Source organism: Lynx canadensis, chromosome D1 (assembly GCF_007474595.2).
Source record: "Lynx canadensis isolate LIC74 chromosome D1, mLynCan4.pri.v2, whole genome shotgun sequence".
Lineage (NCBI taxonomy): Eukaryota > Metazoa > Chordata > Mammalia > Carnivora > Felidae > Lynx > Lynx canadensis.
In genome coordinates this window covers 86,477,086-86,621,264 of record NC_044312.2, presented here as the reverse complement: position 1 = coordinate 86,621,264, position 144,179 = coordinate 86,477,086, and the positions used below count along the sequence as shown (strand labels likewise).

The 144,179-nt window shown below is 43.6% G+C and overlaps 1 protein-coding gene and 1 long non-coding RNA gene across 2 annotated transcripts; one reads left to right on the top strand and one right to left on the bottom strand.

The window, feature by feature from the left end:
- Positions 1-27,492: 27,492 nt before the first annotated feature.
- RCN1 (reticulocalbin 1) lies at positions 27,493-40,801 on the bottom strand. Its single transcript, XM_030332723.1, is given in 9 exon segments — positions 27,493-28,551; positions 28,554-28,635; positions 29,748-29,788; positions 29,791-29,946; positions 32,653-32,688; positions 32,691-32,712; positions 34,424-34,602; positions 35,609-35,802; positions 40,478-40,801. Coding segments are annotated over 9 exon segments (987 nt in total). The 5' UTR covers positions 40,732-40,801; the 3' UTR covers positions 27,493-28,528.
- Positions 40,802-41,803: 1,002 nt separating this feature from the next.
- Positions 41,804-137,671, top strand: LOC115525572. Its single transcript, XR_003972395.1, has 2 exons — positions 41,804-41,997; positions 136,641-137,671. It is a non-coding gene; the product is annotated as an uncharacterized LOC115525572 (long non-coding RNA).
- Positions 137,672-144,179: the final 6,508 nt, after the last annotated feature.

Genomic DNA, 144,179 nt, shown 5'->3' with positions numbered 1-144,179 from the left:
TGTACCAGATTCAGAGGAAACCCAGAAGAAAGAGTGATGAAAAGAGTGGGGAAAAGGGGAAGGAGGGATGATGGTCAGAGAAGGCTTTCTGGAAGAATTTCCACCTGAATGCAAGACTTGGAGATATGATTAGGTATCCACCAGGCAGAAAAGGTGAGGGAAGGAGGGTGTTTAACTGGTGATTTGAGAGTATTCCAAGGGACAGATGTGATATTTTGTTCCTCACCCCGTTCTTGATTCTGACTGACTTGGAGGTATATTACTGACTTGGAGGTATATTACAGAAACACTGAAAATAAGGCAAAGGATTTTCTAGTTTCTTAAGACCTCTAGAAACTGTTTCCATTATAGCAACGGCAACTCCTCTTCCTGGACATAATTTATTAACTGGACTTTCAACATGACATAGCTGAACATAACTGGCCTTTTAAAGTCATCCTCGTAAGGAGAATAGACTGTATGTTGGTTTATCTCGACTAGGAGAAAAATAAAAAGTATGAAGGGGAAAAAATTCCCTATTAAGTTTTATAATTATAATATGAAAATTCAGTTAATTTCTTTTATTATGGTGAGTCATTAAAGACTGAAGTAGGTTCCCAGTCTTTTGTTTCCAGAACAATCCCCTAGAGGCTTAGTGCTCCGTCATCCGAATGGGCCTGATTAAAGCGGGGAACCTCTATCTTCAGATTACTGCCCTCCGTCATTAGCATTACGTTATCTTGCTCTTCAGACTGATTTTTAATTTTTATGCTTGCAATTATAAATGATTTACAGGGACATTCATCGCCCGACCTGTCCTGAGTCATTAAATTCACCTAGGTTGAATGGCCCGATGTGCACCTGAAATTAACCAAATCAGTGACATTATCTTGCTGGATTTTCAGAGGCTTTAGAAATAGAGGAGACTCCTTTCTCCCTCTCAACTCCTTGGCTTAATGGGAAAATATTTTTAATTGATAAAAGAGGTAATTAGCCAAGGCTAAGAGGTGCACACTAATTGTGCAGTATATCTTGCAGAGTTAGTTTGACCATGGTTTTTGGAATAGAAGGGAAGATGACCCAAATACAGACCTGGCGGTAGTCACACAGGGCTAGTGTGAGTGAGTTTAATCTCCCTCAATTAAGTCCAGGGGAAAAACTGTACTAAAGTTACGGGCGCCTACTATGTGTCAGAAACACAGAACTCTCACCCACTTCTTTGCTCCTGTCAGTGCTGTGATCTATACTGGTTTGCTATAAGGAATGGAAACTTCAGATGAAGTAGAAATAGGGATGTCACTCAATCCAAAGAGGAGGGAGCCAAGGGCAGCTCTCCCATGTTATGCTACCATTCAGGAGCCGTGCCATTGTTCTCGTTCTGCTTCTCTCTTATCAAAGCTCTCTTTTTCTTGACTGGCTTCCTCTGCTCATCTCTTTGGCGCTTCGGCCCAAATAGCTGTGCCCACCCCACTCACCCGGGGCCTTTCACCTGAGGCACCCACCACTGGTTTGGCAGCAGCCTTACTCTTTTTAGTTGAAATTCTCTGTAGAACATCAGTAGTCTCTTATCAGCTAGTGATTTTTCTTCCCTTGGGTCAGAAAGATACCGCTCGTCCACCATGGCCAAAAGGGACAGAAGTTATGGGCAAAACAACTAGAATGAGGATAACGCATCTTTAAAACAGGTATGAACCCATTTTCCAGATGAGAAAACTGAGGCTAATGTAGATTATTTGTTAGAGGTCATATAGCCAGCAAGTATCAGAGGCAGGAACTGGGGACACGTTGGGACTCACTACAATCTCCTACTTTTCACTTGATGTGCTGACTGCGCCACATCCGTGCTATTTGTTACACGAGGTATAAGAACAGGGGAGGCTCGACAGCCAGGCTGAGTGCTGGTTAATTCAGTCAGGGACCTAGTGACCACTTTGGCAGTGTAAGCAACACCTTTTTCTTACTAAGCCCCTTTTTCTTACTGCTTTCTGTGTCTGTTCAGGGACACCGACATGGCATGTCCCACCCTCCTAAAACCAGAGATGAAAACGGAGACATCTTTCACATCTTGAGCTTTGGAAACAGCCCAAAGAAAATCTGGTTGAAGGGTCACAAGATATATGTGTAGGGCTCTGACAGCGAAGTTTGATAAGAAAGGGGACCAGGAAACAACATTTTCCTCACCGCCAGAGGATGAAGAAGACCTGTGCCTCCATTTACCAGCTCTGACACTTACTAGCTGGATGACTTTGGACAATTGCTTCACTTTCTGATCCTCTGTTTCCCCATCTGTAAAATGAAGATGATAACAGTTACGAAAACTAGATGAGGCAGTGTGTGGACCACCACCAACTGTCCTTCACACAGTAGTTGACTCTTCCCTCTTTACTGTCTTGTCAAGACATTAAAGCCCTGGCCTTGTAATAGTTGTAGCCTTGATATTAGCCATTGCTCTGGGTCTGAGAATCCCCTGGCAAGTTCTGCTAATTAAGGGATTCAGCTTCTATTTACCCAGCATCCCTTTCCTCCTTTAGGTAACAGCACCCCCTTACTTGGTGAGAAGTGCCTCGTTCTTCCATGTGGTTCTGGAGAAGCTGCCAATTCAGCACCACACCAAGGCCTGGGCTGTCATGATACCCACCTGCCTGGCCTCACTGATTGGACCAGAGATGGGCACATGAGTGAAGGTGGACCAGCGAGGATTTATATTCAGATATTGGCAGGCTGGAGCTTGCTCCCTTCTGGATGAGTGTGAGGCTGGGCTGATGCAGCCTTGCTGCAGGAGGACATGTCTGCAGGAGCAAACAGAAACAGAGTTAAAAAAGGAAGGCAGGACAGGGCTAATTTCTGAGAACAAGACTCCAATCCCTAGCGTCCTAGGCTACTCCTAAGCTTCCCAGTTACATGAGCCAATAAATTCTCCTTTTCTGCTTAAGCCTTTTGAGCTTTCTATCACTTGTAACTGGAAGAGCCTTGAGGAAAAGAGGCTCAGTTTTCTCTAGGCAGGTACTTGGGTGAGGTTTAGGTCCCAGGGACCACTCTTCCAGCCACGGCCTTTTGGCTACTGGAGGCCACGAAGGGCCCCATGTGGGAGTGGTGCTGCCACAGTGATGTTCTATTTGCTGCTACTCATGCTCTTCCAGAAAGTAGGCATGGGCTCTGAGTCCCCCTGCCACTGCCTTCCTTCCTTACCTCCTAAGCTGTAACCTCAGCACAGATGCAATGTACCTTACCATCCACTAGCACTATTTCTGGCCACGGTCCAGCGCCTCCTATTAATCTCTGACTGGATACCACTTGAAAAGTATGCTCCATTTCCTATCACAAAACCATTTAATTGGATCATAGATGCTTGCACTCACAATTTCTTCATCATTACAAACCATCATTGATGAGGTGAAATGGGCTGTCTGTTGTAGCACACAGGAAGCTCCCCACCCCCACCTCTGTGTCCAAATGCTCGCTGTCAGCCACCTCTCGTATCTGCACCTGTGCATGTGCCTCCGTCACAGCTTTCCCTTCCCTTCTCATAGACCTGCCTGCCTGGTCTTCCCCTAGGTATCGACTCATTTGGAATTTCCCCAAGCATCTTTTAGCCCATTTCCAAACCAAGGCTCATTCACAAACTCCCTATGTTCTTCTGACCAAAATACATGGTTTCTTCATGAGGCAGTCTCAGTGGATGGGCTTTGGAGTCAAATAGACTTGTGTTTGCATTTCATGGCTATCAATCCTCTAGTTATGTGACTCTAGACAAGCCTCAGTTTTCTCATCTCTAACATAGAGAAGTAGAGATTCAGGTACATTTGGCTTTGATGTTTGGGAACAGCCCCCTCCTCCTGGATCTGTCACTATTCAAGTATTTCCAGTGGAGCCCTACCTCACCTCTCATTCTCTCCTTCCTTGCTCCTAGGAAACCATTTGTCTCCTAGATTTCCTCACAGCGCTTGGACCGCCCCCCCCCCCCAGTCTTATTCTTCTTGGAGCTTTCTTCTTTGTGTGCCTGTGTCTTAGGTTGGGTTCCCCTAGAAGCATACCTTGAAGTGAGTTTGGGTGGAAGTGGTTTATTTGGGAAGTGATGCTAGGACAAGCAAGTAGACTAGACAAGTGAGAGTGTGACTTGAAGGGAGCCAGGGCAGATAAGAAGGAGGAGGTGACTTCCATGGGCAACGAGGGCTCATCCCAGGGAGACCTCTGGGAGATGGGGTGGGACACACTGGAGTGAGGAAGCTGGGCTAGTTACGCTCTGCCTCCCACCTGTCACTGGCTGAGGGCGATTAACCCTGGCATTTCTGGCCTGAAGCAAGCTCAACCTGAAAGCAAGCCCCGGGAAAGAGAGCTTTAGGAAGATGCCGTTGGCACAGCTGGAAACAGTGAGCGCTGAGCAGCCACGGGCAGGGCTCTGAGGGCATCTGTCAGGGTGTTGCCCTCTGTTCTCTTTTCTGCCTATACTCAGTGCTCTCCATGAGCAATCCCAGATGCTTTATGACTTGAACACCCATCTGTATACCAGCAATTCCCACATCTCTGGCCCCAGCTACACGCTCCTTCTTGGGTTCCAGGACTCTCTTTTCCACTGCCTGCTGAGCCTCCCCACCGGGCTGTTCCATAGGCATCTGAAGGAAATACTTCCGAAGCTAAACTCATCATCCTTTCCTTCCTACCACACCCCAAACCAAATATTCCTTTTATAGTTTCATTCTTGGTGGACAGTATCACTATATTTCCATTCTCCTAAGCTAGACATTTCAGAGTCATCTTTCTGCAGCAGCCCTATGATTCACCCTCTTGTCATCAAATTCTCCTGCTCCAACCTATCCTATGTTTAGCTGCCAGAACTATTTTCATACACACTGCCTACACCACTTTCCTGTAAAGATTGTCTATTATCTTTTGTAAAAGACACCTCTTGAAGTATCTGTCTTGCTCAGTAACCCTTGTAACTTACCCCTATATGCACAAAAATGGGCCTATAGCTGCCATATTATCCCTATGACTATCCCCATTCTCGCCATCACAGTTAATTGGACAAGCCGCACTAGTCAGATTCGCCCAGGGGTTTTGAATTGGGGCTGAAAGTTCTGGGTTTTGAATTGGGGCTGAAAGTTCTTGGCCAAAGAGAAAGCAGAACTTGGGCTGGGGATGGCAATGTTTGCTTGGACACATGACCCAGGCTTGGCCAATCAGAGTACTCTACTCTGTGGCTACAGTGATTGGTTCAGAAGCAGTCCATGGCCCCATGCCAAGTCACCCCCTGAACTGCTGGAACATTCAGATGAGAGGCTCTTTTCTGGGTGTGGCATTAGCTCCACAGATAATTTCAGTTGAGAGTGGTCATCTTTTTTTAATTTTTTTATTGTTTATTTATTTTTGAGAGAGAGAGAGAGAGAGAGAGGGAGAGAGAGAGAGAAACAGAGTGTGAGTGGAAGAGGGGCAGATAGAGAGGGAGACACAGAATCCAAAGCAGGCTCCAGGCTCCGAGCTTTCAGCACAGAGCCCAATGCGGGGCTCAAACTCACGAACTGCGAGATCATGACCTGAGCCGAAGTCGGACACTTAACTGACTGAGCCACTCAGGCGCCCCTGAGAGTGGCCATCTTTGCTTCCACTTTTGAAAATGAAGCCAGCACAGAAGAAAGGAGAGTGAAACAGAGTATCAGGATCCCGATGATGTCTTTCGACCTCCTGCATCTAGCAGTGTCTGAACTTGTGTTTACTCCTAGAGTCCCCAGTTGTTTTTTTTTTTTTAAGTTTATTTATTTATTTTGAGAGAGAGACAGGGAGAGTGAGCGGGGGAGGGGCAGAGAGAGAGAGAGGGAGGGAGAGAATCCCAAGCAGGGATGCGGGACTTGAACTCATGAACTATGAGATCATGACCTGAGCCAAGGCCAAGAGTCAGATGCTTAACTGACTGAGCCACCTAGGTGCCCCCTCCTCACTTTTATTGTGTTAACTTATAGAACATAAAATTTACCATTTAAACCACTTTTAAATGTAGTTCAGTAGCATTAAGTTCATCTGTCTAGACCTTTTTCATCTTCCCAAACTGAAACCATTAAACAGGAACTCCCCACCATCCCCTCAGCCCCTGGAAGTTACCATTCTACTTTCTGTCTCTGTGGAGTTGACAGATCTAGGTACCTCATATAAGTGGAATCCTACAACGTTTGTCCTTTTGTGAGTAGCTGATTTCACATACCAAATGTCTTTTTTTTTTTTTTTAAAGAAAGGTTTGACTCTTTTTTTTTTTTTTTAATTTTTTTTTCAATGTTTATTTATTTTTGGGACAGAGAGAGACAGAGCATGAACGGGGGAGGGGCAGAGAGAGAGGGAGACACAGAATCGGAAACAGGCTCCAGGCTCTGAGCCATCAGCCCAGAGCCTGATGCGGGGCTTGAACTCACGGACTGCGAGATCGTGACCTGGCTGAAGTCGGACGCTTAACCGACTGCGCCACCCAGGCGCCCCTACCAAATGTCTTTTAAGATGCATTTGTGTTGAAGCATATGCCTAGCCTTTCCAATAAATTCCCTTTTGGGCTTGGATTGTTTTGAGTTATATTTCTGTCACTTATGGCCAAAAGAATCCTGGCTAATATCAAATAGATGTGAGGAGAGAAATAAAAAATAAGACAAAAGGTAGAGGGGAGTTCCTCTAGCTTTCCAGCCCTCAATTCTAGCCCCGTTCTAGGCCTGACTGCATGCGGCCCTTGAAGTCTCTAAAGACACGGGACCATCTCTCTCTCTTTTACATGAATTCCTTTCTGTTAAGATGCAAAGCTGTAACCAACACACGTGCTCGTTCCCTGTAGGATAAAGCCTGAGCCTCTCCAGCACGGGATAAAGGAGCTTCATATTCAAGTCCTGTCACCTTCAAGGGGACCCTATTCCTAACCCTCACTGAAGCTCTCACCATTCACCAAATTAAGCTTTGTTGTGCCTCCCTGCCTTGTGCTGGCCTCTCTGCCAAGAAGGTGTCTCTTTTCCTAAGCAGAGAACTTGTGCATAGCCTTCAAGACCCTGCTTCAATGTTACCACCTCTCAATAGCTTCTCTGACTTCTTTCTTATTCTCCCAAGCCACAGACACTTTGTATGGCAACTGTTTATAGATTTCCTAGTTTTTGGATTAAGAACTCCTCAAGGGCATGGGTTGTATTTGCTTCTTTATATCCTAGGACATAGCACAGTTGCTAACAGTGACTTTTTGTTGAGTAAATGGACATAAAAAATGACCTGATAAGACTCGATACTTGATATCTAAATGATTAATGGACCAAGGGCTTTAAAAAATTGTTTACCATCTAAGTAAGTGAAATGCATTCCCTGAAAGCTTTTAAAACGTTGTTATTTTCACTATTAATAAAAATCCAGAATTGAATCCTAAGCCCAGTAAGAGACAGATTTAGCAAATATTTCCAAGAGTGGAAACCCAGATAAATGATTCTTAACCATATTTGGTCAGATGTGGAATAGCATTTTCCATGGTCTAACTTGTACTTTACGGCGTGTATTCTTTTTAAGGATATACAGTGTAGACTACTTGCTAATTATGTTGGATTATTCCTTAAACCTTATACTCCTGAGTGAACTCTAGAAATGATGGGTAATGGCATCACATAAAAATTCATCTTCTGTTGATCTCTACCATGGTCTCTTTCTTTTCCTTGTTCCCTGCATCTGTCTCCCACTGATGTATTCGAAAAACATTTAAGCTGAACAGTCCAGCTGAATGAGACCCTGTGTTAATGTGGTGCCTTCTCCATAGGTTGCTTTAGATTTAGATATTTTTGTTCTTGTGGAACATATAAAACCGCCTCATAGTCTGCTCTGGCCTACCATAGATTGGGAAAGAATAGAGGATATTTGTCATTTGAAAATGTCATGTCTTTGATTTTTGTAACCAATGGTCTTAAGGTTCATAAGCACAGACTATTTTCCCCAAATGTCTCTGTACACCTAATTCTTTCTTTTTCCTCAAAAGTAGTTTTTTTTTTTTATTTTGATGATATATCATGATCATTTTGGGCAATTTGGAAAATTCAGAAAAAGATAAAAAATAAAGGGGTCATCATTCATAATCCCATAATCAGAGCCTGATTTTGTTAATATTTTGGTATATTTGCTATTGCTAAAGATATTGGTATATGTCCCTCCATTGTTATTATTTTTTTAAATGGCTTTACTGAGGTATTATTGACATAAACTAAGCTACACACATTTAAAGCATACAATTTGATGAGTTTGGGCCTGTTTCCACACTTGTGAAACCATCACTGCCATTGAGATAACGAATATCACCCCGAAGTTTCCTGATCCTCCCCACCCCCAGGTATCCACTGATCTACTTTCTTCCACCAGAGATTAGTTTGCGTATTCCGGAAATTTACGTGAGTGGAACCATACAGAATGTCCTCTTCTTTGCCTGGGTTCCTTCACTCAGCGTAATTATTTTGAGTTTCATCCACATTGTTGTGTGTTCATTCCTTTTTATTGATGACTGGTCTTCTACCGTATGAATGTTCTACACTTTGTGGACTTGTGGAACGACATTTGGGTTGTTTCCAGCTATTATAAATAAAGCTGCTACAATATTCATCTACAAGAATTTATGTGCACGTATACTTTTTTTTTTTTTAAACAATTTTTTTTTTCAACGTTTATTTATTTTTGGGACAGAGAGAGACAGAGCATGAACGGGGGGAGGGGCAGAGAGAGAGGGAGACACAGAATCAGAAGCAGGCTCCAGGCTCTGAGCCATCAGCCCAGAGCCCGACGCGGGGCTCGAACTCACGGACCGCGAGATCGTGACCTGGCTGAAGTCGGACGCTTAACCGACTGCGCCACCCAGGTGCCCCTGCACGTATACTTTTATGTCTCTTGGGTAAATACCTAAGAGTGGAATGGCTGGGTCACATGGTAGGTGTATTTTTTACTTTTTTTTTTTTTTCCTTCGGGAAACTGACAAATTATTTTCCCAAGCAGTTGTATCATTTTACATTTCCATCAGTTTCATTTCCCTAACGACTAATGATATTGAACATCTTTTCATGTGTTTATTGCCATTCATGTGTCTTCTTTGGTGGAGCATCTGTTCAAATCTTCTGCACATTTTGAAAGTATAGTGTGTGTCTTCCTATTGTTGAGTGGTCAGTGTGCTTTATACTCTAGATCGAAGCCCTTTGTGGGAGGGTTTGTCCAACATCTCCTAGTCTGTGGCTTGCCTGTTCATTTTCTGTATTAGTGAGTTTGAAGAGCAAAACTATTTCACTATTAATTTAGTGAAGTCCAGTTTATTGATTTTTTTCTTGATAGCTCGTACATTTTGCATCCTGTTTAAGAAAAATATTTGTTAAACTCGTGACCACTAAGACTTTCTCCTGTGTTTTCTTCTGTATGACTTTTAAATTTCAGCTCTTAAATTTGAATCTGTGGTCCATTTTTTAATTTTTGTATATGATGTGAGATATGGATCCAAGTTCATATTTTTTGTTTTGCATATGGTTCTCCAGTTCCAGGATTTTGAATAATTTTATATCATCTTTTTGCACATGCGCTTGGTATCTCTGCTGTGCCATTGAATAGTTGTGTGACCTTTGACAAGTCATTTTGACTTTCCACATCTCAGTTTAATAATCTGTAAAATGGGGATCATAGTTATTGGTCCTATCTATGTGACAAGGTTCTTCTAGAGATTCATCTTGAGATAAATAATATTGCTCATGATTTTTTTTCCTGTGAAATGTTGGAAACTTTTTCAACTTTCAAACTTTTCAACTTGAAAGTCAACCCTGATTCTTTCTTCACCATCATTGCCACACTCAGGTACTTCTAGGTATTTCTTGAATCAGGTGTCTCCTCACGACCCTTACCCCTACTTTCCTCATTAGGCCAGGCTCTTTTCTCATCTAGACTAATTGCTGCTTCTGGGTTTGCTGCCCTCTGACCTGACCTCTCTGCTGCCTTCAGGGTGATCCATCAAACCTTGTTGGTTGTGTTATCTTCTGCTTACCCTGTATTATCTTCAGGGTCAAGTCTAAGCTCTCTGATTTGCATCCAGGCACTCCATGCTCCGGCCCTGACGCCACTCTAGCCTCGTCTCCCCTGCTCCCTGCTGATATTTTACGTGCAGGAACCCACTCCCTCCCTACCCCCTGACTCCCTGAGTCCCCAGAAACACATCTTGCTCACCTCCATGAGTCTTGACTCTAGCTGTGAGACTTGCTACTTCTCTGTTCATACTGTGCACTAGGAGCTACCTCCATGCTCAGAGTGTCATGTGGCCTTTACCACATTGCGCGGTAAGTACCATTTGTGCCTCTCCCATCAAAATGTAAGCAGCTCAATAAAAGGCAGTGTTGCTTTATGCATTTTTATTTCTTGACATCTAGCCTAGAGTCTGGCTCAGAGTAGAACCAACAATTGTTTGAAGATCTAAACATGATACCAGACAAGGGATGACTATTTTTATGAAGAATTGTAACGGTTCAGTGCAGCAATGGCTCTTAGAAATCATCCAAGTGAGTATTTCTTCACCTAGGTTCAGAAGCAGTGGACTATGGAAATTTCCACCCATTTCTCAGGACTGAGGGAAAGTCAAAGGGGAAGCCTGGAGTTAGTATAAGGCCTTAGACTTTTGTCTTGGCACGAATCATTGGCGGATACTAATAGGGAGGTAAGAGATGAATGGAAAGGTTATTAAGGACAGTGTCTGAGAATGAGACTAAGATGATCTCAATATTTCTGCACAAAAAAATTGTTACAAGGAAAAATAAAAACTATAGAGTAGAATGTGAACATATGAATATATTCACAAGAATGTGAATATATTTACTGCTATTGAATTGTACACCTAAAAATGGTTAAAATGGTAAATTTCATGTTGTGTATATTTTACCATGATAAAAAAATTGACAAGGGGAAAAAACTATACAGTAGAAAGACTGGACAATAAATACCTTAATCAAGTGATCAAAATTAACATTGCTGAGAAAAGGCAAATGGACAGCATGGGCCTCTGGATGTGATACCTGAGAAGGGTCCATAGCATCCAGCAAAATCATGTAAGCTCAAGCTATCCATGAGGAGTCACCGGACAGACCCAAATCAGGGGTCATGCTGTATAATACTGGCCTGTATTCTTCATAAATATCAATGTCATAAAAGATAAGGACAGATTAAAGGACTGTCCCCGGTTGGGATGACAACTAAATGCCATACATGAGCCCTGGGTCAGGTTCTGCACCAGAAAAAAAAGAAGTTTCTTTCTTCTTCTGCTCCTGCTCCCCCTTCTTCTTCTCCTCCTCTCCCTCCCCCCTCCTCCTCCCCCTCCTTCTTCTTCTTCTTCTTCTTCTTCTTCTTCTTCTTCTTCTTCAAGGGACAACTGGTAAATTTGGAATATAGACTATAGATTATAAAAAGTATTTATTTTCCTGAGTGTGATAATTTATGGAAGAGATTATCCTTGTTTTTAGGAAATACACCCAGAACTGTGTATTTGGGGGGAAGGTGCCATGCTATGTATGACGCACTCTCAAATAGTTCAGAAGTAATAGAAGTTAGTGAAACGCACAGGTAGCAAAGTGTTACAAATGTTTGATTGTGTATAAAAGATATACAGGAGGGGGTGCCTGGGTGGCTCAGTGGGTTGAGCTTCTCACTTCGGTTCAGGTCATGATCTCATGGTTTGTGAGTTTGAGCCCTGCGTGGGGCTCTGTGCTGACAGCTCAGAGCCTGGAGCCTGCTTCACATTCTGTATCTCCCTCTCTCTCTGTCCCTCCCCTGCCCACATTCTGTTTCTCTCTTTCTCTCTCTCTCTGTCTCTGTCTCTCTCTCAAATAAACATTAAACAATTTAAAATATATGTACAGGAATCCTTTGTACTATTCTTGCAGACTTTTCATTAAGCAGTAAAGTACTTCAAGACTAAAAAGTTTTTAAAATTGTCAGGGGATTGATTCAATAAATGTTATGAGGTCATACCTGGCAGTGATTTAAAATAATGAGAAATATATTTATTGAGGGGCACCTGGGTGGCTCAGTTGGTTTAGCATCCATCTCTTGGTATCGGCTCAGGTTATGCTCTCACGGTCATGGAATCAAGTCCCTCATCCGGCTTCATGCTAGGCATGGAGTCTGCTTGGGCTTCCCTCTCTTTCTGCTCCTCCCTGCTTGTGCTCTCTCTCTTTCTCTCTCTCTTTTACAATAAATAAATAAATAAACTTTAAAAAAAGAACTATATTTATTGATGTGGAAATAAGTGTATGATATATAATTGATTGAAGAGAGCATGTTGCAGTACAATCTTGTTTTATTCAAAACAACACAAAAATCTCCTTTTCTAAAAAACAGTCTGGAAAGATGTGTGCCAAAATGTTGATTCTGGTCATTTCTGGGTTAGGGAATAAAGGGTAATTTACATTTTCTTCTTTGTGTTTAGCTATATTTTTCTGTTTATTCTACACTGTGCATTCATTAATTGTGCCATAAAATTAATTACTAAGTATTATGAAGAAACAAGTGACAAAAAAAGTTTTAAAACCACACGCATGCATGGACTGATGAGGGCCCCCGGAGCTGGGGTCCCTGCATTATCCTCTTTCCAGAGCAGAAGCTTGACGATCTGTCAGCTTCCAACATCACCCTGTGGTGATTAAAAACAAACAAACAATCAGGGTGCCTTGAGTGGCTCAGTCAGTTAACTGTCCGACCCTTGATTTTGGCTCAGGTCATGGTCTCACTATTCATGAGATCGAGCCCCTCGTCAGGCTCTGCACTGACAGTGTGGAGTCTGCTTGGGATTCTCTCTCTCCCCCTCTCTCCGTCCCTCCCCATTCGTGCTCTCTCTTTCTCAAAATAAATAAACTTAAAAAATAATTAAAAAATAATAAATAAATAAAAGAAAAATTCTGCATCTTCTGTCCTCTGTCTCCTGTAACTATGCCTTCTCTAGATAGAGCCCTCAGTGAGTCTTTTCTGGTATATTTAGATGATTGCTCTGCATGGGTTCTAAGTGTTTTCTGCTACCTGGTGGATTTAAGATAGGTTTTTCAACTGCTGCTCCTCCTAGTCTCCTGCAAATTTCCATGACTAATTGTGAGATGCTGAATTTTGGGGACCTCACTGAATGTTGTGGGCAGTGGGGGTGAGGGGAAGCATCACTCACCTTCTTCCCTCCCACTCTCAGTCATTCTCAGCAGGTGCTTGAGTGATCACTACACCCCTGGCCTGCTGAATGTGAGGGCTTAGAAGATGGAAAAGTAACTCTTCAGAGATGCTTTCTTTGAAATCTCTCACTGCGAGAGCAACCCCAGTGAAGACAAAGGCACGACAGCTACCGTATCATTAGTGTGCAAATTAAAAGTTTCTCCCTACCCTAGTCTCTCTTGCAGAGTCATCTCTAATGGTTGATTCGGCTTCTGGATGTCCAAAAAAATCAGATCATCGTCTGCCACATTTACCCTTTAAGATGTTGTTTTCCTGTTAATTGAGCATAATGTCACGGTCTTCTTGTTTTATTCAAATGTTTTAATGAATCTGTTACAAGCCCTTCACTTTGTCTTGAATTTTTCATCAGGCCCTTTAACGTTCAGTTTCTGAACATAGATTTGGAGATTTTTGCTTGTTATATGTTGTACCTCTTGAGACATGTTGGATTTTTCTTGTCATTTGACACTGATTTACCAGAATGAACCTCCTGCGAGAACACTGTAGCGAAGAAATTGTTCTGCTCCTGACAGCAGATGATTGTCGTTAGTTTTGCTCAGTTTGGGGACCCAATGCATACGCTGTGGAAATTGCAGTGGTGATGATCTGAGTCCACAGCGTTCTGGGCATTTCCCTAATGTGAGCTATCACCAGCTCATTACATCAGTTTCTTATATTTGGATATAGACAACCTGGTTTAGAAATATCACATTTATTTTTATTTTTGTCTATATTACCAAGTAGCAAGATAAACATAGCTTGGGGTAAAGTCTTGTTTAGATATTTGCTTAGTCTGATGTCTTCCTTGACCTTAGTTCTAAGGGATCTTTCTTGTTATCTATGCTCATCATTTATCCTTTAAACAAAGCCAGTGTGTGCTAAAAAGCACAAGAAACTAACCAAAGGAAAAACTCAGTATTCTTCAGGTCATTGTTGTTCAAATATCCCTTTCAGCCCTTTGGGAAGCAAAACAGCTTAAAACTTTGCAAATGAGTTTATTTGCATGGTCATTTCCTTTAAGTTTGGAATAATATTCTTCCTGAAGTACTTGAAAAACCTGGACCTAAATTAAAAAAAATGTTTATTTATTTATTTTGAGAAAGAGAGTGCACATGCAATCAGAGGAGGGGCAGAGAGAGAGAGGGAGAGAGAGAATCCCAAGCAGGATCTGCATTGGAGCCCAAAATGGGGCTCAGGTGATCCCATTAACCGCAGGATCATCACCTGAGGGAGCCGAAGTCAAGAGTTGGATGCTTAACTGACTGAGCCCCACCTGGACCTGAATTTATACTCAGCTAAAAAGTGGGAAAATAGCCCCAAAGATTAGAAAGTAGTTGAAGGAGGCCCTGCTTTTGCTGTAGGGCTGTTACTATCAAACATTGACCTTTGTGGGAGGCTGGAAGCCAACTGGCCAGCAAGGCCCAGGTTTTGGTCCTTTGAGCCCCTCCCTGAATATCTCTGGAGCCACGAGTTTTCATCCCACCACTGTCACCTAGCCTCGTTCTCATCATCTCCTCGTCTCCTCACTGGTACCTCTTCACAAACTCTTGTCTGTCCCTGTCCGTTCCCAACAGGGCTATACTTGAAATGCAGAGGTGACCATGACCCTGCCTCCCCTTTAAACCTCCACAGTATTTCCTCACTCTGTTGGGCTATAATCCAGTTTGTACATGGATGGGCCCAACCTTCCTATTCCACATCACCCACTGCCATTCTCACCGTCTAGCCCTGCGGTGGGACCTCACTGGCCTCCCCTGGCTTCCCTTCAGTTCCTTAGAGGCTCTGCACTCCCACCTGCCTCCACCTGGGGGAGGCTTCTTTGTTATAGCATCTCATACAGCCGTGTCCCTCTCCTGCTGAATGCTCACCTACAGTTTGTATCAACATATTCATTATTGTGTCTCTTTAAGTGGAAGCTCTGCTAGAGAAGGGACCCAATCACTGCCATGTCACCAGCACCAACCCCCGAAGTGTGGTTAAGTCAGGAAGACTTAAGATGAAGTCTAGATTGATTTACCAGTTTTTCATTGAGGAGAATTAGCACCACCAACAGGTGCACTTGTGTCACTGCCACAAGACACCAAGCAAGACTTTGTGCCTCTTGAGTAAATTCCTGTCTGTTATAACAATGCAATAAACGTTAGTTCAGTTTTACTGGATTTACTATGACAATTACATTGGTTCAAACTTACGCTGGCTCAGTTGCGGGACCTGTCCTCTCTCCCCTTCGAAGCATGCTTTGGCTCTTCCTTGAAGTCCCTAAGTTGTAGCAATCTCCAGACCTCATCCAACCTGTGCTTTCCTTCTTGCTGCTTGGCTGGTTCTCATGTTCCCTGCCGTGAAGCTGCTGGAAGGAACAATGCAGGGGTCTTCATCGATAGGACCCTCTGGTAGATCACAGTTGGGCTTACCAGGGTCCTAACACAAAGAGTCTTCCCAAAATAAGGGAAAAATTTGGCCCAAAGACAAATGTAAGTCTCCATCCCTACAGGCCAAAACTGTTTACAAAGTTCAAAAACGAAAAAAGCAGCAATAACAACAAAAAACTTTAAGTTCCAGAAATCAGCCAAGATGTAGAAAATATGCATCACCTTATTAATTGCCATTAAAAGTACCCTCAGGACTCTGTTGTTATCTCTATTTTATTTTTTATTTTTATTTTTACGGTTTATTTACTTGAGAGAGAGAGAGAGAGAGAGCAAGCACAAGCAGGGGAGGGGCAGAGAGAAGGAGAGACAGAATCCCAAGCACGCTCCGTACCATCAGCACACAGCCTGACAGAGGGCTTGAACTCACGAACCGGGAGATCATGAACAGAGCTGAGATCGAGAGTCGGACACTCAACTGACTGAGTCACCCAAGTGCCCCTATTATCTCCATTTTAGAGATGAGAAAAGCAGAGGCTCTGGGACATCGAGTGACTCACTGACACAGCAGCAGGGCCATGATTCAAACCCAGGTCTAAAGACAATAAAAATAAAGATGTTAGCTCTTAACCAGTATTCCGTATGCCAGCCACTATCGGTAGGAATGGCTGATACAGGGACTTGCATACAATTAATTTCAATTAGCCCTGTAGTCCAAAATCATCCTGTAAAGGTGCTGTCCAAGTAGGCTTGCCTGAAGATAAATTGTTTACAGAAAGACACACACTTCATTCCTAAGTGTTAGTTTTATCATCTTAGTCTTTTAATTTTATACATGGTCACATTTAAGGTGTTTTCTCCCATGTCTATATTTCTAAATGCATGTGTTTCTCCTTGTAGCCATAACCTACTAACACCACCCAGGCTATTTTCCCTCCTTGTACAGATTCCCAAGAGCTGACATCCCCTTCTGCTGCCCATGTGATACTCCTTGAGGACTTGGCATGGTCATGGGCACATGCTGCCAAGCTTGTGCTTATTCTTAGTTTTGGGAGTGTGGGAGAGACTTTTTGCCAGAATCCTACTCTGGCATTCCAGGTAACTGACCACATGCTATGGCCTATTCTGCTATTTATAGTGAGTGACAAAAATAGCCTCATCCCTTGAAAGGTGTGCCTGTGCCATATGCCCACTGGCCTCCTACCATCTGAAAGATGCTTCTCTCCAGAGCTCAGATGGCAGAAGAGCTTCTGACACAGACCCAGAAGCACCATGCTCCTCAGGTGCGTTCATCTCCCGCTCCAGGGGTGCCCAGAGCCTGGGGAGATACCAATGCAGGGCTTCAGCACAGGGGTCAAGGTAGAACCTAGTTATGGACTCAAGGAAGGAGGCAGGAGCTTAGGAAGAGGGGAGTGAGGTGAGACTGAATCTAGTTATTAGAATTGGGTACAAAGTCAGGGTAGGAGCATTGCTGATCTGATCCTGAGCCATGAATACACCAAAGACCCATTGGTCCCCAACCCTGGGCTGGGACTTAGTCTGGGTGTGGGGGGTTAATGGACTCCCAGGAAGGGCTAGGGTGACCAGTAGAGCGTAGGCGGGCCATGTCCCTTTCTAGCTGCATGCCGGTGAGCTCTCTCCTCATCCAAAGCGGTAGGCCTAGAGATACAACTCCTACGCCATGTGTGTGCATGGGAATCACCTGGGAGCTTGTCAAAATCAAGATGCCTGGAACTCTCATTGCAGATTGATTCGGGACAATACTGGGGATCTGGATATTTCACGGGTTCCCTGGGACATTCTGAGCCACACCAGCATTGGAGAGCCCTGTACTGGGTAAACCCAAGGGGACTTCCATCCTCAATATCCCTGTATTCTAAAGTTTACCCAGTCAGGGATACAGAAGCACACATAGTAGGCATTCGTCTCACACAGTGATTAGGCAGCATCAGAATCAGACACTTCATCAGTCTCTTGCTGCCCCCCAAGAAATCACCAATTGGGGAGTTTAGCCAAAGCCAGTTTTTCATGTGTGAGTTTACCCCGTTGTATGTTCTCTCCTAGGCAACCCCTCCCTCTCCCACAGCTTAATTACCATGTCTCGCAGAGGACACAAACTGGGGGCCAGAAAGACAAATCTGTTCTGGCCACACATGAATTTTATTTGGTCTGCCCAGTACTTTTTTAAGGTCTGAATTTATGTGGGGTCAGACTGGGTATTTACTTTCTGGCTCACCATAGGCCCACCACACCCGAGTGTGTTACACCCATCCGGCTTCAATCCTTTACATTACCTGTCTAGACCCTGAGTTTAGATTTAATGCAGTGTCTCAGCTCCTGTCTCCAGCCCGAACCTCTTCTGAGCATCAGGCCCATATATCCACATGCCTCGTGGAGACAGAATCCAGTTGTGTACTTAATGGGAGACCTGGCACGTAGTGCAGGGCCGAGTAAACATTAGTGATTATATTCTTACTGTGCACCTCCTCCCAGAGTCTTGTGGGCACCTCAACTCAACCTACAGTGTTCAAAACAGAGCCCAGTACTTTCCTCCCCTTCACCCCCCAGCCTCTCCACAGTCCCTCTTTCCACAAATAAAATCACCAGAAAGTGCCCAAGACTGGGAGCTATCCTGGGCCCTTTCGTCTCCTTCACCCTGACTTGTCATCAGATCTTGTGCAAAATCTCTTTTGATTCCGTTCCATTTGCCGCATCTCACTGTCGCCATCCTAGCTTGACGCAGATTGATTGGGAGATCTGGGACGATACTGGGGATCTGGATGTTTCAGGGGCTCCCTAGGGCATTCTGAGACACACCAGTGTTGGAGAGCCCCGTACTGGGCAAACCCAAGGGGACTTCCATCCCCAACATCATCATCTGCCAGGACTGTGGTAGTTGCCTGATTATTCTCCTGCAGACGTTATTGTTTCCATCTAACCCGTTGCTCAGTTCAAAGTCGCAGTACTCATTTAACTAAATGAACTTGATCTTGCCTCTGCCTTGTGTACAGCCCATTTATTGGCTTCCCATTGGCCCAGGATAAAATCCAGATTCCCTAGCAAGATCCTCCCCCGTCTGGCTCTGACCTCCTCCCCAGCCTCCTCTGGCAGTCTGTGTTCTGGCCATGTGGGGCTTGTGTTGTCTCTGGATGTGCCCTACTGTCTCTGGCCTCCGGGCCCTCACGTATGCCATTCCTTCTCCTGGAGGACTCTTCCCCTTACTCTTTGTGTGTGTGTGTGTTTTAATTTTTTTAAATGTTTATTTATTTTTGAGAGAGACAGAGACAGAGTGTGGGGGGGTGAGGTGAGGGAGGAGAGCCAGAGAGGGAGACACAGAATCCGAAGCAGGCTCCAGGCTCTGAGCTGTCAGCACACAGCCTGACGTGGGGCTCGAACCCAGGAACCGTGAGGTCGTGACCTGAGCTGACGTCAGACGCTTAATGGACTGAGCCGCCCAGGCACCTTTTTTCCCCTTAGTCTTCAGTTGAATTGTTTCTATGGTTCTTCATGTCCCATCTAGCTGTCACTTCCTGAGAAAGTCTTCCCTGACACCAAGATCAAATCAGACCCCCTGCTAAGAGCTTGCAGAGCGCGCCCCCCTCCCCCCCCCCAGCCCCGGGCATAGCCCTTGCCGCGCTGCATCAGGATCGCATCCTCTCTAGGCCCAGGCTGCACGAGGGAGTGCAGGGACGGTCACCATCTGCCTTGTTCACTGCTCTCTTTGCATGCCTAGCACATGCTTGGGGCAGAGTAACGCACAGTGTGTGCCGAGGAAAGGAAGAAAGGGAGAGAAAAAGGAGGAGGAAAGCCTGGAAGGAGACCCAGAAATGAACACAACTGGTACCTCCTTCTTGCCAAAGGGAAGATGAAACTTGCCACGTCCCATCCCCCACCCCAGTCTCCTGACATCGAGAACTTACAGGGGCAGGAGTTCTCTTCTTCAGTGTCCTATCCTCAGGGACCTGACAAACAGCAGATGTGCTGTGGAGGTTGCTGAAAGAATGAATTCATTCTAAGAACTTCTGGACGTGGACTATCACCCAGAGCATAACCAGTCAGAGAACTATTTTTTGGAATAAGTCGTGAGCAACAACTTGACTTTTTAGAGTATGTACGTGTATATAAACACTGATAAAAGTTAAAACCTTAAAAAAAATAATAATAGAAAAATTTCACACCGAGGACCGTGTTGTTTCCACCAACCAAATCAGCTTAGGTTATGAACTTATAAACAGGAGCTCTGTTGTCCAAACATGATAAAGCTGACTCGTGACAAACACTTAAAGAAAATGTAGTTCATTTTTGTTTCAATGTTATTGATTTTTGAGAGAGAGAGAACTGGGGAGGGGCAGAGAGAGAGGGAGACACAGAATCTGAAGCAGGTTCCCAGCTCTGAGCTGTCAGCAGAGAGCCTGATGCGGGGCTCGAACCCAAGAACTGCGAGATCGTGACCTGAGCCAAAGTGGGACACTTAACCATTTGAGCCACCCAGGCGCCTCAAGAAAACGTAATGCTTAAAGTCAGAGGAACACTTAAAATATGCAATTCATGCACTGGACTCAAAAGTAGATTTTGGCTTTACCACCTTAGTAAGCCAGCATGGAGGAGGAAGTGTGCACTTTGGCCTGACAGAGCCTGAAGTTTGGGCCCCAGCCACCACTTACTGCACACATGCCTTTGGGAGATTTATTTAGCTTCTCCACTTGACTTTCTTTCTTGTAAAATGGGGAAAATGAGACCTGCCTTACAGGGTTGTTCGAAGACTGAATATAAAATGTAAACCCCCCAGCACAGCCCTGGTGACCAGGTGCCCATAGATGACCTTGTTTCAGAGTACCTCTGCATTTCAGTTATTTAAAGTATGGTGGCTGGGTTTGGAGGTACAGGGAGCTCATGAAATACTTCTCTCCCCGTGGGAAGAGGCACTATTTCTTTACTGTCAGTGTCCTAAAAGAATGAAAACGGCGGCGGAGAAATAGGAAAGCAGTAGCAAGAAAGAAGCATGGGAATGAAAATGCAAGAATTAGATCTTCACTGAATCTTGGAATCACGCTGAAGAGCAAAGGATTTTCTTTCCATGTTTTCCATTTCCCTTTCCAGTGTTCTTGGGGAAGCCTCCTCTGCGAGGGAGGCCAGGGGGATGATCCTTTTTTTTTTTTTTTTAACGTTTATTTATTTTCTGAGACACAGAGAGAGACAGAGCATGAGCAGGGGAGGGGCAGAGAGAGAAAGGGAGTCACAGAATCTTCAGCAGGCTCCAGGCTCTGAGCTGTCAGCAGAGAGCCCGACGCGGGGCTCGAACCCATGAACTGTGAGATCATGACTTGAGCCAAAGTCCTACGCTTAACCGACTGAGCCACTCAGGCATTCAGGGGGGAGGATCCTAATGGGCAGAAGGAGTTTTGCTTCTCCAAGCTGTTCAACACTCCAGTGCTTAAAAAAAAAACAAACCATATTCAGACATTTTTTTAAATATTTTTTTTTCTTATTTCAAAGGCAAATCATGTTCATTCTGGGGAATTCATACAGCAAAAAGAAGAAAAAAGTTATCCAAATTCCACAGCTACAGGACTCTGGAAACATTTGGAGTCTATCCTTTCAAAGTTTTTTCTTTTTTTTTTTTTTTCCAATGTTATTTATTTTTGGGACAGAGAGAGGACAGAGCATGAACGGGGAGGGGCAGAGTGAGAGGGAGACACAGAATCGGAAACAGGCTCCAGGTCCGAGCCATCAGCCCGGAGCCTGACGCGGGGCTCGAACTCACGGACCGCGAGATCGTGACCTGGCTGAAGTCGGACGCTTAACCGACTGCGCCACCCAGGCGCCCCTCAAAGTTTTTTCTAAGCAATAAGTACATCCAGTGATAGGTCTTGTACAACCAATGAGATCAAATGGTACATACTGTTCTGTAACCTGATCTTTCTCACGGAACAGTTTTCCATGTCAGCAAATGAACGTTATCTAATGTCACAGTGGGTGACATCATCAGATGCCCAGGGGGGCTGGACACAAGCACTCACCGTGCCCTCCCTGGGTGGAGACTGGTAGTTTCTTTCTGTGAACAGGGATTCAGTGAGCGACTTTGTAGTCAAGCCTTTATACAACCCCTGATTGTTCCTTTACAATGAATTCTCATGTTCAATGTTAATTCTCTCAAGGAAAGAAGACAGTAAGTGCAGTGAAAATGTTTAGGTCATAAATAGGCCTCTGAGGTGACAGGGGGTGGAGGTGAGGGGACTGTAACTCAGCATTATGCTTTTATTTCCCATTCTGTTCAACCACCAAATCTATCTCAAATGCAACCTCATTTCTAATCAACAAACTTAGAAAATAAACAAGACATAACCACTGTCCTTTGAAGAGATTATAATCTAATAGCAGAGATAAGAGACACAGTAACTATAACAAATGAGTTTTCTCTCTCAATTTAACACAAAAGTACTTGGCTATTCATAATCAGAATTAAGGATAAGATGGAAATGATAATGCTAATAATAGCTCATGTTTAATGAGAGCTTACTAGGTCCAGGAACTGTTTGTGTATTAAATGGCACACTGTGTTAAATGGCACACATCATTAATTCTCCCTGTTAGCCCATGGGGTTGGTATTACGGTTATGAACTTTCTCGTGTTGGGTAAATTGAGGTGCAAAGTGAAATAGCTTGGCCGGGTAACACAACTAGCCAGTGGTGGCCCTTTGACGCTAGAGCCCTTTACTCTGAAACACACATCCTTGGGCTGGGAGAGAGGGTCCTAGTGCCCCGGAATAAGCATTGTGATTCAACCTTCTAGATACTGCGGCCTGAGAACCAGCTTGCTCATGTCCCCCATGGTGGGGTTCATGGTGACCAATCAGTGCACTTTCCACAAACCCATCAGCTTTCCTCAGGTCCCGGTGGCTGCTTTGGCTGTGGAGAAATTGGGTCACTCCAGCGTGTATTACCACCTTGCTCTGTTTCCACCTAAGACCACCAAGGAGCTGCCTTCTGTAAATCACTGGGACCTCAGGGATGGTTTTTTCTCTGGCCACCCCAAGCTGGTCCATTTTGACTCTTTGGCCTGTACTAACGGGTCTTCCGTCCATGTCTTTGTGAATCCAGCCCCCCGCAAGCCAACGGGCCTTCCAGAAGACTTCAGGAGGGGCCTTCTGAGGCTAGTGAGCCCAGCTTCAGTGTGAATCGTCTGTAGGTAGGACGTTGCCTGTCAGAAAATAAAGTTCAGATTATTCTCTAGACGATCTCTTTTGATTCCTTAGCATATTTTTTAACCCTTGAAATGACTGTCAGCTTCTTACAAGCTTTTATAACAAGCGTCACCTGGCTTCACTGATCAAGCATCTGCTTGTGTCCGGCCAGAGGCAGAGGGCTTTACAGAGTCTCCCTGAGCCCTCTCAGCCACTCAGTGGGGCAGGTACCCCTCTCACTGCCTTTTTCAGAAAAGGAAAAGGAAGTTTGCAGAGTGGAAGTAATTGGCCGAGTGTCCTCCAGTGGGGGGGTCCAGCGGACTCTCAGTCACCCGGCTGTGCTTTCTATGTACAACTTTATCACCAGTATCTTAGCAGCACAGCCACATACTTCCCTGGTTTGGGATCACTGATCTGATAAATCTCCTCAGCTTCTTACAGTTAATAATCCTGTGACATCTTTTTTTTTTTTAAAGATGTGACCTTTATAAAACAACAACACCTTTCTTTCGTATATTTAAAACAGCAAACAAGCCTCTGACGATGTTCTGATAAAAACACAACCTCCCTCACTAATGCCATGGTTGAAGCCTAAAAGTAACCACAAATAAATACAATGTTTGATGCCGAAAGGACTCTACTTAGGTGTAACAATAAACATGGTTACCATTTACTGAGGGAGCACTGCCTTCACAAAGTGCTTTACAGGCATTTCCTTGACCAATCCTTATTCCTCTTCTAGAAGGTTGGGATTATTATCACCGTTTTTCAGATGAAATCGTTGAGGCTTTAAAGTGAACAGCTGGAGTAAGGGGAGAGGTTCTAGTCTAACATCTGTCTCAGTCAAGCTTAATCTTTCTGAGCTTCAGTTTCCTCATCTGAAAACATGACCCCGTGTGACCTTTTTCATTTGGGTCCCTGGAGGTTTTTTTATGAATGTGCAGACTCTCTTGATCTTCTTTTTAATTTACTTTAATTTTATTAGTTTATTTTAAGAGAGAGCATGAGCAAGGGAGGGGCAGAGAGAGAGAGAGAAACAGAATCCGAAGCAGCCTCCAGGCTCTGAGCCATCAGCACAGAACCCCACACGGGGCTCCAACTCACAGGCAGAGAGATCATGACCTGAGCCAAAGTCAGACGCTTAACCAACTGAGCCACCCAGGCGCCCCTCTTTTGATCTGCTTTTGAAGTAAGTTCCAAACCTTTGCCACATACACAGAGCTTTGGAACTCCCTCACCATGATGAAAACAGTGCTGAATGTGATTCCTTTGTCATTTGATCCAGTCAGTTTCCTCCAGGAGTAGATGGATCTTGAGGCTTTAGGAACACTTCACGCACGAAGGAAAGGCTATTAGCCAGCGTCTGTAGGCATGATGTCTCTGACCACTAACATTTGACCAGCTCAGAAGGTTGTTAGGAAAAATTTTCAGTGTCCATGTGGTTCTTGCATGTACATTATTGCACCTCATCTTTGTGATTACTCTGAGAGCTGGGTATGATTGTTGTTGTCACTATTGTCCATGTTGTGCAGTCAAAACAGGCTTTTCAGGAGGAAGGTGACTTGGCCGAGATCATAGAACTTCTGGGTACAGAGCTAGAATTCAATCCAGCCACGGCTTTAGACCTGTCTTTCCTTGCCGCCAACTCTGCCTCTCATCCCAGGGGTCCTGAATTTTCAAATGACACCATGCATTGCCACCAGTTTTTAAAATTAGCGGCATATTCACCAAGAGGCACTTTAATGGAGGGCAACATGGTGGTGTGATTAAGAGGGCAGGCCCCCCATTAGAGAAGCCTGGATGTGTATCCTGGCTCTGCCACTTCTAGAAGTACGTGATCTGACCTGGGGTACTGTCAGGAGTCACCACGTTTGCTTGCCTGTGTTTGACTCTCACACTGCGGTGCCCCCACACCACAGCCGCCGTGCACCATTGGCCTAGAGTGGACTTTGCAAAAGAAACAAACCTGTGTTGCTTTAAGCCGCTGAGACGGTAGGGTTGTTTGTTAACCGCAGCATGACGCGGCTTATCCCTCTTTCTTACAAGTACCAGCCTCACAGGTTGTTGCGAGGGTTCCAGGAGAAATGTATGTAAGAACTTGACACAGTGGCTGGCTATTAGTGTAGGAGAAAAGAAATGCTTATGTGCTTCCGCTATACAAGCACCTCCAAGATAGGAGAGTAGCCAGTCCTCACACTCCCGTCCTTTCCTGTGCCTCCGTGGGGACTTGCACGCTGTTTTCCATTTTATGGAAGAAAAATGATAGAGGTACTGAAAACACATGGGATGGTGGGATGCATCATTCCTAGGGTGTGTTTAGCCAGCCTCGGACTCTGGAACTGACCAGAATTGAGAGTGCACATAGGTTCTATGGAAATAGCTCCATGTTCGTGTAAATCCAGGAGTTTAAGTTCTAATGAGAGTCTTTCCACGGCTCAAATTTTTAATACTTCAGTTTGAGCCAAAGCAGCGAACATTACCGCCCTCACTGGTTTTTAGTGGGAAATTCTAATACTAGAAACTTGTTTTAAGACTCCAGAGAGAGGCAAATCTTAGCTGTGTATACTTGGAGGAAGCCGGATTTTATCATAAAGGTAACAAAATCCGTCTAGAAAGACTTAAAAGCATCCAGTCGGCCATTCACCACTTAACTCCACAAGATGTTTTTGCCTGGGTGGCTAACAGGTAGCCATGCAGCTACGATTTGCTGGGCACCTCTAAGCAGATACGATTCATGCCTTTGCTAACAAGAAACAACTACAATAATCCAAGCAGGTGAAGAAAACCTTCAGATGTTGCTGCTCTAACCACATTTTTGTTACACTCGAATTCATTCAAAAACCTACATAAGAGACAAGAGGTACGAAATGTGTGTTCATGTTTTGCTTGGACAGATTTTGGCTCCTAGCAATTAATGCTTTCAGTCACATTAAGCATATAAATAATGCTTTGTGACATTACAGTATTTCCCATTACAGATCAATTTTGTAGCATTTGTCCATAATCCGACTTGAAATATTACCTAGAAACAAAATATGTTTTCCTTGAAACAGTCAGACCCTATTAGAAATCTAAGGCTTTACAAATCACCATGTTAACAGTTATGTCCCCTAGCTAAGGTTTTCTTTCCTTAAATAGTGTTAAATTCAGCCCCAGAAGCACTAGTCTCTGTGAGGGTTCTCTTCTTATGTGCACTGACTTGAAAGGAAAAATTTAGTGCTCAAAATATATTTAACATTTTACTATGCATAACTTAATAAATCAACCAGTATTCCCTTTTGGGGGAAAAATAATGTTAGCACCTTTTACAAGTGTTATGCTTCTAATTAGGTTACAGATATTATTTTCTCATTTTTCAAAAGACAGGTTTTCATTGCTTTAAAAAAAAAAAGGTGTCAGCTTATTTCTGGGTAAGAGGAGTTATTCTCATTTCCTGACCATATAATCATACACCGTGGGTGAGCAAAGAAATAAAGGGAACATATATCAGAATCAAAGGTTGGAGCAGTAAAACTTAGCACTCACCAGTGGAGATTTTGCAGCCAGGAACACCTGGATCTGAGTCCTAGCCCTGCCACTTAGTGGAGTCAGGCGAATTACTGAACTTCTCATTCAGCAAATGTTAGCTAATTTTTAAATAATTTACACAATTTTTTCCCCCTGAAGAATATCCTCTTTGATGAAAGCTAACTACCTCTCATTCATTCAGCAACTAAGATGGACCGGACCATTGCTCTCACATCCTAGCACACGAAAGACAGCATACAAACAAGAACATATCAAATGGTGCAGTTGGCTGAAGGCGGCCCCCCAAAAGGTATGTCTACCTCCTAACCCCCGGAACCTGTGAATGTGATCTTCCTTGGAAAAATGCGTCTTTGCAGATGTAAGGATCTTGAGAGAAGATCATCCTGGATTATCAGGGTGGTCACTAAATCCAACGACAAGTGACTTTCCAAGTCACACAGAAGAGACACAGAGAGGAAGAAAAGGCCATAAAATGGGAGGCAGAGAGTGGAGTGATACAGCCACAACCAAGGAACATGTAGGGCCACTAGACTCTGGAAGCAGCAAGGAAGGATTCTGCCCTATATCCCCCCGAGGGAGCATGGCCCTGACGACACCTTCATTTCAGACTCCGGCCTCTAGAACCGTGAGAAACTAAGTTTCTGTTGTTGTCAGCCTCCCTCTTTGTGGGCATTTGTACATCAACCCTAGGAAACAATGGCATAAATGGTAACACGTACCAAGAAGAAAATAAGATGGGCAAATGAGACAAAATATAAACAGGGACACAGATGTGACCACCATAAATGATGGAGTCTGGAAGGCCCCATTTAGGATGTACCAGTTGAATTCCCTGAGGACATGGGAGAGGTGTGTTCTGAATCGGAGGGTGAGGGGGCAAGTATAAAGGGCCTAACCTGGGAATTAATTTGGTGTGTGCAAAGACCAGGAAGTGAGTGGTGCTAATTATGGGAGGTGCAGGGGAGAGTGGTAGGGAGATGCTGAGACAGGAAGGAACCGGACCCTGTAGAGCCTTGTAACCTCAGAGAGACCTAACACTTATAATGACTTGCAGTTGCCCTTACGAGCAGAGAAAGACGTACGGACTGATTAAATAATGAGTATATGCCAAACATTGTAGCAATCGGATTAAAACCCAGAACCTTTATAATCTTCCTCATGTAATCCCATCCCACTGTTAATTCAATATGAATAAGAATGTCACAAATAGAACATGTGAGGTCAAACACCACAGACACAGTAGAAAATCCTCAGCAGGATCCTTTATTTTGTTCACTTGCTACTTACAAGGTGAAATGTCAACCTGTAAAAGTTGTTTCTACCAGTTCAGCCAATGGCCTGGAACATCATCGTGTCCTCGTTCCACGGTGGATAGTCCCGGGGGGCAGATCCAAGGGTCGCAGCTTCACGGGGACCAGACGGCGCGGGTTCCAGAGCTCGAGCTCCGCACACTGCGCTTCCCCAGGACCCCACAGCCTCATTCCTACTGGTGATCAGCGAGGAAATGGATGGTATTTCTATTCACTTTTTCAAAGATCAGACCTACCTCATTTACATGTCAAGAAAATGTTCTCAAGTAAAATAAAGTGTTTATCATTTTCCTATAGCTCTTTGAATGCCTGGCATTCATGTTTTCCCTACCTCTAAAATTCCTTTCTTTTTCACATTATCTTTCTTGATTGCTTCTTAATGTAAAAACAAAAAGCACAAAGATAGGGATTTGTTGTGCACATTAGCAGGTCCGTGCAGAAAAATGCACGGAGGTTTTATATACCATTTACAGTGACAGCTCAGAGTACAAAGTCAAGAAGAAAGAATCTGGAATATTAGACGTGCTCTGAAATAAGCCTACACAGGAGGACACCACTGTAGTTTCATCAGAACTTTCTCTCACCGGCCGTTCAACAGTGGCAAATGCAAAAAACGTGCGGTTAAAATAACATAGCAGTCGATTCATATATTGCCCCCAACCCACCCAACTTCTGAATATAGGGGCTCTTTCAAATTTTCTTCCCCTTTAGTCTACGTTTAATGGAAAAAGCTAAAAAATCATGTTTTAGCAAGTATCCCCAAAGCAATTTACCCAGGTTTTAATGTGTTTGGAGAGAAGTCTCACTGAAAGAATAGCAATAATGATTTTCCAGTAAATACTGAGTGAAAAACAATTTTAACCCCAATCTGAGGTTATAAATTTGCTTTTTTTGTGAATGAGACAACTGTAGCAACCATCCCAGACATTAAAAGAAAGCCTCCCATAGTCTGCTGTATGTATCAAAGCTCATCATGATTTTTGTGAGATCTTCCCCATAATTGGTAGCTTGGCTTCCGACAAACATGTTCCAGTTGTCTAATATCTCCTCTTTAGTTAGCTTTTCATCCTGCAAGAGAGAGGAAAGACCTCTGTCAAAGCAGCTCTGGTTACTCTGACTAATAGTTCAGCATGAAGCTCATGTTATTTCATGGGTTTTCAACATCTAAAATATTACAGGTCATAAGAGAAGCTGCTAGGTACCTCCAGCAGTCACCGTCACACTGCCCTGCAAAACGGCCCCCCTTGGCTTAAAACCTGTGCTAAAATACATCAGGCAAGTCCTCGAGGAATTCGAAGCTACAATCCGTTATGTCTACACACAGTGCTGACATTTCCCCAAACCAGGCCCCAAAGAATCCAATTTCCCCTTTTATAGCCTGACTGCAAAACTCTACTGCGTCCCAAGAACTTGCAACAGTGATCCAACTGGAAGGACACAGGACTTCTTTCTAAATCTTGTTTGTTTACTGGATATTTACCAACAGGTATTGAAGTGCTGGCATCAGAGCCAGCAGTAAGCGCATGCTTGAAGATGCCTGGGATGTAACAGGATGGCATCCTTGCGTCTGACACATGACAGATGTTTGGTAAATTATCTGCTGAGTGACTGGCTGAATGAACAAACCTGTCCTAGGGCAACTCAGGGTATATCTCTTAAATCCCTGCCCTACCCACAGCAAACAAAGTTACCGGTTCTGCAGTCCTAAGAGATGACAATGAATTAAGTGTGTGGCCCAATAGCAGACTATCCAGGAATGTCTGGGCCAATTGAGTTCACCGTGGGTTACCAAGGTCTTGGCTAGGGCGCCTGGGTGGCTCAGTCAGTTAAGCGTCTGACTTTGGCTCAGGTCACTGATCTCACAGTTCCTGAGTTTGAGCCCTGCGTCCGGCTCTGTGCTGACAGCTTGGAGCCTGGAGTCTGCTTTGGATTCTGTGTCTCCCTCTCTCTCTGCTCCTCCCCCACTCATACTCTCTCTCCTCTCTCTCAAAAATAAATAAACATTAAAAAAAATTTTAAAAATCAAGGTCTGACTAAAGTTTACAAATCTGTAATGTAGGTCAAGAATGACACGGCTGCGTGGGCCACGGGCCAAATGCTATCACTAAAGAAGCAAACAGAACCAATCTTATGTAAACTGTCTCCCTTGAAGGAACGATTCCCAGAACAACGTGAAATACCTTGTTTTTGTCTGACTCATACACCAGGTGCCTGGCCTCGGCTGAGCATGGTCATAGTCCTGAGGGAGGATCAGTGGCGGAATCTCATCTTTGTCCAACTTCCCATCCTTGTTCAGATCCCGGAACTCATTAAACTGCTCCCGTTCTGACACAACCCAGTCAGGCTCAGGGCCGTTCTCCTCGTGGGAAAACATATCCGCTAGAAGGGAAGGTTGTTCTTAGTTACGAGGACAAGTGGGAAGGTAAGTCAAGGAAAACCTGACCTCCTGAGTTTTTGGAAGGATGATGACCAATCAAGAGACCTAACCCAGAAGTCTCGTGGGCAGTTTCTTGGGGATAATGACAGAATGATTTATCCACTATGAAAGCTGCTTGGCAGAATAGAAAGAACTGAGTTTAGGAATCAGAAGATGAATCCAGTGAGTTCAGTAACTGGGATTAAGTTACTTAATTCAGTGACTGAGTCCTAAATTGTCTTGTCTATAACATGGAGGTAATATTTAAAAACCACAGAGTTATTATGAAGATTACATAGGATATCTCTATAAATACACTCTACAACCCCAAATTGGCACTATCTAAGTGAAAAACCAATAAGGACCAACATCAAGCACTTTCTACAGTCCAGGTATTATATAAAAAATATTTTTACATACACTTTTTTCATTTAATTTTTCTTAACAATCTTATGAATTAGGTATTATTATTATTCCCACTTTATAGATGAAAACACTGAGGCACAGCCTTACTCCAAGCACCCACAGCTAGCATGAGCTCAAGACAATGTAGGAGCAGGAGCACTCTGCTTCCAACCCATGGCCTTTACCGCTTATTCCTTTCATTGCTGGTATCATTCCCAAGGGGCTTTTGCATAGATCATTTTATTTCACCCTTATAACAATTATATAAGATGGATTATTATCCTTATTATACAAAATGGCAGGGAAAGAAAAAAGAAGGCAATGTTCATATGCATTGTTTGCTAAGTCACTAGATCTTCTTGGACAACACAGCTACTCTGTGGGCAGTTTTCTCTTTGATGGAAACCCAAGTTGGAAATGTCAGGAGGTAGAGAGAGCAGGTAGTGAATCAAGGGAAAAGAGAAGCAAGACTCATGTTTCAGCACACGTTGGACCCACACTGGAAATTTGCAGACTGTTTTTGAGAAAGAGCTGTCACATTTATTAGCTAACTTGGGCATCGTCTAATCCTACAAGCCTGGGCGCTATGTATTCCCATTTTATGGATGAGGAAGCTGAGGCTTCTCATGATTACATGACTCCCACGGGGTCACACAGCTAGTAAGTGGAGAAGCCAGGGTCCCAAGTGCAGTGCTGTTCCCAGTGCACCACATCACCACTGGTTTTTCCACTCCCTCCCATCTGAAAAGAAGGCTTCTCCATCAATGAAGTCACTTGCAGGACAAGTCCACACGTCAGGCCTCTCTGACTGTGAGCTGCTCAGAACTGGATTTTCAAGCACAATGCCCCCACCTCCCTCCCTGCCCAGTGTGAAGAATGGAATGTTTCTTTTAGGCAAAGCCACTCGGAGTTTTGCCCCTGACTTTGCACCGTTTCAATGCAGAGTTCAGGAGGGCCAGGAAGAGCACACACTTAATCAAAAGTGCTACATTGCTTGTTTCAATCCGTCAGCCTTTTCTGTCTAATTCCATCACCACTGTCAAGGTGAGGCGTCCACAGCTCTGAACTGTCCCTCGCGCACGCACCGGGCCGGAGGATGGCTCTGCGGCTTGCACGGACGAGTAGCCTGTCAGCATGTGTCATCCCACAAAGGTAGAGCCACCAAGATCACTTTAATTACTGTAGTGAGAGCCACCTGTCTGTTACCACAGGCCGACGAAGAACAGCGTTCAGTCCTGCAGATCAGATATAATTTCTAATGATTAGAAGAAACTTTGCTCTCCATTACCGAAGGCACTTGTTCCTGTGCCTGGGGTGGCAAAGTGAACAACCACAGACTAGAGACTGATGGCGACTCGGACTCCTGTATTATGCTGAAAATAATTAACTGCCTCTTTAAATAGGAGTACAAAAATGATATGCATCCCATTCCATCAAATTGATTTTCCAGCACTTTACTGACACTTGGGCGAAGAGCCACCCACCACCACAGGCAGCCTGCTGTTGGAACCAAGTAGCAGAGCCCTGAAGTGGCAGTGACAAGGGTCGAGTGGAAGCTGCCATGTGCCTGCCCCAGTCCCTTTATGCCTGGAGACCTACAGGCTGCTCGGGAGGGCTCTAGCCAGCCAGGTGACTTCTGACCCAGGGGGCATTAATCGGAGCCCCCACTCCACCAGTGCTCGGGCACCTGACAACACACTTCCTGATGCTTGAAGGGGAGCCATCAGAACAAATGCTAGGTTCGGTACTCCCAATCAAAGGATCAAATCCAGAGGCACACAATGGCTAATCAAGGGGCAACCGTGCGCTCCGTTAAAAGGATGTACCTCTTTAAGAAGGGGCACCTTTCTGCAGATGCCTGGGTGTTCAACACAGCTCCATCTACTTAGTGCTCTTAGATCCCACAGACTGATCCACAGTGTGACTTTCAGGGTCCTTCAGGGTCAGTCTGCTCTAGCCTAACTGTAAATCCGTCGGATCCCCACGTTCACTCTGCAAAGGTAAAACTACACAGTGTGGAGGAGGGCACCTCTCAGAGCCGTGGGCCCGCTCTTGGCCGCTGTGTGAAGTCTCATAAATGCCTCCCTGAGGTTGTACCACTAGGGACTGGTAATGACAAGGCCCTCCCCGGTGGGAAGGCACAACAATGGCAACTTCAGGCTTGCAGCTGTTGCTAAAAGAGACGTCTGACCAAAGCAGCTAGACATGTGGGTGGAAGAATGTTGCCCAGTTGGACAGAAGAACAAGACCCAGGCCACACTCACCAATATACTCGTCCTGATCCAGAAACCCATCCCCATCTTGTCGATGTCCTCCAGAGTTTCCTAGGAAGCAGAGGGAACAGAGAATGCAAGATGGCTATGTGCTCTAAGTAAGGTCTGAGAATTCTACCTACTGTCCTCCTTTCTCTGGCTTTTCTGGCTGAAAATGCTTGGAAACTTTTGGCTCATCTCTTTTCCTCCCCAGGTGTTAAGTTTCTTATCTGTAAAACAATAGGCAGTGGCTTGGGTTCCTCCTCCCCCATCCCATAGTTGTAACAGCACAACACTCTCTTCACATGAAAATGTATGTATAAGCCCAGAGGGACTCTGATTTTATCAAGAAGCCATGCCAGGCCAACTATCTCCATCATCCAGCCAAATCATCCTCGGGAGTACCTGTGAGGAACCCAGCTCGGGAACCACCAGCCTAGATAATCACAAAAAAATAGATTCCAGTGCTAACTGGACTATGAAGGCTGGGTTGGTGTCATAAAAATACGAAACAGCAACTAAAAAAATAAAAGTGTATCTGACTTTGAATGTATATGTTCTATGTTTAGTCCATTAGACTTCTTAATTAGGTTTATTGTTAGGGTGAGTAATTAAATGAATTTACTGTCCATTGTCACAGCAACTCACAGGCATACCCTGGGTTAAAGAAAATAGCCACCCAAGAGCAGAGCGTCAATCCAGAGGCACATAATCTTCTTGTGGACAATTCCCTAATCTTCATCTGCCTCTGGCAAGTTAGGTGTGGCTAAATGGATGTTGGGTGGTAAAAAGAAATGTTTCTTAGAGCCATTGCCCAGTCCTTAGTGTCTTGGTGGTCATGAGAAGGAAGAATAAAGCAAGAGTGGATCCCATCTACCAGCTGGAAAACTAAAATATAGTCCAGAGCCGATTATGAACAAAAACTTTAGCCACTTGTTTCCCAGCATCAAAGCAGTCAGAACTGGCCTGGCATATCTGCCCAGGAAAGAGATGATGGCATTTATCTTACTGTCATGGCAAATGAAGACATTTGGGACCCTGCCAGCCACTATGGAAAGCAACTACACTCAGAGGCCTTATAAGCATCTCTCAAAGCCTAGGGTCAGACTCATTCATCCTCCAAAGACCCAGCCCGAAGAGGAGTGTCCTTCCAGCTACAGTTTTATTTTAAGTTTCTATATGTCTTAACAATCATGCATTCCATTTCAGAGTCTTTTCCCTGTTCCTTCAAGGGTGCAAAATGGACAGAGACTAGCTAGTTGCTCACAAAACCCTTCTGCTCTTTTCGGGCACACATCTGTATTTCCCTGCCTTGTCATATCTAGAAGCAGTCCGTGGAAGGTAAAAGGGAAGATGATTCGTTTCCTGGCCAGAACAGTAAGGGTAGACTGTTGCCTTCTCCTCATTCCCTATCTTTTCCTTTGTCTCCCAGCTGGTTGTTGCCAGGATGACCTTGAAGCCACAAGATGGCAGAGTGTAAGATGTAAGCAGCCTGAAAGTACTTGGAGAAGTGCCCAGAAGACCCACCTGACTCAGGCCATCTGCACTGGCCTTGATATAAGCAAAATAAGCTCTGTTTTACATGGCTAGGATTGGGGCTGTTTGTTACAGCAGCTAGCCTGCCCTGACTCACAGTGTTAGACAAATATTCCATTGTATTCTACTTCAGAGTTCTCCAATTCCCCGCAGGTTGAATGAAGAATGCTCTTTCTTTAGAAGAAGGGACAAGACTTTGGTACAGATTTTGCTCTGGTCTTTTCCCAGTCCGGGCTCTTTATCTTACCAAAACCACAATTTCCTTCATATGCTCAAACTCCTCAGGGTGCAAAAAGGCGGTGAACTCCTCCCGAGTGGCTATCTGGTCACCATCGAGGTCTGCAGCCTTGAACCTTCTCTCATCACGTGGCAGCATCTTTTTAAAGGTGTTATGATCTAAAGGATCTTGAAACTCTTCAGGGTTTCCTGCAAGATGTGTGCAGAAACATTTAAACTGGGCTGCTAAGGAAAACATTTCCTTCCAGATCAGTCATCCTTCATGCCCAAATGGTACACACAGGACAAAAAAGGTCCTGACCAATTGAGTTCTTTGAAGCATTTTACCTTTAGCATCTGTCCCTTCATCCCTCCTGTAATCTAGGCCCCAACGGCTTATTGGGGGCATTATAGCAAGTGGTTAGGAGTGCTGGCTTTAGGCCTTTCTTCGCAGAACTCTGCTTTCATAATATCATTCTTTGACCTAGAACACGCACAGGCTCCCTAGTACCTGCAACATTCTGTCTAGACATTTCTGTCTGGCCTTCATAATCTCCCTTAATGTAACCACGAGTGTGTGCTCCACCAGCTCTCCTGAGACTTATCTCCTAGCTCTCTCTACCACGCACCCAGTGGGGCTGCACTCTACGCTCTGCACACGTCCCTCTACCTTCACAAACAAGCATGTCTTACATCCAAAGCCTACCCAAGGCTGAATTCACTGCTGCACCTTTGCTCCTCCAATGGACCCACCTTCCCCACTTGCCTCTATCTCTCCAAATATATATCCATTTTTCAAGGCCCAGCTCCCAGACCACCCTCCACCAGGAAACCTTCCCTGACTGCTTCAGCTCACTCGGTCCTTGCTGTCTGAAACTTGGCAGCATTTTGAGACTGTAGCACAGGCACACTTCATCTCTGCTCTGTTCTCTTTGTCCTTTGTGCCTCTGAGATTGTAAGCTCAGATTGGGCAGCAACCTAAGTCACTTTTTATTGGACCCAGGACCCCTCCCGCTACTCACCACCCACAGCTTCACTCAGGGTAAGGAGCTCTGTACATTCTTAGTAAGCAGAGGAGGATGTTATACAAGCAGGCTCTACTTAGGGGGTTGTGACATCTCCCGGAGGCAGTAGATGTGTTGAGAGAGGAGAGGCTCCCGCAAGGAGCTTGTTATGTGGGCCCCAGCTGTGCAAATGCTCAGGCAGCACCTCTTACCTAGGTAGTAACCATAGGTGGCTTGTTTGTATTCTTCCCAGGAAATTTTATCATCTTTGTCCCGATCATAATCCTTCCAGACTTTAGCGACATTATTGTAGATGTATCTTCTCTGCACTCGCTTGATCCAAGTTTTCAGCTCCTCAGTAGTAACAAAGCCATCCCCATCACTGTCAATTCGGTCAACAATCTTCCTGTAGTTTAAAAAAAAAAAAAAAACAACCCACAAGGCTATTATCAAGGCTTGTGTGATCCTGATCCAGAAAAAGATCAAACACCGCAGAATCTAAAATGCATAAGCAAGTGAAATAAAAGCAATGATCCAATTGTGCTGGAAAGGATCTTAAAGTTCATCTTTTCTGAGGGTAATATGCGTCCTCCCCCCATTGCCAATGGCAGACACTACCAGCGGACCATGCCCTCTGTCCTGATAAACCCAGGCGTGCCTCTGAATCCTTCTCAACACAGCACTGTGCAGGTGGACACCACCAATTGATCAGAGTTGATTGTGAGATGAAACCCAACAGTTTTCTCCAGATGCAGTCCAACTCCCTTGTGTTACAGTGATGGAAACAGAGGCTGAGAGAAATGAGACGACTTTTCCAAGATCACACAGCTAGTATTTAGTATGACAGGGTAAGAACCCATGTCTTGTGGCGCTAGGTCTAATGTAAAATAAAATAAAATAAAATAAAATAAAATAGGGGCGCCTGGGTGGCGCAGTCGGTTAAGCGTCCGACTTCAGCCAGGTCACGATCTCGCGTTCCGTGAGTTCGAGCCCCGCGTCAGGCTCTGGGCTGATGGCTCAGAGCCTGGAGCCTGTTTCCGATTCTGTGTCTCCCTCTCTCTCTGCCCCTCGCCCGTTCATCCTCTGTCTCTCTCTGTCCCAAAAATAAATAACGTTGAAAAAAAAAATTAAAAAAAAAAAAAAAATAAAATAAAATAAAATAAATAAAATTTGAAAAAAAGGAAAATTCTAGGTAAACCAGAAGATAAGCGAGTTCTTTTCTTTTTCTTCTTCTTCTTCTTTTTTAAAATATCACCACTTTGGACTCATACTGACACTTAGAAGACCAGATCTTGTTGGCCAAAGCATAAAACGTCAGGGATGAAAAAGCCTTCACATCATGAAAACTATTCAAGAAGCCTGACCAGCTGAGCCAGCTGCAGGAGCCTACACCCTGCCCTTTGGGCGAAGATACCTATGTCTGGGGGGGTCTCCTGCTCCACAGCTAGCCCGGGGTCCAGCGACTGCCCGCTGGACTCTACTGAGGTACCCCCAAACCCCAGTCCAAAGTAAACTTCAGGCTGGGAACTCACCAGTGTCCATCTCTAGGCCAGAGGGTCCCAAGCTAGAGATGCAGTCCCTGTGGGGAACTTCAAGGACACCCACAAGCCATTTCCAATGCTTAAGAAAGTTCCAGTAGTCCATTTACCTGGGATGCAGTCAGCCAGGCTACTTAGGGATTTATTTCTTTGCTTAGAGCTGCAGTCTATCAACTCAGAGGGAAAACTTTCTTACTGTCAACAGAAGTTCTGACAGTTACTCTTTCATTAATTAGAAATGGGGAAGGAATTTATTAGTTCGTATAAAGTTACTGTCTCCTACCTGAACCTGGGGAGCCCGTTTCCCTCTTCCTCAGGAAAGTGTGAGTGCTACAAACAGCTTTCCTGTGTCCCCTCATTTGCCATCTTAACAGGTCCCAGAGCTAACAGACTAAGCCTCAAGTATCCTCAGGCTTCCTTCTAGGGATTCACAGCCTTTCTGGATCTCAGTTTGCCTGACTATAAATTGGAACACCTGCTTTACAAGGGATGTTGTGGGGAATACAGGAGAGAATGTGTGCCCAGCCTCACTAAGGGCAGCAATCTAGATCACAGGTGGATGGAGAACTCAGCGAACACCCAGCAGGTAACAGAAGTAACAGAAGTGAGCCAAGACTCCAGGTGGAGCCTCAGGCAACCTGGAGATGCCCATCTCTGCTCCAGACGATGAATGCCACATGGGAATAGAAGTCCACGGTGTCAAGAGAAACCAGAAATCAGGGTCTGTACGTGAAATCGCTCAGCTTAAATGTGGGCAAGTAATTTACATTTTTTCTAAGAGCTCATAGCATGTGCTATGACTATGTGACTATGTGCTATGCTATGTGACTGCGTGTGGCCTGTGGGCCTCCGCTCTGCAAGCCCCTTGGCCTAGCTGTCTCCAGAAGCTCTAGAACTGTCACATTTTCAGAATCTAAGGTCAGGTGGTGACTGCCTGGATCCAGCCCAAGCCTGGGGGGGTGGTGCGCAGAGGGGACTGCTGCACCAGGAGCTGTGGGCAGAAAGGTGGCTTTTCATGTTCCATCACGTCCCAACCTTCCACCCACTTTCTAGCCTGGATTTACCTTACAGGTGAGTGTGTGTCCACTGCCTGTCTGGTAGCTCAGGCCAGAGACCAGATGTCCCCCCAGAGACCACTTCCCCACCCCACGTTAAGTCCAGAGCAAGCACTGACTGTTCTACTTCCCACGTGCCTGGATTCACAGTCTCCTGCCCTCGGGACTAGCTGTGCCTGGTTAAGGCACTCGTGGCCACTCCCCTGCCCCTGGTCTCTCCATCTGCGCCTCAGTTATGTTCTCTGTCCTCCTGCCTGTGTGACATTACTAACAAGTTTTTGGGATGGTGACATTTTGATTACGTACAGGATAACACCTAATCTCTACCTCAAAGAGATCCTTCCTGCTCTGCTCTTAGGTCCCCTCCCACCTCCCACTTCTGCCCTGTCCCTTTACTGTCCCAACAGCCTTCATCCCCCAGAACAGGTTTCAAAACTTTTATAAGCAGGCTGTTTTCAGGAATGCCTTCCTCTGCTTGTGCACCTGGCAACCTCTGAGCCATCCCGCAATCTCTGATCAGGTGACGTCCCCAAACCCCTAAGCCCCGCTCTCCAACCTGAAGCCCTAGGGGCTCCTTTTCCTGAGTGTGGTCACTCTGGTTTTTACCTGCCGCCATCATAGCAATTACACATTAGTGTCTGCTTGTGTTTCTCTCCTCTACTTTTATTTATTAAAAAAATTTTTTTTAATGTTTATTTTTGAAGGAAAGAGAGACAGAGCGTGAGCGGGGGAGGGGCAGAGAGAGAGGGAGACAGAGTCCGAAGCAGGCTCCAGGCTCCGAGCTGTCAGCACAGAGCCCGACGCGGGGCTCAAACTCATGAAGCGCGAGATCATGACCTGAGCCCAAGTCGGCCGCTTAACCGACTGAGCCACCCAGGCTCCCCTCCTCTACTTTTAATTATAAGTACTTTGAGGCCTAGAGCATAAGGTTTTATCTTTGTATCTGCCAAGCATCTAACACGGTGCCTGGCACACAATAGCCATGGAAATGTTTGTTGCATGAATACATGAACAAAGTTAAGGTGTCCCTACCAGGGCCAAATGCAGAGCAACTTCACCAGCACTAGCTCTCACCACTAGGCTTATGGTCATGATAAAGGCATTAAACTGGAAGCTGTTAGGACTGCAAACTGCAGAGTTCCCTACTCCAAATCCCAAAACCTCCCCTCCTCCTCGTAGGTGACAGTGCTGCCTCTCAGGGTCCCAGAATAAATCAGTTTCCAAGTGCTTCAAAGCTAATACAATAGACTGAACTCATCAATGGCCCCCATTGTGAAGTCCTGAACAAGAAGAGAAAAGTACTTCTCGGCAAAATAAAAGGTGATTGTTTGGAGGTGACTTTGAAGTCCAAAGATCTTTTTATCAGGGCGGGCAGATGGTGCACCCACACAATAGGTATAATTTAGCCTCATATCTTAACCAACCACATTGGCCTTTGGTGGCCCCCTTCAGCACAGGGATGGCTGTTCTTTTTCATGTATCAGGACAGAAAGATCCTCCACTCCCAGGAAGCAGGTTCCAGGAGGCCTGGTGCCCAGTAGGCAGGGCTACTGGGACCCTCCCCCGCCCAGCCTCCACTTGGGACCAGGCCATGGCTGCTGATTCCTCTATGGAAGGGTTCCCAGATACCTCTGCACAATGGCCAAGTGTGTCCCCAGGGGACCCGGAGAGGGTGCACTGAGATGTACCTAAGTTTTGTTTTCCAGGTTTGGTCCCTGATTCAACTGCCTTCAACTGTGAAATTCACAATCTGCCACCACACCCTCCAGCTTTTTGCCCTCAGTTGCCAAGGGACTGGGTGCCTCCGCAGACATCTGCTGGAAAGAGAAACTGGGGGACCGGTTTCCATTCCCACTTCCCACTCCCTATCCCCTAATGTCCCTATCTTCTCACCAAGGTTTGTATATCCCCACTTCTACTATCTCTACTGTTAGGCAGGAGGCAAGAACACCCCTGCCGCGGCCCAAGAACACCCGCCAGGAATCTACCCTCTCCTTCATCTGCTCCTTCAGCTTTGATCCATTTGTGTTCATCCTGCAGACCTTCTTAGCAGTGTCACAAAACCTCCACCCCGGGAATTGGGGGAGAAGAGGGAAACTGGGAAGGTGGGGAAGAACTCATGTCACTAAAAGGCCACTGTGCACAAACTCTTCTTTTGTACCTACTCTCCCCTCCCTTCTGATGCAACCGAGGGGAGGGGGAGGGCCCTCGCCGCCCTGGCTCCCGCTGCCGCTGCCACGTTCCTGCCTCCCCGCGGGAAGCCACCCCGGCCCGGGCGCGGCGGCTGTCCCCACGCTTTGGTCCCCGGCCCGCGGGCAATTCAGCGCGAGCCCGGCCGCCGCAGCACCCGCCGGACCCCGCCCTCCGCCCGCGCGCGCCCGATTTCGCTTTCGCTTTGCTTTGCGGCGCGCGTCCCGCGTGGCTCCCGCCGGGGTGTCCCCGCGGGCACCTGCGACGCCCCCCAGCGCGGCCCGGACCGCGGCCTCACCCCAGCCTCTCCTTGCTCTCCTCCGAGGTGAGCTGGTCGAAGGTCTTGGAGTCCTCTTTGCCCAGGAAGGCCTCGTGGTCGTACTGGAAGCTCTGGTTGTCCTCGGCCGGCCGCTCGCCCAGCTCCGAGTCGGGCCGCACCACGCGCTCCTTGCGCACCGTGGGTTTGGCCCGCAGCGCCCCGGGCGCCAGCGCCAGCGCCAGCAGCAGCCCCAGGGCGAGCCCCAGGAGGCGGTCGCGGCCGCCACGCGCCATCGTCAGGACGGGAGAGCGGCCCGCGGGGAGGCACGGAGCGAGCGACGAGGACGGCGACTGGGGAGTGGGGGCTCCCAGCGCGGCGGCGGCGGCGGCAGCGGCGGGGGAGGGGACGGGCCCGCCCCGCGCCAGAGCGAAGGGGCGCGCCCCGGGCCGCGGGCAGGGAAGCTTCGGGCAGCCCGGCTCACGCGCCCATTGGCCGCCGGGCCGCGGGGAGGGGGGGAGGCCGGGGAGGCCGAGCCACGTCGCCAGCCCGGGCGGTGGGCGCGGGGCTCGGGTTTCTCCTCGGCCCCTCCCCGCGATCTCGTCGCGAGGGGCGGGCCCAGGCGTACTGGGCTAGGGACTCCGGGCTCCTAGGAAGACGGGGAAGTTCTTTGTCAAGCAACAGATGTTCAGGATAAAATTCCCTTTCTCTTCTTCCAGTTAATGGAGAATTGAAAGGAACGAGGCGCTGCCCCTCCCCAACTTCCAGCTGGGCGCCTGAACCCCAGCCCTAGACCTCAACCCCCAAGATGCGCTCTTAAACCAAACTCATCCCCACTTACCCAAACTTGGAGTCTGGTTACAAACACAAGAGGCTGGAAAGAAACCTGGGTGGCTGAGGTCCACTAGAAACGAGGGCGCAAACCCAAATGTTGGGGAGGGCCCAACAAGTAGATATGACGAGGGGCCAGCTAAACTGAGCGGTCCTGTATATGCCAGCTGCCAGGAGTGCAGACCCCAACCTGGCAGATAGTCCCGTTACCTCCCCCGCCAAATCAGGATTTCAGAGGTCCATGTTTCCATTTCTGAACCACGGTAACTCATTTTACAAAAACACTGCGCAATTCAAACAAATCTTGCCTATACATTGAATGCTGGGTAATGCTACCAATATAGAGAAGTTCTGTAGAACTTTCTGCAGCCATAAAAATGTTCTATCTCTGGGCTGTCCAATAGTGGGTATTGAGACACTTGATATGTACCTAGTGTAACCAAGGTTTTGAAATTTTAATTTATGTTCAAACTTAAATAGCTACACGTGGCCAGTGGTTGTCATGCTGGATGGTACAGGTGTAGAGCAATGACTCTGTGTCATAGCCTTTCGAGACTCATTGAAAACCAAGGGCCTCCTTCCAGGAAAATGTGCATATAATTACTGACATGAATGTTTGGTTAAAGTTTCAGGATGTTCATGGATTGTCTGAAGGCCTACTCTTGTGCCTCAGGTTCAGCATCCCTAGAAAATTAAGCCTGTGGTTGAAGAGAAGAGCCCCCTGGACAGAGGTACTCCTGGAGCATTTCCTTTATCTTGTTCTGTCTCCCCATCCTGATAGTCTAGAAAAGGTCACTGGGCTGTGCCTCTTGCTCTTGTAAGAAGGATGCCAGGACATTATTGGCATAGATCCAAGTACCTTTTTTATGAGGACTTCTTTCAATCAATTAATGAATAATTATTGTATGCCCATCATGGCCTAATTACTGGCCTGGGTGATGAGGGTACGATGCAGGATAAGACCTTCATGGTGTCTGCAGCTACAGGGTTTGTGAATAGATCATTCATTCATTCATTCATTCAATAAACTAAGCACCTGTTAAATGTCAGGGCTGTGATGGGTACTGGTTTACCAAGTAGCAAATCAGTGTGATAAGTGCTGCGGGGGAGGGCATTCAGTATTATGGGGGTACATCAGAGGGACAGAACCCAGATTTGGGGATCCACTGGGGAAAGCCTCCTAGAGAAAGGGACATCTAAACAGAGACTGAAGGTAGGTGGGTTAAGCCAGACAGCAGGGGTGTGGTTATATGAGGGGAGAACAAGGTTCTGTGTGAGCTGGCACAGAGCAGAGGAGTTTGAGGTATTATCCTGGTGATGCTGTACATCCCCATCTGCCCGCAGTGAGATGCAGGGATGTAGTCCTCGGTGCCTCACCAAACCTGAGCTGACTTTTCATGGGACAGGAAGTGTGGTGCTTGAGACCAGATGTATTTCCCACCGCCGGTACAGAGGCTTGAATTTCTAGCAATAGAGAAACGTTACTCTGGGTGTATAAGAGCTCTTTATTAAAATGCAAGGGCCCTGAGTAGGTGGCTTTGTACCTTCAGTGCTCATCACACAAGCAGGATGTGAATTGAGTAGGGGGGGAGAAAGAGGAGTGGGAAGAGGCACAGAAAGATCAAGAGGAGGAGGATTAGGAAGGGAATAGGAAAGTGGGTGGGGATTGGAGATAGTCTTTGCTTTGCTTATTCACAGCTTTGCCACAGGCAGGCTGGGCCCCTGGGATTGATCCAGACTCTCAGGATTGAGGACAGCACATCCTTTGCCCTATCCTAGTTGGCGTTCTGCCAGACACTAGTGCTTTCCAATAGTTAGATTGTTCCAGAGGTAATCTTGGCTCCTGTGAGAATCACCAGAGAATTCCAGCACTGCTGTAAACCCGGAAGAGCTTATATAATTTCCCCTGGGATGGCACACACTTTTTCTGTTTCTTTTGATGGAAACTAAAATGTCAAAATAACTATTCCTCCCATCCCCCGCTACTTGTTAAAAGACCTTATTTATTTGGAGTTTAGGTTTTCTTTACCATTTCAAAAACTCAATTTATTTAAAGTAAAACAACAACAACAACAACAACAAAAGAAAACAGCTCACCCACAGTGAGCCCCACATCAGGCATCCCAAGTTTTACAACATACACTTGAGAGACAAGCCTGCAAAACATTTAACTTTGAAAACCAATGGGGCTCGCATCCCAAGACCCACAAGACTGGGAGTGAGCTGAGAAACTGCTCTTCAAGGGCTCAAGGGCTCAGGCTCATCAGCTTCTGGGTCCAGCTCAGGAATGGCTGGTTGCACCCAGACTTTAAGTGAAGGGGGTTCACATCTCTATATGAAAGCATCCCAGAGCACCAGAGTCTCCCAGAAGGGAGCTTTTACACACATGTGGTGCCTGAGTTTTGTGGCTGTGGCCTGGGACTCTCTTGATCACGTGGCTCTGAAGACCAGGGAGCTTGCGACCCTTGTCCCGTGGAACCATAATAATTGGTGTCACCATCATAGGCCCTATCTGGTGCACCAATTTTTGTGGCTACTGCTGGGGGGCACTTCTACATCACCTAGCTCTGGTGGCCAGCAGGACTTACGCTAGTGGGTCCCACAGGACTATGAACAAAGGAGACAGAGTTCTTAACCAGCTGACACCCCAGGGAAGAAAGAGCAAGAGTAGACAGACCCAGAAGCTCAGTCTTTTCTGTGAAAGAGGCGTATTAGCTAATCATCATCAGACTGAGACTTTAGGGGCAACGTTCTAATTAAACAGGCATCTAGGTGCTAACTGCGATCCTTTCCAGAGAACTCTGAGGGTAGGCTCTATCTTTAGTCTCACCTTCTGTTGCAATCCAAAGTGCCAGTGTCTTCCTGGAGGGTGCCCATGTCTGGTGCCCCATTTTGGTGGCTGTTGCCAGGGGACACATTTACATTGCTTGGCTCTGGTGGCCAGTAGGGCTTATGCTGGTGATCCCACAGGACTATATATATTTGCACACTTTTTTAAAAATGTTTTTTAATGTTTATTCACTTTTTTTTGAGGGGGGGGTGCAAGCGGGAAGGGGCAGAGAGAGAGGGAGACAGAATCCGAAGCAGGCTCCAGGCTCTGAGCTGTCAGCACAAAGCCTGATGCAGGGCTCGAACTCACGGACCGTGAGACCATGACCTGAGCTGAAGTCAGAGGCTTAACCGACTGAGCCACCCAGTGCCCCTATATTTGCATACTTTTAAAAGCTGTTGCCCGAGGGTTTGGTTTCCAGTAAGTCTGAATCTAACTGCTGAGATCCTCCCCCTTTGAGATACTGACAAGTCTTGGTACATCCTCAACCATTGGGAGTCATTAAATATATAATAGCCTCCTTGGACATGCACAAAGGTTTAAAAGACAACAAAGAACTGAGGCAGGGTTGAGTGATAAGGTTCATCTCCTACACAAGGCTACTCCTTGTGTAGACTGGGAGAGGGGACTGTTTTATCTACTAGATAGAAACCAACACAGGGAATCCGGCAAAATGAAGAAAACAGAAGTATAGGTTCCAAATGAAAGAACAAACTAAAAACTCAGAAAAAGCTGTAGTGAAGTGGAGATAAGGAATTTATACTTATCTCTGATAAAGAATGCAAAGTAATGGTCATAAAGATGCTCACCAAATGGGGGAAGAACAGATGATCACAGTGAGAACTTCAACAAAGAGCTGGAAAATGTAAGAAAGTACCAAACAGATGCCACAAAGCTCAAGAATACAATAGATGAACTGAAATATACACTAGAGGGGTCAACGGCAGACTAGATGAAGTAGAAGAAAGAATCAGTCAACTCAAAGACAGAGCAGTGGAATTCACCCAAACAGAGCAGCAAAAAGAAAGAAAGAAAGAAAAAAGAGTAGAAAAGAGTGGAGATCCCTTAAGAGACTTTAGGAACAATGTCAAATAGAGTAACATTTTCATTATCGGTCTCCCAGAAGGAGAAGAGAGAGAAAAAGGGGCAGAAATCTGATTTGAAGAAATAATGGTTGAAGCTTCCCTAACTTGGGGAAAGACATAGATGTCCAGACCCAGGAAGCCCAGAGAATTCCAAATAAGAAGAACCCAAAGAGACCCACACTAAGACACATTACAATCAAAATGTCCAAAGTTAAAGACAAGAAGAGGATATTAAAAGTAGCAACATAAAAACAACATGTTACAGGGGAATCCTCATAAGATTATCAGCATATTTTCCAGCAGGAAAGTAGCAGGCCAGAACGGAGTGCTGGAAAACAAACAAACAAACAAACAAACAAACAAACAAACAGCAAGCCAAAAAAACTTCCAAATGAGAATTTGGAAGTTATCATTCAGAAGTGAAGGAGAGATACGGTGTTTTTCAGACAAACAAAAACTAAAGGAGCTCACCAGTAAACTGGCCTTATAAGAAATGGTAAAGGGCCTTCTTTAAGTTGAAAAGAAAGGATGCTAATTAGTAACAAGAACACACATGAAATCACAAGCCAGCAAGTTTACCAGAGAGAACCCAGAAAAGAGACAGCTAGGTGCCTCCTGGGGTCAGAACCACCTCAAATACTGATCCCAAAAAACTTTGGCAAGGATTATGAGTTTAATGGGATCAGACTGGGGAGCTGTCTTTGCCCCAGGACATTGTCTAAAACTATAGAGCAATTAGCTGGCAATTAGTGGTGTCTAAATTTGGTTGTGACCCAGGAAATAGTCAAAGAGAGCTCTCTTTAAACCACTGTCACTCCAGGGTGACAGTGACTGTGTGCATGTCTAAGGCAGCACTTCCAAAGGAGCAATGCCACAGCCTTCACAATGTGGAGGAAGAGGCTTCTCTAAGAGAGTCTAGCCAGTTCCTAAGCAAATAAACAAGCAAACAACAAGAAGACCTGGAGGAGGAAGACGAGTATCTGGAGTTGTGACAGTACGTTATCTAAAATAACCAGTTTTCAAAAAAAAAAAAAAAAATTACAAGACATTCAGGGGCGCCTGGGTGGCTCATTCAGTTGAGTGTCTGGCTCTTGATTTCGGCTCAGGTCATGATCCCAGGGTGGTGGGATCGAGCCCTGCATTGGGCTCTGTGTTGAGCATGGAGTATGCTTGGGATTCTCTCTCTCCCCCCACCCTCCAGCCCCTCTCCCCTGTTTGCACTCTCTCTCTCTCTCTCTAAAATAAAAAAAAAAAAAATTAAAAATTTTTAATGTTTATTTGTTTATATAGAGAGACAGAGCATGAGCAGGGGAGGGGCAGAGAGAGAGGGAGACACAGAATCTGAAGCAGGCTCCAGGCTCTGAGCTGTCAGCACAGAGCCCGACGCGGGACTCAAACTCACAGACCACGAGATCATGACCTGAGCTGAAGTTGGACACTCAACCAACTGAGCCACCCAGGTGCCCCTAATTTTTTTTTAATTTAAAAATTATAAGACATTCAAAGAAATATGAAAATATGACCCATATACAGGGAAAAAAATATAGGCAACAGAAATGGCCACTGAGAGGAACCATATCCTGTAGCCAATCAACCAGGAATCCTGTATCCAGCAAAGCTGCCTCTCAAAAGTGATAATGAAATAAAGGCATGCCCAGATAGGTAAAAATAGAGAATTCATTGCTAGTAGATTTACCTTACAAGAAACATTAAAGGAAGTTCTTCAGGCAAAAAGCAAATGACTTAAGACAACAATTCAAATACACACACACGTGTGCACACACACACACACACACACCCCTACATGAGCATCAGTAAAGACAATAATGTAATTATAAAAGACAGTATAAATGCATATTTCTTCTCACAACTGATTTTAAAATGTGTATGTAAAATATGTGTCCAGTTGTATTGTTAGGCCTATGACATATAGATATGTAACATATTTGGCAAACAATATAAAGGCAGTGGGTAGGAACAAAGCTATATTGGGCTATATTAGACCAGGTGATAAATCAAATCCATAGGACAAATGAAAAGAACCAGAAATGGCAAATAAAAGGTAAACATAACAAAAGCTACAAATATATGTTTGTTCTTTCTTTTCTCAGCTCCTTTAAAAGACATAAAATGATACAAAGTAATAATTATAACAATGTATTGTTGAGTTTGTAACATATATATAGATGTAATACATGTAAAAATAATAGCCCAAGGTGGGGGAAGAGAACGGTTATATAGAATTAACATTTCTATATTTCATTGGAATTAATATCTAAAGTAGATTCTAATGAGTTAAGATGTATAACATAAGCCTTAGCACAAGGACTAAGGAAGTAGCTCAAAAAATATACAGGGAAAAAAATCATTAAAGGACTGAAAATGTTCATTAGAAAACATTCACTTAATGCAAAAGAAAGCAGTAAAAGAGGACTAGAGAAACAAAAAAGACAGAAGGAAAACATCACCAGCTAGAAATCTGGCTGAACACACAGAAACAAAATGCACCAGAAATGGTTCACCTGAAAGGATAAATATATAAGACATTTTTCTTATTATTTAAAAGATAAAAAATGTACCTGATGGCTCAAACAAACATAATAACAATGTATTTTGGGGTTTATAACATGCATACGTGAAGCCTATAATAACAACTGTATGTAGGATATAGGACCCGAGAAGAGAAATGGAAGTCCACTGTTCCAAGGTTCTTATATTACACATGAAGTGGTGTATTATCACTTGATGTAGACCATGATATATTAAAGATTATGCTGTAAGGCTTAATTCCAGTGGAGTAGGAATTAATCTGAGCCATTTTGCTAATGTTTCTGCATCGTAAACATGACCCCTAATCAAGTCATGAAACACACTCCATCGTAGTATTGCCTTGAAACCAAGGGTCTGAGAAACTTGGGTGCAAGTTTTACAACTTTGTACCATCATTTATTGGGACTCCTGGAGGAATCTGCCTCCATGTAGCAAGAATATATATGGCTACATGAGTGGCGAGGTGCCCTTTGGGGCTGCTTATTTCTGAGGAGTTCTGTATACACACAGTGGTTCCTGATCCAAGAGATAAATTGTATTCGGCTGTGGTCCTTATAGAAAGCAGGGCAATAGAAGACCCTTCTGACCTTTCCAGACCCATCACTATGGTGTGAAGCATGCATGTCTTTTCTTTAATGTTGTTATGTATACACACACACACACACACACACACACACACACACTATAGCTATGTAAATATTGTAATTTTTGGTTCCATGAGTCTTAATCTTTAGCAGTCAACTCTTCAACTTCCATTGTTAATGTGAAGTATACTCTAAACCCTAAAGCAACACAAAACCGTGAAAGCAAAGAGTTAAATGATCCAACAAAGGTCATAGAATAGTCATAAAAAGTACTCAACTGCGACACCTGGGTGGCACAGTCAGTTAGGCATCCAACTTTGGCTCAGGTCATGATCTCGTGGTCCATGGGTTTGAGCCCCACGTTGGGGTCTGTGCTATCAACTCAGAGCCTTCTTTGGTTTCTGTTTCTGGAGCCTGCTTTGGTTTCTGTGTCTCCCACTCTCCCTGCCCCTCCCAATGTCACATTCTCTCTCTCTCTCTCAAAAATAAATAAACATTAAAAAAAATTTTTTTAAGTACTCAATCCCAAAGCAGGCAGATAAAAGAGTAAAAAGAGAACCTGGAACAGAAGAGACAAATAGAAACAAATAGCAAGATGATAGACTCAAACTTAACCATGTTAATGATCTTATTAAAGGTAATTTGTGTAAATACTCCAGTTTAAAAGGCAGAGATTGTCAAATTATGTAAAAAAGCAATACCCACCTATATGCCGCCTACAAGAAATGAATCTTAAATATAAAGACACAAATAGGTTAAAAGTAAAAGGATAAAAAAAATAGACCATGCTGATGCTTATCAAAAGGACGTTGGAGTGACTATATTTATATCAGATAAAGTATATTTCAGAACAAAGAATATTGCCAAGAGTAAAGAAAGTCCTTTCACAATCACATAGGGGTCAGATAGGCAAGCGAGCCTAACAATCCTAAATGTTTATGTACCTAACAGCAAAATTTTAAAATAAATGGAGAAAAAAAATTGACAAATACACAATTATAGTCAAAAACTTTTTAAAAATTCTCCCTCAATAGCTAATGGAACAATAGGCATAAAATCAGCAAAAATATAGTAGATTTGAAACTCTAGCAATACTTGACCTGATTGATGTTTAAAAGAAAACAGCAACAACAACAACACCCAGGGTACCTGAGGGGCTCAGTCAGTTAAATGGTTAAGCAAGCATCCTACAACGGCTCAGGTCATGATCTTGAGGTTTGTGGGTTCAAGCCCTGCATCTGGCTCTGTGCTGACAACTCAGAGCCTGGAGACTGCTTCAGATTCTATCTCCATCTTTCTCTTTCCCTTCTCTGCTCATGCGCGCTCTCTCTCTCTCTCTCTCTCTCTCTCTCTCTCTCTCTCAGATATAAATAAACATTAAACAATAACAAAAAAAGTAAAATAAATAAATTAAAAAACGACCCAACAACAGCAGAATACACATTATTCTCAAGTGTACAAAATTTACTAAGAAAATCTTCTGGCCCATAAAACAAGTCTCAATAAATTTAAACGGATTCAACTAATATAAAGTGTATCCTTGAGGTGGATGGACTGTTACTACCAACCTTGGATTTCACCGTCACAGCAAACTAGTCAGGGAAAGACAATCAAAGACAGGCAATCAAAAACTAGCCCCTCTCAGGGTTTCCTGTTTCAGCTTCAACAAGTAAAAAGCTTGGAGGTTGTCCCTCCTGACTTTACAACAAGAAGAAAAGCTGAAGAAGAGAGAGAGATCGCCCCCTCACCCCTTGCCTGCATGCACACACCAAAGAAAGACCATATGAGGATACAGCAAGAAGGTGGCTGTCTGCAATCCAGGAAGAGTCTTCACCAGATGCGAGCCATGCTGGCAGCCTGATCCTGGACGTCCAGCCTCGAAAAAGTGGGAAAATACAGTTCTGTGGTTAAAGCCACGCAGCCTGTGCTAGTTTGTAATGGCAGCCTGAGCAGACCTGGCATAACCTGTCAACCTGTCAGTTGTATTTCATGCTTGTCCACGGCCCTAGGTTGTTTGTAGATGGGGAAGAGGATGCCTGTCAAAAGGGAAGAGCCTGAAAATGCAAGAAAGTGTGGGTAACTGATGAAGCAAAGTCCTCAATCACTAGAACCCTTTGGAAATTAGGTGAAAGCTAGAGACTCTCACCTAAAGATTGACATAAGGGCAAAAATCTGCATTAGTTTGAGAAGAATCTTGTATCGTCTGGAGTGCCTCGTGGACTCTGCTTGATCCCCTGAACAGAGCTTTTAAAGAGCCTCTGTCCTGGGGAAACCTGTTGATTGGGACCAAGAGCTTTGGAGGAAGATTGGAGCAGAGCAGGGTGGGGGGTGGGGTGGGGGTTCATAGGACACAAGGAGGCAGGGAGACAGTTGGAGAAGGAGGAATGCCAGTCCTTGGATCTCACATGTTAGGAGTCAATTCCACAGAGTGTGTGAGGAAGGGAGCAGAGAAGCTTGGGCATGAAAAAGATCGAAAAGGTTAAGATCTACTCAAATTAGGGAAAAGGATGAGGAAATTAGTAGGAATTAGAAAAAGAAATCCAGGGTTTTAAGGATAGCCAGCTGGGGTGGGATTACATATAATACTATTATTATATGACTGCTATAGAATCCTTCAGCCTGATGTGTGATTTCACCAGCTTTGTGAAGCAGGTGTGAGCAACAGCAGCACTTGTGGCAGAAAAAAAGTGGATGTGCGATTTATTGCAAATTGAGGATTGGCAAGGAGAATGCAGGGATACAGTTGCTATATAAACTAGGGCTGATTTTAAATGAGAGTCTCACTACAAAATGTTGGACAAGGAAGCGAGAAAAGAAAGAAAGAGGGAGGGAGGGGGAAGGAGAGAGAGGGGGAGTGAGAGAGGGAGGGAGAGAGGGAGGGAGAGAGGGAAGGGAGGAAGGAAAGAAAGGGAGGAAGGGGAGAGGAGGGGACCGGAGGGGAAAGGAAGGGAAGGGAAGAAATGAAGAAAGAAAAAAATGAAAAAAGAAAAGAAAAGAAAGAAGAAAAAAGAAAAGAAAAAAGAAAAGAAAAAGTCCTTTTAGTCTTTGGAAGAATTAGCATTAGGTATGCTTGGCCTGCCTTGGGGCATTGAATTTCTTTTTCTGAATGTATGAAATTTGATACCCTGTTACTAGGAATTTAGAAAAAGTTCTCTTTTGTTTGTTCAAGGGTTGTCACTAAGCCCTGTAGGTCGGAAGTTGCTTGGGTGCACTCCTCTGCTCCCAGTTTCCCCAGCCCTTGTCTCTGGGGGAGGGAGCTCTACAGTATCTTGGCTCCAGCAGAGGAGCTAGAAACAGGGTTCTTCTAAACTTTGGGGCTGGTGAACAGGATATTGTAGAAATAGAGTACTGAAGACCTTATCTGCAAAAAGAACCCAAAAAGCATTCAGAATTATTACTGACAAACCAAAGGATAATCAAAATATTTTTTCTCCCTTATGAAAAATTATGCAAGTAACACATGTTCTTATAGAATAACTATAAATGCAGATAAACAAAAAATGCAAATCATCTCAAATTCTATCATCCAGAAATAACCATGTCAGCATCTTGTTGTATATTAGACCTGACACTTTCATTTGCAGGTACAAACATTTATGTTTTATGAAAATGGTCTCATATTATATACAATGTGCTGCATTCCTTCTGTAACTTATCGGTCTACTGTGAACATTTCAAGTCCGTATACATCTACACAACATTCCTCATGGCTGCATGATATTGGTCCATTCTTCAATTGTTGGATGCACTGCAATTGTATCATCTATTGACACAATGATACTATGTAGTGAGCAACTGATAAAATTGCAGTGGCATACCAGAATAAACATTTGTTTGGTTTGCAAGATTGGGGGGGGGGGTTCAGCTGATCTGGACTCAGCTTGGCTGTTCTCCATTGGGCACACTTACACCTTTGCAGCCAACTGCCTGCTGGTTGAGCAGTCCTCCTCATTTTGACCTGCTCATGTCTGTGACTGGCTGGCTACTGGCTTCTTTAGGATGCTCATGGCTTGGACAGCCAGGGCACTTCTGGTCTGTTCCAGGTAGTAATCCTCCAGGAGGCTAGCCCAAGCATGTTCTCATGGCTGTTCAGAGGAGCAACGTCTAAGCAGAAATGTGCAAGCACTTTTGCAAGCCTCTGCTTGTGGCATATTTGCTCACATCCTGTTGGCCAAAGCAGGCCATGTGGCCAACTGCACAGAGTAGAATGGCTCAGCACAATTATGGGCAAATGGTGTGGAAGGCAACTGCACAGGGAAGGATGAACAATTGGGGGACTTTTTTTTATAGTAAATTCTTATACAAATATTTTTGAGTGTTATCTGATCCATTCTATGGAACAAATTCCTACCAGTAGAATTGCTAGGTATATCCTTTTCTGAAGACTCTGAAGATAAACTATCAAACTGCTGTCCAGAAAGGTGTACCAGTTTACATTACCATGAACAGCAAGTGACAGAGCAGATTTCTCAATGACCATGACGTATAGAAAAAAAAAAAATTATGCAAACTATGGATACTCTAGGAATCTGTGCTCTCGTTGCATGATGTGCCCCAAAGGTTCAGAGACATAAACCAAGAAAAACAAGGTCACCTTGGAAATCCCAAGAGAGGTACATCAGTGTGGTCCTTTGGAAATGCATGCCTCCCCTATTCTTTCCTGAAGAAGTGTTGGAAAAACTTGAAACAAACAAACAAACAAATGAAACACCCACAAAAAGAACAACAGCGACGTCAACAACAAAAGAAGTCTGGGACAATGTTGAGGGACAGAGAGGGTAACCACCTATCCTGGCGTTCGTGGAGACATCTTGGTTTACCCTGTTGTCCTGGCTTAACTATTAACTGAGCCCCCTTTCACTCTCAAAAGTTTCCCATTTTGGACCACAGATTATGTGACGCTCAGGTAAAAGTCACCTTAACTAAAATCGTTCCCTTTGATTTCAAACTCTTTCATGCAACTCATGATATTTTGGGTTTTGTTTCTTTGTGGTTCTGTGTCAGACACTGCTGGGCACTGATGATCCAATAGTGAGGAAAATCAGACATGGTCCCTGCTTTCAGTCTGATGGGGGAAAAATATTGATGGAATAATCACAGAAATCATGTACAACTGCAGCAGTGGTGAGTGCTACAAGGGAGAAGTCCATGGCTCTAAGAGCATTTGTGTGGCAGAGAGATTTGATCTTGCAAAGGTCAGGGGTGAATCCAAGGGGAGGTAATGCTCTAGCTGAGACGGGAAGGATACTTCGTATTTCCTCAGGGAGGAAGCATTCCTGGGGATGTACCAGACTCTGAACAAAGGAAGCAGGTACAGACAAGGGTGTGAAAGAAGACTCATGTAGCTGCAGTGGAGAGAAGCAGGGGAACTTGGAGTGAGATCAGACTGCAGAGTCTACCCAGCATGCCCTATACCTTTCTCCTTTCACAACAGAACCCCCACTTTGTTCAGGAATCTAGACATCCCCCAACACAGTCTTCTGCCTCAGGGGACACTAACTTCACTCCCAGTTCAAGGGGGGTGAACCCCTTCCCAGTTAGTGGTTTACTTATCAGCTTGTGCCCTGATTCTTGCAAGTGAGAAGAGAAGGAAAGTTTCCTGTGGACTTCCAAGAGAAGTGTCCTTGCTCCTAAGAGTGAGTCAAAAGAAAAGTGGGTCCTTAATTGTCCCTCTGAATTTTGTCAAACCTTAATGTGAAGCCTGGGGCAGCTTCAGCCATCCTCTCCTCCTGAAGATGAAGCTGTCACCAAGGATGGAGGAGACATGTGGAAAGAACCTTTTTCCTTGACATAGGCTGAGTTGCTGAATTAACTTGTCCTGAAGGCCACCCTACCTCAGGAATTCCTGTTATATGGGCTATATAATTCCTGAGATTCCTTATTGAGTTCAAGTTTCTCTTACTTGTGGTCAAAACAGCATAACAATAAAGAAGGGGACAGACCATGTCTCTTATTTGTGTTGGAGGCTATGTTAAGGATTGGGTTTTTTTTTTTTTTTCTGCCTTTATGCTGAGATCAGTTGGAAGCCATTAGAGAGTTTTAATCAGAGAGCATGATCCATAGTTTCATTTTGCAAAAGGTTACTTTTGCTGCTGCATGGAGAGATTCTAGGGGTGTCTGGGTAACTCAATCAGTTAAGTGTGAGAAATTCTAAAGGGACAAGAGTGGATGCAAGGAGGCCATTTAGCAGGCCTTTCCTTTGGGTAGAGAATATGGAGCATTTTCTTGAGCCCTGCGCTTAGGATGGGAAGCGACAGAATGAATATCATGTAATCAACATCACTAAAATTCAATTTTGATGTTGCTGTCCTTAACAATATCTCAAGGGGCCAATAAAATACGCCAATACAGAATGGCCTCCTTTCAAGGGCCAGAACTTTGGGTGAACTCGGCACTGCCTTGCGGTGCCCTGGATCTCACCTTCTTCAAGGGATAGCCCTAGAGATGACATGTGTGAAATGGTAGCGTGGATAGTAGGTGGTGATAAAAGATGGAGGTGGGGGAGAGGGGGCAGAAATATTTCAGAAACAGTCTTTCGGTGAAAGAATAAATTGAACCAATAAAGGAGAGACAAAGAGAGATGTTGAAGATGACCCTCAGATTTCTGTGCAAAAGGAGGAAATGGTGGTGCCATTAGACAATATAGAAAATTCTGGAAGAGGCCCCAGTTGGGGGTAGAGGTCCATTTGGAGTTCAGTTTGGACATGCTAAGTTGGATGTACCTTTGGATATTCAAAGGGAGATTTTGAGATAGTGAGGTATGGTGCTCAGCAGATAGATTGGGTTGGAGCTATTAATACTTTCATCATTCACATTTTAGGAATTAATTGAAACTGTGGACATTGAAATGGCTTTGGGAGAGAAGAGATATAGAAAAGAAGAGGCATAGGGCCAGGCCTGGAAGATAATGGCAGAGGAAGATGAGGCCTGCAAAGACCATGGATAGACCTTTGTCAGAGAGGCAGAAAGAGAGCAGAAATGTGGTGTGTTATAGAAAGAAGGGACTAGCGTATTTAAGAAAACAGATAGTTTCCAAAGGCTCTGATAATTGCTGAAAAGTCAAAGAGGAAGTATGACCACTAGTCTCCAAAGATGCCCGTCCACACCCCCACCCCGCCAATGAAGGATGCCTCCTGAAATTCATACCTTTGTGTAGTATCCTTCACATTGAATGAGGGTTGTCTGCGTTCAACCAATAAACTGCACAGAAGGGACACTATGTGACTTTTGAGACTAGGTCATGTGGATCCTTGCAGTGTTTCTTGGTCTCTTGAAACGCCTACTCAGAGGAAGGCCAGCCACCAAGTGAAAAGTCCGTTTATCCTTAGACCATCATGTTGTGAAGAAGTCCAAACTAACTGTGAAATGCTTTATGGAAGAGAAAGGGAGAGAGAGAGAGAGAGAGAGACCAAGAAGAGAGAGAGATGCCTGGCCAATCCCCAGTTAATCTAGCTATTCTAGCCTGGGTACCAGACATATGAGGAAAGAAGCCATCTTGAATGTCAAGATGATTCCAACCCTTTGAGTGACCCCAAGTGAGAAGTTCCCAGTTGATCCCAGTCAATCCACAGGACCATGAGGGAGAAAAATAAATTCTTGTTTTAACCTCCTAAATTTTATACTGGAACAAAATAGGAATTGAAAAAAAAAAAGTCTGTTTGATTTGGTGGTATGGAAGTCATTACTTTTTCTAGGAGCAACAGGGGCAGAAGCCAGATCTGAGTGGGTTAAAGTGTGGGTAGAAGCTAAAAAAAATTAAGAAAGTGAAGACAGCCACTTTCAGGAAACATTTGGCTGTGGATGGGGAGGGGATAGAAAGGTTGATAGATGGAAGAGGATGTGAGATGAGGAAGAGTTTTTCTAAAAGTGGTCTCTACCACATCCTGTTTAAAAAGCACTATCTATGAAGTACTTTACTAAAAATAAGGCTGAACCCAAATCTAATGAAATTTCTTTTTCTGTTGTCTTTTTTTAAAAACATTTTTCTTTATTTTTGAGAGACAGAGAGAGACAGAGTGTGAGCAGGGGAGGGGCAGAGAAAGAGGAAGACACAGAATCTGAAGCAGGCTCCAGGCTCTGAGCTGTTAGCACAGAGCCTGACGTGGGGCTCAAAGCCATGAACCGTGAGATCATGACCTGAGCTGAAGTTGGACACTTAACCAACTGAGCCACCCAGACACCCCAATCTAATGAAATTTATTTTTTATTTTTTTTTATTTATTTTTTTAAATTTTTTTAACATTTATTTATTTTTGAGACAGAGAAAGACAGAGCATGAACAGGGGAGGGGCAGAGAGAGAGGGAGACACAGAATCTGAAACAGGCTTCAGGCTCTGAGCTGTCAGCACAGAGCCTGATGCGGGGCTCTATCTCACGGACCGTGAGATCATGACCTGAGCCGAAGTCGGACGCTTAACTGACCAAGCCACCCAGGCGCCCCAATCTAATGAAATTTCTTGATGTAATTACCACTTTACCAGAAATGTGGGGAATAGAGACACAAGTTATCAACACTGTAAGGATGTGATTAGCCAAATCAAGAATTTGGGATAATCTACATAACAAATGGCCCACAAAATCAACCTTTTAAAAAAATAAAGGCAAGGAGACTACTATAGGATGAAAACAACTTGAAACACAACAATGAGATACAATATGGGAATCTTGACTGAATCTTGATTTTGAACAAACCAACTTATAAAGACATCTTGAGATAGTTGGGAAAATGGAACATGGATAGTATGTTAGGTGATTAATATCACTGTCAATTATTTAGCTGTAGTAATTGGTAGATGTTATGTTTTTGAAATATGCCCTTATCATCTGGAGTTGCATATTGTGATCACTTGATATGTGAGATTGGCTTTAAAATACATCCATAAAATGGTAGTAATTGTTGAGGCTGAGTGATGGGTACGTGGTGGTTCATTAAACTAGTTTCTCTGTTTTTTAATATATTTGGAAATTTCCATAATCATAAATGTTAAAAGCTGTATTGAACATATTCTTCATTTTATTAAGGATTTATAGGCAACAATCAGGTGAACATTCAAGTGTGGTATCCAAATGTAGAACATGTCCTTATGGATGCAATTATTCTCTAAGTTGGATATTGGAGAGGGCCCCACACTAATTTGTTACTCTAGTGATGCTCTATAATGGGAAAGGAAAGCCAAGGGAAGAGTTCAGTTAAGAGAATATGACTAAGAACACAGGTGAGAGGAGGCACATGAAAGTATAAGGCTCTGAGAAGGAAAGCCGGGTGGGATCCAGAGTCAAAGTGAAGGATGGGGCCAGAGAAGACTGGTGTGTGTGTGTGTGTGTGTGTGTGTGTGTGTGTGTGTGTTGGTATCTAGAGGAGGAGAGAATTCTCATTTGGTAGCATCTAAATCTTCAGAGAATTAGGGGATTGCTACAAGGTTGTATGATTGGTAATTAGGAAATTGTAATTTGAAGAGAGTAGAAGAGATTTGACAACACTATTGAGGTGCGTGAGGAGTGAGTTTCCTGGGGGAACAGAGTAGAATTGTAGGGCACAGAATTGCAAGGATGTTTAGAATAAAACAATGGACTGGATACTCTAAATTGGATAAGGAGAGCAATGGAAGGAGAATGCCAATTTACCGGGAGAAAAAAAGGAGCCTTGCTAGTCTGACTACACACAAATAGCCTTGAAGAATGAACCCACCTTCAGTGATTTGGACCCAGGAAGCATGGGATGCATTAAAGCAGGTACAGGTAGTTCGTGGACATAGTTTGAGAAATACTGCCCTGGTGGCTGGAAAGGGGGTGGAACCAGCTTGGGGCAGGAGGTAGGTCATGTTGTAATGGGGAAGCCTGGTGGACAGAACTTGGGTCTGCTGGTTGTTTTAGGGAGCTCTGTGGCTTTCTTGGCCCAAAGGATTCCAGTTTGTCCCAGAGTCCTGGGAAGGGCTCAAACACAAAGATGGGTGGCCTTCAAAGTAACTCTGTCTGCGTTTGCCCCACGGGCTTCTCATCTTTGGACTATATGACTACTGGGGGTCTTGTTGTTTGTTGTTTGTTTTTGCAACTTTTGATTCTAGAAACAAAAATGGGCTTTCAGAATCAACCAACCAGCCAGCCAACACCGTTGCAGTTGGCACATTTGGGCTAATTGTCTTCCCTTTCATTTAGACTTATTTCCCACTGAGTATGAGGTAGTGCTTTCAAGTAAATCTTTGGTAATTCCCAGGCATAAAGCAATTGCCTTCATTTCCCAGCGGGACATACTAAAGTGGGCTCATTTATGGAAAGAACAGGAATAGCAGTTTTTACAGCTTCAGGCCTGTAAGAAAACTGCTTTTTCCCCCTGACAATCATAATCCACTCATGCTTTAAAAACGCATTTCAAAATCAAAAGGACTCCGAGAGTCTGGAATGTACTAGGAGGATGTATTAAGACTCGTCTGATTAGCCAATTTATTTATAACCTAGATAAACTTACCTCTTGTTTTCTCTTCTTTCATAACTTCCTTAACCTCAGACCTGTGAGTCGCCTGGATGTCAAAGAACTATGCCTGTCTTGAATTAACAGAATTAACAGGAGTACAGAGAGAATTGCTTTCTCTTTTCCTTGTCTCCACTGTGATTCTCTGATTTGAATTTGCAGTGGCAGAATAAAAGAGAGGTGAGGCGGGTGCTCCGGAGAGGAGGCACAGCCTGAATAAAGACCTGAAGGCCAGCAGGTCATGGGGCCACTGTGTGGACGGCCTGGCTGAAGTAGAACAGAAACAAGACTGCTCGGTGTGGGCGAGCTGGCTTAGGGAGGCTGAGCGGAGGGGCTTTGAGTGGTGCCTGGGGAAATCCTAAGCCATTTAAATGAGCCATTTCAATTTGACAGACAAATTGGTATTTTAAGAAGATTTACGAGGCAGTGATGTACAGAATGAGGTACAGTGGGTGGGGGCAACAGGAGTGGAATGAGAACAAAGCTAGGAGAATAAGGATTCTGCTTTGAGTTGGCAAACATTTATTGAGCACCTACTGTGTACCTTACCTTGTGCCAGGTACCATGGTCAAGCATGCTCCCTCTCAGTGACAAGAACCAGCATCTACCCTTTTGTCCAAGCCCAAATCCTAGTATCCTTCTTCATACCTTCCTCTCCTTTTCCCACCAGTCTAGCAGGTTGATCTGTCAACTCCATGCCTCTTACAAGGCGTCTTCTACCTTATCTCTGCTCCCTGTATCTTCTTCCGCAGCTACCAGTGCCTCTGGCCTGTGGACCTCTGTGCCTCCAGCCTCCTCTCTCACTCCTCCACCTGGCAGCTGTTGGGGGGTGACAATGGCCTTCTTAAAACACAGCAAATAAAAAAAAAAAAGGGGGGCGCCTGGGTGGCGCAGTTGGTTAAGCGTCCGACTTCAGCCAGGTCACGATCTCGAGGTCCGTGAGTTCGAGCCCCATGTCAGGCTCTGGGCTGATGGCTCAGAGCCTGGAGCCTGCTTCCGATTCTGTGTCTCCCTCTCTCTCTGCCCCTCCCCCGTTCATGCTCTGTCTCTCTCTGTCCCAAAAATAAATAAACGTTGAAAAAAAAATTAAAAAAAAAAACAAAACACAGCAAATCAGGCTGCCTCCCCCAGCAGAAACCCTTCAGTGGGCTCTTTGCCTTTAAGGTCAAGTCCAAATTCCGCAGCGGAACCAGGAGGCCCCTTGATAGCTAGGTCCTGCTTAGCTCTCCTTCCTTCCTTCCTTGGGCTCGTGACACCCCACCTTGAACCTCAGGATGTGGCCATGCAAAGATGCTTGAAGTACCTCCAAGGGGCCACTTTCTTTCTCGTCTTCCTTGTGATGATAGTATTCTCCGTTCTACCCCTCTTCTTTGACTTATTCCTCAAGAATTCATTTAAGGATCCCTTCCTTCCAGAAGCTCTTTCTGGCCTGCAGGTGCCTCCTGGGTGTTTCCAGAGACCTGTCTCTATGGCTATTCTCGGGCTTACTGCAGCATGCTGTCACTGGCCCTCTCTTCTCAGCACTCGAGTTTCACGAGGGCAGGGCCTGCACCTTCCTCCCCACCCAGCACTTTCCTGACACATAAAAGATTCTTAGAAGATATTCATCAAATGGAAATAGATGAATTCATAAGAACCTGGGTGGCAGGGAGCAGGGGGAGTTGGTCCCATTTTATAGATAAAGAAGCTGAGGCTCACTCAGAGAGTGATTCAGTAATTTGTCGAAGGCTTCTCAGCTTAGCCTAGAATCCAGTTCAGGGTTGCTGCATTCTTATCTAGGGCTTTTTCTTCTTCCTTGCAGTCACAGAATGGAGATCATTAAAGGAAAGTGTCCCCTGTAGTGGCTTCAGTGCTGGCTGATCATTCAGAAAACTTTCAGTGGGGCCACTGGGGGACTGAGTATGACAACAGACGAAGAGGTTTTGATATATTAGTTAGGGATTTCATAAACTGGAGTATTATTAGCTTTGGAGATTGCGAAAGGCTAGGAGTCCAAACGAGCAATTTTCCAACATAATTTGAACATTTATTTCACTGGAGTTATTATTCACAACACAAATCCTCCCTGTTTCTGAAAAGCCGAAGGATATGGTTGCATATGTTCATTGCTGGGTTTTTTTCCCCCTCACTCCCATAAATGCTCTTTGCCTAGCATTTTTTTTTTTTTTGATTGACTGGAAGAACTGCATTGCAGAATGATAGATATTGTTCATTTAACTCTAGCATTTACTTTTCCCCTAAACTAGAGCTCTGTTCATGATTGATCAGACTTCTCCCCCATTTAGCACCCATGTAAAACATTGCTAAAGATTGGGTCTGCGGCTCGGATAACATTTTTGCAGCAATCTGTTCAAGCTGCCGCAGGCTTGCCGAGTGGCATAGAAGCTCTTAATGAAACGTCGGTGGATATTAGGGTTTTATGGACTGGAAAACAGTACAAATCAAAGCGCAATGCTTACTGTTTATCTGTTTAGAACATTTTTATTTTCTAAACCTAGCAATGTTCATCTTTTTCTTCCAGCATTTCGGTTTGGTTCTTTACATATTGATTTTCCCATTCGCCGGCATGCTCTGATGAAGCTGGAGCACTCAGGTGCACCGTCTGTATGGGTGCTGGCCAGGGGCCAGCCCTGGAAGCACCCTCTGTCCTGCCCCCCTCATCTCAAGGGCTGAGAGAGAGCAGGGCTTGCTGTATGAACAAAAATTGCTATGTCTCTGTCTGCCCTATGTGGTTTCCCCTTGAGCCAGCAGCATTGACCTTTTATATTGATATTTACATGCAAATCTCCCAGCAAAAGTAGCGCTCTCCTCTTAAGTTTTATAAGAAAACGTAATAGGCAGGGTTGCAGCAGGAAACAAAATCCATCACCGATGGTTTGCCCAGGGGTCGGTAATTTTTTTTCCGTGAAGGACCAGATAATAATATTTTTGGTTTTGCAGGTCACATAGTCTCTGCCACAATTGGCCACAGACAGCACTTAAGTGATGGGCGATGGGTGAGGCTGAGTTCCATTCAGTAAGACTGTCTTTACAAGAAGAGACTGGGACGTAGATATTTGGCTTATGGGCCAGAGTTTGCTGACCCTTGGTTTAATGAAAAAACTTTAAGGGACCATGAACAGATATATGTACAGGGTCAAAGGAACAAACAGGGGTCACTGAGATACCCAGAGACTACAGCAGCAGGAGGCTGACGGGGCAGGAGGAAGAAGTCCCATGAATTTGCCCCAGTGAGAATGGGGTGCTGGGAGGTCCTAGAGCAGTGAGGGAGCAGGGAAGAAGTACCTTCACCTCGTTTTCTTCCTTCCCTCCCTCAGATCTCCTGCTTGTGCCTCCCGTCATCTGATTCAATCAGAGGCCAGCCAGCAAGGTGCCTGGGGACAAAGTCCCTACTGGGCAGCATCTCAAAGGGGAGAACAGATCAGGGAGGAGGCGGGCAGAGGCAAAGGGAGAATGAACAGCATGGGCGATGTCCCTTTGGGGACTAACTTCTTAGAACCCACTCCTTTTAGGTGTAAAAGGAAGCTAGGCTGGCCACATCCGTTGACCCTGACCATATTCTAGAGAACTATGGCTCCCCCACAACCCAGCTCAGGGTTCAGCATGCCCCTGATTACAGTGGGAGGTGCAGGGATAGGCATATGATCTAACTCAGGCTAATGAGACCCAGACGCAGAACTTTTGTTTGTTTGAACTGTTGGGAAAGATAAGCTTTCCTTTTTTCTGGTGGATCCAAGGCTAGAAATTTGGCAGCCAATCGGCCACGTGGTGAGGCCGTCTGAGGGGAGAGCCTGTGCCCAGTGATCACAGGGGAAAGCAGAGCATCAGGGGGATGAGGAGAAAGCCAGATCCTGTTACTGTCACTGAGCCCCTGGATCAAGCTATTCCTGACAGAAACACTCCGTTCTCAGTTGGGTGAGCCAATTCACTCCCCTCTCACTGAGACCAGTTTTCTGCTTCCAGCAATTGAAAGAATCCTGGCTTCTTTCAGTCTTTCTCAAAGAGAAAGATTAAGCTCTGGAGCCAAGGCCTGCCTCCTCACAGCTATGTGGTCTTCACATGAGGCACATCTAATCACCAAAGCATGCAAGAGGCAGTGCTTCTCCTGTGTGCATGAATGTTTTCATGTGTGCATGCGGCTGCATTCCAGTAGTGGCGTTTGTTGCTTACATGTACATTTCTCAGATGCAAACATCTTTTCTTTTTTGAATATCTGCATGGCATGGGCCTCATGTGTCACAAAGACAGCCACGTCCTAGGTAATTACAGAGGTATAGTGATAACCATAGCAACCCAGCAGTTCTGAGATGTCATGCAGATCGCTGCAGCTCAGGGACACTGATGTTAATAGAGTACTTGCCTGGCTCTGTGTTTTGCAATGACTTTTTCTTTGCTTGAACAGAGGGCTTCTTACCATGCAACGCCTCCCATTGGTTGGTGATTTCCAAAGCTATAAAATTTGCAGGCCAGAAAGATGTCCCAGAGAACTGACAAAGTTGCCAACTTAATTTTGTGAGGTAAGAACATTTCACAAAAGAGATAAAACCCACAAGTGCCATCTACACTTCTCGATGGCCATCTATTATTACCCTCATTTCATAAATGGAAGGACATTTATCTGAAAGGAGAGAATCAAAGAGAAGCTCTCGAACAGAGCACATTTAGCTTTAAGAAAAATGCACTGCCCTGTTGGTGGGAATGAAAGTTGACGCAGCCACTGTGGAAAACAATATGCAGGTTCCTCAAAAAATTAAAAATAGAAATAACATATGATCCAACAATTGCACATGGGGTATTTACCCAAAGAAAACAAAAACACTAATTCAAAAAGATAGATGCACTCCTGTGTTTATTGCAGCATTATTTACAATAGCCAAGATATGGAAGCGACCCAAGTGTCCATCAATAGACGAATGTAAAAGGAAGATGTGATGTATAGATACAATGGAATAAGACACGGCCATAAAAAAAGATGAGGTCTTTCCATTTGCAACAATACGGATGGACCTGGGGGGGGGGGTTCTATGCCAAGTCAAATAAGTCAGACTGAGAAAGAAAAATACCATATGATTTCACTCATATGTGGAATCTAAAAAGCAAAACAAACGAATAAACAAAAAGCAGAATCAGACCTGTAAATACAGAGAGCAAACTGATGGTTGCCAGAGGGAAGAGGATGGGGGGATGGGCAAATGGGTGAAGGGGGGAGTGGGAGATACAGGCTGATGGTTATGGAATGAATAAGTCACAGGAATGAAAGGTGTAGTATAGGGAACAGAGTCTGGTATCATATAGTGTTATATGGTGGCAGACGTTAGCTGTGCTTGTAGTGAGAATAGCATAAAGCCTAGAGAAATTGAATTACTATGTTGTACACCTGGAACTGATGTAATATCATGTATCAACTATATTCAAATTAAAAAATTGTAAAGCATGACTAGGGGAACACTGCATCTAGCAGGACACTTATGAACAGCCAGGCCACCTGGATGAAGGGTACACAGGACCTGTCCTCACTCTGTTGGTCAAACCATGAGCCCTGCATGGGCTGTGTCCACTTGGATGAGGGGACACCTTTTCCTTTATGCAAAGGGGCTTCCTGCTTGCCAAGTTGTGTGCCAACAGGGCTGTGTCTGCCCAGAGAGGGCAACTTTTTCTAATCTGCACAAAACACTTCTGGAGCTGGCAGTGGCCATGTGCTATACTGTTCTTCTTTCACTGGGAGCTTTGACCAGTCCTGGCATGTAGTAGATGCTCAACAAACATGTTCAGTGAACCATGAAGGGCTGACGGGAACACCATCAAGGGCCATTCCCAGTCTGCAAGCTGACCTTCGTGGCCACGGTGCTACTCTTTCACACAGCTACAGGAATCACAATTCAGGTCATTTTCTTCTGTCACTGGTGTCCAGCTGGAAGGGGGTGGAGGGGAAGATCCCAGAGAAGCCCCTCCTGCTTCTCTGTTCTTTGAGAGGACCGTAAGGAAACCCACCTTGTTCAGGGACCTCTCTGTGCCAGGTAAGGCACCAAGTCCTTTGTACCATTACCTCATTTAGCTCGTTTTACAGCTCAGATAACTGAGCCGTTGGGATTAAATAGCCTGCTCCAGGTACCTAGAGGCGCAGTGAGATTTTGGCTGCAGAGTCTATACCACTAGGATTTGTGTAGAGTTACACGAGGGCCTCAAGAAGTGCTGAGCAGATGTGTGGAGGTCTGCCCTGGGTCACCAGGAAATTGCCCTGCTATGGCGTTTGTAGCCAGCTTCCACATCTCACTTTTTAGCACCTCTGTCACAGTCCCCACCACCACATCACCTGCCTGGCCCTGTCCCATCCTGTGTCTGGTGGTCATGGAGACCATGACTCCTAGAGGCTCTGGTCACTTCCTAGGGCTGCCTATAACAGCCATAAACTTCCCAGCTTCAAATAGCATAAATGTGCTCTCCCCTCCAAGTTCTGGAAGCTGCAAGTCCAACATCAGTCTCACTGGATGGAAATCAGGCTGAAGGCACGGTTCCATTCCCTCCAGAGGCTCTAGGGGGAAATTTGCTGCCTCTCTGTCCCAGCTCCTGGAGCTTCGTTCTTTGGATCATGGCTCCTTCCTTCATCTTGAAAGCCAGCAGTATGGCATCTTCAGATCTGTCTCTCTACTTCCCCCATCATGTCACTGGCTGCCTTCCGTGTGTGGGCATAAACTCCTACATCTCTTTGCAGGATGCTTGTGATAGCATTGAAGGCCCACCCAGATAATCCAGGCTAATCTTCTCATCTCAAAAGTCTTAATTTAATCATACTTGCGAAATTTCCCCCATATTAGCATTCCCGAATTCCAGGGATTAGGACATGATTATTTTTGAGTGGCCTCCTACAGAGGGCAAGTGACTTGCCCAAAGTCACATAGCAGGTGTGGGGCTCAAACCCAGGCATTCTCTTTCTCCAGACCACACCTGCTCACCCAGCTATTCTGGGTGAAGGGTGAACAGCCCAAACCAGTGTTTAATTCAGGGAAGGCAATTACTTGAGAACCAGACATGGCTGTTTGCATATAAAGCTATTAAATTGCCTTCAATATTGTTGGAGGTAAAACACAATGGAAGAGAGTTCCTCTTTTTGTAAAAAAAACTAATTTAACCAGCTTGCCCCTCTTTGCAGCTAGATTAGGTCTCTGTCATTTTATGAAGTAGCCATGGGGAAACACTGGTTGGTTTGCTGTTTGTAGCTCTGTCATTGGACTTTGAATTTATTAACAAATGTGAAATATCTGATTAAGGGCCAGAGAGGGGGAAGGTAAAAAAAAGCATAAACGTACTATAACGATAAATACCCAAGGAACTTGTTTTCTTCTCAGCCACATCTTTATTCCTAGCTAAAGCGGTGGAATCTGGGGTCTCCCAAGGGACCTATGAACCTCTGACTGCAGGTGTTGGACAGAGGTGCCTGGTGATCTAGTCACTGCTTGGCCAGCCTGGAAACTTCGTTTCATCAGAGATTCTCCTTTCCTGTGTTTGCAAGTCACAGAACTGGGTGAGAAGAGTGGCAGATGGAATGCAGTCTGAATGAAATAAAGACTCTGGTCTTAGGAGACAAGAGAATATGAGAACAATTCATACCTAACATTTACTGTGCATTTACTATGTGCCAGACACCTTATATATTAATTTCTTTTAACCCCACTTTGCAGATGAAGGAACTAAGACCTAGGAAGGTGAAGCAACTGGCCTAAAATGAAACTTCTAGTAGACAGTAAAGAACCCAGGCTGTCTGTCTCTCAAGGCCATGCCCTATGTGACTGATTTCAGAAGGCCCAAGTTCTCCCATTCTTGCCCCACCCGCCCTTCAGTGTAGAGGTTAAGGGTCAGGGCTCTGGAGGCAGAGTACAGGGGTTCAAACCCTGGTTGCAGCACTTCCAGGCTCTGTAACCTTAGCCAAATAACCCAACCTCTCTGTTACACTGCTTTCTGATCTCTGAGACATTGACATTCATAGCACCTGCTTTGTACAGTTCTTGTAAAAATCAAATGGATTAGTACAAATAATATGTTTGGAATAGTAACTGGCTCATAATAATTGTTATTAGTGGTACATCAAAACTTAGGCAAGAGAGTCACTTTGCCATTGGCACCTCATTAAAAGTCACTGACATCAAGCCAGAATCAGCTGCAGCTCCTAGGTCATTCACAGGGCAAAATTCACCTCTTTACTTGTTAAAAAATGTCCAGTAAAAGCAAGCAAATGAAAAACCCAGAATCCTGGGAGAAATGAATAATGTAATAATTAAAATAAAATTTGTGTGAGATTTCCTTTATCTCCTTACTGATTCCAGCTGAGTAACCCTCCCCCTTGGCAGTTCTGACATGTTTTCCCGAAAGAGAGAGTCTCATCTTACCCCACAGTCGTGGACTCACGTGGAGACTGTCTCCTGGGTTTCGGCATGATCAAGTGTCCACCCTGCCCGGGCTGGTGCTCATTCATTCCCCTACCCGCTGTAATAGGAGCAGACCTCGCCAACCACCCCGCACAGCCTGTATACCAAGTCATTCCAGAAACTATCTGTCACAAAGTTGCTCTGCATCCAGCACTGTCCTGGTTTCTGTCAGGGGAGCAGAGGGCATATGAGGCATTGCCACCACCCTCCAAGAGCTTCCAGGTAACTTGTAGAGTCAATCTTCACACATGGAAGTCAGATAACAACTTGAGTTCCAAGGGTTAGCACAGGGATGTAGACAAAGCATCACGGTGGGTCACCATTGGCTGTAGAGGTATGAACGTGTCCTGAGGAGGTGGGACCTAAGCTTGACATTTGAGGAATAGTTGGCATCTGGATACAGAAAGAGAAAAACACAGGGCATGCCATGAGAGGACCAGAAGAAGCAAAGGTACTGAAGGTGGAAACTGACATTGAACGAGCAGCTACTGTACCTACTGCACACGGGACATTATCTCTTCGTTTATCTACCTGCTCAGTGCTCCCACAGGAAACCTATGGCGGCCAGTCACAGAAAAGCCTGTCTCACACTGATCTAAACATCACCTTTGCTGTTTGTGCTTCAGCCACTGGGTTGTTGGCTCATGTCACTGGGTGCCCAGCAGTGGAGTGGGGTTCACTGCTGTCACTGGAGAAGGAGGAAGCAGGCTAGAGTGATGGGAAAGTAAATTATGAGGAAGGTGGAGGACATGTCGAAGAAGAAGGGGTTCAAAAGTGAAAGGGGGAACTTCATACTGAAGAAGACCATAAGGAATAACCTGTTGTGCAAAAGTCTTAGTGTGATTTGATTGCCTTTGCCTGGCCATGTCCACCCTGTCACCTGACGGGGAGTTCTGTTTAGCCCCATCGACTGCTCTGGGATCTGTGTGTCTGCAGAGAGCACCTGCCTGGCTCTGCTCTTTGTGGGATGCAGCCTGTGGCTTTTCCAGTGATGCCTGTTCTAGAGGAACACATCTGTCTGGCTCTGGGGTTCAGAGGTAAGGGGCCTGGGTGATGGAGCTCACACATGGCCAATGAAACTTGAGCAGAAGCGATGTGATCGCTTCTGGGTAGAAGCTCCCAGAGTGGGTGTGTGTCTCCCCACTCATATTTCCCCCTCTGCCGTGATGACTGGCAGCGTTCCGGGTAGTGAGTGCTCCAAGTGCTGGGTCCCTGGGTAAAGATGACATGGCACAGACCCTCAGCCAGCCACGGGGGGCATGTGAATCAGAAATAAACCCTTGTTTTTTTTACCAGCCGCCGAGAGTCCTCGTTGGTTGTTAAAACTGTGGCATACACTACCTGTCCTAACACAAGGCCTGTTTGCTCCTGCACGTCGAAACCACTTTTCCCAAAAGCACTCTCAGTAACAGGCTGACGCTGACACATTTAGCTGTCTGAGTCTTTCTCCCCTTTCCTGAACGCTGATGGGGTACGTGTTATTTTGGGCTCCCTCACACCTCACAGCAGACTGGATCAGGGTCCAGTCTGCAGATCTGCAGGCAATAATGACCCTGTATCTTGGGCCACATAAAGGAGGACTGGAAGCATCAACAGAAAATGTATTGGTGAGTTCTGATGTAGTGAAGTGAGTGGAAGATCATTTAGATAAACGGATTAATCTGATGGAAACAGTTCCCAGAAGTAAATGTCAATGAACCAGATGTAATAATTTCTTGCTCATGAAGTAGTGTTAGGATGCATGTGATCTGAAGTTTATGTTCACACAAAAGCACGAGATTGCCTCTTGGGCTGTGGATGGTGTAAACATGGGATAGGGCCACCCTGAATGGGAACTGTTTGTGTCAAATATGGTTAGCTCAAGCAGGATGATGGGCCAGACTCGAGGGTCCTAGAATGTAGTTGTGAATCCTAAACAATAAGTCAAGGCCATAAACAAACCTTTTGTGTAGAAATTAACATCAGCTATATGTAAACATCTGCTAAGCAAATTCCAAGTGGCCTCTCTGTGCTGGAGGCTTTGCTTGAGTGCTTCAGGATAACAAGTGCTGCCTTCAGAGGGAACAATTGCCCTCTTAAAGTGTGTGTGTGGGATCTTAAGAGAGAGAGAGTTACCCAGTCACTTGTGTGTTTCCCAAACTTGGTTGCTGTTACAGTGTGTGCTCAAAGAAAGAGTTCTGTGATTAGATAACAAAAACGTGAGAAATACTGAGTTGAAGTTTCTTTACTGTAGAACTTCTCAGAGGCTCTCCCACGTTAATGTTCACTGTGATTCTCCAGAGGAGCTATAGTATGCTCCAATCACAGCTTCCCAAACTTTTTCGATCACAGAACTCAGATAGATAGATGATAGATGATTGATAGATAGAGGGATGGAGGGATGGAAGGATGAAGGGATGCAGGGATGGATATGGACATAGATGTATAGACATACTTAGAGTTTAGTTGGACTATTTGTAAATAAAGAAGAATACGAGTTGAAACTCTAATTATACCTGTGACTAGATAAACTGATGCCCTTTAATGTGAGTTCGTACAGTGAAAATTAAATCAGCTAATTAGGTTAGGATGATTTTGGATGCAGGAAACAGACTTCCATTTAAAGGGTCTTTTGGGCATACATTTTTAAAAAAATTTATTTAAATTCAAGTTAGTTACCATACGGTGTCATCTTGGCTTCAGGAGTAGAACCCAGTGATTCATCTTTTACATATGACACCCAGTGCTTATCCCCAAAAGTGCCCTCCTTAATGCCCTTCACCCATTTAATCCATCCCCCCACCCACCTCCCCTCCAGAAACCCTCAGTTTGTTCTCAGTTTGTATTTAAGAGTCTCTTATGGTTTGCCTCCCTCTCTATTTTTATCTAATTTTTCCTTCCCTTCCTCTATGTTCATCTGTTGTGTTTCTCAGATTCTACATATGAGTGAAATCATACGATATCTTTCTCTGACTTATTTTGCACAGCATAATGCACTCTAGTTCCATCCATGTTGTTGCAAATGGCAAGATTTCATTCTTTTTCATCATTGGGTAGTATTCCATTATATATCCATTCATCAGTTGGTGGACATTTGGGGTCTTCCCATAATTTGGCTATGGTTGATAGTGCTGCTATAAATATTGGGGTACATGTGCTCTTTCTAATCAGCATTTTTGTAACCTTTGGATAAATACCTAGTAGTGCAATTGCTGGGTCATACAGTAGTTCTATTTTAAATTTTTTGAGGAGCCTCCGTACTGTTTTCCAGAGTGGCTGCACCAGTTTGCATTCCCACCAACAATGCAACAGGGCTCCCCTTTGTCTGCATCCTCATCAACATCTGTTGTTGCTTGACTTGTTAATTTTAGCCATTCTGACAGGTGTGAGGTAGTATCTCATTGTGGTTTTGATTGGTATTTCTGTGATGATGAGTGATGTTGAGCATCTTTTCATGTGTCTGTTGGCCATTTGGATGTCTTCTTCAGAAAAGTGTCTACTCGTGTCTTTTGCCGATTTCTTCAATGGATTATTTGGTTTTGGGGTGTTGAGTTGATAAGTTCCTTATAGATTTTGGATACTAACCCTTTATCTGACATGTCATTTGAAAATATCTTCTCCCATACCATCGGTTGCCTTTTAGTTTTGTTGATTGTTTCTTTCACTGTAAAGAAGTTTTTTTATCTTGATGAGGTTCCAATAGTTCATTTTTGCTTTTTTTCCCCTTGCCTCTGGAGACATGTCAAATAAGAAGTTCCTGTGGCCTATGTCAAGAGATTGCTGCCTCTTTTCTCCCGTAGGATTTTGATGGTTTCCTTTCTCACATTTAGGTCTTTCATCCATTTTGAGTTTATTTTTGTGTATGGGGTTAAAAAATGGTCCAGGTTCATTCTTCTGCATGTTGCTGTCCAGTTCTCCCAATACCATTTGCTGAAGAGACTGTCTTTTTTCCATTGGATACTCTTTCCTACTTTGTCAAAGATTAGTTGGCCATATGTTTGTGGGTCCGTTCTTGCGTTCTCTATTCTATTCCATTGATCTATGTGTCTGTCTTTGTGTCAATACTGTACTGTGGAGATGATTACAGTTTTGTAATACAGCTTAAAGTCCAGAATTGTGATGCCTTAAGCTTTGTTTTTCCTCTTCAATATTACTTTGGCTATTCAGGGTCTTTTCTGATTCCATACAAATTTTAGGAATGTTTGTTCTAGTTCTGTAAAGAATGCTGATGTTATTTTGATAGGGACTGCATTGGATGTGTAGATTGCTTTGGGTAGTATTGACATTAAAGGGGTCTTAAACAATAAGAATATTATGTCATATAAGAAATCTGGAGGGCCAGTGATTTCAAAATTGGTTAATCCAGCAGCTCTACAGTAATGTCATGAATTCACACTTTTTTTTCTGTTCTGCCTTCCTCAGCACAAAGGCAATGTCTTCCTTCTGATTGCAAGATGTTGCTGTAGTTTCTGGCACCGGGCAGATGAAATCCTCCACCAAGTTGGATAGAGCTATTTCCTCCTGGTTGGCTGCTTTTTTAGGAAAGAAACTCTTTTGCAGGACTGCCTCCCTCCAAACTCTCCTTTAGGTTCACATGACAAGGTGTGGGTTGCATGCCTGTGCCCTGAATGAGAAGCTGATAAGGGGAGTATTTGGAAATTTAAGTCTTCATAGTGGAAGGTGGGTCCTACCAGCAAGGGGAGTGGGGTGTCTCAACCAAGAGTGTCTATTATATAATTGCACGATCTTAGTATTTTAGTCTGGATTCTCCTGAGTAACAGAATATAATAATACTATGCACACACACACACACACACACACACACACACACACATATCAGGGAACTACTGAGTTAAAGTTAAACAAATTTGTATACAAATATAAAGAGACTTATTATAAGAAATTGGTTCATGTGATTACAGTGAAAAGTCTCAAAGTTTGCAGCCACTAAGCTAGAGACCTAGGACAGCCAATGGTATAGTTCCAGACTGAGTCCAGAGGTGGGAGAAGACTGATGTCCAGCTTGAAGACAGTCAGAGAAAGAATTCTCTTACTCTGCATTTTTATTCTGTTGAGTCCTTTAATGGCTTGGATGAGGTCCACTCACATTGGGGGAGGGCAATCTGCTTTCCTTAGTATATTGATTCAAACGTTAATCTCATCCTAGAATACCGTCACAGACATAACATACCCAGAATAACGTTTAACCAAATATATGGGCATCCCATGGCCCAGTCAAGCTGACCCATAACCATCACCTTTATGTAAGTTACCTTTTCAAGCCTTAGTTTCTTCATTTGTAAAATGAGATACCTAATTGCGTTGCTGTGAGAATTGCACAAAACAACATATCTGAAGTATATAGCATGGGATCTAACACATAATTCACTCTCAATACAGATTTTTTTAGAGCACAAAATGGACTCATTGTAATAGTAGCCACCCTCCTTAATTTCACTGACTCTTTCTCTTATACTCTTATGCTGTCACCACCTTAGCCCCCTACAAATGCTGAGTTAGTCAAGGACTCCTAGGGGATATCACATATAGACTCAAAAATTAGTATATCTTCCATAAATTGCCTCACAGCTATGGTATTTCTTTCCTACTCTGCCCCCTTACAGATGTCAGTTCCCTGCAAAGTCCCTTGAAGTAAGAATGCTGATATCCCTGCCAAGGATACATCTCTACTGATCCCAGATGGCATCCTCGAGCATTCCAGAGCTGGGTTCTGAGCAGAAATCAGCAAAAAGCCCTCTGAGTTGCATAGAATCTTCTATGAAAACCATTCCTTCAGCTTCTTCTGCAGTCCCCTCTCCCTAGCTCATTCATTTATCTAACAGTATGTATTGAGCACCTACTATGTTCCAGAAGTGTGCCAGAGAGTGGCTCACAGATCAGCTTGCAATTGGGCTGAAATAAAGTTGTCTATTTAGTTGGCTTTGGAAGATTGGAGAGTCAGGATCAGAGTCTGCTCCTTTCTCAGACCCAGGCTGCCAAGAGGCCACAATACTTGTGCCCTCCTGAAGCCTTGGCAGTTAAAGGATGAACTGGGGGGAGGCATAAAGATTTTCTCATGATGACATTTGACAGTAAGAACCATTGCTTCTTAGAGTAGCCGCTCCCCACATTGGATCTTCTGCCATTTTGGAACAGAGGTGGATAAAAACAAATAGATCTCCTCTCTGTTTCCTCTTTTGTCTGCCCTCTTCTGGGATTTTCTATCCATGCCTGGGTCTAAAAAATCAGAAGACAGAGATCTGAATTTTCTTCCTCCTACCCCAACAAGAACATATACTTTTATTTATTTATTTTTTTCGAGAGAAAGCAAGCAAGCAGGGGAGGGGGGAGGGGGGGGAGAGAGAGAGAGAGAGAGAGAGAGAGAGAGAGAGAGAGAGAATCAATCTTAAGCAAGCTCCATGCTCAGCATGGAGCCCAACACGGGACTCAATTCCACAACCCTCCGATCATGACCTAAGCCAAAATCAAGCGTCAGACGTGCAACCATCTGAGCTACCCAGGCACACGAAGATTATATATTTTAAAGGATAAACAAGATTCTAATATTGGTCAACATTGCCGGTGGTGTCACAGCTAAGTCAGTTGGGTTCTAAATTTAGTGAGCATAGTAAAACTCACCTACCATTAAAATAACCTGTAGGAATTCAAAGTCCCATAGGTATGGTTCTGTGGTTTCCAAGCTATAGTTTAGTATGCCCAACACAGCACGTTTTCTCTTAACACGGGAAAAGATTGCAATTTTTGTGTTTGAACACCAGACAGATATTTGGCTTGTGTTTAGGGATCATGATGAATGCAAAATAGTTGCCTTTTTTTTTTTTTTTTTGCTCTTTGTTTTGTACTAGCTAAGGATGAACAGTTTGCATATATTTAAATAAGTGTGTGGCTGATGTGAATGTATTGGAGAGGCCATTCCTAATAAATAATATGCCAGCCATTTGTGTGGCGTGGAACAGTTAAAAAATAATTAAAAAAAAATTTTTTTTTCAACGTTTATTTATTTTTGGGACAAAGAGAGACAGAGCATGAACGGGGGAGGGGCAGAGAGAGGGAGACACAGAATCGGAAACAGGCTCCAGGCTCTGAGCCATCAGCCCAGAGCCCGACGCGGGGCTCGAACTCCCGGACCGCGAGATCGTGACCTGGCTGAAGTCGGACGCTTAACCGACTGCGCCACCCAGGCGCCCCCAAAAATAATTTAAAACCATTTCTGTTTTTCCTCTAACTTCTTACTTCGGAAGATTTCAAAGAAGAGAAGAATTAAAATAATAGTATAATGAATGAAAAAATACTCATATATCCTTCATATAGATTTATCAGTTGGCTATATTTTGCCACATTAACATTATATTTCTCTCTTTTCCTCTCTCTAAGGAGTGTGAATACACACACACACACACACACACACACACAGCACAGCACACTGCTATAACAGATTTCCACAAAGTGAATACACCCTTATAATGAGCATTAAGATCAAGAAACAGAACACCATCAGCACCCCAGAATGTTCTGTTGGGCATCCTCCCTGGCATCATGCCCAAGGAAAACCTGACTTCTTTTTTTTTTTAATGTTTATTTATTTTTGAGAGAGAGAGACAAAGTGTGAGTGGGGGAGGGGCAGAAAGAGAAGGAGACACAGAATCTGAAACAGGCTTCAGGCTCTGAGGTGTCAGCACAGAGCCCGATGCAGGGCTCAAACTCATGAACCGTGAGATCATGACCTGAGCTGAAGTCGGACGCTTACCGACTGAGCCACCCAGGTGCCCCCCTTTTTTTTTAATGTAAAAGTTTTTTTTTAATGCTTATTTATTGTTGATAGAGAGACAGAGCACGAGTAGAGGAGGGGCAGAGAGAGAGGAAGACACAGAATCTGAAGCAGGCTCCGGGCTCTGAGCTGTCAGCATAGAGCCCGATGTGGGGCTCAAACCCAGGAGCTGTGAGATCATGACCTGAGACGAAGTTGGACATTCAACCGACTGAGCCACCCAGGCACCCCGAGTGTCCTGATTTCTAATACCCAAATAGGTTTTGTCTGTTTTCTAACTTTATGTAAGTGGAATCACACTTTATAAACTCTCCTTTGAATCTGGCTTACTTTGCTCAATACTACGTACGTGAGGCTTGTCCAAATTGTGTGCAGTACTCTGTTTTTGAATTACCCCTAACTTTTCAGTTGTTATTGGTCAGGGGATGGACTTTTTTGAAGAGTCTGGGCAAGCTGTCTTGTAGTATGCTCTATGATCTGGACTTGCCTGATCATTTCTTCCAGATGAGACAGCTTAACCATTCTGGCAAGAATACAACAGAGGTGAAGTTGTATACCTCCTGTGGCATCCTGTGACGAGGCACTTGGTGTCAGTGTGTCCTTTACTGATGATGCTAAGCTAGACTGCTTGGTTAAGCAGCTGCCTGGCAGATCTCTCTGGCAGAAAGATACCTTCCATTTTGTAATTAACAGGTAATCTTTGGGAAGATACTTTGAGATCATGTAAATATCTTGATGGCCAACCAACTAATCATTCAGTGGTTTTAGTAACTCTGGATGATATTTGCTTCAAGTCAGTTATGTCATTGATGTTGAAATTCTTAGGAAACGCTCATAAAATCAAAACACTCTTAAATACGTTCACTTTTCCTAACACCCCAACAGATACAAAATAAACATGCAGGTTAGTCTCCCTTTGTCTCCTGAGTTCCACCTTCTGCCTTAACTACCCTAGTCTGTACCCTGGGAGGTTGACCTTGAACCCTGTACCACCCCAATTTGCTTGTAATTGCGTATCTGGTTGGGTGAGGCCCATTAGAGCATGTTACTGGCAAGACATCCAAGATCAGAGAGGGAAAAGGTGAGGTGCTCCAGCTCTTCTTGCTGGCAGTAGCAGCATCCATCACACCTGAGTCCCCACCTCATGCCTCTCCACGGGGCAGCTCTTAGTGTCCAGCAGCCGTGTTTCCTCCCGTTGGCCCTTCACCTTACGATGATAATAGATTCCTCCTCTTCCAGTCTGGGTGCTCTGGTAGTTCTTATTTATATACTTAACACTGTCCGCATCTCTGTAAAGAGTCCTTTTATTAAAAATCTCTTTAGGGGCACCTGGGTGGCTCAATCCGTTAAGAATCTGACTTTGGCTCAGGTCATGATCTCACGGTTCATGGGTTCAAACTCCACGTAAGGCTCTGTACTGATAGCTCAGAGCCTGGAGCCTGCTTGGGATTCTGTGCCTCCCCCCTCCCCTCTTAACTCCTCCCCTGCTTGTGCGCTCTCTCTCTCTCTCTCTCTCTAAAAAATAAATAAATAAACATTCAAAAAAAGAGAAAAGGTGGGTATGCTTTTTAAAAAATCCCTTTATTGGGGCGCCTGGGTGGCGCAGTTGGTTAAGCGTCCGACTTCAGCTCAGGTCACGATCTCACGGTCTGTGAGTTCGAATCCCACGTCAGGCTCTGGGCTGATGGCTCGGAGCCTGGAGCCTGTTTCCGATTCTGTGTCTCCCTTTCTCTCTGCCCCTCCCGCGTTCATGCTCTGTCTCTCTCTGTCCCAAAAATAAATAAACGTTGAAAAAAAAATTTAAAAAAAAATCCCTTTATTTAAACAACCTGAGAAATTCTGCTTCCTGCCAGGACTCTGACTGATTCAGTGAATTTCACTCCAAATGACCAGTTCCCATCTGATTGCTGGTTTTAATTTTGCTTTTGTCAATGGCATCACTGGCAAGGCTGCATTTGTCAGTAAAGACTATGTGCAGGGAGAAGCAGAAAAGAAATGGAAGAGAGTATCCTCCTGGTAGTGGAGTTCCTGGATCCCAGCTTCCCTGAGCTCAGATCCACTCTACTTTTTCCAGTTTGGGTCCATGAACTAATGAAATTGCCTTTTGCTTAAGCCAGTTTGAGTTTGTGTCTGTCACCTGCATCCAAAGAGCCCTGATATTTGGAGGTAGCACAAAGGGTCGGCAGTTTGCATGAGCAAAGGGATCCGAGGTTTTAGAGACACATGGTGAGCTCTTCCATTTGTTTGAAGAGTGTAACCCAGGGAGAGCTCTTCATTCCAGTCTCAGGTTTCTGTGGGTGTTTAAATGAAATATTGAAAAACTTAGTATCTTTCACTCTTCTCTGTCCAGTTCCTTGAAAGCAACCTTTGCTTGGTTGGACTTCAGAGTAGGTCTTCTATGCATCACTCATTGGTGAAAGGCAAACTGTAGAGAAACTGCAAGAAGGGAGAGTGCTATGCTCCAGGGATGGTGATAGTGGGCACCATACCCAACTCTGGGCTTGAAGGGGCAGGGAGAGGTGCAGTTATTAAACCTGGAGGCAAGGAGGGCATCGTGGCCATGTGACAGGAGCCTCGTTCCTATCTCTTTCTTGCCATTGCTCCCCCTGGCCAGACTCAGCAGATCCACCCAGTCTCACCTTCCTGGCTCAGAGCAGGTGGAGAGGAGAGAATGGATGTGGTGATATCCAGCACAGGGGCTCTGCTTAGTTCCTGGCCCCAAATGTGCATCACAACCAAGCACGCCAGATTCCAAATAGACTCAATGATCCAGACACTTTACCCTGGCATTTAAGAACTGTCTTTGAGGTTGATGGGGTGTGGGAGGGCGGGGAGGGTGGGTGATGGGTATTGAGGAGGGCACCTTTTGGGATGAGCACTGGGTGTTGTATGGAAACCAATTTGACAATAAATTTCATATATTGAAAAAAAAAAAGAACTGTCTTTGAGAGGAGCTAAGTGTTATGGCAGAAAGCAAGGTTCTCAGTCCCAATTGCATACTTAGACAAATAGCCTAACCCATTTGAGCCTCATCTGTAAAAGGGAATATTAATGGAAGCTGCCTCATAGGTGTGTTCCAGGATTAACTGAACTAATACCTTAAAATGCTTAGCACAGTGCTGGATGCATCATGAGAGTTTCATCAAGGGTCACTTTTATCAGTATTGTTATAACCTTTGCACTTCATTCTGGAGAATCTCAAGATGGAGCAAATTTCTCCCAGAAAATATCTTGTAGAGAGACTCTTCCTCGACTTACAATGGGGTCATGTCCGAATAAACCAATCAATAAGTTGAAAATATAAGTCGAAAATGCATGTAATATACCTAACTTATTGAACATCCTAGCTTAGCCTAACCCATCTTAAACGTGCTCAGAGCACTTACATTAGCCCTACAGGTGGACAGAATCCTCCAACACGAAGGCTATTTTAGAATGAAGTGTGGATTATCTCATGCAATTTATTGAATGCTGTACTGAAAGTGACAAACGGCACGGTTTTATGGGTGCAGGATGGTTGTAAGTGTGTCACTGTTTACCCTCCCTGTTGGCACAGCGGTCTGGACGCTGTGGCTGCCACTGCATACCGCCAGAAACAGATCCAAATTCCAAACTCCAAGAACGGTTTCTCCTGATTGAGTGTTGCTTTCGCGCCTTCACAAAGTCAAAAAATTGTAAGTTGGACCATTGTAATTTGAGGACCATCTGTGCTAGCTTTGAAACTGGAGCATCTGAGTTCAAAGACTGCCACAATATGTTCCTCCTCACTGTGATCTTAATTTCTCTGAGCCTCAGTCTCCTTGCTATGAAATGGAGCACAAATCTCCACTTCATAGACTTAGACGGAGACCAAAGCAAATGAGATAAACGTACAAGAAATGTTTTCTAAAGTGCAGCGGCATTCTGCTAATGTCAGGAATTATAATTATTAACCCAGCAAAGAGTGTTCTGTGGCGAGCATTTTCCTGATGATTTTCTTTGCTGCTCTCTTGTTGACTCAGTGCGTGTCAACAGATGACTCCATTTCAACCTACATGTCCCTTGCTCAGGCTAATTGCTAATTTAGACTTAAACTGTACCCAACTCACGATTAGAATTCAAACCTTGGAACTCCATTAGGGATGCATAATGCTACATTTTCCTTCGCTGAAATTAATCAGCTGCAAATGATTAAATTACTATATATAGTGTGAAACACAACAAAGCTGTAATTTTTATATAAATTCCAGAATGTTACATTATTTCCCTTCAGCCCTGACATTGGAATAATTCTTCCACAATCATTGCTTTGTCTTCTGTAAAATAAAATTTAAAAAACCCATTGCTCTTCAAGCGTACCAAAGTCTGCTTTCAATATTTAATATGATTAATGTTTACTGTATTTGTTGTGGGGTTGTCTGCTAATTGTGGCGTTAAGCCACACCCCCTTTATCATCTTTGGGGGCTGAGGGATGTTGGTTCAGAACCACTGTTTGAGAAAGTATCAATTAAAATTCAGCTCCATTGAACACATGAATCTTTTTTGTTGTTTGTTTGTGGTGCCCAGCGTATCTGGTGGCAACCCTCTCCTTTTCTCCCCCTCTCTGAGCTGCAAGAACAGATTGAGATGCCAGGCTACTTCTCTGTAAGGATGTAGCCTGTGGTGAGGCCCCAGACGTGCCTAACAGGCAAGTGGGGGCCAGAGATATCTAGTTTGCAATCCCAACAGTATGCTCCTCTGGCAAAGCTCTCTGCCCCTGGAATGGGACAGGTCATTAAAGGAAGGCCTGGGCGTGGGGGAGGTGAGCAAGGTGTCTCAGGGCCAAATTTAAGAAGGCAGACTGCCCATTTGTACACTCCTGAGAGCCATTTCAAGCACCTTCAGATTTGTGCCCCAGCCACCTCACTCTTCAGAATCTTGCCTCCTTACGTACTACACCCCACATGCCTCACTTGATCCCACTCTGATTAAGAGTACTTTGTTGAGGGCCAGAAAACCTGAATGACAATCCAGTGCGTCCTGGCACCATCATGATAGACCTTGACTCCATCCCTTCACCTCCTTGGGTCTTTGCTTTCTCATCTAGAAAACAGGAGTAGTAATCTCTACTGGGAAGAGTTAGGTTTGAGACAGTGCTTTGTAAACTGCAGAATGCTCTTTAGATGTGGGCTCATTGTCATCGAGTGGCGTGCATTTCTCTGGGTTGCCTTCCCACTGCAGCAGGCCCTCTGGTTCTCTCCTCAGAGCCCCTCCAGGTTTTGTGGGGAAACTCCAAGGAAAGTCTTAACAATGCTGCTGAGGGAAGGTGTCTCCCAGTGTTGTTGCTGCCTACAGCTCCTTCCACGTAGTGGGGCTCCATTCTTCTGCTAGCTTGGGGGCCAAACTGCACCCACTCCACTCAGGCCACTTAGCAACTGTGGAATGATCTCTTCTCTTACCCCCTTCCATTCTTGCCAGTTCCAAAGGACAACTGCCTCGCTCTCCTACAGTCTGCCAGAGAATATGGAGACAAAGCATTCTTCCAGCTTCATTTTGTAGCCCTATCTTTCCCTGGAGCCCAGACACAAGACCACAGAGGCTGGCTTCAAAGTCTTCCCTCCCCATGCTCTCATGTTTCTTCCCCTCATGTCCCTCACCTTGGTGAAACTTGTCCCAGACACGTGATCAGTCCTTTCTGACCAAAGCTTGAGCTCCACACTAACACCTGGCCACACTGAGTATTGATCGGGAACAGTGTTTTGGGAGTGGCACAGAGCCTGGTGTGCTCCTCACTCCAAGAGCTCACAACCTCATGGGATATTCTCTCATGCCTCACCAAACCCACCTCAGAAGAGCCCTTGTGCATTAGTGGGCTCTTCTTCCATTTGTACTAGGAATAAGCTCTCTCCTGGACTGTTGGCAGCTAGAAAGTGGGGCTCCTGAATATTTTACCCTCTACCAGTTACAAAAGATTAGGAGCCAACCATGTGCCATTTTAACATTGTGTTGTCCTTCCAGAACTGGAGAGAGATTTCTGCTGAACATTATTTCACACATTTTTCACTGATCTCTTTTGCCAAAGAAGTCATATTTATAAATGGGCTGTCCAGTCTGGCTGGTGGACAAAGGAATGCTCAAGTGAGAATGAGATTGAACCCCATACTTTGACCCAGAACTGACACTGAGCCAGGGTGCACCAGCATGACCCTGCAGATTATTGACCTACTAGACTTCTTATGTACTAGTTGGTCAGGAGCCCCTGCCAAGTGCCCTTCTGCATTGTTGATGCCCAGCTCCTTCCCTGGGTTCCCCAAATTTCCCCAAAATCCAACATAAAGGGCCTGGCACCCAAGGGTTCTCTCGGACCCTGATCAAACATTAAGACAGGGTTCTTTCCAGTTGGCTGGAGCTCCTGGTTGTTGATTATTTTGGCGGTCACCACACCCTCTTAGCTTACTGATCACACAGATGTCCCCAGATCATGGCTTTAAAAACCTGTCCCCCCCAAAAGTGTTGGGATCTGCTTAAAAGCATACTAAATGTCTTTTAAAAACTACCTTGGTGACAGTAGGTCTTGTCACTGACCATAACTGCCCCTGGTGAAATTTCCCTTCAACTGACAAACTCTAGTTGGGCAATCTCAAACTGCCCCTTTATCCTTGGCTTTTAGAAAGTAATAACGACACACTTGTACTGAGCTGATCACAGATAGGCACTGTACTAAGTGTTCTACGTGAAGAATCTTGTTGAACCCTCTCTGTAATATTGTGACTTGTAGACATTATTATTATCATTTAACAGATGTGGAGACAAAGATCCAGAGAGTTTATGCAATCCAAAGTATCACAATAGGAAGTGTCAGGGTTGGGACTCAAGCCCAGGCTGAGTGACTCCAAAGCTCTTAGCCTTGAATCTGAACTGATATACAGTCTCATATGTGTTATTTTCATCTTCCTGTTGTTATATGATCTCCACTATTCTAGTGCCCTGAGGAATGCCTGTGTGTGTGTGCATGTGTATGTGTGTGTTGGGGGTGGGGAGGTGGGGGTGGAAGAGGGCTGGAGCAGGAATGAACATCTGTAGGATGAAGTTACATATACACATATGGTTGTTTCCACCTCCCTGTTGCCTGTCATTTCTGTGGATCCTTCTGATTGCCTAGGTTGTCTGAGATTGAAAGCTACTATATGTTAAGGGCTTTGATTCCTTTACTCAAAACCCAGATGAGTGCCATGTGCAAGTCAGTCTTCTGTTAAGGTGTCCAGATTACAACGGGGGTGAAGAGGAATAAGTCAGTAAGTGAAAACTTCTGGAACCAGGCCAGGGGAGACTGCTAGCCTCTTTTTGCCAAGATGAGCCGTGCTGTCCTTCTTCTCCCTGCCTTCCTCCCTTCCTTTTCTTCATGTCAACACGGAGAAAGGCATGGGAGGCTTATTGAAGAGCTGTGAGAAATAGTAAGGGCCCAGAACATTTCTTATTTCCAGACTGTGTGTGTGTTTGCTGGCCTGGGTAGAATGGAGACCATTTTGGTGGACTCTGGAGGCTTTTTTTTTTTTTTTTTTTTTTTTTTACCCTGAATTCCCTTCAGAGTGGTTCTCTTAGGGGCAAACAATTTAAGATTCAAAACAAAAGTGAAAAAGAAAGAGTGGAGGTGATTCCTCTGAGATACGCTCCTCTTCCAGAGCAGGTGAAGGCTGTGCCCCAGCTGTGCCCATCCATTGCCTCAGATACGTCCAGGCCTGGAAAGACTCTGTCCCGTTTACTCCCTGGAGGCTGGTTAGCCTGGTTGCCTGCTTCCTGCCCTCCTACCCACACATCTGAGAGTGGCCAAAATGTCCATCATTTTTGTAGATGGGGTTTTCTGTGTACTGACTGGAGAACATTGTGGATACAGAATTACCTCCTTCCCCCCCCCCCCCTTTTCACCTTTCAACTCAAAATTTCACTTATCATTAGGGTTTGGATGAGCTGCAAATCCAATCCAATCCAGAAATGCCGACCTAAAAGTGTAACTTGAATTTTTCCCTAGGCCAAATTAGGGGGAGGATGTCAGTGGAGAGAAGGAGAGGAAAAGGGTCTCATTGCATTTCTAACACTGTTGTCTTTCCCGGTGTAGGAAGAATGGAACCCTGGGCCATGGATCTGAGCATGGGCAGCCCCTGGGTCTGGGTTGTTTCTTCCAAGTGCCCCCGCCCTACTGGGGAACATGTCCTCTGCCTCAACAGAGGCTCTGTACAGGAACCTACCAAGGCCTGCAGACAGCAAAGCATCTGAGATTCTGTTGATCTGGAGTGAAACTTGGCCGGAGGCAGACATTGCCATTGCGCCACCTGCTGGAAGTTTGGGAAAAGAATCTGAAACTGTCAGTTTGGCTGTAGCTAGTTAACATCACACTCCTACTGATTATTTTTAATACTTCTTATTTTGTCTTATTACACAACTTAGAGGTTTATTAAGACAATTTAGGAAGTTTATATAAGTAAAACAAAAACACAAAAATCACTCACAGTCTTGTCACCCAGAGATTAACATTTTTTTATGTTATGTTGTCTTTCTAGTCTTTTTTCTATTTAGATATGAGTAAATACATACACACTGTTAGTCTCATTCAACACACATTATTTTATACCCTGATTTTCAAGCTCAACAATGTCTTAAGCATCTTTACATATCATTAATTATAATCTGCAACATGACTTTTTCTAGCAGTTTTTTATGTATCCCTGAACCATGATTCTAGGGTATCATCCTATGTATTAAATACAATGTTATCTATGCTTTGAGTTTTTTCTAAATCTAATTTTCCTCTCCTCTTTTCTCCCCTTCTTTCTTTTTCTCCTTCATTCCTTCTTTCCTTCCTTCCAGCCTTTTGTCTTTATTTATTTCTTTATTTTCCCTCTAGTAGAAAAGGTCTCAGCAGATGTTGTCTGGAGCAGTTCCTTGCAGTATCTCTCTCCCCCACCCCTCCGTATGAAGGGCTCCAGAGACTTCCCACTGAGCCCTGGATCTCTCCTCTAGGTGGTCTCTGCCTTGGAAGACAGGACACTGTATTCTGAATCGATATAGGCAAGACAGATGGGATCTCAATGTAGTGCTCCTCCAGTAAAAAAACCAAAAAGCTACAACTACTGATCACTTACTCTGTGCCAGCCAAGCTCCATTCTATAAAACTGTCATGATTATCATGGGGAAGCATCCAAAACCCCTTTTGAGAGAGAGTACTTCTCCTTCCTTCTTTCTATTCACTGGATAGCTCAGGACACTGTACTTGAGAAAAGCAGATGAACTTGCCCAAGGTCATTAGCTCTTAGTCTGAAACCTCAGCATGCAGTGATCACCTATCAAAAGGAAACAAAATTAAACGAAAGGGATTTCCAGATTCCCTTTAAAGAATTGCACATCTGGCAACATGGGTTTGTGCTCCCCCCACAGCAAAAATCAGCTCAACAGAATATGCACACACTAGACCAACAAGGACTCTACGGTTGTACCATCTCTGGCCTTCCTGTATTCTCCCCACCACAGAGGGGGGATGCCTTCTGTGAACCACACCATGCAGTGGTCTGGCCTCATCTGACAGAACAAGGGAACTTACAAAGACCATGACAGGCTTGAGGTTTTAAGGCTGTCTGAGAACCAGGGTGTGTTTTGGCCCCCAAAATCGCTCACCTCTCCTATCTGTGGGTGTGGGGATGGACTCTTAGGGTGCTAGACCAGGAAAGGAGGGACATAGAGATGGATCAGGCTGAAATGGTTGCCGTGGGTGACATTACCAAAGCTACTGGAATAAATGTACACATAGGCAGATGGTAATGGTTGTGTTAGCTTGGTTGGTTGACTGAAGTCAAAAAATAATATTGGCCTGAAATGAAGTTGCTAAAATATAGAACAGGAATTGGCAAACTTTTCCTCTAAAGGGACAGGCAAGTAAAAGTTTTAGCCTTTGTGAATCACACAGTCTCTGTTGCAATTTCTTAATTCTACTGTGGCAAGGCTAGAGGGGCTATGGGTGATATGTAAATGAATGGGTGTGATCGTGGTCCAATAAAACTTTATTTACAAAAACAGATGGTGGCTTTCTTTATGAAAGGGGTCCAGTTTGCTGACCCCAATATAAAAGAATAAATAGGAGCATCTGGGTGGCTGAGTCAGTTGGGCGTCTGACTCTTGATTTTAGTTCAAGTCGTGATCTCAGGGTCTTGGGATCAAACCCCATGTTGGGCTCCATGCTGAGCATGGAGCCTGCTTAAGATTCTCTGTCTCTCTCACTCTTAAATATGGAGAACAAACAGATGGTTACTGGAGGGGTTGTGAGAGGGAGGGATGGGCTAAATGGGTAAGGGGCATTAAGGAATCTACTTCTGAAATCATTGTTGCACTATATGCTAACTTAGATGTAAGTTTTTTAAAAAAAATTAAAAAAAATTCTCTCTCTCTCTCCCCCTCTGCCTTGCTTGTGCTCTCTCTCTAAAATAAAAAAATAAATAAAAGAAAAAATATAAAGACCTATCTTTCTAAATAAGGGAGTTGGAGTGAATTTATCCTGTGAGAACTATGCACTGTTTAAACTGAGTTGATTCTATTTTCCAATTTTCCCCAACTGAACCTTCCATACATAGTTTCTCTAGTTTCAGTGATTTTGGAAAAGATCCCAAATAAAACCTCTCTCTGGAAATGATTTGAGACTGGGTATGGGCATGCAGATTTGGATTCTCTGACCTGGGTTATTTTCTAAGCTGTGTGAGTATTTATGTTTCCAGAAGACCAGAATCCTGGATGCAGAATTTCCACATGTCATCACATCAGCAAGGCAAGGTTACCCCCAAAAGGGACTGTACCTGTTGGGTACCCCTGTCCTCCAAACACTTCCTTTAAGGAACTGGCTGAATAATATCATTTTAACACAGCAATTTCCAGGCCTTGAAAAGTGACTTGAGTCAGGTGAGGAGGAAATTTAAAAAATAATAAGAAAAACCTAAGAAGTCTAGGTATCTTTCCTAAGTCTGGAGTCTCCAGATTCAGGGGTTAGGCTCAAAAAGAGAGAAAGAGAGAGAGAGAGAGAGAGAAAAAATGGGCTCAGAGCAGGCCAGAGAGTGAAAGACCATAGGAGGGGCTCCTGTATTTGTGTTTTACTCGAAGTATTTGGTGGCATATGTGCATAGGGAGGAAGGGGAAAAGGATATTTCTATGCTGTTAGTACAGATAGATAAATTCTGTGAGATTGGAAGGGAAGTGCCTTGGAAATCCAGGAATTCCCAGGCTGCCTGGGTAGCCCAGTCGGTTAAGCTTCCAACTTCGGCTCAGGTCACGATCTCACGATTCATGGGTTCGAGCCCCACATGGGGCTCTGTGCTGACAGTTCGGAGCCTAGAGCCTGTTTTAGATTCGGTGTCTCTCTATCTCTGCTCCTCCCCCGCTTGTGCTCTCTCTTTCTCAGAAATGAATAAATAATAAAAAAGGAAAATTAAAAAACAAAAAAAAATCCAGGAATTCCCTTCATTATAGGGAACTCTCCCTCCTGTGCTCACAGTAGACCCTGCCGGATGATTCTGGCATTAATTTCTAGCAAGCACTGATGGGGTCCTGAGGGGTCTCATCTTTTTGTCAACACAGTTCTCCAGGAAGCTCCCTGCAGTCTGTCAGGGTCAGAACTTAATAGTAATGATAACAACAACAATAATTACAGCTAATAGTTATAGAGCATCTGTTGCATCTCAGGAGTTGGGCTAAGTGTGCTTTATGTGTTGTCTCGTCTAATCCTTGGGACTCTACAAAGTAGTTGCTATTATTTTCCTTATTTTGCTCAAGATAAATTCTGTTTTCCTACAGCCCATATTCAGTCCAAATGCCTCCTTTTACACAAGGGGACACAGAAATTTAAGATCCCGCCATAGCAAGTGGTGGAACTAATGAGGACTCAGACCTCTAAATCACCAGTCCATTGCCCCATGCTGCTGCCTTGTTGGATACATGATGTAGTAGCATAGAGATTAAGGGCTACAACACAGAAACTCAAAATGGTTTAAATAAAAGTGTTTTATTTGTCTCCTGCCACATGGTCCTAAGGTGAGCATTTCAAGGTTGATATGGTATCTCTGTTCCATCAAATAATTCAGGGACCCAGCATCTTTCCATCTTTATGGTCCATGATTTCCTAGGGTGTTGTGCTAAGAGGACTGAGTTCGTTCAATTCCAGATCTGCCTTCCAGTCTAGGAGAAGACAAAGTCCAGCGCAAGGGTTTTTTCTTTAAGGAGATAACCCCAAAGTTGCACATAACACTTCTCACATTCCATAAACCAGTTAACATGTGACTTCCTGCCCGACACCCCTGCCAGCTGTGAGGCAAGCTGAGCAATAGAGCCTCTTGCTAGTAGGTCATGGGTCCACTAAAACTTACAAGTTTATTACTAAGAAGAAGAGTAGAACAGGAAGTGAGTAGCCCTGAATTGAAGCCTGTCTTTTGAACTTGACAGGATTCAGAATCTACTCCACAATCTACTCCAGGCCAGAGTAGCCACTGGCCACGTGCAGCTATTAAACTTAAACTTAATTAAAGCTAAATAAAATGAAAATTTTAATTTCTCAGTCACAACAGTCACAATTCAAGTGCTCAATAGCCATGAGTAGCTAGTGGCTACCACATTAAGCATTACAGATAAAGAACATTTCCATGCTGGAGAATTTATTTATTTATTGTATAGCACAGATTACAGATTGTGGACTCAAACCTAAAAGACATTGAAGCTTCCAGGCCTCTCTTTGTAAGGCAACTGGAATTTTATTTATCACAGAAAGTTGCAAAAGGAGATGGGAACTGATGAGTGATGAAGCTCAAAGATTTCTCTCTGGATAATTTCCCGAGACTGGAGAAGTTGAGTCAAGCCTGAAACTATGAGATACAGTCAGGCCTATTTTTTAAGCTGCTGTTTCCTAGGTTCTACCCCTCCCCTTTCAGGATCAGTCACTGCTGTCACAGATGATTCTGCAGGATTCAGAGGGAAGGTGGGAACCTTGGTAGGAGTTTGTGGCTGACCCATAATCCCAGTCTTCACAGAGGTAGGAGGTTAGTGTCTCTTGTAAACATTTGTTATTATTACCTGCCTGACGTCAACCTGCCCTCCTTTTTGTAACAGCAGTCCTATATTCTCTTAGGGAACACGCTCCCCTCTTTGGTGCATGTGGGTATGTTGGATTCCAGGGTTGGGTATATGACCTAGGTCTGGCCAATCAGAGTCATGCTAATGGGCCCAAGGGTGGGCATGTGTCCCAAGCAAGATCAAGGAGAGTCAGCCCCAGATTTCTGCTGGAGCTATGGGGAAAAAGGCACTCTCCTTACACTAGAGCTGCTAAGCAGATAAATTCTGGACATTCTTACCACCACACAAGAAGACCCTGGGAGTAATGAAAACAATGGGGAAAACGAGAGCCAAGAAAGTAAGAGACAAGGTTTGAGCCTAAGAACCTAGCTTGTGCCTCAAGTTAGTCTACTCCTGGAGTTTCTAATTTTGTAAGCCAATAAATTTGCATTTTTCTTTAAAACTATTTATGATGGGCTTCCCTTACTTGCAACCAAAAGAGTCCTCATGAATATGGGGACATTTCAAGACTCACTTTTCCTGCTCTTCTTCCATTGGTATAGCTGAACCACAGACCACAGCACTGGTTTTCGGGAGAAGAAGGAAATTCCTCTAAATACAGAAGGCCTGGCACCCTTATGCACGTCATCGACCTACTTTTCCTTCCCAGGCTTCTCCTGAGCACTCACACCTCCTTCCACAAACACCACCCTCAGGCTGTTCTTCTATGACTTCTTTTCTATTTAATATTTATTTTGACTTACTTCCATCTGGATACGAGAGTGTGTGTTCATGTGTGTGCACATGTGATGGTGTTTCTCAATCTTGAGTGTCCTTCAGAATCACCTAGAAGCTTGGTAGATACAGTTTTCTAGGCCGTACTCCAGATTTTTTAATTCAGCAAGCCTGGGTGGAGCCTAAGAATTTGAATTTCTAACATGTTCCCAGTGATGCTGATGCTGCTGTAGAGGGACCATACATCGTGGACTACTGGCATATGGAAAGGGGGTAAGTGGAGAAAAACACCTGCCATTTCTAGAATGTTTTATAATATGTAAAGACCTTGGATGCAATTTATTTTAATTGAGCCTCATGGTCATCATTTAAGATGGATAAGGCAACTACCATTGACATAACTATTATTCTGACAAGAAAACTGGGTGTCAGAGGAATTCAATGATTTACCAAGTTCACACAGCTAGTGCTTGCAAGAGCTGAGACCATAACTCACATATCCTGACCACAGTATTTATTACATTGTAGCATTCCATCTTACATGAAAGTGGAATCCAATATTAAGGAATGGAGGAAGAGGGAGGGGAAGAAGAAACGGGGGATCAGGAGCAGGTGGGACAGAAAAAGAGAGAGAGAGAGAACCTGCAGGTGAAACCTGGGAACGTGTGGCTTACTGCAGACCACCATGAGCTCAGCATTTGTCAGAGCTGGATTTGGTCCCATTACTGTCAATTTCTGGTCCTTGAACCTTAAGAACATTTTTTAATCTCTTTGATCTCCAATTATAAAATGGAGATGACGGAGCCTATCTTGAAAGACTATTGTGATTATTTAACGACACCATGTGTATAAGTCTTTAGCACACTGGTAGACTCTGCATAAATGTTAGCCACTGCAATTTCACTTAATCCCCATAATCTTTCTGAGTTAGATGTTGTATCCGTGAAGGGTAGGCTGGGTCACAGTAGCAAATTAACTGTTTTAGGTGCCTTACAGAATAAAAAGTTTATTTCTCTCTCACATGACAATATGAAATGAACGTTCTAAGTGGGTGGAAACTTTGCTGCACACAGTCATTCAGGGACTCAGGATGATGACAGCCCCACCTTCTTTAATACTTGGTTTCTGAGATTACTCTTATCATTGCCATTCCAACCATCCAGCCAATGTGAAGGGGGAAAAGGGAGTAGATGAGGCATGGCTTGGTCTTATGTTGTCAGCCCATAGGCCCTCTCAAAATCTGTTGCAGAATATGGTCAGCCACATGGTCACATTTAATCTCAAAAGAGGTGTGGGGAGAGATTACTCCTTGGGTCTCTGACTTGTCCAAGACTAGACTGGATGCACCAAGACTAGAAAGGCCTCATTGCTCTTTTAGCCAGGCCATTTCTCACAGCTGTTTGTGCAGACAATAACCTTAAAAGATGGACACATCACACACACACACACACACACACACACACACACCAAGGACAATGAGCAGGCTTCTTTATTCTCTGCTATAAAAAGAGGTGGATTCCCCAAGGTCAGTGTTCCTCAGTTGTAACCCAAACCCTCTGTGTGCATAATATACCTCTGGGTCTGTCTCATCACCCCCATGAGACCCAGGGAGAAGAGGAACCAATGCAAATATGTTCATGCTGCTTGTTGTATCATGAGTGATAAAATCCTTTGTCTCTCACCTAGGAGTCTCATGTCTTCTAATAGCATCAGTGAAACAGTAACAAGTGAATATATCAGTTTCTAAGTAGGGTAAAATCAAATCCCACAGAAAGTTGGGAAATGTGGTCCTTAGCTGGACAACAATGTCCTAGCTACAGTTCCAGAACTATAGAAGAAGGGCAAAGTGGACTTCAGTGATTAGCAAGCAGTCTTTTCCATAGACACTTACCCTTACAAAGAAATAGGAACCAATAGATGAAACAGTTTGCCCCAGTTCTGGCAAGAAGCAGAGCTTGGATTTGAACACATGTTTTATTAATTCCTTCTACTAAAAATTAAAAGATACATCCCAGAAATCTGTTACTGCAGCCATGCAAACATTTGCACAGAGGTCCATTTGCAGTAAAGCTAATGATAGTTCTGTGCCCACCTTAATCCTTACCTTAACCCTTCCAAGTCTCCAGGAGAGGATTTAGCAGTGTGGTCACATGGCATTGGGAGCCATGCTAAGGAGCCTGGACTTTATCATACAGGCAATAGGAAGCTGTTTGAAGTTCTTAAGCAGGAATATAACACTGCCAATGCAAAGTGGGAGATGAACTGGATGGAGAGTAGAAGATACTGGAGACTAGAAGACTGTTGTTATGGTGCCTGGCTCAGAGTAGGTGCTCAGCGTGTGCTGAATGAATGGCTTTGGTGAAAAATGATAATGACCTGAAGCAGTAGAAGGGCAGGAGATACGGGCTTGATGGCTAGATAATGAATTCATGTGACATCCATGCTTAAGAATGATACACCAAATTATATTCAAGATGGCAGTTACTTCTAGGGGCCAGGAAGAAGTTGTGATTAGGGAAGGGGTGAAAGGAGCCTGAGCTTCATTGGTAATATTCCATATGTGAAGTTGAGTGATGGGTGATTCCTTACCTTCTGTAAATCTAAAATATTTTGTGATAAGATTTATACAAGAAATTTTATAGGCAAAAGAGAAAGGGCAGTGTTTTGGAATAATATGTGTGTGCAACACCTCCCAGAGATCTTTGCATTTCAACAGAAAATAATTCATTAATGTAAAAGGAGAGAATGTCTAATGGAAGAAGGTCTAGTCTCAGCAACCTATAGGTGGGAAAGATATTTACAGAGCAAAGAAGAGTTTTGGGGGCCTGCATGTTGTCACATATGCATGACTGGCTCAGACTGTTCTACCCAATGGCACACAGGGCTGGACCTGGGGGGCCTTGAGGGGCACAAACTGTGTCTACCTGCTGGAGGAGATCTCATTGGCAAGCCAGCTGGTATTTGTTTTGAGGCCCCCAAGGATCACGTCAGCAGTGGCCATTTTAATTGTCACACCCCTCACCCCCAAATGCCCGAGTTCCCTCTGTGAATTTTTCTTAATTTTAAGCCAAGATGAACATGCTAATCTTTCTCCTCCCTCTGCTTCACATCCAGCCCTGGTGCATAGCCTTGCATTATTCATGTAGGTTTACATTAATCAAATGCTTCAAAGTTTCATAGAGTTTCTATTTTGGAGCATACATTCTTTGTAGAGTTGGCACTTAGTGGACAATGGGATCATATTTTGGAGATTCTCCAGCATTCTTAATTCCCATCTGCTTTATTTGCTGCAGCTGTTTTATTTCTTCCCAGAGACCGTATCTTGGAATTCTGCAGCACGTAGACCGTTTTCAAATAAATGCAAGCACCAGGAACTGCTTTCTGGGTTGAATAGGTAGGAAAATGTTGAAACAGTTACACTTGGTTGGTCTTTTCTGCCCGATGATATCCTGTGATGCCCACATGTATGACTGGTTTTGGGGAGGCTACTACTTGCCCTCTAGTATCTGTTTTGTTTTGTTTTTTTCCCTTAAAACTTTTAACTGAGCCAAGTAGCATAAATAGGTTTTCCAGGTTCTCATAACACAACCTTGCAGTAGCCATGTGACCAAGTTTTGGCCAATGGGTTATAACAAAAGTCATGCCTGTGATTTTAGAATAGGGACACAGCCTATTTCCTCTTTTGCCACCTGTCTTCTAGAATGTTTTGTCATGGGTGGAGCTTGGACTTCATGGAGGAATCAGTGTGCTGAGGGTAGTAAAGCAACAGGATAGCAGTCACTGAAATCCCTAGACCTCGGAATGCCTTACCAGCCCTGGACTTCCTAAAAGCAAGAAAACTACCATTGTGCTTTATGCTGGAGGTTGGAGGTAGGGGCGTTTTGTGACACAAAGGCCAAACTAATCCCTACTAATTCATTCTTTTAAAATACAATGCCTTGGGGTGTCTGGGTGGCTCAGTTAGTTAAGCATCCACCTTCCGCTCATGATCTCATGGTTTGTGGGTTGGAGCCCTGCATTGGGATCTGTGCTGACAGCTCGGAGCCTGGAGCCTGCTTCATGTTCTGTCTCCCTCTGTCTCTGCCCCTCCCCTAGTCTCTCTCTCTCTCTCTCTCTCTCTCTCTCTTAAAAATAAATAAACATTAAGAAAAAAATACAATGCCTTTTGGATACAGGAGTGCTGTTTCGAAAGGCCGCATGCACCCCAATGTTTACAGCAGCACCATCAACAATAGACAAAGTATGGAAAGAGCCCCAATGTCCACTGACTGATGAATGGATAAAGAAGATACATACACATACACACACACACACACACACACACACACACACACACACTGGAATATTACTCAGAAATCAAAAAGAATGAAATCTTGCCATTTGCAACAATGTGGATGGAATTAGAGTGTATTATGTTAAGCAAAACAAGTCAGTCAGAGAAATACAAATATATAATTTCACTTATATGTGGGATTTGAGATACAAAACAGATGCACACAAGGGAAGGGAAGCAGAAATAATATAAAAACAGAGAGGGAGACAAACCATAAGAACCTTTTAAATACAGAGAATAAACTGAGGGTTGCTGGCAGGATGTTGGATGGGGGGAAAACTCTAAAGGGGTGAGGGGCATTAAGGAGGGCACTTGTTGGGATGAGCACTGAATGCTATATGTAAGTGATGAATCACTACATTCTATTCCTGAAATCATTATTACATTATATGTTAACTAACTTGGATTTAAATTTTAAAATAATAATAATAAAATACAATGCCTTTTGAAAGTTTTGCAGGCAGGGCTTTAATTTAACAATTAGGGAGTATTTTACTGGCTTAATATCAAAGGTATTCAGTGGGAAGGACTGGCCCCAAGATACCAAATCCTGGAGGCCTAAAGAACTTCCTGTATAATATCAGACCAGCTCTTTCCACATATCCTTTTGCCAACCCGCATAGCACTAGCATTAATACACTGAATCACCCAGGGATATTCCGTGCTGTACTAGATGAAAAGAAGAGCTGATTCAGCTAAGCAAGAATAACGATGCCTCCAGCACCATTAAGTTGCAAACGGTTGAATAATATTGGATTGCCAGTATTTTTCACATTGTAAAAGCACAAGAATTAAAATCACCAGTATTCCCACTACCAAGTTATCCATTTGTATCCATTTCCTTTTAGCCTTTAAAAAAATGTTTATGTATTTATTTTGAGAGAGAAAGAGAGAGAGAGAGAGAGAGAGAGAGAGAGAGAGAGAGAGAATCCAAAGCAGGTTCCACACTGTCAGTGCAGAGCCCGATGCGGGACTTGATCTCATGACCACGAGATCATGACCTGAGCCAAAATCAAGTGTCAGATACTTAACTGACTGAGCCACCCAGGTGCCCCACCTTTTAGCCTTTTTTCAATGCAAACATAGATGTTTACCTTTTCATAAGCCATATCATAGGATATATATCCTTATGGTTTGCATTTACAGTGAACATTTTCACATGTCATTATGAATTCTTCTACAATATGACTTTTAATCATCTTTACTGTAGTCCATCATGTGTCTACTCCCTAATGTATTATCCAATTCCCTGGTCTCAAATACATTTTCTTTCTTCTTTGGCTTCCTTCTTTCTTTCCCATTGTAAATAACACTGGGAAAGGGGATCCTGGGTGTCTCAGTCAGTTAAGCGTCTGACTTCGGCTCATGTCATGATCTCATGGTCTGTGAGTTTGAGCCCCACATCGGGCTCTATGCTGACAGCTCAGAGCCTAGAATCTGCTTCGGATTCTGTGTCTCCCTGTCTCTCTGCCCCTCCCCTGCTTGCACTCTGTCTCTCTCTCTCTCAAAAATAAACATTAAAAAAAATTAAAAAAAAGTAACACTGGGATGGACATCCCTGTAGATAAATAAATATTTGCACACATCCTGATTTTTTTAAGTTAGGATAAATTCCTAGAACTGGAATTCAGGAGGATTTAACCACAGTTGCTACTACCCCCTTACTAAGACCCATTTTGATGTCAGTGATATTTCACTGTCTCATCTGATTGGACAACTCTCAGTCAGATTTCCAGAACAATAACCCATTGTCTGATTCAATAAGAGAACTTGAACATTTCTTGTTCTGAAATATTCATAGGTTTTTGTTTTCATCCTTCTACTATTGCAAGCACTTAAAAATACAGCCTGGAGAAGTGGCATTTTTCTTTCAGAAAATGAATTGGTAATTTATTTAAATGAGGATGGGTAGTTGTTTTAAATTATTACCTTATGCAAACCTCTAATGAAATGAAGTCAGTTTACATCTTTAAATAACCTTTAATATTTGTACAAGTAAATATCTCCATTTGACGATAATGGAAATTGTCAGAAATTTTCATATCCCCACAGTTTAGCTCACTCACAATGGCTGTCAGGCAGCCAAATGATCTGACGCAGAGCGCTGCTAATCATTTTAGCAGAAGACAGTATTTCAAAGGTAAGGGAAAAGAGGCGCAGACACTAATGAAGTTTTATTATCAGAACATAGAATTAAGAGTGTGACAAGAGACAATGGTGCCAACGACATGTAGTTAGAATGTTAAAGCTTGCTAAATCTCTGGCTGAATCTCAGGGACAGAAATGTCAAGGAGTGTAGACAGATGAGTACCTTCAAATGGAAACAGAGCAGGTCTCAGCTTATCTGGTTGGAAGAAAAGCAAAATACAAAGCAAAACAAACAAACGAAAAAAAAAACTCAGGAAGCAAACAAACAAACAAAAAGATCCAGGCCAATCTATGATCTGTAAAATAAACAAGGTGCAGAATTGCATAAGTATCTGGGCTCCTGGGTGGCTCAGTTGGTTGAGTGTCTGACTTCGGCTCAGGTCATGATCTCACAGTCTGTGAGTTCAAGCCCCGCATCGGGCTCTGTGCTGACAGCTTAGAGCCTGGAGCCTGCTTCGGATTCCGTGTCTCCTCCACTCTCTGCCCCTCCCCTGCTCATGCTGTCTCTCTCTGTCTCTCAATAATAAACGTTAAAAAAAATTCAAAAAAAAATTGCATAAGTATCCTTGACTTAACCAAATGATGCAGTCAGCATGCTTGTGTGTGTTTGTTCTCCTGAAAAACGGGATAGTGTAAGCTATTTCCAAAGGATCACAATTCTCCTAAGAATTCTAGGTTTGAAATACTGTCTTGTTAAGGATTTGTAATTATTTTGGGAGGGAGGGGGAAGAGAGATAAAAAGAAAAAGAGTACAAAAAGGAAGGAGAGGACCGTCCATCTTCATCCAAAATGGAGCCCACAAGTATCAATCTCGATGAGATGGCCACTTCAAAATAGCCCTTGTCATTCATAGTTCATTCATTCATTGGATATGTATTTATCATCTGTAAGTGCCAGGCACTGCTCTACTAAACACAGGGGACACAGGGGTGAATAAGACACATGAGGCCTCTCTTCTCAAAATTTGCATTCTTTGGGGGCTTAGAGAGATTACAAACCAATAAGAATGTAAGGTAAGGGGCGCCTGGGTGGCGCAGTCGGTTAAGCGTCCGACTTCAGCCAGGTCACGATCTCGCGGTCCGTGAGTTCGAGCCCCGCGTCAGGCTCTGGGCGGATGGCTCGGAGCCTGGAGCCTGTTTCGATTCTGTATCTCCCTCTCTCTCTGCCCCTCCCCCGTTCATGCTCTGTCTCTCTCTGTCCCAAAAATAAATAAAAACGTTGAAAAAAAAATTAAAAAAAAAAGAATGTAAGGTAACACTACATACTGTGCCAAGAATTGTAACAAAGTGAGGTGACAGAGTGCTTGTGATACTATTTCATACATGCTGTCTTAAAGCAAGTCCACAAGTTCTTTGTCATTCCCCTCACCAAGACGAGAAGTCTAGGTCCCTTCCCCTTGTGCCTGGGTGGCCTTTTGACTGCATGGAAGAATAGGATGCACAGGAAGTGACACTTCATGCAGTTTCTGCTGGGTTTTCTTAGAACAGGAACTCTAGGCATCTTCAGCTGAATGTAATAAGTCCAGCTAACCTAAGGCCACCATGTGGATAGACCCCTTGGAGGGACACACAGGGAAAGAGAGAGATACTCAAGCAGCCAGCTGAGTCTTCTCAGCCGAGGCACCTGGAATAGGATGATGACACTTTCAAGATGCTCACTGGAGAGCAGCCACCTGAGAGACCTCACCCTCTCAGACTCCTGAACCAAACAATTTTTACTGTTTTAAGCCACTGTTTGGAGGGGATCTGTTATGGGGCAATAGAGAACCAGCACAGGGCAATCTAGAAGACTTCTCTGAGAAGATGACATTTGACCTGAACACCTCCATGACCGGTAGGAGTCAAGGGGAGGCAAAAGAACATTCCAGGCAAGGAAACAGTGCAAACATTCTAAGGCAGAGTTGGATGTACCAAGTTCAAGGGAAGACAGAAAGCCAATGAGGCTGAAGTGTAACATGAGGGGAGTGGTATGAGAGGAGTGCCAGTATGTACGAATGCTTTAACAATATTAGCCATTGTCAGGATTGTTGTGTACCTCCTTATGCCAGGTTGTCTCCTTGGAACTGGGCTGTATGAGTTATAGTTTTTGACCTTAAAGGAACTTTGGTTTGGGGTGGTGGTGTGGACTTACCCAAATAACATGCTAGAGTGATGCCAAGTTTGGCCATAGGCACTTTCCAAATTAATATGGAGACACTGGTACAGCTTAAGCTCATTTTCTGTCTTGTCCCAGTGGCAAGATTGGTGATAAAGAAACTTTCCCAAGCTTCTTTTCATACCACTGAGATTCAGGAGAAAAGAGTGTGTGTTTGGACACCGCCATTTTCCTCAAATAGAAGAGGACTCCACACTTCTTGTTTAAAAAAAAATCCTTTAGATTAAAAATTTGGGGTATGAATAATTCAAAATAATATTATGTAAATATTCATTTCAAGAACTTCAGACATGCATATGAGTACCTTTAAATCGTCAAATCACCTGTTCTTAAAAAGTTACCTTGCAGGTTTTGCCTTGTTTAAACTGATGGCCAATCTTGTGGCTAATGTGTAATACACAAAATGCAAATATAAATTACATGATCAGAAAGTGCAGGGAGATAGCCCACATCTGCATTTTGTGGTGGTTAAAAATCCTCTCTAACTTGTAGACGAAGGATTCTCTGATTGAGGGGCATGGCCAATGAATAAATGACACACAGGAGACCTGCTCCCAGTACAACCAGGCAGAGGTTGCTTTCAAGGAACTGGACAGAGAAGAAATGGAAGATAGTGAGTGAGTCATCTGATATTCTATTTAAACACCCGCTGAAAGCTGAGGCAGGAATAGAGAGCTATAGCCGTGTTATACTCTTCAAGCAAATAGAAGAATACATGGTATATCTCTAGAACCTCTGATCCCTTTGCTCATGCAAAACACTGCCTTGTCATGTCCCAAAGTGTAAGGAAGGACTTTTCAGATGCAAGTGACACAAACAATTTAAATTGGCTTAAGCAAAAAAATAGACTTCATTAGTTCATGGACTCAAACTGTGGGAAAAGTAGGGTGGGTGGATCTGAGCTCAGGGAAGCCAAGATCAAGGACTTTTACTGTAAGGAGTCTCTTTTCCTTTGTTTTCTGCTTGTCCTGCACTTTGTCTTTGCTCTGTAGATGAGATTCTCCAAATGGCAGGAGACACAACCTTGGGCCACTCTAGGATTCTATTCTTAGAACTTGTTACAAAGAAAGATGAAAAGGAGCTGTTTCTCCCAGTTTATATTTGGGGACATCCCCCCAAATACACTTTGATTGGACTTCAGTTACTTGGCCATCTTCATGGTCAGTCATTGTGACCAGTGAGGGGTCGTGACTAGCACAAGAGGGAGCAAGATCTGTTTGAGGTTTGGCAGGTGAGAAATATTGGGCAGATAAAAATCATAGCATCTTCAAGTGAAATAAACCATACAGAGAAAGACAGATACCATATGTGTTCACTCTTATGTGGATCCTGAGAAACTTAACAGGAACCCATGGGGGAGGGGAAGGAAAAAAAAAAAAAAGAGGTTAGAGTGGGAGAGAGCCAAAGCATAAGGACTCTTAAAAACTGAGAACAAACTGAGGGCTGATGGGAGATGGGAGGATGGGGAGGATGGGTGATGGGCATTGAAGAGGGCACCTGTTGGGATGAGCATTGGGTGTTGTATGGAAACCAATTTGACAATAAATTTCATATATTTTTTAAAAAATGGTAGCATCTTCTTCCCAACGGGAAAGAATTTAGTGCAGTCTGATGTCAGAGTTCACAGATCCATGAACTACCCCACTTCTGCTGTCCACCACCCTAGACATAAAACTTGGGGTTTACCTGCTGGTGAAACACAAAAGGCACAATTTCTACAATCCAGATCATTCATTGAATTTCCTGTTGCAAAGCACTTATACTTTAAGAACACAGATTTCATGAAACCGTTGGCTGCTCAGCTGGAAGAAAATGTTTAGCTCAATGCCATTATTTGGTGCATGTGACAACATTCGAGACATTTGTGTATAAGATATTACAGATCGTTGGGGAGGCAAAGGGAAGAAAGGGAGCAGGTGTCATGTTGAGTGGGTTCTGCTGAGAAAGATGAGTGGAAAGAATTACTAGGACGCTGCTGGAATCAGACTATGCAGTTCTCTTTGGTGGCCTTAAGTAAAATGTATATACTTTTTCAAGATATTTTTTCAGAGCTGGATTTTGTTTAGATACATCACAATGTTGGGGCGCCTGGGTGGCTCAGTCGGTTAAGCGTCTGACTTCAGCTCAGGTCATGATCTCACAGTCTGTGAGTTTGAGCCCTGCATTGAGATCTGTGCTGACAGTTCAGAGCCTAGAGCCTGCTTCAGATTCTGTGTCTCCCTCTGTCTGCCCCTCCCCTGCTCACACCCTGTCTCTGTCTCTTTCAAAAAATAAATAAAACATTAAAAAAAAAAGATACATCACAATTTAAGAGTGACTGGAAGCAGCCTAATTATTGTATCTGTGGTGTTTTCTGCTCATTCTCCTTCCCCCACCGCTTTTGCCCCCCAGCAACACCCCACTCTCACACACCTCCACTATGCCCTTAGGTACTGTGAAGCACCTACCAGCCTGGGCTTTTTGCTACATTACTGCAGATAAAGGAAGGTAGTAGGAAAAATGTAGAAGATAAGGAGGCAGCAAGAGTTAAATCAGAAGGACCAGGAAGTACAGACCAGAGGAAGAGAATAGGTAAGGAAAAGTGAATAGAAAAGATAAGATAAGGCAAAGAGAAGAAAGAACCTCTGAGCTGAGTTTTAGGCAGTCTTTTCTGGTACTTAGTGTAAGGGAAAGGAAGACCTTGGAGGGTTCTGCTGTATAGGTAAGAGATAGAAAGACAGGGAGAGAGAGAAAGTTACAGAAAAATAATCCCAAGACTTCTTTTGGATATATATTTTTAAACCATGGGCAAAATATTTTAATGGATCATCCCCAGAGAGAACATAAAATCCTGTTCTTCAAATATCTATAATTGATTTTTTTCTTTTACACTTTTTTCTTTTTTTTTAATTGAAGTATAGTTGACACACAATGTTGCATTAGTTTCAGATGTACAGCATAGTGATTCAACAAGTCTATACTTTATGCTGTGCTCAGCACAAGTATAACTACCACCTGTCACCATACAATGGTATTATAATACCATTTTATCCCTGTGACTTATTCTTTCCATAACTGGAAATCTGTATCTCCCACTCTCCTTCGCCCATTTTGCCAGTTGTATATACCCAATCTGTAGTGTTTTATTTATTTATTTATTTATTTATTTATTTATTTATTTAGATTTTAGAGACAGATTATGCAAGAGCAGGGGAGAGGAACAGAGGAAGAGAGAGATAATCTTAAGCAGGCTCTATGCTCAGCATGGAGCCCAACGTGGGGCTTAATCCCACAACCCTGAGGTCATGATCTGAGATGAAATCAAGAGTTGATGCTCAACCAACTGAGCCACCCAGGCCCCCTGTTATATATTTTTAATGCAATCCTTTTTATTCTCAGGAATTCTTTATTCTCAAAAGCATTGAAAATGTATAGTTATGTAAAATCTTATACATGAATATTCATATCAGCATTATTCATAATAGCCCAAAGAAGAAACAACCCAAATATCCACCAACTGATAAATGAGTCAATAAAATGTGGTATGTCCATACAATGGAATATTACTCAGCCATAAAAATGAAGTGCTGACACATGCTACGACATGGATGAACCTTGGCAACATTATGCTCTGTGAAAGAAGCCAGTCACAAAAGTTATGATCCCATTTATATGAAATGTGCAGAATAAGCAAATCTTTAGAGAAAGTAATTTTGTGGTTGCCTAGGGTTAGAGGAACTGAAAGATTACTGCTAAGAGGTGTGAAGTTTCTTTTTGGGTAGTGAAAATGTTCTAAAATTGATTGTGGTGTTGGTTGCATAAATCTGTGAATATATTAAAAATGATTCAGTTGTATACTTTAAGTGGGTGAACTTATCTGTGACTAATATCTCAAGAGAACTGTTACAGAACAACAAAAACAAAAAACTGGAGTGACGTTGGGTTGGGGAGGGAGGGAGGAGACTCATCCAGAATCAGCCCAGAAATCACCTATAGTACACGCCTTATGTGGTTTTGTGGTCTGCTGCTGTAAAGTCATAATGTGGTGGACCAAACTGGAATGTCTACTTTTAAAATGTCACCAGCACCCACATCCAGGAATTGTCCTTCTCTTACCTTTGCATATTGTACATTCCATCCGGGACGATGCCTTATAAAAACTTGTCATTTCATAAAACATAAGGCAATGTTTCTCCAAAACCACCTCGTTTCTGGTGGCTGTGGTGATCGTAGGGAGGGAATCGAAATAATTTCCTCTGCCAAGATTCAAAGGAAGTCATTTAGGGCACTTTGGGATACCCCATCCATGATAGAGCTAGATTTTTATACCAAAATATAAGGCTGCCACATAAAGCAATCATGGCAAGAATGAAATGAACTCTGTCACTGTTGTGCATTTGGTGTGTAAAAAAATGTAGCTTCCAAATTAAATTGGCTTCCAAATTAAATTCTTGAATGTGTATTAGTCATTGTTACTCTCTTCCACCATCTTTCTGATGAAGTGATATTAATAGCCAGTGGCTTGGCTATTAGGGTACAAATGAGAGCTTTAGTTGTATTAACTAATATAAACTACCAAAAAGAAATAATTTATTTTCTCATTTGAAAACAGCAGAATTTCCCCTTTAACTAGATTTGTACTCTTGTCAATTGTCAAGGGGAAAAAAAAGTGTTAAAGTTAATTGCTAAAATGAAAGATAACAAATATGAAAACCTGCAGTTGTGTGCATATATATAGCAGTAATCGCTTACTTTAATGAGTTCAATATTTCTAGCCCCTGGGAGAGGCACTGACTAGGAGAGAATGTAGATCTGACTCAGTTGTATAATCTGTGAATCTTGGCAAGTTTCCTTAGCTCTAAGCTTAAGTTTCCTTAGCTCTCAAATAAAGATCATAATTCTGTTTTTAATTAAAATTTATTAATTTTGAGAGACAGGAGGAGGGGCAGATAGAGAAAGAGAGAGAGAATCTCCAGCAGACTCTGTGCTATCAGTATGGAGCCGGACACAAGGCTCGATCTCATGAACTATGAGCCAAAATCAAGAGTCGGCAGCTTAACTGACTGAGTCCTTGAAGATCACAATTCTTATTCTGCTGTCCTAGATATGTTTTATTTCTTGCTCTATCCAAAGCCCCAGCTAGCCAGTGAATCATAATTTGCTAATAGCAAAGCATTCAGACAACCAGATTACCTATTCCAGAAATTTGCATTAAGAGACACAGATTTGGTGGTTGATGATGCATAGTATAGCTGAGGAGATGTGATGGCTGCCATGTTGGATCATGTATGAAATGAGGAAGGACAGGAACTGGTTAAGAAAGAAAATTATGAGTAGAAACCCAAAGAGAAACAGAGATGAGGCCATGTGGCCTCTAGAGGCAAAGCAGCCTTGGATCTGAGCTTCCTATTCTGGTTCACTGGGAGACTAATTATACTAGGCTACTATCCTTGGATTCCTTGGGGTTTCTAAATGCCTGTGCTGAGCTTCACTTTTACTTACTCTGATCAAGTTTGAGTGTGTTTCTGTTTACTGCAAAAAAAAGAAGGTAGTGGGTATGGTGTAACCTTATTCAAACATCTCTGTTACCTTATAGAATTAGAGTAAGGATCAAATGCCTTCCCCTGATTGAATGTGAGCAGGAGCCATATCTTTTTAATATGTGTGCTACTAAAATATTTGCTTAATTGAACTGAAATTGGTTAAGTGCATGAAGATACTTTGAAAACTGTAGAACACAATGCTGATGGAGAACGTAGGGATTATTAGTAATCTGATTAAGATTTTATGAAATCCCCATTTGTCATTTTTGTGTATCTGCCACAATGAATAAAGCCAAAAGTAATGGCTAAAATACATAGAAGTTGGGTGAATTTTCACTTCTCTGTCAGAGCCATTGTAACTGTAACCCTCTTCTAAAGTGAATGGGAGGCAGGGAGTTCTCCTCAGATAGTAAGCAAAGCAGTTCCAGTCCCAGAGCCATACTCAGGTCTCTGGAAGCAGAAAGTCTGTTCATTTTGCAAACTTCCTAGCATGGAGGTAGGCAAAAACAGGAGAAAACAGATTTTCCGTCTCCTCTGCTGGAGATGAGCGACAACAGGAAGTGAAGGACTGAGTTTCTCATTTTCACATTCAGTGTACATGAGCATGAAGACAATAACTAAATCCTGTGTTATGGAAGAAGTGCTTCACAGGATACCCAGTTGTTCAGGTTATCTCTGTTGGCCAACTTCAACCTGTCACTCCACTTTACCTGCTTAACCTCTAGGCTACCTATTAAAATGAGGAGAGAAAGAGAAGACAAAACCATTCAAGGATTAAAGAAAGACATAGGGTGAAAGAAAACGGACTATTTTCTTCCTGGTGTGGCTATCTATAGCACCCAGACTTGCAGTGGTTCTCGTCCTGTGGGAGAAGAAGTCCTAGGTGCAGGGACATTATAAACAGCGCATTACGTATACATTCACATTGATGCCTAGTAGCTGTCTGACCCCAACTGTTGTCTTTGGTCCCCTTGAGGCTCATTCTGCTGCATGCTGGCCTTAGCCTGGTCCGGTCCTACCTCCCTGGCATGGCCGTATTTTATAAGGCCAAACAAACATATCAGCTAGGACGGAAGGGAGGCACCACCTTTAAAATATCCCAAACAACCTCCCCTCGTTTCTGATACAACCTCTGGGTTTTAATTACTCTCTGAAAGTGAGAGCCATCCCAGGATCCTTCGGTGACATTTTCTAGTTTCCTGTCGGCTCCACTTATGAGAAACAAATGGGCTGGCTGGCCTCCCTCTAGATTGAGTTTTTCATGAAGTCATTACTTCTGTCACGGGGAGTATTTTCAAATTGAAAAATCTGAAACAATAAATGATGGTGAAGCAGTTAATAACTGTTAAGAAATCACATTTGGAAAATTGCATTTAAGCAATAACCTTTCTCCCTGTAATTAAATGACAGAAAGGTCCTGGTTTTAATTAAGTCAGCAATTTATAGTTATGAAGCTATACTTCACTATGCAGATTAGCAAATGATAGGTCACAGAACACCCTGAGTGCATTTTGAGTGGGCCTGATATGGTAATTACTCCACTGTTCAGTGGTGACCACATTGAACCGTATCTCTAGATGAAACAATTTTCTTTTCCTTGCTCCATGATGTATAACTAGGATGAGTAAATGTACCACGAGCACTGGCTTGCGCATCTTTAAATTAAAATGGATTTTAAATGAGGGGGCATGAGCGGAGGGAGCGTGTTTAAAGAACAGCACCGCTAGTGAATGGGCCACTAGTCAATGCCTGGGAGCAGAGAATATATCATTGTTTTACAGGGCTTTCTATCTTGCGCCTGAGTGTTTGCTGCAGATTTATGAGGAAGTAAAATGCTAATGTTAGTGTATTTATAAACATATGATGGGGGTTTCATCTATAATTTATGTGCTGGCCCTACTTTCTGCCTCCTTGGAAAGGAAAATGAAATACTAGGTTGGACAGCCAAAAGGGACATTAATATGGCTTTCACATTTTATTTAACTAACCCCCAGCTCATATTACATGTTGATGATCACATTGTGAGATCTTTCTTGAAATGCTTATTGTGTCTTGTCTCCTATCTGCCCCAGCCTCAGCTTGTGCAGAACGCCAACACTTACCAAATGGCTTCAAGCAGCCTTGTAGGAATCAGCTAATGGGAGATGGTGTGTGTGTGTGTGTGTGTGTGTGTGTGTGTGTGTGCGCGCGCGCGCGCGCGCGCACATACACATATCAGGGGCCTCAGAGGGAACAGAAAGTCCAGCTCCTGAAAATGTTTTCTTTCATTTCTCTTAAAGTTTCATGAACATCTGAACTTGAAGAAATAATTTGTTTTCAGGTTTTTGATTTCTTCTTCAAACCTCTTATTTTCCTGCCTGTCTTCATTAAAGCACATCTCCACCCAAACACATGGAGAAGATAGGCTGCAGAGGAAGGAATTAGAGCATCAAAACGAGCATCAGAAACTGAGCATATCCCAAAATGGCAGTGGGGGCTGAGGACAGAAAGACCCTCTCACTCAGAACATTCTGTAGTGGCAGTGTTTCTCCCTAATGGGACACTAGCTGTTGTATTTATCAGCTCTGGTTTCATGCCCTCTGTTCCCCCACCACACGCACAAGTGAAATGGTGAAATGAATCAGATCTGAGTTAAGCTGACCAGTGAATCCCTGAATGCGCCACAGCTAATAGTTGTTCAATAGTCGTGAAGCCCAGTTCCAAAGAATCAGAGGCAAACAAAGATTCTCCCAAGTCACGAGTTTCTTATTTAGAAACATTGAATCTCTTTTTTGGAGGGAAAAAATAATGATACAAAGGTAATTCCCACCCTTCCTCCTTTGGGCTTTTTGGAATCCTAGAAGAGGGGTCAAAATTGTTGTATACCTCCCAAATTGTATTATCTTTAAGAGGGAAAAATATCACCACAGCATTTTAAAGAATCATGTTATGCATGTATAATTCAAATGTCAGCTACATGGATATTCCCAAATTGCCCAGCCTACTGGGGACATGCTGACCTTTGATGTTTTTGTCTTGAACCCTCATCTAACTTGTGGTGGGGGAGGAAGGAACACAATATTCTTCTCGCTATCTTGGGGTGGTTCTTGGGGTAACTCAGATTTTCCACAATCATCTCTGATCTGAATTCCTGTTGTTGCTGAATTCTACAGATACTCTGTTTTGCCTTCCAGGTATAACACCCCTTTTCTGGTCTGGGTCACCCCACTGAGCATCAACCCACTTACTTTGCTCCCCAGAGCACTTCTGGCCCAACACTTGGGAGGGCCTCCTGAAGGTTTGAGGCAATGGAGGGGATGACTTCACAGCTCAGTGAATAACTTAAAATAGCACTTCAGAGCACTTTGGGTGTTCCCACTCCGGGATAGTTCTTGAAGGAGAACCCACTTCTATTTCTGTGTTGATCTGAATCTTTCTTCTCTTATCTGATTTGTTCCTTTCTCTCCCAACCCTCAAATTCCCATCTTCCAGTCCACGCATTTTGGTCCTTTTCGTCCTCCTTTCCAGCCCACTCCTGCCATGGCCAGGGGGCTTCATCCTTGAGATCTGACTATCTCTCTCTTTCTGGGAGGAATTCTGTTTCCATCTTCAAAAATACCACATTCTGTTTCCTACCACCCATGTAGAAACAATAAAGCCCTACCACGGCAGGAGTGAGGCCTCTGAAGGAAAGTGCCTGGGCATGTTGGGGGAAAGGCAGTGGAGACTGAGACTCTGCCCAACTCCCTTGGGTTTGACTGCACTTCTCAGATGCTCAGTGTCATTAGCCATGGTCTTCTTTAGAAGACAGTGCATTCTGCAGTTGTATTTTTGTATCTCAGATCCAAGAAGCCAGTTGCTTTCTGTGTTCAGATGTCTCCCTTGAAGCCTCAATTTGATATACGTATCAAATTATGTCTGGTCCCTGGCATCAGTTTAGAGTGCAACTTAGAAAGAATCTCCAGGCAAAACAAGAAGACAGCATTGGCCAAGAATTTCCTTTGGATTTGCCATATGAGTGGGAGAGGAGGGTCCCATCACAGGCCAGATCCCAAGCTTGTGCCCCTGCTGGCCAGGTGGAGAGCAGCACAAGAAAACTGAACGGGAGAAATGGAGTTATCCTTGCTCATGCAGACTTGAACACCTGTTTCAGAAACAGGTCCTCTTCCTTTTTTCTTTTCTTTTCTTTAAAAAAAAATTTTTTTTAATGTTTGAGAGAGAGAGAGAGAGAGAGAACAAGCAGTGGAGGGGCAGAGAGAGGGAGACAGAATCCAAGGCAGGCTCCAGGCTCTAAGCTTCCAGCACAGAGTCTGATGTGGGGCTTGAACCCGCAAACCATGAGATCGTGACCTGAGCTAAAGTCGGATGCTTAACCAACTGAGCCACCCAGGTTCCCTACAGGTCCTCTTTCTTCACGAGTTAGTTAAACTGTATATATCCAATGTGGCTGGAGATAAATTTCTGTGGGGAAAACACATTAGAGAAATGTTTCTTTTTCAACTTCTCCCACAATTGGGTCACCTGACATAGAGGGAAAATGTCCGTGGCTGAATTTATAAGTTAATAAAGATACATACTAAAGGCTCCTCTTGTTCCTCCTTGAAGATGTGATGTGTCTTCAACCAGAATTAAAATGTAGACATCGTAGAAACCAGTGATTCTGGTAGGAAGAGTTACCAGTTGACTTTCTCATATATTCATGCATGTAGCTGGATTTCACTGGTTGAACGCCTGCTATTTGCTATGTGCTGTGCTGGGCAATAGGGATATGAGAATAGATAAACCAACCCATGCCAGGGAATCCATTCTCCTGACCCACATCAGGAGTGGGGTCAGGGAGGAGTACAAGGGCAGCAGACACAAAAACAGATCAGGATAACATTCTATCAAAGAACTTAAGAGCTAGACTTGGAATCAGACCATGGGAGATCAGACTCTACTTCCATTACTTATTGGCTATATGATCTTGGCCAAGTCACTTAACCATGCTTTGCTTCATCTTCCTCATCATCAAAGGGGAATAATCATAGTATCTATCACATAGCATCATTAGGAAGACAATGAAATAACATAACATTCATGGGGCATATTAAGCACTCAGATGTTACATATCATAATAGCATGTGAGTCATATAATGAGATGCATGAGACATTATACAAGAACTCAGAGAAGGAGTCACATCTAACTCAACCAGGAGGAATCAGTGAAGACTCCTAGAGACCCTTCTCTAACTTTACACTTGATGGATGTTCAAATACTGCATTCAGTTAAGAAGTGATGGGCTAAGCATTTGTGGAAAAAGTGGGTGCCCTTGAGTTTTATCCTAGGATTCTGATCCTGAGGCTTTATCAACAACTCATTTACTCCAATGATTGGAGTCAAGACTAATGTGTTGGAGAAGAGAAAGCAATGTTCTTGATACTGATGGCTGTAAAACAATCATTACCAGTGCTTCTTCCCTTCATTACATCCCAGCAGATAGTCCCCAAACCCCCCTTTAATGGCAGATTTCAGAGTTCCATAAACTCTGAGCCTTTAAGGGCACAAAGCATCTCTTTTACTCATGGAAAGGCAGTGTGAAACAGCTTCCTGTCCTGTGCATCGTTGTAGGAGCTCTCCCAAAAAAGTTGCCAAGACAAACAGAAGTTTAACTTCCTGATCTTCCTGAATACTCCAGTGAATTATTATCAAGTGGAAATGCATGTAATTAAGGTGGGTGGAAGGCGGGAATTGAATTATGATAAAACTCATGCCTGCTGATGTGTTTGATGACAGAGGAGAAAATCATAAAGGGAAAGATGATGAATTTCTGTCTTTTCTCTGGGAATAACTGACTTAGAATCAATGTAATGAAAAATTGTCAAGTGAACACAGAATGGCATAGAGAAAGGATAAATTTCTGATGGAAATATATTAGCTCACAGCAGAGCCACACTTTCCATTTTGATCTCTTGGGGGGAAATTCCAACAAAAATGTATTACTTGGAGAACAACTATGATCATGTCACTTTCCTATTGAAAAGCTTTCAGTGACTTTCCCTCATTTCCTACAGAACAAAGTTCAAAGTTCTGAGCATGGCATTGAAAGACTGTTATAACTGACCCCAATCTCCCTCACTAACCTTATCTCCTCCTTTACCTAATATACACATATGTATATGCACACACATAGATCACACACTCTAGTACACTCCAGATTAAGTATATCGTCAACCTTTCTTAAATATACTGTATTCAGGTACTTTGCTCATGCCAGAATTCCTTCCCACCAATCTCCAAAGATCAGATTCCAACCCCACCTAAGATCCAGTTCAAATGTCCTTTCTTTTATCAGGTCTTTTCCCAGAGCTAGAATTAATCTCTCACCTCTCACTGATCCCATGGATTTTCTCTAGATGGTAAGTAATAGTACTTGTATTACTTAGTAATGCATTATACTACTTTAAAATTTTTTTTTTGATAGATTGTCTTCCTTATTATCTTGTTAAATATTTGAGGGTAAGAGCCATGACTTATTCATTTTTATACTTTCATTGTGCCTGGAATAGTGCATTGTATGACATTGGCTTTAAAAATAATTCCCCCTTTTTGCTTTGGCTATCAGGAAGCTCAGAACTAAGTTTTCAGTTTCAATTACAGTAGCTTTTCATTTGGGTTCTCTGTTCAGGTGATGTCCTCACTTCCCTACTTGTTTCTCATCTTTGTACTCTTATTTTATTGTACTGGGTTTTTTATTGTAAACTACTTCAAATTCATTTTGGAAGTAGACAGGCAGAAATAATAGTTATAAAGTTTGAAAGGAAGTCAGTATTTTGGTTAAATATATACGTAAGTTATGTATACTTATCAGATATTAGCATCATCAGGGAGGCAGACAAGGGAGATAAAAAGAAATTTTAAAAAATCAGTTAAAGATAATGCAGTTGACCCTTGAAAAATACGAGTTTGAACTGTGTAAGTACACTTATACCTGGATTTTAAAAAATAAATAAGCGTTCTAAGTGTATTTTCTCTTCTTTATGATTTTCTTAACATTTTCTTTTCTCTTACTTTACTGTAAAAATACACTATATAATACATATGATGCACAAAATACATGTTAGTTAACTGTTTATGTTATTGGTAAGGCTTCCAGTGAACAGTAGGCTATTAGTAGTTAAGTTTTGGAGGGAGTTAAAAGTTATACATGGGTTTTTGACTGCAAGGAGGTGGACATCCCTAACCTCTGTGCTGTTCAAGCATCAACTGTAATAGTATCTATACTGAGATTTGTAGCCTTTCAGAATTACATGTGATCTTCCCAGAAACTTCATGAAGAATGTATGACAGGAATCTTCATTAATCTTCATTTAATCCATTTAACATGGATTAAAGCAGACCAAGGCTCAGGAATTAAGTATCTTGCTCAAGGTCACACAGTTAGAAGCAGAGCTAGGTACAGCTCTTTGAGGACCCTTTTGTAAGTCTTACTCTAAGTACCAATCTACAAAAAAGCCATCCCAGGGCAAGCAGGCTTAGAGTGGTGGGCTTAGGGTGGGAGCGGCTGTTCACTGCTAATGTCGTGATTTCTGGCTTCTTCCACTACCTTCCCATCCAACTTCCAACCTGTATTGGAGAACAGCTTACTTCTTGGCTGTGATTCAAAGAGCAATCTTTGAACCAAGGGTAGGTGAGTTGGGACACTTTTGGCTGCAAGTAACTGAAAACCCAACTCAAAGTGGACAAAAGATAAGGTTGTTGATTGACTCTTATAACTGGAAGTCTAGGAGTCAGATGGGTTTTGTTATATACTTTATCCAGGGCAATTTCTGGCTTCGTTTTATACTTTATCCTCCTGTTACTTTCTTGACCTCACCCTTTTCCATGTGTTGACCTCATCTCAGGCCAGGAGCAGGATGTTAGCAATCATTCTGGGACTCAAAAGAAGAAAGAGAATCACTTCTGGGAGCTCTCCCAGGACAAGAAAACTCCCCAATACCCATAGCAAACCTTCTTTGCATTCCATTGGCCCTGAATGGATCATATAATCATTCCTGAACACATCACTTGAGAGGATGGAATTAGCTTCAGCCAACCAGGCCCAGCTAGGAGCGGAGTCAATTTCTCTTGAGCCAAAGGGGTGGTGGTGGGGAACGGGGGACAGATCGAAGATGGAAAGAATATTATCGGATCAAAATGGGAATATTGAGGCTCTATTAGTCTTTTATTCTAAATAAACCTACCCTGTCCTTTCTGCTCTCTCACTCGGCTGTGCCTGAGACATTTTCTTTAATTGCAGCCTTTCTTAGTCGATTTATTTTCTCTGCCCCCCCGCTTCCTTCCCTTCCTCCCTCTCTCTCTTTCCTGCTTTCATCCATTCATCAAATATCCTTTGCACCACGTCCTGTGCTAGACATTGAGGTGCCCAGACAGTCTGGACACCACCGTCCTTCATGTGGGGAGCTCCCTTCTGACATACGTAGCCAGGTCCTGCAGACTTAGTGAGCAGCCCCCTCAGGTGTCCTGGAGAGGTTACCAGCAGACAGGACATGCTCAGTCCTGAGAGTTATGGCACTAATCAGGAAGTTTGCTTCATTTAAAGGACAGAGCAGCGAGGCAAGGAAGAGTGATTTTTGTCTACCCAGAACCGAAATATCACATTAAAATGCCTCCTAGCACCGAGAGGTTTGTCCATTAAATTTAATTAAGCTTTCTTTAGAGTCACATGTCTCGGGAGATCTATTACACCCAGGGGACACAGCATTTGCTTTTGCCAGTCTTTGCTTTGCTCTTTGCTCTATTCTTTCCGACCAGAAAACCCTGTGCCTCTATTGTCTATCAGAATGTTCATACTTAGTGGCCAAATACAGGCATGTGGATTGTGGAAATTCCTCTGGCAGTTAGTTTCTGGCTTCGGTAGCCTCTTCAGCTAGAGCTCTGAGGTCCAGGAGCTTTGTTTTCCCTCTTCAAAGGGAGTGTCTTCAACAGAGGTTTATACTATGTCAAGGACAGCTTCTCTGGGTCTCTGTGATTCTTGTATCTCTCAAGCAGCTCAGACATTCTGGAAGCTGAGATTCCTTCAAAGGGACCAGCTGGGAGAGGCATGTGCCCAAGCCAGCCTCAGAGTGGGTGTGAATTCCTCGGTTCCAAAACAGAGCAATTCTCTCTGATGGGCTGTCCAAGCCAACACTTAGCCTGGCAACTTCCTTGGTAGTGGAAACCTGGCATGTGGCAGGCGGAATATTTCAGTGTTTCCCAGTCCTGGAGACCTGCTCCATCCTTCTCTACTCAGAGGATGTGCCACTCAGAACTGCCACATTATTGCTGCTACTGAAAGCTGCCACTGACGCTCCAGTTGACAGCATAACACACACATGCACACACCCCTCTCTCATCCCCCAAATCACAGTGCAGAAAGCTGAAGGGAGTGAGTGCTTCAGTTTTCAACCTCCGTTTTCCCAGCGGTATTTCTAGAATGTTAACAAGTACTGCAGGGGCAGGGGTTGGCTTTCTGGCCAAATGTCAATAAGCAATATTGGTTTAAACAAAAATAAACAGGTTTCTTGCAGAAGACCTGGAGACATGGGTTCTCCCTGAGTACATGTATATTACTAAGCAAAACAAAGGGGAATACCTTTAATGCTAATTACTTGATCAAGATCTGCAAAAACAAAATTACCTAGTGTTGGCACCCTGAAACAAGGTTTCAGGATTAGAATTCCTTTCTACCAAAAGGCCCATGGTAGGGGGTTACATGACTTTTGGCTTCAATTTAGGCCCAGCCTTATCAACAGAGAACCAATGCATAGATTCTTCTGATTTGACTGCCAAGACCTTTGAAACCCTAGTTGGACATATTTGGTGACTGTGAGTGAGACATCCTTATGGAGAAAGCAAGAAAGCTGAAAGCCAAGTAGAATCGTGTTTCTGGGTAAGTTAAGTCATCTGCTCTTTGTGATTTGGGTCTTAATTTCCTAGTCCAAGGAGTAGAATGGTTGATTTGGTCTTACCTCTGAAGAGTTGGTCCCTATTGAAGTCTTTTATGACAAAAGCATAGTAACGTGGGAATTAGATCAAAAGAATGGTTGCAACTGTTGTTTTTTTTTTAATTTTTTTTTAGGATGTGTAATAGACTGAATGTTTTGGAACCCCCTCCCCATTCATATGTTGAAGGCCTAGCTCCCAATGTGATGATCATTGGAGAAAGGGCCTTTAGGAGGTAATTAGGATTAGATGAGGTCATGAGGGTGGGGCCCTCATATTGGGATTAGTGTCCTTATAAAAAGAGACACCAGAAAGCTTGCTCTCTTTCTTGCTGCCATGTGAGGACACAGTGAGAAGGTGGCCTTTGCAAGCCAAAAAGAGAGCCCTCACCAGGAGCTAAGGCAGCTGGCACTTTGATCTTGGACTTCTCAGACTCCAGAACTGTGAAAAAATAAATTTCTGGTGTTTGAGCTGCCTGAGCTGCCTGATATAGGATGCTTAGGTGACAATAACAGGAACTCAAAAACAGCTTTGGCAATAAGAAAATGTGTTGGCGCATGTATCAACACCCAACAGAAGGGCAGGCTCCGTGATTGATTTAGACCCATGTTTCCAGCTCTTTTTTCTGAGGTTCTCTTGTCTCAATCCTCTTCTACATACCAATGTCACCTTCAGTGTGATATTGAGGTGGCTGTAGTCATTTCAGGCCTTGAATCCCAGGCAGGACAATATCCACAGACAAATTAGCTTTCCTGTAGTTTCCCTCTTAACAGTAAGAACACTTTTTCCAGAACCCCCCCCCCCCACCCCATCAACTTCCCTATATAACTTACTGGTGCATATGAGACCACATGTTTATTCCCACATCAATTCTTGAGTCTGGGGGAATGCCATGTTCTGACTGAGTTAGCTATAAGTTCCTAAACCAGAGGGCAAAGGGGTCCCCTGGCAGTCAGCTTGGACTGTCCAGGGTCCACCTCTGGAGCTAGAATCAACTCCTCATCCACTAGACTCCACACAGTGGAGAGGGGAGTAATGAGTATTCAAGAGATCACCAAAGCACTTACCTCATAATCCTTCCATTTTACTTTATTAAAAGGATTTTAGAATCTAACCCAGAAAAAATTTCACATGAGCCAATATCCTATGAGTACTTATCATTAAAAACCTCATTCCCAGATCCATAACTTATTCTTTATTACTAGGAAGATATTATATTGTAATGATACCACTCATGAATTACCAGAACAAATGCTGCAAAAGTCTTTTTGCTCATATTGGTCAACAAGGGAAAACATGAATTTAGCAAAAAATAATATGCATGCCTTTGACAAGTTATAGTTTATTCCTTGCCAACACATTTTTCTCCCTTAAATGAACTCATTTGTGAAAGGATTTTGCTGTCTTGGTTAAAAACTATCCAAGGCTTGTAATATCTAAATGTCAGAGAACAATGGGATGCATGCATCTTGATTGCTACAGTAATTTGTACCAAGCAAAGGGGGAAATTACTGATGGGCCAGATACCATAGGTGAATAAGTAAGTCTTTGGGTACGTTGAAAACTTTCAAAGGGATATTAGCTTCCCATGGTCCTTAAGTAGACAGCACATCACTTACTGCCTCAGATAGCCTAGAAATTAGAAAATAAAGAAGATCAGTAGATAGGCAGAGATGGGGGCACAAGATTTACCATTTCCTAGCCTGCCACTTTAGGTAAATTACTTAAGCACCATGGGCCTCAGTTTCTTCCTCTGTAAAATGGGAGATAGTTTCTCCTTCCAAGTTTTGTGAAGATAAAAGACAATACACATAACTTGGCATAGTATTTGTAACAAAGCTGCTATTTAATAAATGACATCTATTATTAAAATATTCAGGGCATTCCAGAGGTTACTAGATTCTTTAGGAAGAAGGCTTTTAAGTGAACCTGGGCTTTTTTGGATCAGTAAGCCCTTAGTGGACTCCATCAAGCCAGAGATTGAGTTGCTGGTCTTTCTGTTGCCCCCATGGTGACTGCAAATTAGAAGTGTTTCAGGGGCACCTGGGTGACACTGTCTATTGAGCATCCAACTTCAGCTCAGGTCATGATCTCATGGTTCGTGGGCTCAAGCCCCACGTTGGATTCTGTGCTGACAGCTCTGAGCCTGGAGTCTGCTTCGGGTTCTGTGTCTCCCTCTCTCTCTGCCCCTCCCCCACATGTGTGCAAATGCTCTTTCTCTCTCTCAAAATAAATAAGTAAATAAATAAAATTCAAGAAATAATAATTTTTTTTTAAAAAAAGAAGTGCTTTGAGCCTGAGTTTGTCATGTAGATTCATGAGATGGACCAAAGTTTAAAGCAGTATTTGATAGAAATCAAGAACTAAGGCTAAAACAGAAAAGTCTCTGGTCTGATATCATCTTTCTGGGTTAATTTTTTTTTAAAGTCTTCTTCATGGTTCCTTGGTTGATAGAATGAAAGAAAGCACATGTACAATTCCTTTTCATTTTGTTCTTTTTAAAAAAAATCAGCTTTCTTAAAAATTTTTTGGAAATGGATGGTACATCATAAAAAAATTTTTAAGCAATATGAAGTGAAAATCCCTCTACAATCCAAATTTCCCTGAAGATTGGTTTGTATTATTCTCCTAGAACTTCCAAGCGTATGTGAATGTAATAACACTATATGCATTTCAATATAAACGGGAAATATATAACATGTATTACATTAGAAGGAAAGAGGGAGAAAGAGAGGGAGAGAGAGAGAGAGAGAAGTATACTATTCTGTGAAGTTTTTTTCTACTTGGTGAACACCTTTCAGTGTGAATGCATAAGGGCCTATCTTTTTTAACAGCAGCAGAATATTTAATACATCTCTTAAACTTTGGCTGTGTCCAAACTTTCATTAATAAGAGAAAAACAAAAGAATGAATATCTCATGCATACGACTTTGCACACTCATCTGCTGTCCTTGTGTTTAAGAAGCTTATCAAACTTAAAAATGCAAAACAAATTTTTGAGTGCAACATAGCAAATGTGTTGGACAGATCATGGACAAACGACAAATCCTAGAAAAGCAAACTGAGCCACCTGAGCTTGGCTGACATCTTAACGGGTTTTTGGACCTGGCTGTTCAAGGAGCTGCCTGTGGGTGTGAGGGAGGTCCTGTCCAGTGCACTGGGGTTTCCATGGATTCTGGAAATGACTGTCACCTGGGTCATTTCCAAAACTACACAGTCAATTCTTCTCTGCTGGGCTCAGGTCAGCAGGTGCATCAAAGTGGACTTGAACAGGCAAAGCTTTCTTCTGTCTTCCAGAAGCTTCATGCAACTACACAATGGAAGGCTGCCAGCAGGTTAATTCATTTTTTGGTGTGGATATCTACCTGTTTGTGTATCTATTCATCTAGGCATCTATCTATCTATCATCTATCTACACACACCCCCCCCACACACACACAGAGTACCTATAGTATTTTCCCAATTTTTTTCTGAGCTTTCTACCATTTCAGAAATATCACTGACCAAAGAGAAACATATTAACCCAGGCCAAAAACTACTTTCCAATACACCGTTTCTCCTTATCGATAAAGGAATTTCCTTTGGTATTTCATCTAAGAGCAAAGCCTCAGCTATCCCAATGTAGTATACAAACATATTATTTCCTTCTGGTACATTAATTTTTGGATTACTTTGGGGGACAAAACACCACCAAAGTAGTGGTTTGGCTATAAACTCCCTTGACATCTGGCCAAACCTCTAAATAACAAGGATGTAATTGCTTTCAAGCTCTCACTACTGAGATTTTCTGGCCACATCTTGCATCGATGAAAAAGTTAGCATTTATACTTCTGTGGTAATAAAAAACCACAGCCTATCATAATATTTACCAAGTTGTGATAAGATAAAAGCTCACTTTGGGGGGCACCAGGAATAATATTTAGCATAGTCAATTAGGGAGTGGTGAGTATTGCCAGAAATGACTGTTTCTAGAGAGCTTGTGGGATTTTAGCTTCCCTTATTGTGCCATGAAAGGCACAGAGACATGGGGCGCCTGGGTGGCGCAGTCGGTTAAGCGTCCGACTTCAGCCAGGTCACGATCTCGCGGTCCGTGAGTTCGAGCCCCGCGTCAGGCTCTGGGCTGATGGCTCGGAGCCTGGAGCCTGTTTCCGATTCTGTGTCTCCCTCTCTCTCTGCCCCTCCCCCGTTCATGCTCTGTCTCTCTCTGTCCCAAAATAAATAAACGTTGAAAAAAAAAATTAAAAAAAAAAAAAAAAAAAAAAAAAGAAAGGCACAGAGACAGCTTCTTGATTTCTTCCACTTGTGGTTTTCTTTTTTTTTTTTTTTTTTTAATTTTTTTTTTTTTCAACGTTTATTTATTTTTGGGACAGAGAGAGACAGAGCATGAATGGGGGAGGGGCAGAGAGAGGGAGACACAGAATCAGAAACAGGCTCCAGGCTCCGAGCCATCAGCCCAGAGCCTGACGCGGGGCTCGAACTCACGGACCGCGAGATCGTGACCTGGCTGAAGTCGGACGCTTAACCGACTGCGCCACCCAGGCGCCCCAACACTTGTGGTTTTCATAAGTTAGTGCATGATACATTGCTTAAGATGCACAGAAAGTTCAGGGTGGATTTGCAGGTGACTGATTTGGGCTTCCCTTTGGTCTTCCTTGGGCTTTCCTGTCTGTGTCTTTGGAAATAGGACCACCTTTCCAGGGAGGGTCCTTCTCTGGGACTGTGTTTTCCAGAACATGATACGCACACACCTGTAGGGGCAGCAAAGAAGGTTTAAGGTAGCAGTACCCAGCCTCTAGACATTAAGGAAACTTGAATCATAGAATGAGAAAGTTATTCCTTTCCTAATTCTCTTTTGAGCCTCTGATTATCCAGGAGAAAGCCTCTATGTGTCTGTATTGCCCTCAAATACATGCTAAGTCCCCCTCTGAACAAAGAGAATACAGGTTTCAGGCTCAACCCACCAAAATCTAAGTAGAGTTTTGTAACTTGGACTTACATTTATCTTTAACATGACTTTCCATTTATGGCAAGCAGGCATTATTGATTTCCTATCCATGGTAACAATGCCAAATTTCTTTTACAGTGCATTTAAGTGAAGCTTTTTATTTTTTTTCAATATATGAAGTTTATTGTCAAACTGGTTTCCATACAACACCCAGCACTCATCCCAAAAGGTGCCCTCCTCAATACCCATCGCCCACCCTCCCCTCCCTCCCACCCCCCATCAACCCTCAGTTGGTTCTCAGTTTTTAAGAGTCTCTTATGCTTTGGCTCTCTTCCACTCTAACCTCTTTTTTTTTTTTTTTTTCCTTCCCCTCCCCCATGGGTTTCTGTTAAGTTTCTCAGGATCCACATAAGAGTGAAACCATATAGTATCTGTCTTTCTCTGTATGGCTTATTTCACTTAGCATCACACTCTCCAGTTCCATCCACGTTGCTACAAAGGGCCATATTTCATTCTTTCTCATTGCCACGTAGTACTCCACTGTGTATATAAACCACAATTTCTTTATCCATTCATCAGTTGATGGACATTTAGGCTCTTTCCACAATTTGGCTATTGTTGAGAGTGCTGCTATAAACATTGGTGTACAAGTGCTCCTGTGCATCAGCACTCCTGTATCCCTTGGGTAAATTCCTAGCAGTGCTATTGCTGGGTCGTAGGGTAGATCTATTTTTACTTTTTTGAGGAACCTCCACACTGTTTTCCAGAGCGGCTATACCAGTTTGCATTCCCAGCAACAGTGCAAGAGGGTTCCCGTTTCTCCACATCCTCTCCAGCGTCTATAGTCTCCTGATTTGTTCATTTTGGCCACTCTGACTGGCGTGAGGTGATAACTGAGTGTGGTTTTGATTTGTATTAAGTGAAGCTTTTTAAAAGTGAGTCACTTAAAAGTTAAAAAGAAATAATACAGGTAGGACATAGATGAGGCCAAATCCATAAGGGTAGTATGGGAATTACCGAGGTTTGGGAGAGTCAGAGAGAAAGTTCTGGGAACATTCTTGACACTTCCCACCCCAAGTCTTCTTCTCCTCTTCTCTCCTGCACTTCACTTATACTTTGCTGGCCTCCCTGACGTTTCCAGAAGATACCCTGCTCCTCTGAGCCATCTCTGTGGTTTCCTCTGCTAAAACTTCCTTCTCCCCAACTTCTGGTTACTCCTGCTTATCAGAGAAGAACTGTCTCAGGAATCAGGGTCTCCTCTGGCCTTCCCCACCCCCCAGTACATGCCTCTCTTGTGTTCAGCACCCAGGGATTCCCCATCAAGGCACTTCTCACACTATACTGTCATTGTAAGTTGAATGTCCCTTTGTCCATGAACTCCTTAGGAGCAAAGACTAGGTCATCTTTATTTGTCTTCCCACATGCTAGGTGGTGCTTGGCACATGGTAGGAATGCCAAAATGTTTGTTGAGTGAAGGAGTGATGGTGATTAAATGAAGAAGGAACTTCTGGCTTCTGGAAGCTTCGCTGCTGCCTTGTGTATCTGTCCCCAAAGACCCCACCCACGGCTATCCAGGGAGTCTGCCCACCCTACATGGACCTGGGGAACAGCCAAGGCGGGGGACAACAGACCCACCTCGGTGGCAGTTACCCCTCGCTGCAGTGAATGGATCTTTTGCCTACTGGTTGCACGGTCGCTGTTAGCAGCAAGGGCAGTGCTGATGGCATTATGTCACTTCTGCAGCTACTCTAAAGGCCTGGGGAAGAAACCAGGGCAAGGCACTGCTGGGACCCTGCGCTCACCCTCTGCTTGCTCCCGGCCCTGGTACTGGTGCAAGGATCCAGGCAGGGCAGAGGGAGGAAGGCTTAGACAAAGACTTGGCATCAGCAGCCCCAGGGTGGACCTTCAGAGGATGGAGGGAGGGCAAGAAAACAAAGTACAACACCTTTTTTCTTTAAAAAAATTTTTTTTAATGTTTATTCATTTTTTTTGACAGACAGAGAGAAACAGAACACTAGTAAGGGAAGGGAAGAGATAGAGAGAGACACAGAATCTGAAGCAGGCTCTGGGCTCTGAGCTGTCAACCCAGATCCCAACTAGGGGCTGGAACTCACAAACTGTGAGATCATGACCTGACCTGAAGTTAGCCACTTAACTGACTCAGCCACCCAAGAGCCCCAACACCTTTTTTCTATTATGAAATGGATAACTTGGTGGACTGGGTGGCTCAGTCCATTAAGCACCTAACTCCTGGTTTTGACTCAGGTCATGATCTCCAGGTGGTGAGATCGAGCCCCTCCTGGGGCTCTGAGCTGACAGCACAGAAGCCTGCTTAGAATTCTCCCTCTCCCTCTCTCACTGCCCCTCCCCCACTTCAAAATAAATAAACGTTAAAGTTTATACCTTCTCACTACAAAATAAATTGAAGAACACAAAAGGAAGAAAGGAAGGGGTAAGAAGGGCTACCTGGAAACCTTCCAGATTTGTTATTTTGTCATATTTTGTCATATTTTCTACATTCTTCCTAAAACCTGAAGATTTTTCTGTGTCTTTTATCATTATCATCATAAAGTATAATCTGTATTCCTTTATTAGAAGAAAAACAGTCATTGTCATGCATATAGTAAACAAAGAAAGAGAAAAGAAAAAATTTGTCTGCAATTCCCCTCACCAGTATTCATATTTTCATGTGCATTATTCTGGTCTATCTCTCCTCCTCCTCCCTGTGGGCAAGTGTGTGTGTGTGTGTGTGTGTGTGTGTGTGTGTGTGTTGTAATATAACATTAATGGTTACCATTTGCTAGATCCCTATGATATGCCAAGCACTATATAAAGCACTTTATCAACATTTTCTGATTTAAGCATTCTTTCAGCCCAATCAAGTATCATTACCCCCACTGACAGATGAGGGAGCCAGTTTATAGAGATCAAATGCTTTGTCCAGAGTGACACATTAGTCAGTGAAAGAGTTGAGTTTACCTGCAACTGTGTGAGATAAAGCGGTTGGTCTTATCTCCTAGACCTCCCCAACCCCATCTCCCACCTTGTGTTTTGATCTCTTTACAGCAGTCCAGAAGTAATCTCCATTGTAGAGGTTCTCCGCAGTAGCTGTGGATTAAAATCAACTGAGGAACTGTAAACAAAATGTGGATGCCGGGGCCTATAGTCCAGATCTTCCCACTGGGATTGAATCAAAGCTTCCCAGATGACCCATACATGTAACCAGAGTGAAATGCAATGCTCCTTAGCTCTCTTGATTTGTGGTTTCTCTACTATTGGAAATGCTGAGTTTGAAGACTGAACTGAAGCTCCAACCAATCTGCTAATAAATAAAAACAAAGCAGCATCTGGCCGGCATGCAAAGGATGATTTCCACGTTCATAAACCTTTCACTGGCACTAAACTGAAAGCAAACATGAATCTCTTTACATATGACATCTGATGAGAGTAAGGTGGGCCAGTGGATGGGTGGGAGCTGGTATTCAGTATCCCTAAATGTGAGTGACCCAAACTTTGGACATGTGCAGAATATTTGGGGTCACTGGTCTGTGTGTGCCTGAGTGAATACTTAATTTCCTTTTTCAGACCTCAGTAAGTTCTAGCAGAGTGTGTAGAGTTCATGACACAAACACATCTGGATTTGGGGGTGTGGATCTGAAATATTTGCAAGCCGATATGCTGGGAGCAGATGTTGAATTGGCAGCCAGGAATGAGGGGGTGATCTCATTGGAGGCCCCATCTGGGGCTTCGCTTGGAGCAACTGCCTGCCCTGCTGATTTCAGCTGTGCCCTAAATGTGGCTGCCTCCTCTCCTGCCCAAAGGCATCTCGTAGCCTTTTCCCTCACAACTGGGGACACCCAGAATCTCAGCATTGCTGCATCTTATGCAGAAAATGTCACGAGGATGGAAAACAGTTGCTTCTTAAAGGACACAAAGGTCACTGATCAAGACTGGTCCCAGCCAGACTCAGTGTCAGAAATAGGAGCCAGGCCCTCCTTCATCGGCATGGTGAGGATGATGGCCTGGGAACTACACGGCCAGACAGAGCTGGGTCTGAATACAGATTCTACCACTTTCTATAGCCTTTTAATATTTCTTAGATGGGTTATTTCTCTGAAACCATTTTCTTGTCTGTAAAAGGGGGACATGAAAGCTACTTACTGGATTGTTCAGAAAATGAGGTGAGTGGCTGTCACCTGTCATAGGGGCTCTTGCCCCCCTCTTCCTTTTCATGTAATGGCTTCTAGATTGCATATTATCATTTGAGACCCATTTGCCATGGCCAAGCCAGAAATTCAACAAGTACTTCAATGCTATTCATTGTTGTCTGTACCATTCTGTCTCTGAGCCATCATTCATGCTATTCCTTTGCCTAAAACGTGTTTCTCCTTCTTTCCTCCTATTCTCTTCCAACCAGTTCTGTTCTTACCTTCTCACTTTGATTCTCCTGGCTGGATGTCATCTTTTCCCTTCTAGATTACCACAGTGCTTCGGCCAGACATTCTCAAATGTTAATGCGTGTAAGGGGCATCCAGAGTGTTTAATGCTCTGGGCTTACTGTCCATGTCCACAAGATAGTGATAACCATACTACCCCTCTCTGAGCTCTTTGTTAAGTGTTAGATGAATGTCATGTGTGAAATATTTAGCACTAGGATGGACACATAGTAGATGAACAGTAAATGCTGGCTAACATAAATACAATGTATTCCAATAAACAATCGTAGTTTATATAACGTAACAAATTTTGCAGGCAGAAGTAGAAGAGGAGGAAACAGTCTGGGACTGGCAATTAAAAGAGCAGGATTGCAGAATCCAAATAGACTCCCAGACACCAGCTTCAGAAATGTGACTATATTGCCCAGAGTTAATGAGTTGCTAGAATAAAGTTCTATGTGGAAGGAAGAGGTTTCAAGTGCCAAGTTCTATCCACTCCAATTCTCATGCATTGTAACCCTTGGCAAATCTTCTTCACCCAAGAGTTCTTACTCTGGCTCAGCTTTCTAGCATGGTACCGGTTAATTACAGTAATAGGATAAGGCATTCTTGGGCAGCAAGGATGTGCTGGACAAATGTGGGACAGCAGGGTTGGATTGGGGGATTTATTATAAGCCAAATAAATGGCATCAGAGGATTGATGAGGAAGTCATGACTTGCAATGAACCCAAGGGATGGTGGGATGGGGGGACTGGTCAAAAGGAAGATTGGAGGAGGATATTGAAACAGTTGTTTCATGTGGATCAAGGGCCATCCCAATGTGTGAACATGGAAGAGAATTAGTTAGATGGGTTGGGAGATTTCCCTGGATGAAGACAGAACCAATACAGACAGGACGAAGTGATGTGTGCTTATATCAAAGCCATGTTACCCACATGGCACTAGAGGCGTCCTCCAGCATGGGTGCCTTTCCTTAGGCTGGGCGTAGCAAGCCCAGCTGCCCTGGGGAGGGAGCTCCCTTGCCTCTCCACCAAAACCATCCACAGCCCATCCTGGGGTCTCTCTCTGCTGACCTGGAACATGCATATGAGTCCCAAGATCCAGAGTCCCCTGACTCTGAGATGTCAAACATCGGTAGTTCTTTCTGTCTTTGACATCAGCCCTTTGAACTCCATGACTGTGGTGAGCACATGATTGGGGGTTAGAAATCTTAGCCTTGATGGTCCTTTGCTCTGTTCCCTTGGACAAATTACCTCACCTCTCTGAGTCTCAGGCTCCTCAACTATAAAATGGGGATCATTCAGCTTACCTTACTAAGTTTTTGATAAGAGCAAATGGGAGAATGCAGGAGTCTGTGATCAAATGGGACACTGGTTGAGGAAATAATGTCTGTTTCAGCAATGAACAATCTGAGGGATGCTTAGTTCATTTCATTCAATCCTTCCAACCATGCTGTACCTCTAGCCCCCTTTTATAGATGAGGAAATGATGGCTCAGAGAGGCTGGGTAACTTACCTTAGAAAGTGGTCCAGTTGGGATTTGAACTCAGGGCTTTGGGACTCTACAACACCACCCTGCCTTCCACATCAGGTACCCGTGTGTCTGTGGGTTATCCTGTTTCTGAACACAGCAAGTATTGGCTGCTCTGCTGGACACAAGAAACCTGCTTGACTTGCTGACACTCGCTCTAAGAGCCCTGCTTCTTGCCCTTTCTCTTCTCATTTATCCACAGACCCCCAGATGGCCATGGAGGTAGCCAGGTGGCCAAGAATTTCAGTTACAGGAAACTCCATTTGCTTTGCATCCAAGATGATGGTGCATTTTCCAAGTAAAGTCAGGAACCCCTAATGCACTAGAGCAGTTGAGTGTGGCTTGGGCGGCCCCTTCATTTCTGAGTCAGTCCCAGAAGAGAGCTCGCCTGTGTTGTTATGTGTCCTTATTCGTTAAGGATTCTCTGTATTGAGATGCAACCTAATTAGGGTTGAGCTCAAAGCCTGTTCATTCGGGGGCTTAGTTCATAAAAGATTAATGTTCATTTTCCTTGGGTTTTGTTGCAGAATTCAGCTGGAAAAAATCCAGGGTGCACTTCTTCCAAGAGAAGTAGCACTTTGGTGGTTTGTGAAAATCCCTTTTCCCTCTTGTTAAAACCTTGTTTTTTATGTCCTCCTCCCCCTCAGCCTCTACCCTAGCATTTTAGTTTCTGAAGATGTATAAGAGAAAAAAAGTGAACTCTGCAATCAGAGAAAGCAATTGGAGATATTATTGAAAAGGAACACATTTACTTATGATTTAAAAAAAAACAGGTAGCAAATTAAACAAGGCATATTGGAAACGGTTCTGCATTCATTCACTTATTCATACCATCATTCAGCAAACATTTATTGAACACCTGTTATGTGCCAGACACTGAGTGTGTGTGTGTGTGTGTGTGTGTGTGTGTATAATATAATTCATCTGATTTTTCTTTCTGTGATTTGCTTGATCAACTTAATTCCATCATTAGAGTGCTAATACATATGAGGGGGGACCTCCTGACAGTATTTCTGCAGAAAGAAAAACATACCTATCCAGCTTAAAAAAAAATCTTCCATGTTTTCTGATAACAAAAGGGATATATGCTAATGGTTAAAATGCCCAAAAATATGATTTGATTACATTTAAGAGGTAGCAACATTGTATAATCTCAGCCCTTAGAGATTTCAATTGTTGATGGATTGGTGTATATTCCTCCAGGTTTATTTTTCAACAATAAACTATAATAACAATATAACTGTATTTACAGAAATGGAAGACAGCACTTTTGTTCTGCAACTTGTGTGGTTCACTTCATACTCTACCCTGTCAGGATGTGCTGGCCACATTAGCCAGCCCATGGAGAACCTCTACAATACTGTAGAGGTAGTAATACAACAACATTAGCTGTTGTTTTAATGCTGCCAAGTATTCCATTGTATAACCTTGCTTATTCAACCGGTCCTCCGTTCAAGATATTTTGGTTGTTTCTAACTTGCTATCCTCACAAGCAATGCTTCTGTGGATCTCCTCGTAGCTAACTTGGGGCATTTCTGTGAGTATTTCTCTGGACAGATCTCTAGAAATGGAATGTACTGAGTCAAAGTGACGAATACTCTTTATGCTCATGTCTCAATCACCGTGTGAAATGTTCTTTTCGGCACTGCTTCCCCTCACCCATCCTCTTTTCTCTAATTCCATTCCTCTCAAAATACTTGAAAGCAAGCCCAAGATGCTAACAGGTGCTTGGGGGAATGGTGCTCTAGATTTGAGAAGAAGAAAAAGTAGAACATCGCTGTCTCTTCTTTGCTCAGGGCATCCTTGGCTGCCTGTGAGCAAACAAAAATAGACTTTTCTCTTCCTTTGAGTCAATGTCCTCGCAAATCTTGCTGAGATGATCTTTTCCCCAAGAGAGGCAAAGGCCGGTTTGCCTTTTTTTTTTTTAATCTTCTGTAGGTGACCTGGCTGGTAGAAAGCAATAGTCGTGGATATTTGTGGGGGAGGGCAGCATTTCAGTATAATAGTGACCATATTCCTGGAGGAGACGGTGGCAACTTGACTGATTTTCTAAAACCCTGCAAATTGTCATCACAGGATAAAGCACCTTAACGATGTCAGATGAGTCGTTTCTGTGTCACGTAAACGTTGGAAGAAAATAGTTCTACCCCTAGTTCTCCAATGTAAAGTATTTACCAACACATATTATATCTCCAAACCCTACAATTTACTACTTTGGTCATTTTTCTCTTTGTTAAAACTGAGAACCCACAGCTGGATATATTGTAGAAATGTAAGTCTTATTTATGTGGGCATCTCTAACATTTTTACTTCTCTTTTTCTTGGGCCACACTTAAATGGGAGACCTGTGTCCCCTCAGTCAAAAAACCCCCAAAGGAGGCTTTCTCAGGAAGCCTGAAACCACAATGCTGTCTCAGCTCCTGGCCGATTTTGCTAACTCTCCAACAGAGGGCAGTGCATTTCTCTCATTGGTCTGCTTAAGTTTGAAAAACACTAGGTAAAAACATACTATTGTCAGCGTCTGAAAATCCAAGCACCTTTTCCTTTATTAAACTCACTCTCAGCCCACTTCTGAGAACAATACACCAGGGAATATTCCAAACACAGGATGGACACAGGAGATTTAAGGGTTCCTTATGCTAGAAATAGTACAATCGTTTGGGTTCAAAACTATGAGCGGAGTAAAGTATTTTCCTAATGTCCTGAAGTTGTTCTCTTTTTTTACTGCTTTGGTTTTTTGCTTTAGTTGTGGTTTTTTTTTTTTTTCAACGTTTTTTTTTTTTTTTTTTATTTATTTATTTTTGGGACAGAGAGAGACAGAGCATGAACGGGGGAGGGGCAGAGAGAGAGGGAGACACAGAATCGGAAACAGGCTCCAGGCTCCGAGCCATCAGCCCAGAGCCTGAGGCGGGGCTCGAACTCACGGACCGTGAGATCGTGACCTGGCTGAAGTCGGACGCTTAACCGACTGCGCCACCCAGGCGCCCAGTTGTGGTTTTTTAAACCTCACCATCCTGGAAGGTCAGGAGAGTTGATTTGGAAGAATCTTTGATTATAAATAGTTTAATCTTGTCCCAGTACTATTCATTCTCAAGTTTTATCTGTTGTCAATTTAGATATTTCTTATGAGGAGAAAAAAAAAGGTTAGAAGTCTGATGAGTTCCAGAGCTAAGAAGGGGAGCCAGGAGTGAGCACACTTTGTTGTGTTGACTGAAGGACCTGCCACTCTTGGCGAAAAGAATTTGTCATCAATTGCAAACAATCCTACACAGTTTCCCTTAGATTGGCACAATGATTTTCAGCATAATGAAGAGCTGGGTCCGATGCCAATCACTGTCTGACTGCCAGTTAGAGTTTCCATCCTTCAAACTTTACCACAAGGGAGATAAAGCTGAGGAAGAACTGCCCAGAGGAGTCTGGGAAGAGAGTAGGAGAAAAGCCGAGGAAGGAAACAGTCATTGCTTTGTCCTCCCTGGATCACTGTCTGCATACTGTCTGGTATCCTGAGGGCCCCGGCCTAGGTGGCCTGCTTCCTGGTGCAGCAACTGAGACCCAAGCTGGGTTCCTCTAGCTTGCATTCACGTGGTAGTTTGTCTCCCAAGATGGCTCCCATAACCAAGGGTGCTGGCATTCATACCCCTCTGGGGCCCCCTCCCTCCTCACCCCAGGAATCTGCATTTAGCCAATAGGGTGTGGCAAAAATGATATTGTGCCAAGACTTAAGAAGGCCTTTCACTTGTGTGCTCTTGTAAGCCATCCACCACGTACGAAGCCCAGCTACCCTGCTGGAGGGAGTCCACGCAGAAGCGTTCTGCAGGGTAACTCTTCACAGAGAAAGACCCCACATGTGAGTGAGGGAACCATCTTCAACCTGGCTGTCCTCACATAACACCAGCCCACTCACCATCTGATTACAACCGCATGAGTGATTCCCAGGCCAGACCAGCAGAAGAACGTCCCAGCCGAATCTAGTCAGCTCGCAGAATCATGAGCGATAATAAAAACTATGTTAAGCTGTTAAGTTTGGAGGTGGCTCGTTACACAGCATTAGATAACAGAAGCTATCACTTTGGCACTTTCCGGGTGAGGCATAGAGGCACGGCTGTCATGAGAACCAGGCTCCCAGCTCTGCTGGCACAAAAGAGGAGAGTGAATGTGGTATTTGTGAGGCAGAGGATAGGTTCTCTGCTGTGACCAGGAGACCCGAAGTCTAGTCCTGGCTGTGGCACCAACCAGCTATGACTTCTTCACTAGCTTGCATCTCTGCTCAACCAGGAGCTGCTTGAGGCCAGGAACAAAGTTTTATTCCTTCATATACACCCCAGCACCCTGTGTGTGATTAGGATCTACTGTGGTTACATAGATGTTAGATGGGTGACTTGGGGGTGAATTAATGAAATAGCTAATGACACCATTTCATTTATCAGTCTTTTGGCTTGCTCTTTGGGGCACCAGCCTTTCCCAGGCATCCCCAGCAAAGGTTGAACACAAGCTTTGGTGGGTTTGAGCTTTGTAACTAAAAACCCACCAGAAACCAGGCCCAACTAAGAGGAACCTAACAGTGTTCAGAGTCTTCAAAAATTCTTGATTGATATCACCTTAGACCAGAGTCATTAAACTTAAATGCTGGCAGGAAGTAGACAGGGGAATCGAGGAGTGCACTGAACATGCCCCGGCCCCTATGGTTCTCCCACCAGGGTCACCATGCAGGGTTAGGAATCTCCAGAGGGGGCAGTGCTGGTCTTGTGCTCACTCCCCAGCATCCAGACTACTGCCCAACACCAAGATGTTTGTTGAACAAAGGAATTAGCCTGCTTCCCTTTTCACAACCATTGGAAGAAGCAGCAAAGAAAAAGGAGAAGTGAGGAGGGAAAGGTAGAAGGGGAGGAGACCAAAACTAGTTACAATTCATTGAGCATTTACTACATGCCTGGTGTGGTAGCAGATTTTCCCCCTATATTATCTCATTAAACCCTTACAGCAAAGGCAAGAGCCTGATTTTATGATCCCTGTGTTATAAATGAGAGATTTGAAGCTCAGCGAGGTTGAGTTATCACCGAAGTTCATACGACTAGGAAGTGGCTGAGCTGGAGTCCAAACTTGACTCTGTCTGCCTTTGTGCTTCTCACAGATGACTCAAAACTGGTTTTCTACCTTCCCAGGTCCAGCGATGAGACCTTGTCACTCAGTCTCTTCATCTGCAAAATGGGGATAATAGTAGTGTCTACTTCCTAGGGCTGTTGTAAGGATGAAACTAGCTAAAACCTGGAAAATGCTCAGAAATGGTCAGAATAATACATGGTAGCTGCTCAATTAAAAAAAATTAGCATTTTTTTCATTTTTGTTATTTTCCTTTCTTTACTCTCCCACTGAACTTTGCCCAACACTGCACCAAAAGTCGGGTGTCACTCTTGGTAAGCTGCCCAAACTTCAGAATCTGCAGTCTGTTTTCTTACATTTTATTTAAAAAATTTTTTTCAGCAATTTGTCTCTTTTCTTGTTATAGTTTTGTTTGTTCTGTGCTCACAGTCTGCTTTTACACATGCATGTTACCTAAGCTAGCTGATCAGAATCATATCTTCTAAAAATGGGCCAGTGGAGAGACATGTTGGTGCATAAGATAGTCTCGGAGTGAGAACACCTAGGTACAGCCATCCCTGATTGGCTGTGTGACCCTGGAAAGTCACACCATCTGTCAGAGCCTTGGTTTCCCCATCTGTAAAATGAAAACAGTAGTTAACTGCTCATGTCTCTCTTGGTGCTGGTTGAGGATCCATTGTGGTGCTGTCTGGGGACTCACGATGACAGGGACAAATGACAGACTGTCCCGGGATGCTGCAGAAACCCCAGAAGCTGGGGCAAACCCCAGGCAGGTCAACAGCCCCTGTAAGAAGGCCGAGCATCTGAATAATGAACATGTTATTTAAATGGAGCTGGGGCCCTGTGCAGTGCTGAGAAGTCATTTTCCACAGTTCACTGTTCTCCTAGTCAATGGGGCTTGACTTGATTATCCTTCCTCCGGGCTTCAGATGTGGGTACCATTTGAGATTTGTTAAAAATTAGCTAAATAAAATTGTCCCCTCCTCCCCAGCAATAGTGTATGTGAGTGATGGGGCTTTCATAGGCTAATTTCTTAGGTGGATGTCAATCTGAGACCAGAAAATACACTTCATATGTCTATATATGTAGGGCCGTGCAAGTGTGTAGATAGAATTTTTCATATTTAGAGGGGAAAAAATTAGAACAAAAAGCCTGACTAGGAGCCTCCAAATAAGAGTGAGCCACATCGTGCGGATTTCACAGAGGCTGCCCCTGATCTCACCCCGTTTGGCAACTGTCTGTTAGGCCGACAACAAAGCTCGTGTTTTTATTGTTGTGTGATTTCAAACAGCTTGAGATTTTTTTGTTTTAATTTGGGTCTATTTTTTTCCCTTTAAAAAAAAAATTTTTAAATTTACATCCAAGTTAGTTAGCGTATAGTCCAATAATGATTTCAGGAGTAGATTCCAGTGATTCATCCCCTATGTATAACACCCAGTGCTCCCAACAAGTGCCCTCCTTAATGCCCCTTACCCATTTGGCCCATCCCCCACCCACAACCCCTCCAGCAACCCTCAGTTTGCTCTCTGTATTTAAGAGTCTCTTATGTTTTGTTCCCCTCCCTGTTTTTATCTTTTTTTCCTTCCCCTCCCATGTATATCTGGGAAACAACTTGAAATGTTTTAAACAAAGAAATAAAACGTTTGAGTAAACTAATTGAAATGTTATTTTAAAATAATTTTTAATAAAGAGATAACCCTGTTTTCAGATTCTAAAAGTATACCATGGAAAATTTGAAAAGTGCAGGAAAAAAAAATCACTACAATCATCCTATTCAGAAATGACACTTCAAGCATTTTCTTGCCATCTCTTTAATATACACGTAAATCTACATAGAAATTCACGTGCAAAATTGGATCATGCTGGATATATGGTTTTCTGTATTGCTTTTTTCACCTAACATTATGATGTGTGCTTTTTTGTCCCTATACTGTTGAATAGCTTTCAAAATCATGATTCTTAATGGTTACATAATTTCATCAAATGGATGGAGGATGATTTATTTAAACACTTCCTGGTTGCTGGAAATTTAGGTTGAATTGGAATAACTTTTCAATGAGAGAAAAAAAATGATGCTAGCTATTTATGAGGCAACAATGATTTCTCACCCTGCATGAGCAGCCAGCAATAAAAGTCAGCCACACAATCTGGTATGTGATGAAAGGTCCAGAAATGGCCAGGAAACGGATGGGGAAATCGTAAGGGATAAAGTGAGTTATTAGTGTTTATTATTTATATGGTAAAGTAAATATATACAGCTCAGGACCAAGCATTCGCTTGTCAACAACTTGCAACCAGTCAATGGTCCCTTGGAGCCTGGACGGTGCTGAAATCCACAAATCAAGATGGCACCATTAGGGGACATGGTAAGTTAGCCATTCCTGATGGAAGAGCTCCTTCTGGACCATCTCAATGCAAGTCTGTTCCCTTGGCCTTAGGATAACTTTCATTTCAGAGGACAATACCTATAGTCTCCTGACAATTTGCAAGAGAGAGAGAGAGAGACAGAGAGAGAAAATGTGTGTGGGTCTGTGTGTGTGTAGAAAGGAGGAATGGGCTATTTCCTTTGTATCCTCTGTAGTTTTGTCCCCTGGGATAGCAGCCTCCAGTGGCCACACCCTGACCCTTGCTTGTTATGCTGAAGTGAGAAGTTTTCTTCATCTCATGTACAAAAGACAGTGATTATTATGTCCAATTAAGAGGTAAGGAAATAAAGTCAAAGATAGGTGCAGTGACAATCAGGACTTCTTTTTGAAAATGACAAACTAAAACTCAAGACCTAAAGTCCCATATCATAACAGCACACCAGCTGCCTCCACAGGACAACATTTGTGTATCTTCCAGACTCTGCTTTCCTTTACTATTTATTCTTATTTGGCAGTAAAAATATCTTTCATGAAGAAGAAAAAGATAATTTGAGAAAGAAATTCTTTCTCATTCTTATAACCAGATATGGGGCTTCCCCTCAGACCCCCTAGCCCCAGTGTTCTGAATCCTTCTTTCCCACTCTATTTTTCTCTAAAGCACATATTCCATCCAACATAGTGTAAATTGAAAAACAGTTTTTTCATGTTTATTTATTTATCTTGAGAAAGAGTATGGGCAAAGGAGGGTCAGAAAGAGAAAGAGAGAAGGATAATCCCAAGAAGGCTATGCACTGTCAGCACGGAGGTCCATGTGGGGCTCAATCTCACAAACCATGAGATCATGATCTGAGCAGAAATCAAGAGTCCGACGCTTAACCGACTGAGGCAGCCAGGCACCCCCAGCATAATGTAGATATTCTGTAGATTTTACTTAAAAGCCAAAAATGTCTCCCCATTAGAAGTAGACTCCACTAGAAGTAGGTCCTTTCAAAACAGTGTGGAGACAGTAGAATATGTTATAGCTATGATTTATTGAGTACCTACAACTTGTCAAAAACCTTCCAGACATTACTTTAAGTTTTGGAATAACCTAGTGGGAAGAATACATTTTTTTACCATGTTTTTACAGTTGAAGAAACCCACAGTTTGGAATGGTGACCTTAGCAACTCAGGGTCACAGAGCTCTTATAGATTGGGTTGTGACCCAAGTCAGCCTGACTCCAAAGCTATTTCCCTTCATATTGTTCTTGCTTCAGTGGGTTGACAGAGACAACTGGGTCACTGTGGCATCCAGCTAGGTCTTTCCTGTCTGGTGTCTAGGGGATGACCCAAGGACATGGAGCAGGTTCTGGTTCCCAGGGCTTTCCAGGAAGGGCTCCCCATCCCCCAGGCTTCTTAGCCACCATTTTCTCCTGACCAACAAATCCCTTGGTCTGAAACCATTACTTGTCCCTTTAAGGCATAGACTTGGACTCTCAAAGCTGCTCATGAATGGACTTATCAGATTCTGCTCTGGGCGCCAAGAGCAGAAGAACCCTTGCCAGCCCAGAAATGGGAACATTTAGAACACTGGGAAACGTGGAAGTCAAATTTTCCCCACTTTTACGTGTTCCTCTGAGTAGGAACCAAACCCATGACATGGGCATATTCCAAAACAGGGACATGGGGAGTTTTTGTGAAATGGCCTAGAGATTCTGAAGCTATATTGTTTCTAATGAAGGCACAGCTTTGCACACACACGTACATTAACTCAAGGTCAGCAGTTCCTTGGGGAGCTGGATACATATCCCTGGAGTTATCTTTTGCTAGCACTTTTGGCTTTGTAGATAAATATTTTAAACTCTTTTTTAAAAAAAAATAGCACCTGAAGATTTTTATCAAAGAAAATCTTACCTTGTAACCTAGTATGCAAGTCAAAGCAAGACAGGGATGCTTGGGCAGGAGGTGGAAGTCTCTCCAAAAGCCCTTGCTTTCTCCCTCTACCCCAGATCTGTCTTCCCCTAGACCCCTCGGACCTCTGGAAAGCCGGTCCTAGATTGTCTGATTCGGGAGAAGATGACTTCTAACAGCCCAGCAGTGGCACTGGACCACCTCACGGCCTCCATTTCCATTATCGCTAGTGATGGACCCACTGAAAAAAATGCATTCCAGTAAATTCAGGTGGGCAGCAGCTGTGACTCTGCACAGGACATGCCAAAACCAACACTGTGCCTGTGTCCCAGACGATCAGGCCCCCCAGTGCTGTGAGCAACTTTACTGGGTAACCCACATGGGGCAGCATGCACAAGAACGAGGCATATTATCTGAATATGGAATCAGTAGTTTTGCAAGATGTGGCTCTCAATTTTCTATTCTAACTTGCCATGAACTTCCTAATTTTTATATCAGAGAAAATAAAAATCTCATATTAAATTCTATAATTTATGAAACTGATTTTACTTGTTCATGAATTCTGCAAATACTGTCATGTGCCTGCAACGTGCCAGGCACATTTCCTCTTGTGGACACTGGGAAAATAATAATAAACAAGATGAATGAAAACCATGTAAGTTTCACAGCTCTATCCTATTTTTAACAATTATAAATGATATTTTTCCTCTGGGTGTATGTCCCCCCTACCTCCTCCCATGTGAATGCCCAAAAGTTAACTTCTTTCCCTGTCAGAGGAAATGTTTTATCTGAACTTCCTCATGCCATCAGAATGGTTATTTTAAACTGCTCTTTTTTAAAAAGGCATGTGTTCAGATTTGTTGCGCTACTTGTAACACAAATTTAAAACAGCTTATGATCAAATGGCATTTTAAAATTTGTCTTGATTCATGTGAAAGTAATTTGGATTCACATTAGCATTCTGGAAACTGATCATTAACACTTTTTAACTGATTTTGTAAACACATTTTGCTTCCAAAATAAACATAAACAGGAAAGGAGAACACTCAGTGTAGCTGAGGCATGAAGATACACACATTAAGGGGAAGGGCAGGGTCGCCACCATAAAATGGTAAAGGCGCTTGAGAGTCATTTGATTACCAACTCACTTCGTGAAAAATCTGCAAGAAAGATGTGAATAATTTAATATTTGCCTGATGGGGGGATTTCAAGCTGCAGAGTTGTTTGTCTATCACGGATCATTGCAAATAATTAAGATGGGGTGGGAGGTGGGGACTGATTAACGTTTGATAAGTCAGGAGAGGGACAGCATGTGGCAGGGATGAGCAAATTGGCTGGGTTGCCTCCATGCTTAGCCAGGATGGGAGTTGCGGAGATAAACAAAAATCAGAAAGTTGTAGCTGTTCAGCCCTCCTCCAGTCAATGCTGGGAACCCCTCAACAACGTTCCCACTAAGGGGTTGCCCAGCCTCAGCCTGGATACCTCCAGTGGCTCTGTCACCTTCCTATGACATCCCATTGACCCACACGCTTTAGTCCTGAACAGTTTGGCATTTAAAAGTACATCTTCCAGGGTCAGTTGAGTGCACAACTTCAGCTTAGGTCATGATCTCATGGTTCGTGAGTTTGAGACCCACATTGGGCTCGCTGCTGTGAGCACAGACAGAGCCCGCTTTGGATCTTCTGTCTCCCTCTCTTTCTGCCCCTCCCCTCCCTCTCTCTCTCAAAAATAAATAAGCCTTTAAAGATAAATAAATAAAAGTACATCTTCCAAAGGAGCCAAAAATAATTGTACATATCTACAGATTCCACGGGAATCTGATTCCTAACCCCCAGCAACACTCTTGTACCCCTTTTTCTTCTCCTGGTCACCTCACATCCCACACTCTCACAGACATGCTTCCTTCAAACTTGCCTCAACTGCCTCCATCCTGCCCTAACTCCAGAACTCCTGCTACTTCTCCTCCCCCATTTTGCTCTAGATTTTGTATGCAAAAGTATGAAATAACCCTGGAGCCCGCCTGGAAGGCAGGAGAGGAAAAGGAACTCCTTCAGTAAGACTGGACTGTTTTATCAAGCCTCTTACGTTGAACTGCAATGTGGCACTGAGTAGCTTCTGAGTTGACAGAGCACGTGTGGTTTAGGAAAGCAGGTCTGGGAGTCAGGAAGGCTTGGGTTTTCATCCCTCCCCTGGCCCTGAGTGAAATCCTTCCTCTTCCCTGATCTTTACTCTCCTGATCTGTAAAACAACAAGAACATTTACTTCCCATGGGTATGAAACAGCTGAGCTTTGGGCACAGTACATGTTCGGCAAATGGAGGGTGTAACTCTTCTTACCACTACAGTCTTGCCTCTAAAAGGTCCAACATTCTGGTCTGAGTTGCTCCCTCCTCAGTGTTAATCCAATTCAACAGATGCCAACAGGGCACTTGTTCCTGCCAGGACGTGCTGGAGCTACAGATTTGAAGGTGACAAAGAGAAGGTCCCTTTTCCTGAGAAGCACCAACTCACTCACTTGTCACTCCTTATAGAATGCATGGAATGGAACCAGTAAACTGAAGTTTACACTTACAGAAGGAAAGGAAAAGAGTCTGCTTTAAGATAGGCGCCGTTGTTCTGTGTCTCTGTTGGCTTGAGGATGGTGAAGTAGAAGGCAAGGTGTTCTGCCATCCCTTAGCTATACATGGATTGCTGGGCCTCATGGAGCTCAGTTCATTCTTCTCTGAAATGGGGGCTCCACAGCTTGCCTTCCCTGTACCTCTAAGCCTTCGTGAGGAAAAAAAAAATAGAGTGAAAGGGATTTGGAACTGTAAAGTGCCATGAAAGTCTAATGTTGTTGCTATCCTAGTTACTAGTGTGACCTTGGATTCCCCCAATTTCTTCCCCTACAAGTTGGAGAGGTAGTGCCCTGAAGACGGCCCAAGCATAGGAACACTCTGCTGGCCCCTTACCCCTATTTTGTCCCTACCTTAATAAGCTGGAAGAAACACAGTATCCTCAGCCATTGCCAGCAAGAATCAGGACTCTGGTTTCAGGTGACGAAATTTAAACTGCCTTGAGGAAGAAAGAGAAAGGCATTGACTATGTAAGGTGCCCATGTGTCCCAAGTCCACTCCAAGTTCAGCTGTGGGATATGCTCCTTCAAACCATATAGTTTTTGGAAAGGACTTCTGTGGCTAATCATACTTCTCTGGCCACAGTGACTGGTCCAAAATGGATACTGCCTGATGCTGACGGCACCTGTCTAACCTGCACACAGGGCAGGCTGGAAGTGTCAGAGTTCATTAATACGCCCCAGGCAACCTGCAACCAGTGAGGTGCAGAGTCCAGCTTCCTCACTCCTCAGCTGGTGTGTATCCAGTCTGGGTGCCAAAAGGGATCGCCAGAAAAACCCAGTACTCAAGAGAAATCAGGTTTCGAGGCAACATTTTTGAAAAACAAAAGTTAACACCAAAATTCCATGTGTACAAAATCTCAAAAGGTTAAATAAGAGCTGTGCTGATAAGACTACTTTTTCCTTTTGTCTCAGGCTCTACTATGGCCCAGCTGGACACTGCTGTGCGTCTTTTAACTGCTCGTTTGCAAGCCCAGTAAACAAGAGAAGTGAGAGTAGCTTCAAACAGGCTGAGATGTCGTCCTCACCAGGCTTCTAATTGGAGCCACCTGTGGTCTGCCTTGACTCGGGGTACCACCCCCCAGTAATGTTGCCCAGGGCTCCCTGGCAGGGGCAAGGCAGGGACATGCGGAAGCAGTAGACTGAGGACATGTGGGCAGTTTATTCTTTGATGTCCTTGGAAGAGTGGTCACAGATTGCATGATCTAAGTCAACAACCAGGACAGATAACCCTCAGGAGAATGAAGGTCATTTCAACTAACATGGTAAGTTCCTATGAGAGGACTTTAAATCAGCGCTCTCTCTCTCTCTCTCTCTCTCTCTCTCTCTCTCTCAGATCTTTTCTTTACATCTGTGGGTACCCCTGCCAGGTAACCAAATAATACAAAGCACATAGCATATAGGAGAATGGCTTCTTTCTAAGCACCCCCCAAATGATGGAACTACCTAGAGATTAGTGCCTTTTTTGTGGGGAAGACTTTGATCATTGTGCCATTAGAGACCAAGGTTGGAGGAAGCCAAGCCCACAATCAGAATGTAATTGAAGTATGTTACCTATAATAGGTTCAGATGTTTGTGATCTTCAGCACTTTATGAATTCTGCAGCAGATGGGCGAGGGCCAGGTAGCGGGCGAGAACAGACTGAGTAAGGCAGGCTGGCACTCTGACAAGGGCAGCCCCAGCTGTGGTCCGGGTGTTATTCAGCACGCCCACCCACTGCACCAGCAGCCTGCCTTCCCGAGCTCGTGGCCACGGCCGCTTTAATGAAGAGTGGAGGTAAGCATGAATCCCGGCTTTCCAGGGATCGCAACATTTGAGAAACCCAGAAGAATCGACATGATGGAAATGGTGCCAAGTTCTTCTGCCTCTTGCTTTTCAACAAAAAAGAGAAAGAAAGAAGGAGAGAGAAGAGAGGGAATCTGCTAATAAAATGCATGTCTAAACACTTTCTAATTTTCCTAGGCTTTTAATTTTTTTCCCTCAAAAATTCCATACTGGAGAGGGAAAAGCAGAGTAACAGCTGACAAAAGGAATCTTGAATGGATACAAGAATTTACGTGAGCTGGTGTAATGGGCAAGATACTGTAGTTGGAGTTTCAAATCCTCGCCCTGTCAGTTTCCCATTGTGTGACCATGAGCCAGGTTCTCAAGTGGCCCAGCTTCCTGTTTCCCCACCTGTCAAATGACCAAAATCGTGTATGTCTCCCCAGCTGTTTGCCTCACAAAATGAGGTAATATGTTAGTAGCTAATACAGTAAAATTTTGGATTGTGAGTAACTTGTTCTGCGAGTGTTCCACAAGATGAGCAAACGTTTCTAATAAATTTTCACTTGATAAACGAGCGATGTCTTACAATACGAGTAGTATGTGATGCGGAACATCACATGATCACAACTGAGTCAATGGTTCTTCTCTCTCTCTCTCTCTCTTGCTCACTGCAGGATTGTGGGTGATCATCTCCCTTGCTCGGATGCTCAGTCTCAGGCCACAGTGTTTGGTAGAAATCAGTGATTTTTCAGAACATTGGAAGGTGTCCATAACTGGCACTAGTGTATTTTTTGTCACTTCAAAGCACCTATGGACAGTCCTTTGCTTTTCCATCCAAGAGTAAGCTTAGGAATGCTTTGCCTCATTCTAGGTCTGGCTGCCTGCAGATATAGACCCGTTCCTCTGCTGCCTTATTGCCAGTTACATTAAATACAGTATATGACAAGAGTTTATTAATACTATCCTGCAGTCAACATCTGTGAGAGTGTATACAATGGCCCCTGTGCAGAAAAAAGGGGACGTGACCAACCCAGTGCTTGAAACCCACAGCCAGTGTCGCTTCATCCAGGTCCACCACTGAATGGCTGTAATCTTGGACAAATTATTTACATTCTTTGTCTCCAGTTTTCCCATTTGTAAGGGAGAATGATAACAGGGCCTAACACACAGGGTTGTTACGAGAATTTAAGAGTTAATATGTAAAAACCTGACCTACAGTGAGTGCCCAGTAAACACAATAAAACCTTGGTCTGTGAGCATAATTCGTTCTGGAAACATGTTTGTAATCCAAAGCACTTGTATATCAAAGCAAACTTCCCCATAAGAACTAATGGAAACTCAGATGATTCATTCTACAACCCAAAAATATTCATATAAAAATGATGGCAAAACTGTAATATAATACAAAATAATAAAGAGAATACAAAATATAAAGAAAAATAAACAAATAACCTGCACTTACCTTTGAAAACCTTCATGGCTGGTGTGAGGGAGACAGAAGACAGGAGGGTTATTGTGTAGGACGACTTTCCCTAATGGAATCACTGCTCTCTATTGGCTCAACTGAATCTTTTTCTATTCATGCAAATATAACAAAGGACCTATCCAATGACACTTGCTTTTCCTCCTTTTAAGGATTTGGTGGAAATGTGACATTGCATTGTCATTAAAAAGATTCATCACTAGCACCGCTGCAGCCTTATTCGGGTGGTGCTTTTCTACAAAATTTTGCACCGTTTCCCACATTTTACACTATCTCCCTAATCTCATTTGAAGTAAAGGATTCCTCTGCCTTTCTCTCTGCCTCCTCTGCAAACGAGAGGCAGACACAGACTTGTAAAATCTTGCAATTTCGGCCACTCGCGTACCTTGTTCGTACTTCTTGATGATTTCCTTCTTAACTTCCACCGTGATCATCTCCTTCCTTCTTCACCAGCAATGCCAAACTGCCAACAACCAGAAGTTCCTCCAACTCATTTGACAGCAGGACTGGACCTGACTTGAATTGTTTAGCACCAAAAACTCACCTGAGCTGATTTACGGTTATAGTCTTTATTTGTCCCCCTTACTGGGTATATTCATACATTTTCACAGCAAAATACATGCATTTGCTGTTTAGTCACAGGAGGCTGGCTCAGTGGTTGCTAAGAGGTAGATAAAATGGCCTTCATACAATTTGGAAACTCTTGAATTCTGAAGCACTTCTGGCTCCAAGGGTTTACTACCTGGCATATGGTGGATCTTACACTGCCTTTGCATTGTAGGCACCCAACAAGAGTTTGATGATACCAAGATTTCCTTATAATACAACAAATGCAACTAATATAATCACTTAAAAATATATTCCTTCAGGTGTTCATTCAACAAATACTTTTTCATGTCTACTATGTGCTAAGTTCCGTTTTAGGCACTGGGGACAGAGTGAACCAAGTATGTGTTTTCCTTGCCCACATAAAACTTATAGTCTAAGAGAAATAATAATGGGAGAAAATAAAAGAACAAAAATTAACAATAAGGTGCTACAGACCAGAGTGCATAAGGATGTCCTGCATTCTTCTGTGTCTCCAAGCATACACAACAGAAATGAGCATAACCTGTAATAACGGAGAAATAAAAGAATTTGGGAGAAAAAAAAAAAAACAACAACCCATAATTATTCTGAGAGAGTAAAACTGTGTGCCTTGAAATATTGAAGTAATTATCAGGTTAAATTTCTATGATCCCTGCAATTTCCATGAAACCTGGAAATGTTGGGAGCGTAGGCCTGGCATATCTCTTAAAGTAAAATTATACTTCTTTTTCACTCAGACTAAAAGGTCATAATTAAAGATGTAATGAAGCTAAGTGAGTAATGGGATCTGTGATTCACCGGGGAAGCGGATGTTGCCTGAGGCCCCCTCCCGCCCCTGAAAGTGGGGGTCACCAGCTCAGACGAGGGCCCTGCACCCTCAAGGAGGGGAATGCACAGCTGTCATCAGAACCCAGAGGAGAAGCTTCCCAAATTTATTTTCTCCCAGGAATTTTAGCATTATTTCCTTCTGAATATTAAAGAAATACCTACTCACAGTAAAACAATTCGGAAAGCTTTTATGAAAGTCTAAAGAAGTATGAAAAATGTCACATATAATGATGATCTCCTATATCACCTATATATGATTTCACCTATAATCATCTCACTATCCTGAGGCAAACACTATTAGTGTTTTAATAAATTTCCTTCTAGATTTTTCTCTCCTTTTTTTAAAAAAATTTTTTAATGTTTGTTTATTTTTGAGAGACAGAGACAGAGCATGAAAGGGGGAGGGGCAGAGTGAGAGGGAGACACAGAATCCAAAGCGGGCTCCAGGCTCTGAGCTGTCAGCACAGAGCCCGACGCGGGGCTTGAACTCACAAACCGTGAGATCATGACCTGAGCTGAAGTCAGAGACTTAACTGACTGAGCCACCCAGGTGCCCCTCCTTCTAGATTTTTCTATGCTATTTTCCTCATAGTTGAGATTTGCCTACTTTTTTTTTTCCACTTAAAATGACCATAACAATAATAGGAGAAGGAATTAATTGACCACTTTCCATGCCCCTTATTTAAATCCTTAAACAATCTCATAAAATTAGAGTTCCACAACTGGCAATTACTTGACGTCTCTGTGGCTCAGTTTCCTATCTGTAAAATGGGGTACAATAGCGCCTACCTTGTAGAATTGTGAGGACCTCGGGTTAATATATCTAAAGTACTTGGAGCACTGCCAGGCATATGGTAAGCACCAGATCATGTTGACTATTACTATTATTCCATTTTGCAAATGACCCAACCCAGGCATGAACGATTCAGTAGCTTGGCCAAGCTCAGTAACTAGAGTGAGCAGGGTCAGGACTTGAACCCAGGCAGTATGGCTCTGGAGTCCAAGGCTTTAAGTCAAATATAGTGAGAGCCAAGGTGCTTTTGAAAATAAAGGCTAGAATTTGGTCCACAGTTGGGATTATGACACACAAAGTTATATCTGATGGATTTCCTAGTACTCTTATGGAAGCCAAATCGCCAGAAAAAACATTGGGGGTCCTGAGGGAAAATCTTTCATAAGGAAAGCCGGTGTTTCCAGGCTCTTAGACTGAGAAACTATATTTATATTCTTTGCTACTGTATCTCTAGTTCATAGAATAGTGGACACCCACCTGATGCGTGGCATGAATTCAATAAATGGTTGTTGACATGATGGAGTCATAACAATGTTGCATGATGGAAGTCACACTTAGCAAATGGCTTAGAGATCAGAGGGACTGATGTTTCCAGGGTAGCTGCTGACCTCAAAATTCATCCTGACTTACCCACCTTGGCAGAAGGTCTGCTCCCAGAGAGAAGGAGCCATGAAAAGGATACTCTAAAAGGGTCTCTCTAAACTCCGTAATGCTTGAGACCCCCTGCTGTGGGATTGCCATTTTAACGTTAGCCGTATCATCTCCAGCTCATCTCTCGAAACCATCATCGGCTGGGGCAAACTGCAATGGAGTCTCATTGGCATCTATCAAATGGTGGTGGAAATGCGGTTCCGGCCTGACTTGCACAGATGGTGGTTACTTAGGGTACAGTGGGGGAGGCAAGGCTTGAGTCAGAAAAAAAGGGAGCTATATTACTAAGCTATGAAACATTTAGGGTTCTAGCTGCTGTGTATCTCCACTTTCCTCAAGTGAACATAAGTCAAGAATAATCTTGCTCATTTTGCAAGTAAGGGAACTGGGGAGAAATATATAGTATATGTATAGATAAGACTCTGGAAGGATATATATTAATATGTTGCATTGGTTGAGTCTGAATGAGATTAAGGGTAGTTTTTAAATGTTCATTTTGCCTATATAATCTAAGACCATTTCAGAAAAGCTGGGGTGAATTAAACATATTACCTAGAGTTAGATATTCATGATTTGCTTCCCTTCAAAAGGACAGTTAGGTTCAGACCAAAAATTCTCTGAGTACTGGGATTAACATGCTCAGATGCCACATAAAGGGGCACTGACCATTATTCCCTAACCCTCTATTTCTATCTTCCTTAGAGCACTTACCATCAACCGCTGAGTAGTTTTTTAAATTATTTGATTCCACTCTGAACTCCCACTAGGAGCAGATAAGTTCCTGAGAGTAGGGGCTTCGGTCTGTTGTTCACTGTGTAGCCCAGAGCATATGCCTAGTACATATTTGTTAAAAGCAACCAGATGACTGAGGGCCCTTGTATAACTCAGTTCTCCCATGAGAGGCAAATCCTCCCCTTCCACTACCACACGTCGCCCTCCCCTTCACCTTCTCCCACACCCACCATCACCTGCTACTGTGCAACACCCAGAGTACCTTAAAGTGTAGCAGGTAATCTCTGACATCAGTGTTTGTATCAACGATTCACATCTCCTATGTTGTACGATGGTTTTCTGTATATTGTGGTTTCTAGTGTTTTCCTCCTATTAGTCTTAAAGAATTGCGGCAGCTGCTTGGATGCTGAGGCAGGACAAATGTGCTGGACTTTAGGGATAGGGTAGGAGGGGAGGTTACAGGGGTGAAGAAAGAATGAGCTTCTACTTATCACGGTTAGACCCCAGACTCAGATGGGGAAAATTAGGACCGTGTGGCTCAGTGACTTGCCCCTACACCCCTAGAATGTTGACAAGCTTCCCTTTGGAGCCCTAAAGCACTTTCTGCCAAGGCACCCATGCTTGTCTGACTCCCAGTAAACTGCAAACTCCTGAGGTTCGGGTCTGGGTCTTGTTTGCTTTTGTAATCTCACATCCTAGAATGGCACCTGGCACATATAGTAGGTGCTCAATGTACATCTGTTAACTCAACTGCCTAAAGTAACATAGCTAGTAAGTGACAGACTTTTGACTAAAACCCATGCCTTCTGATTACCTTTGCATTACGTAAAGTCTGGGAATGATCCACCTATCATGTAACAAATGCAGTCCCTCTTGACTCGGAGTGTCTTCATTTCTTGTTTTCCTGTTCTCCTTTCACCTTTTGTTATTACTCTGCCTTCTTATCAGTCACTGTTTGGGCTGGTCCTGCAGTGGGCTTTAGAGAAAAAGGGTGTTTCTGGGCAATCATCAAAAGATCTTTGCAAACTGCACCTCATTCATGGTCAGGAGAGGGTGAGGAATCCAGGGATCCCCCAGTTCCCCGGCCACTCACTGGCAGGCAGTGTTCCAAAAAGCAGCAGCATCTTTCTGCCTCTGCATCCATGCTTGACAAAAAGGGTGAGAGAGGAGGAAATGTGGGAGCAAGCTGAAATTTAAAGGAGCTACAGAAATCCAGCCAGTGACCATAAAGCCCCAGGAAGGCAGGCTTTGAATAAAATCAATAGCAATGAAGTTTCACTTATATGCCAGACATTGTGCTAAACGCTTTTCATAAGACTTCCTATTTAATCGATCTAGCAATCCTAGACGACAGGTCGTATTATACCCATTTCGCAGAAGATAAAACAGAGGCCAGGAGTGACTTGCCCGATAGCACACATGCAGTCAGTTTTACAGTCGATGTTAGACCCCAGGCTTATCTGCCTCCGGAGCCAGGCATTATGCTTTCCTGGGATGCCCAGGCAGGACGTGCTTTTCCGGAGGGGATGGCGCTGTCCTGGCGGAGGGTGCCATCCTGGGCGCGGCGGGCGCGGACAGGACGCGCGGCGCCGGCTGCGCGGAGCGGGCGGAG